Here is a 144179-nt window from a genome sequence, read left to right on the forward strand (position 1 = left end):
TCGTAGGTTCCTCTCACACAAATGGTGGCGAGAGGAAGGAATTCATGCCGGATGCCAACCACAAGAAGAGGCTCCATGAAGGTAAGGATAGGGAGGTCGACACTATCGAGAAAGAGCTGGCCAAAGACTTAGCCCTTGAACATAAAGGTTTCTCCAAGAGGATTAAAGAAGTTGCTAGGGGGAGCCGATAAAATAGGTTCGACTTTTGTAAAGATGCATGTAGGGCCATCATGCACTAGCATGTAGAAGGATCCGTGTTTCTCCAATGTGAAGGTGGCGATGTTGTCGTGGAAGGTGAGAGGTTGTTGTAGCAAGATTAAACAAAAAGGGTGCATGGCCGTCCTCCACCGTCTTTGTCCCAAAATTGTGTTGCTTGAGGAGTTAAATCGTGGTTGTGACAAGAGTTTTTTGTTTCGATTAAGGCCTTAGGCTATGACACAATTGTGCATTGCTCATTGAGGGGAAAGGGAGGCACTGCAATCATGCGTTGAAGTCCCTCGCCATTAGGGAAGTCGCCCACGATCCCCACGGTTGGGTGTTAGGGGCTACGGTCTTAGTGGATAGGTTTGCTTTTACTGTTGTGAGTGTGTATGCTCCCAATTTGCCCTTTGAGAGGTCTGAGTGTTGGGTGTGGATGGATTCAGAGCTACTGGGAGATAATTGGATCCTAGGCAACGACTAGAATTTCAGAGAGAGGAGTGAAGATCGGACGCATGTGGGGCCGTCGCTCCTGGGTGCGGAACATGAGGATTGGGAACATCTAAGTCTCAATATGGGGCTAGTTGATGCTATCAAATTAGACCAGAAGGGTCGTCCTGGCTTCTTTTGGAACAATCGGAGGAAGGCGGGTGAGTTTCGGGCGGCAAGGTTGGATCGGCTCTACATTTCGGGGGAAGGACGGTGGTTGCGTGCTCTGCTGAGAGGGGAATACACCCTTTTGACATCAATTCTGACCATGTTGGCAGTTCAACCTTCCTCACAGACTGGCGTGATCTATGGACGTGCTACTAAAATTCAATAAGAGGCTTCTGACAATGAAGTCCTTTGGCATTGCCATTACGAAGGTGTGGAAGGACTTTGACCAAGGGGCTGCCGACCCTTAGGCTAGATGGGACGCTGCCATGCGAAGGATAATGAAAGTAACGAAGGAGGCGGATATTCAATTCAGAGCAAGGGCAAAGCAGGCTTGGGACGACCTCAGTTATGTAAAGGCAGCTCTTCTGGCAGCCCTAAAAGAGCCCCCAAAGACTAGTATGTGGTTTCCTTGTTGACCAACGCCAAATCTTCAATGTGTGAGTGGGAACTGCAGGAGGCCAAATATGCCTCAATCTGTAGTCGTCTGACTTGGCTGGTAGTTGGGGACTGCCTGTCAAAGATGTTATTTAAAACAGTTAATTGCAGCAAACACCAAGATACAATTGATTAGGTAATGGACTCCCACAGTAATTTGTTTAATGAGTTTTGGCATATCTCATATATTTTCCATAGCAAGCTTAGTGCGATCGTGGGCGAATCGACCAGTCAAGATGATGGCTAGCGAGCAAACCTAGACTTGGCGTTAGAAGGCGTGCACCCAAGGACTTTCGAGTACCAGACAAGCATACTAGCATGCCCATTCTTGACGCTAGAACTAGAGGAGGCATTAAATGCCATGGCTGATGAACGTGCCCCATGCTTAGACGGTATGATTTCCAAGTTCTTCAAAGCCCTCTGGGGAATCATGGGGGACGACCTGACTAACATGGCTAATGCGGCTATGTCTCTATGGGCTCCCTCTCTGAAGATGTTAACACAGGTCTCATCAAGCTATTCCTCAAGCGGAAAAGCAGGCTCAAGGTGGGAGACTTTGGTGCTCAATCACCATGCTCAATATAAAATCAAGGATTGCTGATATCTGCAAAGTGGTGGTTGATTGGGAACAAAACGACTTCGTGAGAGATCGTGACATTTTCAAGAACATCCTCGATATTGCCACTGCTATTAACTATGCCTTGGCCTCCAAGAAAAACCTTCTCATCTTGGGGATCGACTTGGACAAGGCCTATGATAGGGTTTAATGGGATTATTTTTGAAGTAGTCCTCCTCAGCCTGGGCTTCGACCAAAGTTTCACTGCCAAAGTCTCCTGCCTCTTTGACAATGTGGGAACGGTCTTGTGCCTCAATGGAGGTGCGGTCGGCCGTTTTGATCTCCCCATGTCTGTGCGACAGGAATGCCCACTTGCCCTCGCCAATCCCCCTATTGACAATGCTCAAAAGAGAGCAGTCCGTCGAAAGAATCATAGGTATATTCCTGCCCTTGGGTGATCAATTGTATGCCCAAATGTTTGCTAGCGACATTGTAGCTCTGATCCAGGAGGACCCGGTAGCCATTGCTTGGCTCTTCTACATTTTTTATATTTTTTGCGCTGCCTCCGGTTCCAAGTGTGGCTGGCCTAAAACCTTCCTCCTCTGAACAAATAGGGACCCCCCTTGCCCCCCCCCCCCCCCCCCCCCCCCCTTGGTGGCTTACTAGCTTGAATCTTATATGTATTCCCAGAGGCCAAATTGTCTGCTACCTAGGTACCCCCTTGGGTCTGGATGTCATGTTGAGATAACGCTTCGAATGGTTCAGACGATAAAATCAAAGTCAAGCTCAGGCGATGGCATGGCGTCTCCCTGGGGTGGAACTCTAGACTTCTTATTGTTGAGCACATTTTATCCCTGGCCACTATGTACGTGGCCTCAATATAGGACTTGTCCAAAACTCACTGGCTAGAACTGGAGAGACTCTTCAAGAGCTTCCTTTGGGCGGAGGAAGGTGGCAAGCGCAGGATGCACTACATCTCGTGGGAGCCGATGAAGGCTTCGAAGCATCAAGGCGACGTCGGCCTCTTGAACTGCACGATGAAGAACATCTCCCTAATCGGGAAGTGGCTTCCCCAAGTGTTCGAGGGCCATACCCCCTGGGCATCGGTTGTCATTTTCTTCATAGAAAATTCAAAGGGTAGAGGTGTGGGCGCTTGGTTGGGGCTATCTTGGTACGACATACTGTGTTCTCATTTCCCAATCAAATAGTTGGTTCGAAGTTGATTGCTGGGCTTGTTGGCGCATGGAAAATTTGTGTGGAATGGCTAACTTGGAAAGGCAGGGAAGGCCCAAGAGGTGACGCGAGCCTCCTTGAGTCAATTTGGTGGAGTAAAGCTCCAAACAGGTTAGGCGACCCCTTTGCCGTCCACGATCAAAGAAGAGCTGGTAGTGATGTAGGGACCCGTCTCTAGGATGGGTGACTCTTGCTTTCTCAGCGCAGGCTCGGGTGGCTGGCCCTTTTCGATCAAATTTTTGTACTCCGGTCATTTCCCTTTTTTGTGGGCCCTAATATATCCGGCATGTTTATTAAAAAACAAAAAACAAAGAGGAGGTAGATGTAGTTCAACACAAAAGAGAAGATGAAGGTGCTTGGAATTCCTCAGAAATGTTGGGGTCTTACAAAAGTCCATGTATATAAGTTTTATTAGCAAAAACATGTGCACATCATGGCTAAGCATGAAAAAATGATTATAAAATATACACAACAATAGATAGGTATTTACAAACACTACATCAGGGACCCGTCTCTAGGATGGGTGACTCTTGCTTTCTCAGCGGAGGCTCGGGTGGCTGGCCCTTTTCGATCCAATTTTGGTACTCCGGTCATTTCCCTTTTTTGTGGGCCCTAATATATCCGGCATGTTTATTAAAAAAACAAAAAACAAAGAGGAGGTAGATGTAGTTCAACACAAAAGAGAAGATGAAGGTGCTTGGAATTCCTCAGAAATGTTGGGGTCTTACAAAAGTCCATGTATATAAGTTTTATTAGCAAAAACATGTGCACATCATGGCTAAGCATGAAAAAGTGATTATAAAATATACACAACAATAGATAGGTATTTACAAACACTATATCAGGCATGTTATCTATATATGCTCAAGACAAGCAACAAGAATCTCTTTCACAAAATGAAAGCATCACAAAATGAATGTAAAGTTTGTATAAATGCGTAAAGAATACACAATGTGATATCCTCATCTGCTATCGTGTAAAAAATTATTCTCAAAAGATTTACGAGGGCTATTTTTTCCTTCCTCTAAATTAAAAGCAACCCTTGATACTATGAAATTAAATTTATTGTTTATTGAATATTAACACAAAAGGGTCACTATGTTCATTTCCATCCCAAAAGCATGTTGTACTTTTTGACACATGTAATCGTTTTAAGTGTTGATGTCTTCGTCCACACCTACCATTTTAGTTTTTTGCATAAATCCCACATAGCTCATTCTCCACACAATCGGTGGATGTAGTAGAGAGGTTAGACTCAAGAGTGCTTTGGTGCCTACTTTTCACCCTCCTAACTTCAGTCCATGTCATTGCAAGAAGAGAGGATTTAAAGGGTAGCAAGCCAAAGAGATCCCTTAGTTAGTAGGTCGTTCCTAGAATTCTGGGTCGATCTTCATATGGGTAACCTATGTTCGATTAGCTGTGTGCAGCACAGGCCTTGGGCTCCTACCTTCACTGGGCCAATTTTTGCATCAGGTCATTTTTTGCCGGGTTGACCCACCCCCCCCAATCAAATCTACATATTAAAAAAAAAAACCAAAAAAAGGGAAGAAGAAGAGAGGATTTAAAGCGAGTGTAAGCTATTTTATATGGTTGGCCTTAAAGTTTTATTGTAAGAAAAGTATGTTGCAATCTTTATGCAAATAAACCCTTTTGGGTTGCAAAAGGCAAGTATTGGGAATCTTATCAAGCTTTAAATGTAGTTGGGGGCTTTTTGAAGTTGTTGCTATCTTCTTCTAGATGATATTTTATAACAATATGGCTAACCTATGGGGTTGTGTGGCAGGAATTGAGTACATTGACATGTTTTGAAAGAAGACAGTGTGGATACGCATAGGAAAAGTGATAGCATTTTTGTCTTTTGCATCTTACAAAATAATAAGTACAAACAAAACATCATACTCTTATTAAATATTGTCATTTCAAACTTTATTGTACACTAGTGCATTTGGGCACCTATGAACTATCTTGAAAAAGAAGGCTTGAATAGTCATTCTATTTTGAGCCTTTTTTTAGTGTTTGTAAAAATTGCATAGTGTTGGTATGCTATACATTTGAATGAAACACTCAAACAATGTAAAATGCAATGAGTTTGTGATGAAGAGATAATTCTTGAACAATTGATTCATAATCTTTATTTGTGATATTAGAATGAGAGCCGATACTCACGTTTCGAACACATTGTGTGAGGTTTATAACACATGTAATTTTTTTTTCACACTCCCACACACACACATGTGGCTATCGCTACGAGGGGCACAACAACCCGTAGCCTACACTAACGGGGAGCAAGGGGCTTCTCGAGGGAATCAAGGGTGGGTAGGCAACTCAGCCGCCCCTAGTGCCACGATGCCCGGCATAACACAAGTACGCAATCGTTGGTTTTGGTGAAGCATAAAGCTTTGGTGATGGCAAAGATCTCAAGGGCAATTAAACAGCTAACAGAGATTAAGCAAGGTAGGTTAATCGTGCTGAGCTGTTCAATTGCCCTGTCATCATCATAAGGTTTTTGTGGCCTGTAGGGTGATTAGCTCCTAAATCCTGAATTAAGGGCCTAGTTATTCAAAAAAACAAAGCTAGATTAAGGGGGACTATAAAATGAATATACGCTTGAGCTTAAAGTAATCCAGATTGTCTCCGATCATCGACAGCAGCAGCAGAGCTTCACCTGCTTCGGACCTTCCAACCCTAACGATTTCCTCCCCTCATCAGCTCTTTCCATTCCCAAATTCTGGCTTTTTCGAATTTGCACCATTCCAATCCCTTGCCTCGCTGTGCTTCTTCTGTTTCTCCTCCTCCTGCTTCCTTTTGGAACCTCGACTGCACGTTGCATCGCAAACGCAGCATGTGGCAGCCGTTTCCCTTCGCTTTTCTTGCCGAATTACCTTGTAGGAGAACAGCGCTTGCGTAATTCCATTCGGGACAGGTCCCGACGACAATGCGTGGTGTTATCATTTTGTGATCGTAAGGGGCGGGAATAAAAGCGCTGGACGTAAAGATGGATGGATCAGATAGTTGGCTTGGTGGCTTGGACTGGACATCAGTGGAGGTATAAATTCGTGACGTGTTGCTTCCTCCCTCCTCCTCGGGGCACCTCAAATTCGCAGCAAACTAGGGCTTGTCGGCAGATTTTTAATTGAATGAACACATTTCCAACGTAATTCAACTTTCATATGTAAGGTCTTGATTGTATCCTGCATTGTAGCCAATGACCCGGTCTTTCTCTCACGGCATGGAGGATCTTCTTTTGCCGGACGAAGGCATTATTGCAGAGGTATGCTCTAGTTCAAACCAGAATTGTATAACAGTGATTTGAGAGGCCTTTAAAGTAACAATTTGGTTGTCCTTATTTTTTTGTCGGATAAATTGACCAAGGAGATGTATTTTTGTCGATTTGGGTTCCGACTTTATTCACTGGAAGTTATAATGGGCTATACGTCGTATTGCATAGTAACAAGAGCCAGGTAGAACGAAATCCTTGTGTGTATGAAAGTAGAAACTCACGTAGGCGAAAGCGAGAGTTGTGCTTGGAAATGAAGCAGTGGGGTTATCCATTGTCATGAAAATAGAAGGCTTTCCTAACGCTGCCAATTTTATCTTCATCGATCCGTTCTGAAGGGAATCCCTGCCCTTTCCAAAAATTTGCCTTGCAAGAAATTTGGAGGCATGGAAAATCTAGAAGTCTGAAAAAGCAACATCAACAGCTTTTGTGCCCCAAAAGACGATAGTGTCGTTGTAAACAAGCTGCAATTGGCTACCAAAATTGGAACGTATAAACGTCTCTGTATTGTGGCAAGTTCTGAATTGGGATGAGTATGCGATTCTTTCTGTTTGGAGCTGAGATAACAAAAATTTCCATCCGAGGTTGTTGAAGCAAGTTAGCTTGCTCCTGCACAAAAATGAAGCATTACTTTTCTTCCCACTCCTTTTAAGTAACTCCTGCCCGTGTGGAAGCCAACGCAGCTCACCAACCACAAGCTGAGAACGTATTAGATAAGGTTTGTATGGAAAAATTTCCTTCACGTCATAGTCATTGAGGGTGGACTTCTGCATGAGAGTTTATGGGCATTCTGTTGGAAAGGTCACCTCCCCATCTGTAAGCCCCCATATGAGGAGAGCATGGGGGAGGGAGACCTAGGGCAGTACCCAACAGAAAAAGAGAGAAAGGGGCTGCCACATAGACAGCATCATGGCTGGGATGTGGGCAGCACATCTAGAACTATTATGGGCAGGACAGAGGGCCAGGAAAGTGTGGAAGGATGGCAGATCTGTACGGATTACAGATGCCTGCTGTACGGCTGGTTTCAGGGTCACATACGGAGCTCAGGCAGGAGCCCTAGAGCTGGAACAAGCCTGGAGCAGAGGCAAGACAGTCTGGGACAGATTGCGATGGATCTAGACAGGAGGCGCACTGTCTGCAGTAGGTTTTGGGGGGGGCTGGACCCTGTATTTATAGGGCATCTGCCCTTGAAAGGTGGGCCAAGGGCCCTTGTAATGTGTGCCCCAAAAGGGCAGCCCACAGTCCCATAAATAGGGAGCTTTGGGTCGGTTTTGGTCGGCCAGGGGCAGGTGGCTGAACCGACCAGCAGTCGGCCCTTTCTAGGGCTGCTGGGTCGGTTGGCTGGCCAGGCCCTTGAGGGCTATATAAGGAGGCCATTCAGGCCTCATTTCATATCATCTGGAGCAGCAATTCCACCAGCAGAAGGAGTAGCAGCAGGGCTATCTTTGGGCCTACAGTCAGGAGGAGAAAGAAGTACCTTGTGCTGCAGACTTAGCTAACAGGAAGCTGCCCACCTAGACTGGTTTCCAGACAGCAAGGTGGAGAAGATCATTCTAGACGGAAAGTCTACTCACGCTCGAGGTGGAGCACGCGGACTCTAGTCTAGAGATAGCCAGCAGATAGGAGAAGGACTTTGTGGTAAGATCAGAGGACCACACCATTGGTGGGACTCTGGATCTGTCTCTCTTGTATTGTGTCCATAGTTGTGGACGGAAATATATTACTTGGTGGTTTCTCTATCTAGTTTGGTTCATTGTCTATTGATGAGTCTGCACACCTATTGAATGCACATAAGTAAAGAAGTTTGTGATTCCACACCCACACCGCACACTGTGTGAGCTCCTGGGCATTATTTCCGCTGCGTGTACCCTCTGTTGGGTCGTTTCTAACATGGTATCAGAGCCCAAGTAGGAGGCTCGCAGGTGTGGGAGCCTGAAGGCAGGGACCTTGCTGAAGGACGACCCTGATTCAGAAGCTCTAGGGAATCGACTTCCACGACTGGAGGATTGTGCCCTTGCGAGAAGGAGGATGACTCAGGTTCAGTCAGGTGCGTTCATAGTTCTGGTTTACTGAAATTGAGTTTGGTTGACTTTGTTGTGTGGTATATACAGCAGAGATGTCGCCATCTATAGCCTCTTCAGCCCCTGCTATCCCTTCCTCCTCCTCCAGTTTTCTCTCTTTCACTATCCCTAACTTTGGTGAGTCTGGGAACCTGGACGGGACTAATTACCCGATCTGGAAAGTGAAGATCCGGAGTCATTTAGTGGCTCGGAAGCTGTGGAAGCTGACCACGGGAGAGGAGTCGAAGCCGGAAGACATGGTGGACAGTAAAGGGAAGGTACTCATGGCAATAGACAGAGAAGAGCTTGAAGCTTGGGAAGAAAGAGATGCCCATGCCCTGGCAATAATCATAGGGACTACCGTGGACTCTGTTCTTCGGCATATCCAACTGGCCGAGACGTCAGTAGAGGTGTGGGCCACACTAAAAGATCTGTACGAGACAGACAATACCTCTCGGATTGTGCTTCTTCAGCATCAACTCTACAATCTTGATATGGAAGAAGGCGATACGGTACATAGCCATTTGACGAAGGTCAAGGTGGTGCGGGATCAGCTGGCAGCAATTGGTCAGAAGACGGACTCATGCCATCTGGCCTTGATGGTACTGAGGAGATTGCCTCGGAGTTTCAAAAGTTTTGTTACAGCTGTGACAGATGGACAGAGGACCAAACCTCTGACATTTGAGGAGTTGTGTCCCTTACTGCTACAGGAGGAAGCTCGGGAGAAGCTCTACAACGAGGACAAAGATGACAAGGCGATGCTGGCAAAGGATTCTGTTGGCAAAGGAAAGGGCAAGCCTAACGGTGGCAAGTCCAATAAAGATGACTCTGACGATGAGGGGACTTCGAAGAGGAAGCACAAGAAGAAGTGTTTCTATTGTGATACGCCCGGACATTTTGCAAAGGACTGCAGAAAGAAAAAGGCGGATCTGAAAAACAAACAGGAGTCTGACCCAGATTCAGAGGGAAAGGCCAAAGCTAATGTGGTAATCAAAGAATTGTTCCTGGTGACATCATCGAGTGTTACCGAGGTCGGATATGTTGATCCAGAAATCACAGTAAGGATGTCTGACATAGAGATGTGGGTCGACGAGGAGTCAGATGCCTTTGTGAAGGTGAAGGACAGTATGGAGCGCTTGGTACCTTCCAGGTGTGTAGCTGTTGACACTGACACGAGGGTGGATTCCATGGAAAGCTCTGGGGTCTCATGGTCAGATGGATGCTGGACTTCAGAAGGGGACAGTACAGGATTACACAGGATCTTGGCGGGTGCCTCATTAAGGTACATGGTTTGCTTTCAGAGCGAACATTCAGGCAGTACAACAGTCTGGTATGTATTTGATATTCTGCATTTGAGCCTTTATAGCATGCTGTGGAGAGATTCTGCTCTTCATTTGTCTCAGGTGATAAGAGATTGGAAGGAATTGGCCTTCTTCAAAGGCAGAAGGGGAAGTATTGGTGCTTCTTCAAATCTCGGACGCAGATTGCTAGAAGGTGGTGGACAAAGAGTACTGAAGCCAGAAGAGTACTTGCTTGAGAACTCAGTGAGGGTTCATGGTCCAGGTTATCTGGAAATATTCATTGGTTGCAGACCTTGCCAAAAGAAGGACGGGTTGAAACAGACCCTCAGAGCATGGTGCCTGGAAGACTCCAGGTTGTTCACTCATTATGAGGGGGATGACTGGAAGATCGTGACGGCTGGATTGTTCGAGTTCAGAGGCGGGAATGTGACTGAAGGAGGTGGTTAGCAGGAGGTGCTACCAGAGATGGACTTGTGTACCAGGACGGTGTGCGGAAGCGGAACCGGACCTGGTGGAGCAGGAGCCACTGGATGCAAAGCCAGGAAAAGATTTCGACACCGAAAGGTTCCAGAGGACTACGACCAGGGAGTTACTGGAGCATCTTCATCGACGTGTTGGCATTGGGCTGAGATGTGTCGGTGAGAGGGGGTGTTGGAAAGGTCACCTCCCCATCTGTAAGCCCCCATATGAGGAGAGCATGGGGGAGGGAGACCTAGGGCAGTACCCAACAGAAAAAGAGAGAAAGGGGCTGCCACATAGACAGCATCATGGCTGGGATGTGGGCAGCACATCTAGAACTATTATGGGCAGGACAGAGGGCCAGGAAAGTGTGGAAGGATGGCAGATCTGTACGGATTACAGATGCCTGCTGTACGGCTGGTTTCAGGGTCACATACGGAGCTCAGGCAGGAGCCCTAGAGCTGGAACAAGCCCGGAGCAGAGGCAAGACAGTCTGGGACAGATTGCGATGGATCTAGACAGGAGGCGCACTGTCTGCAGTAGGTTTTGGGGGGGGCTGGACCCTGTATTTATAGGGCATCTGCCCTTGAAAGGTGGGCCAAGGGCCCTTGTAATGTGTGCCCCAAAAGGGCAGCCCACAGTCCCATAAATAGGGAGCTGTGGGTCGGTTTTGGTCGGCCAGGGGCAGGTGGCTGAACCGACCAGCAGTCGGCCCTTTCTAGGGCTGCTGGGTCGGTTGGCTGGCCAGGCCCTTGAGGGCTATATAAGGAGGCCATTCAGGCCTCATTTCATATCATCTGGAGCAGCAATTCCACCAGCAGAAGGAGTAGCAGCAGGGCTATCTTTGGGCCTACAGTCAGGAGGAGAAAGAAGTACCTTGTGCTGCAGACTTAGCTAACAGGAAGCTGCCCACCTAGACTGGTTTCCAGACAGCAAGGTGGAGAAGATCATTCTAGACGGAAAGTCTACTCACGCTCGAGGTGGAGCACGCGGACTCTAGTCTAGAGATAGCCAGCAGATAGGAGAAGGACTTTGTGGTAAGATCAGAGGACCACACCATTGGTGGGACTCTGGATCTGTCTCTCTTGTATTGTGTCCATAGTTGTGGACGGAAATATATTACTTGGTGGTTTCTCTATCTAGTTTGGTTCATTGTCTATTGATGAGTCTGCACACCTATTGAATGCACATAAGTAAAGAAGTTTGTGATTCCACACCCACACCGCACACTGTGTGAGCTCCTGGGCATTATTTCCGCTGCGTGTACCCTCTGTTGGGTCGTTTCTAACACATTCGGCTGCTGTAATTGCTAGTATCCCTAGTGTGACGAATCGAATGCACAGATTGCATACCTACCCAACAACTATATTTAAAGAATAGAGAATGTCTATGGGGCCTTGGGTGTGGGCCTATGACATTCTAGAGAGATGAGGCCTATGACATTCTAGAGAGATGAAGATACAAGACAAGACACATACTAAATAGGCCTATAGGCTACATGGGAAAAGGCCAACCAAACTTAGGTTCAATAGCTAGTCTTAAATTAGTTTTATTGTGTAGGAATTATGGTACAAAGTCCAATGATGAAATTGAAATCTAAGTCGGAGTAGGATTCACCATAAAATTTAGGTTCACAGCGTGCTTATTGGAAAAGGGGCAAAGACAATTGCCACATGCCAATTATGACATGTGGCTATGATTACGGCAAGTTTTGAAAAACCTTAGTATTTTTAGAAAACTGCAAAATATTGGCAGTGTTTAGAATGAAAAGGAAACCAAGAAAAACCTGTCTACTGTTAGGCTTGCTAATCTAAGGGGCACCTGCTAAAAGTGGACATGTTGAAATAATGACCAAGGACTACAGGCCTTTGGTCATGGAAAATATGAGAGGCAGCAGTAACACGTGGAAGGGCAGTCCCATGAACATTTGGAAAGGGTGTAGGCATGTGGCTCTTCCCCAAACACTTGGCTGTCCTTGCACCAACCCTGCAACACTTACCAAGCTGAACATCACTACCATTTGTCGTTTAGTGCTAGCTGTTGTCACGACTGAGTCTGCCCTGCACTTGAGGAGTGCTGACAGAAACTCATTACGAAGACCTTTGTATAAATGGATGCTCAAGTATGTGTGTGTGTGGATATATGTATGTGTGACAGAAACTCAGTATGAAGACCTTTGTATAAATGGATGCTCAAGTATGTGTGTGTGGATATGTGTATGCACGTACGGATATATGTATGTATGTCTTATGTCTATATTATGGTCTACACCCACTCTTGGTGCTAATGACATCGGTAGGGATGTCAAATATAGTCCCTGCTATGCATGATGGAGTTTATAGTTTTCAACCTTGTGACCGTTATGAGATTTATAAACCCCAACCTCGTGACTCATCTAGATATGGTTGCTGCCATATTTGCGGACGTATTTGCTGAATTGTAGTCCATGCTGTGGGTTGCTGATAGTGTGATAAATTCTTTCTATCTTAAATGGGGCGTTTCCTTATCAGCTAGTTTGTCTAAGCATTGTTTGCTTAGAAATGCTCATTTGGGAGAGACTAAAATGAAATCGTATAGTTTTGCCAAGTAGTTGAATGTGGACGACTTTGTGGTTAGCCTTCTTCTTTAGTGCTATGTGTGTGGATATATGGATGTGTGAGAGCATATGTTTATACTATGGTCTAGACCCACTGTTGGGCGCTGATGACGTCGGTGGGGATGCCATAGCTACACCCACCGTTGGGTGCTGATGACATCGATGTGGATGTCATAGTAGCTAGGCCCTGTTACAGTTGAGGTATTGACTTACAGAGATTTCGATAGACACTAATATTTTGCTCTGCATGGGTTTTAAGCATGGTCTCCTTGAATTTTTCTGTTTGGTTTTTCCTGTCTTTTGAGTTTGAAAATTTTGATACAATTTCAGCAGTATTCACATCACATGGATGCCGTTGTCTTGTTTTCAAATGCAGGGAAGGGGTGTTGTCTTGGTCAATGTGGATATAGCTGGCACGTTACTGGTAACAAATTATCGGCTGATTTTTGTGGTAAACTTACCCACTGCCCCCCGCAACACATCCCCCCCCCCCCATCTACACCCGTCAACCCCCTCCCCTCTTTCCATATTCACTGTACACCCAATAATCTTGAAAGTAGAAGACTATACTATACATATTATTGAAGGGATGAGTGAACTTTTTTGGATGCTTTGACAGAGCGAAGGACAAAGAAAGGTGGTTCCTCTTGGTACCATTCCATTGGCTACAATTGAGAAATTTACTAAACAGGTATTTTTTTTGGGGATCACTCATAATTTAACTTATATACCTCTTTGTTACTTGTTGCTCGTATTAAAGAGCACATGCTGGATGCTTTGTGTTTCCAGACTCCAACACACATATAGGTAAGTCTTTATGAGTGTTACTATCTATCGTGCTTGAGCATTTGGTATCCTTTGTATTTGGTTTGGCCCAGCTGCTGTTCGTGTCATTGCATCAATAATGCCTAACCCTTCAATGTAAGAAAAGATTATTATGTGTTGACCATATTTTGAGCCTGCAAACTAGTGCTGTTTGGTGGAATTGGGATTGTTGTTTTTTTCTTGCAAGAGACCAGTACTAACCAAAAACACCAGTGCTAGTTTCTGCATGGGATTATTTACCTCTTATATGGTTAGTTTAAGCCCTACATAGTGGAACCTATTGGTATGTTAACTCTTGTTTTCCTTTCTGGCAAATCTAACAAAAGCTTCAGCCTATGCGAGCCCCCCAAGCTCCTCGTGTGCGGGATAAATCTGGTTTGAGGCGACCTCTCCAAGTTGTGGGTATGTTTCTCTTCAGCATTGGTGAATGGTAATTTCCGTTTATTCCCTGTATCACAAAAAGTCTGATTTACTGGGTTGTTTTGTTCAGGCAAAGACATGCGAGTTATTTTGTTTGGATTTCGACCAAGAACTAAACAGGTTAGATTATGGCTATGCAGTTTCTGACATATGTATTTGATTAATGATTTTCTGGTGTTTTATACTTTTTATTGTTGTGGCATTAGTGATGAGTAACATACATATGCTGAAATCATATTGCAGTGCCAGGATTTGCTTACGATTCTGTAAATCTAGAGCTGGATAAATCGTAGTTTTGATTTGTAGTAATATCGTAAATTGAAATGACTGGAATTGCCAGCATGGTGGACTCTGAAGTTATGGATTATGAGTTTAGGATTAACATGGTTAGCAATATAGTATGGCATCTTAATAAATTTATGATGACCTTATTATCCTATTTCTTGAATCAATAAGGTACCAAGGTGGACCAGGGAATCATGTTTCTTTTCCAATATCGAATTTGCATAAGAATATTGAGAATTATTATTAAAAAAAAAACCATTAACCATAGGGGATTGGAAAGGACAATAGTACTCAGCCATGATTGAGAGATTGTATTTCATGTATCTTATTGTGTACTGAAGATAATGGTACTTCCACACTTATAGATAGTAAATAAGGACAAGACCTGGTCATCTAGATACCTTAGCTTATGCTTATAAGATATATACAGACTTTGAGTTCCCATTGAAGGTTTTGATTTGCCAAAATTGGTTTGAGTAGACTCTAGCATGGTAAGATCAGATCATTTTAAAGGATAAATAACAAATTTTCTGACTGCTTTGGAGATATAGACCTATGGTGTACTTCATCGAATTTACTCAAGAGATCTGAACTAAATGTGATTTAAAGAACAAATAAAAATAAAAATAATATGATCAATTCTAGTTAGATGATATCATTCTTGCTAAGCAAGAGTGGAAACATGAATGGTGGCTAGAAATATATATTTCTTAGACAATGTGACGCTTCATATGTATATTCTTGTTAAAGATTCAAATTTTTAAAAGTGTTTTTTTTGGGGGTAAAGAAGACCTTTTTTTTTTGTGTGTGTGTGTGTGGTAAAGAAGACCTATTAAGCATGAAAGGAACTCCAAGAGCAAGGCTCAAGGGATAAGTACATCATGCAAGGCATGAGAAAACAAACTCTCTGACTTCGAGAAGAACGGAGAGCCACTCCACTCTTTGAGACAAACAATCGTCCTGGTAGAGGCTGGCCGTAAATATCCCTGCATGCTCCCGCAAATGGCCACCAATTTGTGTACAGTATCTGTCCTGATAGTGGCTGTCCTGATAGTGGCCAATTTGTTTATAGGGTGGACCTGTAAACCTCTAGATCTCCAACTTTGCCATGCTGCGCTGCTCGCCAGTATAAGTAGAACCAAAAACGTTGTCCAGAGAGCATGACTCAACTAAGTGTCAAACTGAAAGAGACCAAGAAGAGTTATGTCTCTCATAAAACACCCGAGGGGATTGGGCGGGTCGGAAGCCGAAAGAGAGTAGAGTCTGGAGAAGACAATGGGCTAGGACCTAGATCGGGAGAACTCGATGAAGACCTTGGGCGAGAGGATACTCCTCCAAGACCAATATGTGGTTACAAGGTCCCAGGCACGCTTGAACTCACGTGAGAGTGGCCGGGTTGGAACATGCAAGGCATGAGAAAACAAACTCTCTGACTTCGAGAAGAATGGAGAGCCACTCCACTCTTTGAGACAAACAATCGTTCGGGTAGAGGCTGGCCGGAAATATCCCTGCATGCTCCCGCAAATGGCCACCAATTTGTGTGCAGTATCTGTCCTGATAGTGGCCAATTTGTTTATAAAGTGGACCTGTAAACCTCTGGATCTCCAACTTTGCCATGCTGCGCTGCTCGCCAGTATAAGTAGAACCAAAAACGTTGTCCAGAGAGCATGACTCAACTAAGTGTCAAACTGAAAGAGACCAAGAAGAGTTATGTCTCTCATAAAACACCCGAGGGGATTGGGCGGGTCGGAAGCCGAAAGAGAGTAGAGTCTGGAGAAGACAATGGGCTAGGACCTAGATAGGGAGAACTCGATGAAGACCTTGGGCGAGAGGATACTCCTCCAAGACCAATATGTGGTTCCAAGGTCCCAGGCACGCTTGAACTCGTGAGAGTGGCCGGGTTGGAAGAGGAGTAGAGTTCGGAAAAGGCAATGAGCTAGGACCTATAGAGGGAGATCTTGATGAGGCATGGTTTGGGCAATGTGAGGGAAAATTGGTGGGGGGCACGGTGGGAATTGAGACTGCGGAGTTGGGATTGATAGGAGGAGGAAGGGGGGGGGGGGGGGAGAGGTTTGGAAGGGGGTTGGGTGACAACAGTCGGCCAAGGGGAGGTACATGGTGTTAAGCCAGGCAATCTCCAATTCTAGAAGACAGGATAATCAAAGGTCAAACTGGCGCAAAGGTCCGATCACTTACAGGTAAAAACACCACAGGTGACTCTCCGTCAGGACACAAATCAACAATCCAAACCCGGACAAAATTCCACAACCAAAGCCCTGTCAAAGAGCCCCGGATCGGAGGCAAATTCCACAACCAAAGCCCTGTCAAAGAGCCCCGGATCGGAGGCCAAAAAAAGGCCCTTTTCTGGTCGACCAGATTGACCTGGTCGGTCAATATCTGACCAGGTTGGTCAATATCTGACCAGGTCGGTCAGATCTGGGCCAACCAGCTGGCCGACCAGCTGGTTGACCGACTGGCCCCTCCCTATTTAAAGGGGGGGGGGCCTAGGTACTCTTCACCACTTCAAGCTCCAGAGGTACCTGCACACCCTGAGCCTCTTCTGCCCTTCTTTCTGCTCCAGATCTGCCCTCCTTTCTGCTCCAGATCTGCCCCCAACTTCTGCTCCAGATCTGCCCCCAACTTCTGCTCCAGATTATGTTCTTTCTATTCCAAATCTGCAGCAACTCTTGCATCAGTTTGTTGTCTCAGATTTGGTTCAGTTCCAACTTGTGGAGCTAGTGCAAAAGTCCACTACAGTTGTCTTCCCTGGAGGATTGATGTTTGCTTCCTCCAGAGCTTCTCTCTCATATCTTCTCCTGTACTGAGTTCCGTTTGTGATATATATTTCTTCTTCAGCCATTATTAGTCTTCAGTATTGTTTTATTTGTCTCCAAGTACTTTCTTTATACATGGTGCGAGGGGGAGATCTGTGGTGCTGGAGTCCCCCTTTCTCATTTGTGGTCTTTGAGAGGAGCTCGTTGTTTGACCAATGCCACTGTCGCTCTAGTAGTCTGTCTCCCCAAGTTAAAGATTAAGAAGAGTTATCTGTGGTTGGGTCATCAAGGTGGAAGAAATAGGCCCTCATGGTCTCGATTGTGCGATTGAAGGAGGTGATCTTTATATCGCCGGGCCTCAAGTAGGAAAGTTGCCACTCGTTGCTGATCAAGACAGGGCAAGGGATCTGAGATTAGTTCAAATCTACTCCTGAAGAGATAGTGATGTCTCCACGGATCTCATAGTACACATGGCATCAGCAAAGTGCTCCTCTGTCTCAGCCTCGTGCATATCACATAAAGTGTAGATTTGTCTCTTGCGTGCCGTCTCAATGCATATTCGATGAGAGGATACTCAGAACTGCCTAAATGAGATCCTGAAGGCATGTGGGAGGTGAATTGTCACGGGGGCGTGATGGTGAAGTGATTAAACTAACCGCCACTGAATTTGGCTTAGGGGTGCCAAGCTAGGGGCATTAATTAATGTCCAAAGGGTACCTATGATTAAATGTGCAACATGTGCAATTCCTAGTGCTATTAGCTTGGTCCTATTCACTAGGGCCATTGCTTCTATTCACTAGGGTCATGTTTCAAAAAGTGACCCACTAGAGGTCCTATTCACTAGGGTCATTGGTTTTATTCACTAGGGTCATGTCTTAAGAAGTGACCCCCCAGAGCCATTAATTTCCCACATCCAATTTGCCATGTGTCCCGAGTGTGTGCATGCTTGGGCTGTATGCTTGACTTGTGGCGCCTGTGTGTCCCATCTGGAAGCACCTGGAAGGTCTTGGAGCCCTACCCTATCCTACCCTGCTGTTCTGGGTCTTCATCCCTACCCGAGAGTCTTTTTGGAGTGTGTGGCGGATTTGTGGAGCTCTCCCTTTGCTGGCTGAAGACGTTTTGGATGATTTCTCCGCGACATATCTTCTCCTGCTGGTGTTTCCTGCTGCTGGCATGCTCCCTGGGCTTGGGCGTCTCCATTCTGGACTTTCTCTGATGCTTTTCTCGACACTATTAAGCAACTAAGCAATTCCCACTTTACGGGGCAATCAAATGGCTTACAGGCCAGCCAAAAGGCCAGCTCTCTCAGCCAAACAAATGGCCTGCAAGTCCAGCTGGTCTGGCCGACCAGATCTGGCCGACCAGTTGGCCGACCAGCTGGCAGGCCCACCGACCAACTGGCAGGCCCAACCGACCAGCTGGCCGACCAGCTGGCAGGCCCACCGACCAGCTGGCCGACTAGCTAGGTCTGGCCTATAAGAGGCCTTTGCCCTCACTCTTCTGTTGGACTCTTCCTGGACAGGACAGGACCTGCAGCTGATCCTCATCTCCTCCATCTTTTGCTGCAGGCCCGCCTGCTCCATCTACCTCTCCTCTGCTGTCTCCCTCTCCTGCCTCTCCTTCATGCCTCCTGGCTGCTTCATCCTCTACTCCAAGATCTGCTCCCAACTTCTGCTCCTCTGCTCAGATCTGCTCCCCTACTTCAGCTCAGCTCCTTCTGCTCCAGATCTGTCCCATCCTACTCCAGATCTGTCCCCTTCTGCTCCTCTTCTCCAGATCAGATCCTTCTACTCCAGATCTGTCCCATCCTACTCCAGATCTGTCCCCTTCTGCTCCTCTGCTACATAACAGCTCCTTCTGCCCTAGATCAGTTCCTTTTCTTCATCCTATTGCTATTCCAGATAGCCTGAAGGTTCCTTCCTCAGAGCATGCTGGTTTCAGCCATCTCCAAGGGCAGCTCCAGCTCCCATCATCCTCGTCATCATTGAGCTACACGGAGGACTGCGTGACGCTCCCTCTGCGGCTATCTGTTCTACTGTCTCTCTACAGATTCACCTCAGCCACAGTCCTTCAGACACGATGGCTTGAGGTTCTTGTATTCAGTTTTTCATATTACCGACAGGCACTATGTTTTCTGAGTTCCGTTCTTCAGTTGTATCTGAGTATTGTCTATTTTCTGATCGCTCCACTGCAAACCCTATGGTTTCTCTATCGTTTCTCTATACACTCTTCGCAATAGAATGCTTCCTTCTCACTCTTTGAGGCCATATTCCTGGTCGCCTCTCTCCTGACTCTTGTCTAGTGCTGTGCACACTGCAATCGGAGATGCTATGGGCTGGAATCCTCAGTTTGGTGGAGGATTTCATGGCGGTTTGGTTGCTGATTCCTGGACGACTTTCCTTGTAACTCTTTTTGGTGCTGGAAGGCAGCCAGGGACAGCCTCCTCCTGCCAGAGACTGCTGGTTGACCATCTTCTGGGGCTGTTTCGAGCTGAAACAGGCTCCCTTTGCTTGCCGTACTCTTGTCTTCTTTTTCTGGTGTGTGCATCTGCTACTCTTGTTGAGTTTTGCAAGGTTGGTTGCCCTGCAATTGGTCCGGAAGAGGATTGGGGCACTGGTTGTGTTACTCTCTTCCTGGGAGAGCAATGGCAAGCCTTGGACTCAGTGATGGCCTTGATTTGTGTGGATGCATTGCTTGGTATGAGGTTGGGTTATTCCGCTTGTGATATGCTTGGCTACTGAAGGGAACCAAGAGGATAGCACGGGGTGTTGTGTTGGAATGGTCACCTCCCCATCTGTAAGCCCCCATATGAGGAGAGCATGGGGGAGGTAGACCAGGGGATATTGGGGCTGCCACATGGGCAGCACATGAGCTGCCATGTGGGCAGCACACAGCAAAAGGTAAAGGCTTCCACATGGGCAGCACACAGGCTGCCATGTGGGCAGCTATCCAGACATGGCCAATGGGGTAGCAAGAAGGGTACCTGGCAAGTCGTGGAGCTCCTGATGTATGGGGCAGACATGTGGACATCAGGGACCTGCAGCAGCCTGATTGAGGAGGGATTTCCAGCAAGGACAGACGGTGCTTCAGTACGGAGAAGATACGGGATGCATACGTGGCTGTACGGGGCTGGTATAGGCCTGGCAGGAGGCAAGGATGCTGCAGCAGGAAGGCGCCTGCATGAAGAAAGATGCGGGGCAGATGGCAGAGGCTATGGGCAGGTGTGAGGCCTGCAAAAGGCCCTGAATCTAGGGCAGTAGGGCCCTGGCCAGTGGCGCAATGCCACATGGCAGGTCGGCCCTGCAAATGGCCCTGAAGGGGTCTAGTTTTGTGGGCCCATGGGGAGGGCTGCTGGGTCGGCCAGTGGACCCCCCGCATGGGTCGGTTTTGAGCAGACTGGTCGGCCACTAAGGGGCTGCCAGTCGGTTACTTCAAGGGGCCCTTGAGGGCCTATAAAAGGAGAGGCCTCAGGCCTCATTTCATATCCAACTATCCAGCAAGAGCAGGAGTAGACAGGAGCAGCCAGAAGCCACTCCCTTGGGCCTCACACTGGGGGTGAAGGAGAGTAAAAGGTGTGCTGCAGACTGAGTTGCCTAGAGGCTGGACCTTGGCTGTCTTCTAGGGCAGCGAGGTGTTGTGATTATCTTCTGAAGTAGCAAACCTGCAGCAGACAGGAGCAGCAGTCAAGGCATTCTTGGACCTACTCCCAGGAGGTGAAGAAGACGTACAGAGAGTTGCAGACTGAGCTAGCAAGGTGCTTCCCACCGAGGCTGATTCACAGGCAGTAAGGTGGAGAAGAACACTCAAGACAGAGAGTCTACATTTGCTCGAGGTGGAGCACACAGGCATAGAGATCTAGAAGTGCTTGACATCTAGTAGGAGAACCTTTTGGCATTGTATCCTGTCCTACTTTGTGGACGGACGGAAATATAAAGTGTTGCTTCTATATTGTCTCTGAGCATTGTCTATTTACTGGCTTGCACATCTATGCACATTAAGCTAAGAAGTTTGTGATTCCACACCCCACAGCACACTGTGTGAGCTCCTGGGCAATACTAATGTCGTCCGTTGTGCGTACCCTTTGTTGGGTAATTTCTAACATGGTATCAGAGCCCAAGTAGGAGGCTCAGAGGTGTGGGAACCTGAAGGTAGGGACCTTGTTGAAGGACGACCCTGCACAGGTGTGGGAACCTGAAGGTAGGGACCTTGCTGAAGGACGACCCTGATTAAGAAGCTCTTAGGAATCGACTTCCACGATTGGAGGACAGTACCCTTGCGAGAAGGAGGGTGACTCAGGTTCAGTGAGGTGCGTTTAAAGTTCGTGGTCCAGGTTATCTGGAGATGTTCTTTTGTTGCAGATCTTGCCAAAGAAAGGACGGGTTGAAACAGACCCTCAGAGCATGGTGCCTGGAAGACTCCAGGTTGTTCACTCATTATGAGGGGGACAACTGGAAGATTGTGACGGCTAGATTGCTCGAGTTCGAAGGCGGGAATGTGACTGAAGGAGGTGGTGCCAGGAGGTGCTACCAAAGATGGACCCGTGTACCAGGATGGTGTGCGGAAGCGGAACGAGACCTGGTGGAGCAGGAGCCATTGGATGAAAAACTAAGAAAAGATTTCGACATCGAAGTGTTCCAGAGGACTACGACTAGGGAGCATTGTCATGGACGTGTTGGCATTGGGCCGAGATGTGTCGGTGAGAGGGGGTGTTGGAATGGTCACCTCCCCATTTGTAAGCCCCCATATGAGGAGAGCATGGGGGAGGTAGACCAGGGGATATTGGGGCTGCCACATGGGCAGCACATGAGCTGCCATGTGGGCAGCACACAACAAAAGGTAAAGGCTGCCACATGGGCAGCACACAGGCTGCCATGTGGGCAGCTATCCAGACATGGCCATGGGGTAGCAAGAAGGGTACCTGGCAAGTCGTGGAGCTCCTGATGTACGGGGCAGACATGTGGACATCAGCGACCTGCAGAACCCTGATTGTGGAGGGATTTCCAGCAAGGACAGACGGTGCTTCAGTACGGAGAAGGTATGGAATGCATACGTGGCTGTACTGGGCTGGTATAGGCCTGGCAGGAGGCAAGGATGCTGCAGCAGGAAGGCGCCTGCATGAAGAAAGATGCGGGGCAGATGGCAGAGGCTATGGGCAGGTGTGAGGCCTGCAAAAGGCCCTGAATCTAGGGCAGTAGGGCCTGGCCAGTGGCGCAATGCCACGTACCAGGTCGGCCCTGCAAATGGCCCTGAAGGGGCCTAGTTTTGTGAACCCATAGGGAGGGCTGCTGGGTCGGCGAGTGGACCCCCCGCATGGGTCGGTTTTGAGCAGACTGGTCGGCCACTAAGGGGCTGCCAGTCGGTTACTTCAAGGGGCCCTTGAGGGCCTATAAAAGGAGAGGCCTCAGGCCTCATTTCATGTTTGTGATTCCACACCCCACACCACACTGTGTGAGCTCTTGGGCAATACTATCAGTCTTCCGCTGTGCGTACCTTGTGTTGGATTGTCCATAATCACCGACAATGTTTGGCCTTTTTATTAATGAGCTTGAGTCTTTCATCTAGATACTTAGCGGAGCACGCTCATCCTTGGCTGGATCTCTGACCCCAATTCTATTGTATGTAGATGATGTTACTCTTCCTCAGCTAAGAGTCTCCAATGACACCTAGATGCACTTCAGACTTTCTGTGAGACACGTCATCTGGAGGTCAACCTAAGTAAAACCAAGGTCATTGAAACCGGCCTCTAATCACTCAGAGGGCAGTGGAACTAAACCTTTAATCACTTCAGCACTTATTTACAGCTCACAAAGCATATATCACAACCATTAACCATTGCATGATCACCATTTGGCATTTACCCATTTGTTCACAAACAAAACCACTGAAAAAGGGATGGAGGCTAGAATGCCCCTGCTCAACAGACATAGACAAGTGCACCCGATTGGCCCCAAACACCGTGGCGCCCCTTTCGGTATTTCTTTATATTTCACAGTGAAATGATTACAAGTTGCATCTGGGAGACCTTCCCTGCAACTGAGCACGCAGCCCCAATTCACTAAGCCTTCGCAAGGCTTTCAAGCATAGAACACCATCACATAAGTGCACTTAACCCATAGGCTCAACCCAAAGGCATTCTCTTTTCCGAGTGCAATTCCATTGGCTGTCCAGATGCAATCACACTGCACCCCAGCTGCACTCTCTTTGAGTGGTTTCCAGATGGCATTCACAAAGCTTTTCAAAGCTCCAAAATAAAATCAGCAAAGTACCCAACCAAAGAATGACTCATGTAGCTCTGCCTGGGCACCTGTGAGCCAAGAAAGAGGCGGCACACAAGGCCAACCAATAGCTTATGGCAAAAAGAAATTGCAGTAGCAAAATCACAACTCACCAAGCCCTGAAAACTCGAACCAAGTCCTCAATCGCCAAGAGGACATAGTAGCCAATGCCCAATTGCCAAAGAGGAGTGCAAAGGCATGAAGAAAGAGCATTTACAAGAGCCGACCAGCAAGAATTCCACTGAAAAATGCGAAAAGAAGCACTTCTGTCGCGAAGAAGTGGGAGTTCTTGGGCTCAAAAGAAGCGTGCTTCAGAGAGGAATGCATTGAGAAGGTTTTGGAGAAGTTTCATCGCCGGAAAGTCCTCCGAAACTGAGAAAAACCAGTCAACCAGCGCGTCGGACCACTCGAAATTCAACAGAAAGCTGTAGCTTTGCAAGAGGAGAGGCCCAGGAGGCGGTAGAAGAAAAAAGGTCCAGAAAAAGCCACTTTTGCAAATTCGACCAGCAAAATAAGTGCTCAGCTCTGCCCGTTCTACCAAACGCACGGAGGGAAAAGCATATCACTACGAAGGGGAGGCAGAGGGGAAGCCATCGGGCCAAACGGAAGTCGAGGAATCCAAACGGGTGAGGAGTTATGAAGAAAAACGGAATTCAGCTGAAGGAGGCTGAAAAACCAGTCCAAAATCTCAACAAAGGGAGAAGATGAGAGAGAAAACCACACATGTGAAGTTTAGAAGGCCCAGGAAGGTCCAGGAATGGCAAAGGAGCATGTAGAAGGCACTAGAGCCACCTGGAACTCTAGGGGGGCCACTGAAGGTACATGGCCCTCTAGGGGGCCCATTAAAAATGCCACGTCATCATTTTCCAACAACCACTCTTTTAATTCCTTGGAATGCCTTTGGGCCTAGGGATTAATTACGCTTATGTGCTAGGCACCATGCCGCGTTTAATTACACATTATTAAGCCCACGCTTGGACTTTTAAAACCAAAGTTGTCACGGTCTTGTAGTACATTAAAGTACTTAGAATTTCACGCCCCCGTGACAGTCATGGTCTTCAATACATCTCGGGCAGCCACACATCAAGTGCAGTCCACCTTCCATGGTATACTGATTCATATTGTCGCGTTCTATACGTACTTGGGGGTTCTCTTTTTCAAGCTTAATCTTCAAGATGACACTAGCTATGCAAGCCCGATTGAGGAGAGAGTACACTGCACTTGCGTCAGTGGTTTCAATCCCATTTTCACGACCCCAAGACCAAGTCTCTTCTATTCGACTCTCTTGTTCATCCAACTAGGATGTATGGCAGTCCCTTTTGGGGGTAGATCTATAAGAGACAACTGTCCCGTATAGGTTCTACTCTTGCATGGATGATGCATAGCAGGCCGTCGCTCCTACACAATATCACTAGCAGAGCTTGGGGCCACCCCTCTACAACGTGATGCATTCTTCCTAGCAGTCATGTACCTTCACAAAGTTGGGGATTTAGGCAAGACTACATCAGGACAGTGCAGGCTACCTTGGCTGGCCTTGACCTCGTTTTGACACTAGAGGCAATCAGAGCAGCTGATATGCTCCAACATGCACATGGTTTGCAAGCGTGGGATGCCATATGGATAGATTGCCACCATTTCAATATAGACTTGACACACAGGCTTTTCATAAATTTCAACTTCTACAGAGATCACTGCTTGCAGACCTTGGAGGAGGGTTTTATCGATCCCCCGATACTCAGATTCATGTAACCAGCCTTTGACTGACAAAGGGCAGTATATCTTATTCTACTTTCTCACAACACCAAAATACAACCATCATATGCCATTGCCATTGCCAATTACATTACTGAGAGCATACAATTCCACAGCATAGCTTCACTGAATCACCAAAACAAGGGAGGCTAGAATGCCCCTACTCAATAAGCATACACAGTGACAACTGTTGGCCCCAACACTTGGCACCCCTTGCGGTATTTTATTCACTGGTTAGTTCAATTACAAGGGACTCACTTCCTGAACTCACCCGTAGGTGCAACCCAGTACAATGCCAACCAGTGGCTGTGCAAGTGACCATCATGTTAGAAATTACCCCAATCGTGCTTAGAATCCCCTTTGGGTGTTTGCATATGTGTGCCAGATGACTGGGTCGCTCCAGAAACTTCCACTAGAAGTCCTTGGAGTTAACTACTTAACATAATGTTTAGTAATTCTTCCTCATTCTGGTGGATGAAGTCCCTCTTCTTCTGACAGACAAAACGGTGATATTCTCAGTCTCTGTCTCAGTTGGAAGGCAATGCTTAGTCTTGAATTGGAGCTGATGGCGCTAATATTGCAGGTGACGATTCAGTGGGTGGTGGACCGGTGGATTTGGTGGTGTGAGGAAAAGACTGGAGAGTGGCATCGTGAAGGGGCAAGGTGGTCAGGTTGGCTCCATTCTAATAGCCTGGGGTATCATCAATATCAGCAAGCTAGTAGAGAGGCGGGCAACGTAGGTGGGGGCTAACTGTGGTCAAAGTGGATCTCTTGATAGGTGGTGTATCTGTGATGGAATGTACTCGGTGTCGAGAGTGGGGTAAGAACATGTAGGTATGGTTGGCTCCATCAGGTTGCCCTAATACTTAATGCTACGTCCCGTACCTGGGTGACCGTGAGGACGACTCCGTCAACTCGAGTCTAGACTAAAGTAAGGATGTCATCATCATATGATACACTATCATGGACAATCCACGAGGAGGGAAACTAGCATATCAGCACCAGCCATAGCTCTAAATATGAGAACCACCCTTGAGCCTTGCCACGGGTTATAGCCCCTCGGCTGTGATCAACTTGCATCCCGTGCCTTAGGAGCTCCTTGTCTCCTTGAGTCTGTTCAAAACAAATTCTTTGCACAATCATTCAATATTATGAATCCAAGTATGGTGCACATGCTTCGCTCTTTTTGGCAATACTTATATAACCCTCCCCCCCCCCCCCCCCCCCCCAAAAAAAAAAAAGAAAAAAGAAAAAAGAAAAAAAACCTTTCTTCCCCTTTTCTTTTTGGCAATTTGCTGGATGCTCATTACTTGTATTCTTACATCAAGAGGACCATAGGAACTATGTTTCCTTATGAACTATTATCTTTTTGAGTTCTCATTGAGTAAATAGGCCATGATCGTCTGGCTACGATCTCTATATCTTAGAGAGGGAAGTCAGCCCTTTTTATTGGTTCTTGAGCACGTGTTGAAGCAATATGCCTCTGTTTGTTATTGGTGATATATCCTGCTATTCACTTCTCTGCTTGCATTGTGGAGCTTTAATTTGAAATGGATTTGATTTTAGGGAGACATGCTTTGGTGAACACCATGTGAAAACCATCACCTTTGTTTTTTGATCAGAGAAGGGCTGTATGTGATGGTTTGATGCGAGTAATAAAGCCCGCAAGGTTATGGGATCTTTATGCATTTACCAGTGAGTCTACTATGTTTAGAAGCACTGATCTACGGGTGCGGCTGCATGCCGAGTTTTTGCGGCTTCTTGATATTCCTTTTAGCAAAAAGGGCTTTGGAAGCTACATTGGTCAAGGAGTCAAATTGATGGACTCAAGTCAATGTTGGCGTATAACTGATGTCAATTCAAATTATGCACTGTGTTCAACATATCCTCCCCTGCTCATAATACCATCCTCTGTAAGGTGAGCTGATTTTCTTCTGTAAGTACCAATTGTGCTGATTGATTTGGGAAGACTTTTTTAGCAAATCCTTCATGTTGCAGTGATGAGGAGGTGCAGCAGGCTGCAGCATTTCGAGGACGGGGAAGGCTTCCAGTAGTGAGCTGGCGGCATCCTGGTATGGCGCCTTGCCTGCAAGATTAGTGCTGTATGACATAAACATATTTCAAATATGGGGTGATGTCTAATGTACAGTGTTTTTTAATCCCATTTCAGAAAATGGAGCTGTTCTAGCAAGGTCTTCTCAACCACTGATCGGACTTATGTTGAGCAATCGAAGGTGATTGTGGTACTAAAAATCCTTGTTTAATTTCAATAATAGTTGATCTATATATGCAGAGGCATGGTTCAGCATTGATTCTTCATAAGCTCAACAGCAAGGAGATGTGAAAAAAGCTGCTAGCTGAAGCCATCTAAAATTGCACAAGGCCTCATGATTCACCTTAATTTCCTCTGCTATTAAATATTTCATAACCTGTGCAGTGCTTCATTAACCAGAAGTGTCACTTCTCCTTTGGGTATTTGTTGTCCAGGTAGGACCAGTCTTCTGTCACTATTGTGTCTGTCAATTTTTCACTGCACATCCTGTGAGTGTATCGGAAGATACAAAATTCAAGTAGAGGCCCACATTAGTTTATCAGCAGGGAGGGGTCAGGACAGAATAAGATAATGTGATCTTACTTATTGTGATGTGAATGTATGTAATGTTATGTCCTGATGTGAGCAGGCCCATAAGGGAGCTATGTAACATAACCTGATTTGGAATTCAATAAAGAAGCCACTCTGAGGGATGGATGGCAGTTAATCAAAACTCTTATGTACATTACATAGAGTAAAACTGGTGGAGATGCTACTAATTAAATGAGAGGCATTTGCCTACCAAGTAAGAGAGTACTGCCACTTGTGGAGCGAACCCCTTACATGCCTTTACAGATTTTGTGGAGCAAACCACTTGTGGAGCGAACCCCTTACATGCCTTCGCAGATTTTGTTCAGAGATGACCAGATGCACTTTGAACACGATGTCACAGCTTCCAATCAGGTTCTACCCTCAATTAGGGCTATGATGCTCAAATTACGAACAAAAAGCTGGTAAACCTAGATGCAACGTGCAGTGAAGTACTGTCGAAAACCCAAGAGAACTTGCTCATCAAGTCAAAATGTTCAGATAGGATACGATCTTCAGCATGCTGGAGAACAAGTGGTGGGTTGTTGGAAGCCGACCGATCACTTTTTCATAGAAAATTACAAATTTGTCACAACCACCTTAGCTTTAAAACATTCTGAACCCACTAGTGACCATCAGCAAAAGTAGAAAACAATGAAAGTAGTACAATTAGACTGTTGGTTATGTGCGACAAAGTTCTAGTATCAATTTCATGACCTCAATTGTCCCCTTTTACTGTAGGTAGTGACTACTTCCTTAAAAACAAGCCTTCATGAATGACAAAAGCATGCCATTTGGGAGAGACTAAAATGAAATCGTTTAGACTTCACAAGCAGTTGTAGCTTGAATGAAGAGATTTGGACTACTTTTTGATTAGCCTTCTCCTTTAGTACTAGCCTTCGTCATGGCTGAGTTTGCCCTTCACCTCCGGAGTGCCAACAGAAACTCAGTACGAAGACTTTGTATAAATGGATGCTCAAGTATGTGTGGGTGTGTGGATTTGTATGTGTGAGAGCATATTTTTATACTAAGGTCTACACCCACTGTTGGGCGTTGATGACGTCAGTGGGGATGTCATAGTAGCTAGTCCCTACTATGCGTGATGGAGTTTATGGTTTTCAATCTTATGAGTGACTATCGTGAGATTGAATCTGCACTACGTTGTGTTTTTAGAGGATGAGTTTGGGAATGTTCCTGGATTCATCTAGGTATATACATGCCATTAGATCTCCCATAGATCTTAGTACCATTGTTCTTTCGAAGTGTGTTCTATGTCAATTGTGCTCAACCATGTCCTTAATCACCAAGGAGTCCTCCCCAAAGAGTCCCAATTGCTCAACTAGCTCATAACCGAGCTCTCATCCTATTAGTAGATCTGATCCAACCTACTAGAACACCAGCCCCCATAGAACATGCAATCATGACCATATCAAATTTTTCTCTTTGTGCCCCTCTTGCGCTGTTTTGGTGTGGCCTGAGCAGGTTGCTGTGGTAGCGGGGTAGCCTGTAGCTAGCCTTGGCTCCCCTCGGACTTGGCGGACCTGGGTGAGGCTATGCACTGCCCACCCCAGGCTGCCCTTAGAGGGCGCAGATCTCCTCTAGGCCAGCCCGCTGTCAGCGGACCGCCTTTAGGTGGGAAGCCCCTCCTATGGCTGCTCACAGCAAGTGAAAGCTTTGCCCAAGGCCTCCCTCTCAGGCTGCCTTTTCTAGGTGTTCTAGTTCTCCACAAAAGCTTGGAACTTTGCTCAAGACACTCTAGGAGGTGTTTTTTGGTTTTTCATTTGAGGGTTCTTGGCAGAGGTCTCAGAGGGCCTTTCTCCTTCGTTGCTTTGTTGGAGCTTTTCCTTTTTGCTGGCCCCTTTCGTCAGCTTTCGGGGGTCCTTCAAGAGGGCGCAAATCCTTTCCCAGCCCTTCCTTTTTTCCTTTTCCTCCCTTCTTGTTCAGAGCAGTAGTTGTGTTTGGTCTCCTGAAGATGAATCTTGGTGGTGACCGTTAGCTTGGCCAGAGCGGCTCACATGGCAACACCCTCGATTCCCCAAGCCGTTAAGGTTCTTCTCTCTCCAAAGGGTAAACACCAAGTAAAGAAAGCGGTACAGTCCCTTCAAGATAGGACGGTGGTAGGCAGGATAGTTGGCCTGAGGCCAACCAAGATCTAGGTTTGTGATTGGATCTAGACGATCTTAGCATTGGATCGAGGTTACCTATGGGAGAGGGGTTTTCCTTCTCCATCTGAGCTCCCCCAACACTACACGTCATTGGCAGGGCGGAGCCTGCTCCTTTTGGGCCGTCATCTTGTTTACGTCATAACTTGGTACCATGGTTTTCCAGTTGATGATATGGAGTCGACCCATCAGGTACCTCGCTTCCCACACTCCGATTCCCAGGGCTCCTCAAGGAGACATATCCATTCTTCACTCCATTGGGGGAGCCTTTGGCACGGTTAGGAGGACGTGAAATTATGGGACTTTTGATTTGCAACTCCCGTAATTTGCGCGTTACTGCCTTGAGCCTCTGGGGCGTGAGGGTTCGGCCATGGGGCGGGACTTGGGGAATTAAAATTCCTAGTGGGCCCTTGGAAATAGTGAATGTGCGCCCAGTTACTAGGCAATTAATTCCTAGTGCCAAAGTGTGCAACAGGGGGGCCAAAAGAGTGGTGCAATATTTTTAGCACATGACTACAAAAAGGGCCCAGAGCTCTTATTTTGGGTTCAGTGGACCAAACCAGTTCTAGAAGGAGCCAGATCATTAGTTGTGAGCTGCCAGAGCCTGCGAGGTGCTGCTAGAGCAAAATTGCATATCACCAGGAGCTTCCAGAGCCTACCAAAGGAAATCGTTACCAGCCAGGGCTTGTACAAGTGTACCTAGGGCCTGCTAGCGGAAAACGCACCAGATCTAGAGCGTTGTAGATTGCGATTTCTGCCAGGGGTGTCTTCTGCAAATTGCGATTTTGTTTCCAGGTCCTCCGGGCTGTGCCAGGTGAATGCGTCCTGTTCTGGTTCTGTTTCCAAATATTTCTGGGCTGCCACAGGAAATTGCGATCTGTTTTCATGAGTTTCCAGGCTGTCCCAAGTAAATTGCGATTTGTTTCCAGGCTGTCTAGGGTGTGCAAGAAGATTGCGATTTGAGTTCTGTAGGTTTCCGGGCTGTGCCAGCTGATTTTGGTAACTTTCCAGGCTTGGATGTTTGTTTTTAAGTTGCTTTTGGGGTTGTGCCAGAGCAAAATCAGCTTATCTCCGCAGGATCTAGGGTTTTCCAGCCAGGGTGACCTTTCTTTTGTGGATTCCAGGTGAAGAAGGCTTGTCTTTGCCTGCTTCTGCCGTTCCCTGATTGGTTGTTGGCTAGTTATTGCGTTCGGGTTTCTTTCCTTGCGAAGAAGGGTTGATTTATGCAGTTGGGCAGTGGCCAGGGAGGCTATAGATTGAGGCAACCCGTTGGGAAGTGCTTAGCTAATTGATTGCACCAGAGTTCAGCTGTTGAGGGCTTTGTCTTGCAATTGTTCAGCCGTGTTTGGCTGGTTGGGCACTTGGTTGTGCGATCGCAGGAGTGGTCCAGACAGTGGATGCTATTGGGGTCTCTGTTGCATGCCTTGGTTGGCTGAGGATACATGATGGTCTAGTGATTGGATGCCGTTCACCGTAAGTTGAGCAGGGAATTACAGGGTGGGCTGGATGGGGAGTCCGCGGGTGTTGGTTTGCCTATGGTGCAGCTTCCCAGAGACCTTTGTAATTAGCTGCTTGGCTTCAAATGAATGTTAAATAAATACCACAAGGGGCGCCAACGTTTGGGGCTAATCGGTGTCCTTGTTTCTAAGTAGGAGCGCTCTAGCTCCCTTGTGATTTGTTTTGTGGTGCATATTTACTTGTCAATTTACTGTGTGTGCTGTAATTAAGTGGATCCTACCACCCTTAACGTTGTTGAGGCTAGTTTCAGGCACAATGACGGAGCCGCCTCCTCAGATGGTAGTGTCATTGGTTGCAAATGATGGGGTCCCCAAGAGTTCAGATAGTGGATTGAGATTTCAGGTTTGCAGGGGCAGGGGCTATGGTTCAGGAAGATGGGACACCTGGCCAGGGATTGTAGGAGAGGTTAGAGGAGAGTTTCCCTGTGAAAATCCACACTTTTCGAGAATGCAAATGTGTGTAATGCATGCAGAATTTGAATGCCAATTGGCCCTCCAATGGGGAAGAGCGCCCTCGTGAGAGTACTTGTTTCTATTTCGACCTACATGCAAGGTGGGAGAGAGATAACGGATGAATGCACTGTGGTAGAGAGAATGCAACGTGAGATTCACAATGAAAAGGTGATACCCTTTCACTAATGTCCGTTGAGATCACTCAAGTTTCATCTTCCCATTTACACCTCCCCTTAGCCTATGGCCCATGCATCTACAATTCAATGCACCTTAATGCACCCTTCCCTTCCTATTGCCCCTAGGACCTAGACACGTGTGTGCACATTTTTATTAATAGAATAAGTATCACATGTCCAAATTCGATGCCTTCTGAAGTAGTGGCTCTAGCTCGACTAGGCCTATCTACTTAGATGATCCACCGCCATAACAAATCGGTCGGTGTCCATCATAAATACAAATACATGTTACACCATTGCCGTATAGCATAATAATAATGTTTTAATGTCTACTAATCACAGATTAGTGATTTCTCTTGTCATGACACTCCCTCCTGCTTGAATGGGCAGAAGTCCTCTTTTGGATCCTCTCTTGTCTTTTTCTCTTGCGTATGCTTCTCTTTTACTTCTGCATTTGCATCTCCTCTTCATAATCTGCAAATTATCTTCTCCTGGTAGTACACGATCTCTTTTGAATCCGAACTTAAATCTCATCTTCAAGTTCTGGTTCCTCTTGATGCTGAATATTCAAAATGCAGAAGTACCACTGCAGTGCCTCTTCAGTATCTCTTCATGCTCAGAATCCTAGTATGAATACTTAGCTACTGAAATCTCTTTACAGTAACCTACTCAATAAGCTTAAACACATTCTCAACAAATTGGTCAGTATTAAAACGATTCTCTCACCCAAATGTTTTCATTGAACTAGGTAGACCTTGGCTATGGATGATTTTGCGATGGAGAGCTACTTAGTCTATAGAAACTATAGACCTTCAATCTCCTTTTCCAACTCTTCTATTTCAGCCCTATTTATCTTATCAGATGCTCTACACGGAGGAGAAAAATATTTATTCTCTGTCCATACTCTACAATGAATATGCCTACTCTCTATTCAGTTCACACATCCATACACCAGTGTTGGCTGAATGGATAGCATTTACTCTTGGTTCTATGTTCATCGTAGAGTCTTGGGATGAGGAGATAGAAGCCTCACCCTCCTGCTTGGATGCTTTGCCTTTCCCTTTTACAGAATTGGTTTTGACAATTTTGGCTAATAGAGTAGGACATTTATGCCATGGATGCCCTGGCTTATGTTTCTTACATCCGAAACATTTTCCCTCCTTAATTAGGTTTTTCTTATCATCGTCAGTCATGGTATCCATCCAGGACGTGATTGGCTGTTAACATTTTGTACAATAGCTTTCTCATTTCCTTTGTTGAAGGGTTTACGCGGATTCAATTTCCTCTCGGTTATTTCAGCTAGCTTAGTGAGGTCCTTAAGCGTGGTCGGGTTAAACATTTCAACCTCGTACCTTACTTTTGGGCTTAAGGCTGCTAAATACTTCTTTCTCCTATCTTCCTCACTCTTTTCGGGTAACTCCAGAGAGAGTTGCCAAAATCTGGCTGTAAAATCTGCATTACTCTCATTATTGAACTGCCTAAACCTCTCCCAACAAAAGGTTAGGTTCTCTTCATGCCTTGGTGGCATGAAAGTGGCTTTCAGTTGCTCCACGAACTTAGCCCATTAATGAATAGGCTCTTTTCCAGTTTGTGACAAGGACCACCACATTAGAGCATCCTTCTGCAGATGCAATGTGGCAAGAGCAAGCTTCTCTTGCTCGGTCTTGTCTTGATGGGCAAAGTATAGCTCAAAATGATGAATCCAATTGAGGATTTTGTGAGCCTCCCTTGCCCCATCATATTTGGGGAACTCAATTCTCTCTTGCGGTTGGAATTTGGACCTCTTAGAAGGGGTACTCAACTCTTCATCCCCGAAGTTTAAAGTCCTCTTAGTACCTAATCTTGTCATAATGGACTGCTCAATCATATTGCTAAGCTGGAAAATCAGCTTATCAACAGGAGTCTCCTCTCTTCCTCTTGCACTTGGATTATAATCCATGTGTACTGGGCTTTGAGTTAAGGCGTGAACTCATCACCTTGTTCTTGGCTGGTCTCATTTCTTCTTTCATTACGAAAGGAGAACTCCCTATCAAGAGTTCTTGAAGGAGAGACTGCTGTAAATCTATTTGTGGGTTATCATACTCAAGATGTGTATAACTCTCACCTAATCCATCCTCTTCAAGAGGGGGTGAAGGTGTTCTTTCTCTCTCTCCTTGGGGTAATGGAGGAAAAGGAATAAGTTCATTGTTATATGTCCCTTCCCCTTCCATTCTTTCCTTTTAGTAATATAAGAGAGAAAATGTCTTGCTGTAATTTCAAAAAAAAAGAGGTTTATTTTACAGCAAAAGTCAAGTGTTGTAGAGTTGGTGGTACTTATCCGACTCTCGCTTCATTTGTGTTGAGAAGATACTTAAAATGACCTCCTTTCCCTTCTCTTTCAAGCTTTTCTTCTTGTATTTCTGCTGTAAACTGGTACGCTCCGTTTGGGCTACTTGTTTTGAGCGGATTGGAGCTCTACATACCGTTATAGGGGGTACTTGATGGGTGGATCACCCCCTTGCAATCTTATTCTGATCCGACTTTCCGTTGGGGAGAACGGGGGATCCCTTTTCCTCACGGTTTAAGGCTTTTAAGGGTACATTCACATGGGGGGGGGTGTGGGGATTCACCTCGTGAGGACGCTCCGTTCACCGTTCAAGACCAGAAATTTTCAGAAAAATCTCTCGTCTCAGAACCTCAGAGATCGGTCAGTCGTGATCCTGTCTGGATATTTGTTCCCAAGGCTGCAAAGGAATAGGCAAAGGTAATACCTAGGTTGAGATGTGTGCAAAGTATTGTGATGCCGATTGGCCCTCCAATGGGGAAGAGCGCCCTCGTGAGAGTACTTCGACCTACATGCAAGGTGGCAGAGAGATGACGGATGAATGCAATGTCGTAGAGAGAATGCAACGTGAGATTCACAATGAAAAGGTGATACCCTTTCATTAATGTCCCTTGAGATCACTCAAGTTCCATCTTCCCTTTTACACCTACCCTTAGCCTATGACCCATGCATCTACCATTCAATGCACCTTAATGCACCCTTTCCTTCCTATTGCCCCTAGGACCTAGACACGTGTGTGCACATTTTTATTAATAGAATAAGTATCACATGTCCAAATTCGATGCCTTCTGAAGCAGTGGTTCCAGCTCGACTAGTCCTATCTACTCAGATGATCCACCGCCATAACAAATCGGTCGGTGTCCATCATAAATACAAATACATGTTACACCATTGGCGTATAACATAATAATAATGTTTTAATGTCTACTAATCACAGATTAGTGATTTCTCTTGTCATGACATTCCCCTCAGTCGTGCCCTGAGCAGCGGACTGCTTGCTTCCAGAGGAAGGGCAGCAAGGGACTGATCAACGGATTTCCTGACTCACCGCTACAAAAGCAGGAAGTGGAAGAAGCAGTAATAGAGATTTGGTGATAGCAGTTTGACAGCCCAGAGGGAGGATGGTGTGCATGGCTAGCAGAGGCGATTCAGAGGAGCAATGAGGAGCTGCAATCCCAGGCCTTGTGCCGATGCCGACTTCTACAGGCATGGGAGAGGGCCTTAGATGGGACCTGTCCTCCATCGAGAGAGCAAGACCCAGGATCGCAGTGGCCGGCAGACAGATACAAGTGTGCACATCTAGACCTCTAGGGTATGAAGATACGTCGGGCAGAGTTCTTCTATCACTCTTCCAGATCTCGCTCGGTGCAGCAGGGGGACATGTGACGAGACGTTTCTTTCAGAGCACATGCCCTAGATCTGCGGGATGCAATTGTAGCGTCTGAGAGGCTCGGACGGCATTATGCACTTGGATTCCTAGGAGATCTCGAGATGACCATGGAGTTTTACTAGAGACTATTCCAGACAGAGGAGTCATCCACCCAGGTGATCGCTGATAGGGAGATTGTCTGGAACCACATTCTATCAATGGTGTCGCAAAGTATGAGCAGGCAGTTAGAGATGCATTTTATAGACCAGGAGCTCTTGGAGGCTTTGCAGTCACTTCCATTGTAGAAGTGCCTGGGAGGGGATGGCTTAACGCCGACCTTCTTTAATTGCTTCTGGGAGCATATCTGTCCCCTCTTCGGCGTGCTTTTTAGGAGAGACAAGCTTATTCACTTAGTCCTTCAATAGAGGGTGGATTTGTTTGATCCCGAAAGGGGGCGACAACATGGATCTGCGTCAGTGGAGGTCGATCACCTTGCTGGACATCACCTACTAAGGTCTTGAGTCTACGTCCGTGGCCGCACTTGGTGGACATCATCCTTGACACTCAGACAGGGTTTGTCCGAGAATGTAGTAACTTGGACAACATTTTCATTTTTTGGGAGGCTCTTGACTGGGCCGGAGAGGAGTTTCAGCCTCTCGCTATCCTACTCTTGGATTTCAAGAAGGCATGACAGGGTGGAGTATCCCTTTTTAGAGGGCACTATGCTACGGTTCACCCTTGACATAGCCCATCGGATCCAGAGATCGAGGCAGCCTGACAGATGCAGATTCGTGAGCTCTTTGCATCTCATCAGAAGCCACCATGGAGCCTGGATACGTGGATCCGGTTCATGCACTTGGGACTCTTGCTCTAAGCAATTGATACTTTCATGCCACCCTCATGCTATTTTGCTACTTTTTGCTATTTTGTACTAGTGTAGCATTTTAGTACTCAACAAGGGCCTTAGCAAGCCCTTTGCCCCAGCCCCCCGGCCCATAGTGGTCTGTATGAGTTACTTGATTCCGTACTTTGTCCCATAGGCCTGCGAGGCCTCCTACGGATGCTAATATATTTTTCTTTCTTTCTTTCTTCATCTCTTTACTATGGGCTGACTCCCAAGCATATCTTGTCAATGTGGGCAGCCCCCTCTATGGACTCTCACGTGAAATCACATCTCTGTCAGTGTAGGTCTTTGAGAACCTCCCTGGGTGAGACCAGAGGGTGCTGTTACAATTCCACCCTGCCACCTTCAACCTAATTTGTGCTTTCATCTCATGAGTTAGACATCGTCTTGTGCTGTCCATTTCCCCTTCTTCCCTTTTTTCTCTATCTGCCGTCTCAATTTGTTGTCTCTGTAGGCTACCCATTTCCCTTCCTGTCTTGCTGCCATTACCTGCACCATCCCTCCATCCTATGTTCTTTGTGTAGGAGTGTAAGGCCATTGTCTAAGAAAATCCTGGTGCCCTTCAGTGTTGCCCTCATGCTTATGAGGGTAGATTTGTCTGTGGCTGTTCGTAGTTTCACTACCATGGGCCTCATCAGTGCATTTGCCTTACCTAGTCTGTTATTTTTTGCGCTCACAGGCCGGGGCCCTCACAAGGATGAGACTTCCACCTCGGTAGAAGGAGGAGCTACTGGACTCGGAGTTTGCAGTCGATACCGCGTTGTATGTAGAGGGTTCTACAGAGAGCCTAGAGGCAATTAGGAGGGCTTTGGCTACATATTGTATGGCTTTGGGTGCTAGGATCAACTGGGCTGGATAAGTAGGCTTCCTTACACCCATCTAGGCTTGAGATGGATTCCTTGGCGGCAGACAATGTGGTCCCTGGGGTGCCAAGTGGGCATAGATATCTCAGTGGAGCAGCGAATAGCCCTGGTCTTGATCCCACTAAACCTCCTTGAGAGGACATCCCTCCCACAGCCGAAGTCTCCAATGAGCTCCCTCTCTGTTCGAGAAAACCGTGTCCAAAGTCGATGGTCCAACTCTTGCCCAATCGGCCCACAATCGTGATCCTCTGCCAAGTAAGCCCATCCAGAGCCGTCTTATCCCTCTGACCTCTATCCAGCTCTACCAACAGAAGGCCTCCCTCCCCTACTCTGTAAAATCAGCGTTGAAAGCGGCAAAGAGTTTGCTTGAGGAACTGCACCCTAAGAGGCACCCCCGTCTGCCCAGACCAATAGTGTGGAGTCCAGGTAGTGTCACCGAGAGTCCAGGATGGTTGCATCTCTCTGCCACCCTGGCACCCTTGCCTCTGATGTGCGCGAGTGTCTGAGCTCTATCCTCCTCCATAGGAAGCTGCCTCCAAGTCTCAAAGGAGCATTCAGGGCCGCCATCCCATTGTGCCCAACTGATATGTGTCGGCTAGCCAAGCACATGCTCCTCTGGAGCTTGAACCTCCGGGTGCCACAACAAGGGCTGCTTGTCCAGCTCCTCCCTGCAAGTGGGGTCGGCTCGAATAAGACCAAGCACAAGCGCTTCCAAACTCTAAGAAGGCTTCTCATCAGGGGGGGGCCTTTCCCTGTGAGAGGCGAAGGTGAAAAGATCCATATGAATGACAACTACCATTGCCCTCTGTGCAGGTGGTGTTCACGGGAAGCCTGTGTTGCATGAAGATTTTCTAGGGTTTCGAGCCTGGTGTGAGACCTCGTCCTATTAGCTTGCCCTACTCTGCATCTCAGGATCAATGATGCGAAGGACCTCCTGGGCTAGTGGTAAAATCACAGTTTGCCACGCCACCCTAGCTCTGGTATTCTTGGTGTCATTTGAACTTGCCCAAAGGAAGTCACATACCAGTCGCCTGAGCTGCCCCATGCAGCCCCTGTGAAAACATAGGCAGGAGGCTACTATGGCGAGGAGTTTCGGGTTCATCACAAGAGCTGTGCCTGCTAGAGAGAGTTTGGCTGAGCTCCAGCAAAGAAGCTTGCGCTGCACATTCTCCCCATGAGACTCTAAGAAGGCTTCTCATCAGGGGGGGCCTTTCCCTATGAGAGGCGAAGGTGAAAAGATCCATCTGAACGACGACTACCACTGCCGTCTATGCTGGTGGTGTTCATGGGAAGCCTGTGTTGCATGAAGAGCTTCCAGAGTTTCGAGCCTGGTGTGAGACCTCGTCCTATCAGCTTGCCCTACTCTGCATCTCAAGATCAATGATGTTGAGGCCCTCCTAGGCTAGTGGTAAAATCACAGTCTGCCACGCCACCCTAGCTCTGGTATTTTTGGTGTCATTTGAACTTGCCCAAAGGAAGTCACATACCAGTCGCCTGAGCTGCCCCATGCAGACCTTGTGAAAACATAGGGAGGAGGCTACTATGGTGAGGAGTTTCGGGTTCATCACAAGAGCCCTGCCTGCTAGAGAGTTTGGCCGAGCTCCAGCAAAGAAGCTTGCGCCGCACATTCTCCCCATGAGACTGTGACAGGGTAGAGGAGGTGCCCTTCTTCTCTTACATGACCCGGATCAGACGTTGCTTACAGTTGGATACAACAGCATGGACCCCCTCGAGGGAGCGGCATTGGATCGAGCAAGAGGTCCCCAGGGAGATCATTCCCTGATTCTGGTTGCGCCTCTGGTCCAGTGTGCGACTACGGAAGATCTTCTACTTGTCTGGGATGGTAACTCGTGGAGGATTGCCCATCTGACCTTGGACTGCAGATGCCATTGCTGCATAGATGGAGTGACGGAGACGATTCCTCAGTATTTATGGGGATGCGCGGCTGGTCAGCAGCTCTGAGAATAGTAACGAGTACCCAGCACATGGAGAGAGACTTCACATGGGGGATGGTTGCTTGGCTCACGAAGGGTGTGCATGCGTTCTTGATAGACCCTACAGCCCCTGCCTTTCGGATTCACGGCTAGGCAATGACCAAGATCGAGGCACATCCTCCCAAGCGGGCACGCCTTGCACCCTTGGCAGAGGATAGAGTGTGGGAGGCAGTTGCTAGCATCACCGCATGGCACATGTGGGTCACCCACTGCAGTTGGGTGATGGGAGGCCAGCTGATCACTCCAGTGGCGAATTTAGTTGCCATCTGGTAGGATATCATCGACACTTTGAGAGCTATATGGAAGCGTGGGACTCCGGGTCTATAGCGACTGCTGAAAGGTGGGAGCGCTTGTGCAAGGCATGGCATGCAGGCTCCTTCTATGTTTTCACGGAGAGGTATTCATTGGTTATATAGCCGGCACTTTGGTCGGTAGCCCCTGTTCCAGAGACTCCCTAGGCAGTATGTTGGGAGCTGAGGAAACAGGTTGGCCCTATTCTGGCGGCAATCAATTTTCCTTTTTTTCTCCCATGATCAACACCTTCTTGTTTCCTTGCTGATTTGTATGGTGGCATTAATAGAAGTTCCTTTTCTCTAGGGAAAACAAAAGATTTTGCATTGAATGCAATTAGCAACCATGATGTGTTCTGATTGTTGGAAGTCAAAAATTTATTGGACCAGCTAGGCTCATCTAATTTCTTTACATTACTTGACTTGGCATCGTGAGATTCTATGAAGCAAGAAGATGCATAGAGGATGGTAGTCCATTCGCCAGATGTTGCTATCATCACAACCATGCATCCATCCATATACACTGCTCAAAATCTATGTGATCCTCGGCGATCAATAGTCAAGATGCATCAATATCATGAAGTCTCACAGTAGCAATACTGTCAGCTGAGTATCTCAGATGAAACATACAGTGTCATCAAGCGACCTCATGAAATCACAGTGAGCCCGCCTGTACTGAGGGAGTGGAGGTGCTACCCCCCTCTCGAACACCAGGTAATGCTTTAGACGCTTGCTCTGCTGAACTACCTGTAGGAGCCCGGACTAGTGACACAGAGTCGTCCATGTCTTTCAACATATAGTGATCATGCCTTTGATCAGAAAGCTGATCATAAATAGTTGAAAAATCAGCATCATTAACATATTGATCTTTCATCACATTTAACACATTGTTGTAAGCAATGCTCACTGCTGAAACACTGGGTTTCTTGGAGACTGCTTCAGGCTGTGGTTTCTTGGAAAGTGCATCAGCCACGACATTTTTGTTACCCGGCACATGTACAATTTGAAAATGAAACATTGAGAGGAAGTTAGCCCATCTCATGTGCTTTTCATATAATTTTCTCTGTGTGAGAAAATATCTAAGTGACTGATGATTTGTTTGCACATAAAAATCAGCTCCAAGAAGGTAATGTTTCCATGTCATGCTTTGACTGCTAACAGTTCCTTCTTGTATGTCTGCAAGTACAATTCAGCATCTTTGAGAACTCTACTCTCATATGAAACCACTCTGCCATCCTGCATCAAAGTGCCTCCTATGCTGTTCCCACATGCATCACAAGTTACAGCAAAGGGTTTTGCAAGATTTGGCAAGATAATAACGGGTTCAGAACACAACTTTTGCTTCAGCTCTTTAAAAGCTGCATTTTCCTTTGGTCCCCACCGAAACGGTACAGCTTTCTTCTGTAAAGCATGCAAGGGAGAAGCAAAGTACTTTATAAACCTCCGATAGTATGAACACAACCCAAGGAGGCTTCTGACTTCATGCAGATTTTTTAGAATTGGCCAACTCCTTATGGCCTCAACTTTTGCAGGATCCATCTTGACTCCATCCTTTGACACTATATGACTGAGAAAGTGAATCTCATGCATAAAGAACTCACTTTTCTTGGTGTTTATTAACAGCTTGTGTCTTTTTAACTCTTAAAACACAATAGTGAGGTGTTTCCTGTGCTCCTGCTCATTTTTAGAGAACACAATGATGTCATCGAAGAAAGTGCCCACAAACTTTCTGTGCGCTCTAAAAATTCTGTCCATCATTCTATTGAAAGTGACAGGTGCATTAGTCAAACCAAAAGGCATAACAAGGAACTCATATAAGCCAAATGAAGTGCGGAAGGCAGTCTTGTAGACATCTTCAGGCCGTATCCTTATGTGATGGTATCCACTTTTAAGGTCAGTACGATTGAACATTGAGGAACCTTCCAACCGATCCAATATATCATCAATGCGTGGAATTGGAAAACGGTTCTTAATTGTGACTGTATTCAAAGCCCTATAATCAATACACATTCTCCAACTGCCATCCTTCTTTTGCACAAGCAACACAGGGGAACAGTAAGGAGAATTACTTGGCTGTATTAATCCATTTTCCAAGAGTTCCTTCACTTGTGACATTCTCTCTTCTTGTTGTGCCTTACTGACACGATAGGAAGGTATATTAGGCGGTGAGCTTCCTAGAATTATATCAATTTGATGATCCTCGGGTCTCTTGGGAGGTAATTCTTGAGGAAGTGCATCTGAGAAACAATCCTGAAAATCTGAAATAAAAGCAGCCCTTTCTCTATCTAAAGTAGAAATAGTAGAGCCTTCCTGAACTGGTTGGCTGTCCTCTTTGACAAAAATCAAGTACGCTGAAATATGACGCTTTATTACATTGGAAATACAAGAAGCTGAAACTACAGGGATGGACTCCCCTTTCAACTTCACATCAAGTACATGATTTTTGCCTCTATGAGTTAAAGAAATCTTCTTGTTTCTCATTTGCACATCAGCCCCCACCCTGTACTTCCAAGGCATCCCAAGCAAAGCATCACACTCTGGCAAAGGCATAATGTAGAAGTCCTCTGCATCCTGATATCCCTGGATATGCATCCTCAACTTGCCAATGATAGGAGGGACAGGTGTGTTGAGTTCAGGGTTGGCCATATCACACATGCTGGATGGCCCCATCTCCTCAGGCTTGATGCCAAGCCTTCCTGCCATATCAGGAGTTATGAAATTCGCCTTTGCCCCAGAATCAAAGAAAAACAAACAATTCTGATTTTTGATTTTTCCCCATGCTCTACACATCTCAGTCTTTTTCGTTTCCTCTCCATCTTGTGCATGTGGCAAACTCCCAATTACATTTGGAAGAAGTCATGTGGAAGGTTTAGGCCTTTTGCCCTTCCAATCAGCCTGTTTATCATCATTGTTATCATCATCTGACCTGTCTCTTTTCTTGGATGGGCAATCATAAGAGCGGTGTCCCTCTTCTTTGCATATAAAACATTTGTTTTGCTCCATGAGTGACTTTTTCTCTTCATCAGATAACTTGGTACGGGGCTGTTTATTAGGCTGTCCACGCCTTTGACCAGCTTTGAATTGGGCTTTTCCTCCCTTTGACCAGATTTGATGTCCTTCTTATCCTGGTGTTTGGCAGCCCGTTTGCTGTCTTCCAAAAGCCCAAATTCTTCTCTTGCATCCATGCATATGCTGTCCTTGCATTCTCAATTAATTGAGTCATAGAACCCACCTTGGTTTTGATGCAATAATCACGTAGCTCACTAGGCAATCCACAACAGTACCTCTCTATTTGCTCTTTCAAAGAAACATGCTTGTAAGAGCTCAATGGCAGCAAAACATCCCAAAACCTCTTGGTGTAATCATCAAGATTCTTGCAAAGTGGGTATGACAAGTCATGCCAGTGTGAAAGTACTTCAACTTCAAAAGTTTGAGTAAGCCAAGTAGAAGAGAACACTTGCTTAAATTCCAGCCAAGTAGCAGGTGCATCTCCATGAAGCATAAGGTTGGTGTACCACTTAAGTGCATCGCCTTTAAAAAATGTGGCAACCTTCCTCATCTTGGATGCTTCTGTAAACAAACCCCCAAGAAATGCAGCATCAAACTGCTGAAGGAATGTGAGGGCTTTGTACCTGTCCTGTACTCCATTATATGTCTCAAACTTGACATGAGAACCACCATCCTTAAATTCTTTATATACATTTGATGTTGGCTGTCCCAAAGATGGCTGTATTTTTGCAGCATTCCCTTCACTAGGGAGAGTCATGCTTGGCTGAACATTAGGCATGGGAGCATGTGCTGTGGCTTGCATGCCTGGCTGCATTCCCACATTGTCATACATGGCTTGCTTTCTATGCCCAATTGGCAGTGAAATCAACATAGCATCAAAGATAGAATCTGTACCAAAATATTCAGGTTGCTGCCTCAAATATGTCTGAGGTGGCTGAGCCACATTTATGTATGGACTGCACATTATTATTTTGAGGAGTAGAAGTACCCAAACCAACGCCTTGTGCTGGCTGCTCATACTATTGCACTGGCTGTACTTTTTGTACCTCTTTCTCAAGTGCTCTTTTGGGGGATTCCTCTCTCTTGGAAGTCACTTTCTGAGTCATTTTTGATGGCTGTCCCTCATGGGAAACTGATGCATGAGTGTGCTGTCCGTTATGAGAAGCTGATGCATGTGTGTACTCACTCTTTCCGTGCTTGTGCTTTCTTGATTTCTTCTTCTTCTTGGCATTTGTTTGCACAATTTGAGCCAAGTTTTGAGTCAGCTGAGTCAAAGCAATCACTGCACTTGCAAGCTGTGCATTCAACATAGTAGCATCATCTGACTCACTGCTAGAACTAGTATCACGGTTGAGTTGAGTTGTAGATTCATGTGTGGCCTGCTCAAAAGGCATTTGTTGTGCTCCCTGCAGCTGTACACTAGCTGGATCATTAAGGCTTTCCTGCCTTCTCCTTTGAGGAGTTGTGGAGCTCTCTTGCTCATGGGTACTCACCATGTTTATGGCTGTAATATTCAGCTGTCAAAAAGTGCAGCAAAGATATCCTTCCACCAAACTACCGAGGACCACCTCTTGAGGAAGAGTGTGTGGTGTCCCGGCAAGGAAACCAATGAAACCGGCCTCTAATTACTCAGAGGGCAGTGGAACTAAACCTTTAATCACTTCAGCACTTATTTACAGCTCACAAAGCATATATCACAACCATTAACCATTGCTTGATCACCATTTGGCATTTACCAATTTGTTCACAAACAAAACCACTGAAAAAGAGATGGAGGCTAGAATGCCCCTGCTCAACAAACATAGACAAGTGCACCCAATTGGCCCTAAACACCGTGGTGCCCCTTTCGGTATTTCTTTACAGTGAAATGATTACAAGTTGCATTTGGGAGACCTTCCCTGCAACTAAGCACGCAGTCCCAATTCACTAAGCCTTCGCAAGGCTTTTAAGCATAGAACACCATCACATAAGTACACTTAACCCATAGGCTCAATCCAAAGGCATTCTCTTTTCCGAGTGCAATTCCATTGGATGTCTAGATGCAATCACACTAGCTGCAATCTCTTTGAGTGGTTTCCAAATGGCATTCACAAAGCTTTTCAAAGCTCCTAAAATCAGCAAAGTACCCAACCAAAGAATGACTCATGTAGCACTGCCTGGGCACCTGTGAAGCAAGAAAGAGGCGGCACACGAGGCCAACCAATAGCTTATGGCAAAAAGAAATTGCAGCAGCAAAATCACAACTCACCAAGTCCTGAAAACTCGAACCAAGTCCTCAATCGCCAAGAGGACATAGCAGCCAATGCCCAATTGCATTCTCAGCCAAAGAGGAGTGCAAAGGCATGAAGAAAGAGCATTTACAAGAACCGACCAGCAAGAATTCCATTGAAAAATGCGAAAAGAAGCACTTCTATCACGAAGAAGTGGGAGTTCTTGGGCTCAAAAGAAGTGTGCTTCAGAGAGGAATGCATTGAGAAGGTTTTGGAGAAGTTTCATCGCCGGAAAGTCCTCCAAAATTGAGAAAAACCAGTCAACCAGCGTGTGGGACCACTCTAAATTCAATAGAAAGCTGTAGCTTTGCAAGAGGAGAGGCTCAGGAGGCTGTAGAAGCAAAAAGGTCCAGAAAAAGCCACTTTTGCAAATTCGACCAGCAAAAGACGTGCTCAGCTTTGCGCGTTCTACCAAACGCACGGAGGGAAAAGCATATCACTGCGAAGGGGAGGCAGAGGGGAAGCCATCAGGCCAAACGGAAGTCGAGGAATCCAAACGGGTGAGGAGTTATGAAGAAAATCGGAATTCAGCTGAAGGAGGCTGAAAAACCAGTCCAAAATCTCAACAAAGGGAGAAGATGAGAGAGAAAACCACATGTGTGAAGTTTAGAAGGCTTAGGAAGGTCCAGGAATGGCAAAGGAGCATGTAGAAGGCACTAGAGCCACTTGGAGGGGCCACTGAAGGTACATGGCCCTCTAGGGGGCCCATTAAAAATGCCACGTCATCATTTCCCAACAACCACTCTTTTAATTCCTTGGAATGCCTTTGGGCCTAGAGATTAATGACGCTTATGTGCTAGGCACCATGCCACGTTTAATTACACATTATTAAGCCCACGCTTGGACTTTTAAAACCAAAGTTGTCACACTCTTGTAGTACATTAAAGTACTTAGAATTTCACGCCCCCGTGACAACAACCCATTCCGAAAGTTGTCTTTGACAGGTCAAACTGGGGTTGATTCTCAGGCATCTTGACTTGTCCAAGTGTTTTGCACTGCGCACAGATGCATCAAACCATGGCCTCGGAGCAGAGCTCCTATACAGATGTATATTGTTGTAGGAGCAGAGCTCCTACAACAATATACATTCTCAAATGACTTCATACTAGTATATCTCAATAGCTGAGTCTTATGAAAAGCAGAGTAGAACTATGCAACAAGGGAGGCAGTACTTTTGGCAATTGTTTGGGCATTCTCAGCTGGATCTGTACTTGCACCCAAGCAATTGTAGAGATCCACGGTACACCACAAACCTCTTGTTGGAATGATGACTAAGAAGCACCGTTTTGGCTGGCTCTTGTGTTGGATCTTGGCTCTTGGGCCTTTAAGACTATTTTTGAATCATCAAATACTGGCGGGATTAAACAATGAGATTATGGATGCTCTGTCCAGATATTAGTTGCTTGCAGATGTTCATTGATCCGCTTCACAATTGCAAGACCAAAATTTGGAAAGAATCATCCACATCATCCGAACTGGCCCTAGGTCCCCATAAACAAGCTGCTACATGTTGCAAAATAATCTTCTAATGTACCTAGCACATTGGATCGTTTCCTTGAATTTGTGTTTAGAAGCAGTTCACTTCCAAGGCTCCTTGCCAGCATTGCAATCTCTTGACCTTTCCACATAGTGCCATGGGACCTAGTGATCTGTTTCTTGAATCCTTGGTTATGACTGGAATCCTTGATTAAATGGTGCAAGAGCAATGGTAGATGCTTTTGAAAATGCCCTTTCTAATGTTAGAACTGGCAGCATGACATGCATGTGCAGAAATTCTCCTGTCCAGTTAAGTTTCCATCTTCAAATCAAAGGTTTTACAAATGTTAACTCAGACATTTGGAATTCTAATAACATTCTGAAGTCCCTATCTTCCATAGAAGAACAGACTCACAAAGCAGCTTGACAGAACTCTCAAACAGATGATTGGTATGCACATCAATCGACTAGTTGCATTGAAATTGGGACATCTTAGTGCGTTGCATGCATACAAAGACTATGATGCAGTCTTCGTCAACATCAGCTCTTTCAGGGTGCTATAAAATGCATAGCAATGGTTCGAGCATGTCAAACTAGTGCAGCCAATCATCCATGCTGCAATGCTACAAAATCTTGCTTTAGCTCAATATAGTTTATCCAGGAACTACAGTAGTGGTAGAAAAGTCAAACAATATTCCAAGGAGCAATTGTGGTAACTTGGCTTAGTCCCTTACAGAGCGATCGAACACACCAGGACCAACATTTATCAGTGGCGAAGACTGTCCATTAACTCTCGCACAATAGCGTACAACGTTTGGATGAAACGCTCCATGCAAGCTTGGGCGGTGTGGGGGGGATGTACTTAAAGTAAGTCCTGATGTCAACAGTCCTGTAATGGGAATTACGTAACTAGAGCTGATTTGGTATTCAATAAAGAAGCCATCCTGAGAAGGAGGGACGGCAGCTAATCCAAACTCTTGTGTACACTACACTTAGTATGTATAATGCTTCTTGCTTCATTAATTGTATCTCTTTTGTCTTTCCTTTCTGTCATTATCACTTTATCTTCAGTCCATGACAGAAAATTATGAAGGTTCACGAAGGTTCAATTTATAGAGCTCTACTTTTGAAGAGTCTATGTATTAAGAGCTGCCAGAAAAAGGTGCATCTCTCTTTGTGCTTTCTTACTAGTTGTATTAATATAATTTTCTGTGGCTGTAGTAATGCAGATGAGAAACTTGTCGAGGCGCTTTGTGTTCCTTTGGCAAGCTGTGAGGAACGCAGGTATGTGCTTTTGATGTTGGAAACTGCCTACTTTTTATTTTATAATTTGAAGGGTTTCAAAGGAATGAATTGACTGGCACATTGAATGAAATGCTTTACACGCTTGCAAGTGTCAGTTTTTTGGATAGGCAGTTTCATTCTAAGACCAATTTAGGCCAATATGATATCCTGTAGTACATTTAAAATTTGTAAGAACGAATTGAGTATGCTTGTGCTTTCTAAGTTAGGAATGTAATTTTGCCTCTTTGTAGGAAGCGATACTTAAGTGTAAAGGGTCCTTTTAGTTTTTTATGTTTTAAATAAAAGAGAGAGAGAGAGAGAGTTGGAAGATTTTGATTTTTGTTTCTTACCTTGCTTGTTTATTTTTGCTTAGTCACCTTCTTCCAGTGTTCTTTATTTCTTTTTTTCTTTCTCTTTTGTTTATTTGACGTATTTTAGTAAGCACTGGGTTTGCTCGAGAGACTCCGCGGGTCTTCAGAAACCCAGTATAGCTGCTTATGCTTGGGCACTGATGACGACATAAGTGTTGCTTTGCTTGCTAAGTATGTCTTCCTTTTGTTTTTCATAAAAGGTTTTGTTTACCTCTTTTTTCTTCTCTTTCATTTTCCCTTTTTTTTTCTGTGTAGATTTTTGGCCTTTAGAACATCAGAAAATATAAATTTGTATGATTGGACTTATTCTAGTCTTACAAAGGTATATTATTATGTATTCTACCCTTATGAAAGTAATTATTTATGGAATTAACTTGGTTCAGTTGGAAAAATGTTGTTCACGCACCTTCAAATGTTGTCCAAGGTGTGAATATAATAATCTTTGGCGGCTTCATGGGACATCCTAGGAATGAAGATAAACGGCAATGAATAATCAACTAAATGTGGCCCTTTGCTTATGCTGGATAATTGAGTAGGCAGAAAGATGCAAAAGAGAGGAGATTCGGCATTTTTTTAACTGCTCACAAGAGGGGAAGAGGGAATGTACAGGAGTGTGAATAATCAGCACAGATATGGACAAGTCTAGAAAGGCTATTGCAAATTTAGTGTTTTGTGTTGTCACAGTGCCACGTGGCCGGTCATTTTTTGGTACACAGGTGTGTAGAGCACCTGCCATACCTTAGCTTAACAGATCCTTGAGTTTGAAGACGAGCAAAAATTTGTTTTAGAACTGCATCTGAAACCCTCTATGACAAAATTTGTACATAAAGTTGGACATCAATGCTCTTCGTCTAGGTTCTAAGTCAATCCTTAGCTGCTCAATGTGTACGGCTTTTATATGAACACAATCAGCATGTGCCAGATAGGATGAGGAAAATGAGCCTGTTCAATGTGTTGGCCCAGAGCCACACACGCTGCCAGGCTGGCTAGGTGCTTTTTCAGGCAGCTTGAGCTAAATCTCAGGTCCAGGACTAGTTGTCACTCAAGCAGGTGGCTCTGCCACATGTTGACCAAATGGCAAATTGCCATGTGGTAGGCTCTAACATCCAATCACTTGGATATGACTTGCTGTACACCGTATGAATTGTCAGGTGTGGCTATCCTCGCAAAAGATGCCACCATGACAGCAAGATGGTGTAGAATCTCATGATGTGTGAAGTGATCAGTGTAACTGAAGATGGCCAATGTGCTGGATTTGATGAAGATAACTGGTCACGTGTGTGAAGTGCTGCACAACGAAATCACAAAAACACACACATGTAGGATTGGTAAACATGTGCACCAAATGAATGATAAATAAATCAGCTAAAGTTGAAATAAATGTCCATCGAAAAATGAAGGTCTGTTACAGATTGAGTTCTCTTTTATTTTTTGAGTGGGCCAGTCTTAAGTTTCGAGTTTGCGCTGCATTTATTACAGAAACGGCTAAAGTTACACTAATGATGCTCCTAAGTGCTTGTCATCAACCTAGCAAAACAAAAATTAAGCAAAACAAAATTTTGAGAATTACTCTTTCATGGTGACAGTTTGACTATGATACATACATTTGCTAATGTACTATTTGCAGAAAATTGTACATAGCTGATGCAAGGCCAAGGAAAAATGCATTAGCAAATGGAGCAATGGGTGGTGGATCAGAGTCATCATCTAATTATTTTCAATCTGAGGTAAGCTAATTTCTATGTCAAATTGTTTTCAATGCAAAGACATTTAAGCAACTTTTAACAAAAATATATGCAGGTTGTGTTCTTAGGGATTGAGAATATTCACGCTATGCGTGAGAGTCTGTCACGGTTGCGAGATTACTTGGATTTGCATGGTGCAGCTTCATCAGATGGTTCTTCCTCTTTATTGGTAAGGCTAGTATTTTCTGTATCCATGATATCACCTGGCAAGCAGGTTGCTTATGAAACGTCTGCCATTATGTTAAAAATCAGGCAGTGCCCCAAAAAAACTTATTAGATGGGTGAGGGTACAGTGATTGGCAGTTTTAATGCCTTTTATTCTGTTCTATGAGATGTTGAATGATGCTTGCAGAGGACTAGCGGTCTTGCTTGGGGAGGTGGTAATCTTAGCAGTATGTCGGCAGCTGTTTCAGCACTTGGGGACAGTGGTTGGTTGATGCATGTGCATAATGTGCTTGCTGGTGCCGCATGGGTTGCTGCCCGCATCGTGCTTGAAGGAGCTTCTGTGCTCGTTCACTGCAGGTTTACATTTCAAATACTCGTACTGTGAACATGTTGAATACGGTAGATGTGATGGGCAGATGTAATTTTATTTTTCTATTCTTTTTGTGCAACTTTGGGCAAGGTCTTTAAAGAAGTTGTGTGCTTAGTGACGGAAGTGTTTCAAGGTATATTACCAAGTGCAATGATGATAACATGTGAAGTTGAAGTCCATCTGTCATGAGATAGGCGTTATATTTTTTTTTGTGCAACTTTGGGCAAGGTCTTAAAATGTGTGCTTAGTGATGGAAATGTTTCAAGACAATACCAAGTCCATCCGCCATGAGATTTGCAGGATTTACCTTTGGCTTCCATGTCAATGAGCCAGTGCTTTCTTGGATGTATTGATGTGTGATTGATTATGCAATCATATTTTGTGAAGGAGATAACTGTCCTCCAACTTTTTGCACCAAGTGTGTACCCTTGCCATGAAAGCGAAAGGAGATGGAGAGAGAGCCACACAAACGGACGTAATAGAAGAGATTAGGAAAGATACAAAAGGTGAAGGTTTTTTCGAAGTGACAAAACCTAAATCTATCCACTAACCGTAGTTAGGGATCCTCCTAAGTGTGGTTAGGGGGAAAAACCTCTAATAAGGGAAAAGTGCCTTATTGACGACACATTGGTCACTGCTATAAATTATGGCGATAATTCCAACACCCCCTTGCAGTGCCAATGTGATGATGTACAAGTAAAAGATCAATCACCAAAAGGAGATGAGTTGAGGGCATTGCGAAATGCCTCAAACTTTTCGCGTGGAAGTGCTTTGGTGAAGATGTCTGCAACATTGTCATGTGTAGAGACATAGATCATATTGATCTCCCCTGCATGCAACTTCTCTCTGACATAATGATAATGAACCTCAATGTGCTTCGTGCGAGCATGAAACACAGGATTCTTTGCAACTGCTATAGTGAAGAGATTGAAGAGACATAGTAGCTAGCTAGGAACGGAATGGAAATATGGAAAGCATAATGAAAGGCAAAATGGAAAGTATAAGTGCTAGGCAATGATAACCAAAGTACTCACAATGTATTGATAGCTTGATCTTGACTGATGTAATAGACAATAGACAAGTACAACACTATATAGTGTGCCACTAGACTCTAGAAAGTCACAATGTTTATGGGATATCTCCCAATATGACACATGGCATGTCTAGGACTCACTAGACTATAAAACCACACCTAGACCACCTAGAATACTTATTTTAGACTCACTTTGGCTTCATATTCCAACACCCCCCCATGAAGGCAAGGTGAGAGACTACTAGAATGGAACCAAGAACAGAACATGACAATGACGGTCTAAGGTGAGGCACTATTGGAATGGAACCAACAGCAGAACATGATAATGACGGTCATCAAATTGTGCACCCTATGTAACTCAGAGACTAAAGTATGAGCATGTTCAGAGGTTGATCCAAGCACTCTCATGGCTTGAGACTCAACATGCTCAGAGGCTCATGTTATAGCATGGCTACATGACCAGCTCATAGGTTTAGGAATACACCACCATCCTGGAACTCGGCTAGGCCTGATAACGAGACCTATCAAAGCCAATACATGGCTCCCACAATACATCCCCCTCTAAACCTATCAAAGCCAATACAGGGCTCCTACAGTACATCCCCCCTTGGCTTCATAACAAGACATGTTAGGAAGCCACACACCAAAAAAATAGGAAAACCAATACATCTTTTTAGGAGGACTATCCAAGACAGAGGACCTGTAGACTCAATGAAAACCAAACACTCAATACATATCATTTTAGGGAGACCACCCCAGGGCAGATGACCTCAAAATACATCAAGCTGTAGTAAAAAAATAGATCTCTTTATGATAAGAGATGTCCTCTAAGTAGCTAATGCACATGTGTGCACATCCCTGCGAGTCGATGACAATGTCAATGAAGCACTAGGCATGGATGCCCCAAAATATGTGTCGGTGAAGTCCATGGGGTAGCTACGTGGAGCAATCACATGATGACTCTCAAAATGCCGGAAGGAGAGTCACCAATGTCGAAGTAGAAGCCTCAGGTACTACGACCAATCGGGAAGTCAATCAATGCGAAGTACCTCAGGCACCGATTGAATAAGGAATGTTGAAGAAGTCACTTGATGTAGAGTGGACTACATCAAGCTTGAGGTAATGCACTAATCAGAGAGATCACTGTAGTGGAGTGTGTCAGAGTAGTATCAAAGAACTCACATCTAGCTCGGGAAGTCTTTACCAATGTTGGAGTAGTCACGTGAAGGAGTCACCGCAATGTAATGTCAAGAGCTCACATCAAGTTCGGAGCAGCTTCACATGAATACTGGACAGGAAAGTGGCACATTTTTGGAGAGAAGAATGGCGCAGCTCTTGGGCAAGTTATGGTGGGCTGAAAATGAAAATGATGGAGAGGGTAACGACGAGGCAAGGGAGAGGAGAATCAGGGCAGCAGGAGTAGCAGGTGTACGGGCAGGTTGTACGGCACAGGACTGTAGGCACTGTTGCATCCGTACACGGTTCTTTTTTTCGTACAGATTCTGTACGGCCGTACGTACGGATTTCCGTACGTGCCTTTTTTGGGGGGAAAAAAATCGGGATGCGTACCTTATATTATTGCTTTCCTCCTATTTTCTAATCCGTACGACGTCCTTGTGAAGGCTCCCGAATCCCAAGAAAGGCCGTACGCACTACATAGTACAGTCTACGACCAAATTCCAATCACGATTAATCGACTCTCTGCCTGCACACCGACCTTGCTGCCTCAAGAGCCTATTTAGGCAGATGTTTGCCCTCTATTTAGGCAGCCCTTTGCCCTCTTCTTCAGCACCTTGCTGCCCTCTATTTAGGCAGCCCTTTGCCCTCTTCTCAAGAGCCTATTTAGGCAGCCCTTTGCCCTCTTCTTCAGTCCCGACTCCCGAGTCCCCTCAGCCCTTCACTCTTCTTCAGTTTGCCCTTTTCTTCAGCACCTTGCTGCCCTCTATTTAGGCAGCCCTTTGCCGTCTTCTACTTGCTTTGGAGGTGAGTGGCCACCCGTACAGTTGCAGCTTGCAGCTTGCACCTGCTCCAAGCGTCAAGGTAATTGCAATGGCTGCTCTTTTTTCCTGTTTTGCAGCAAGTGCTCTCTCTTTAGTTGATGCCATCTAACAGGGCAGCCTGCAAGGGCTTCAAGCCCTCTTTGGAAATTGTTCCTTTGCCCAATGCCTTATTTGCCCTCTTTTGCAGATTTGCAACTTGCAGATCTGCAAATGGGAAGACAAAAAAGACCAGAATGGGAATTTGTAGAGGCCGTAAAGCCTTTGGGGAAGGGCCAATACACTTGTAAATGTAAATATTGCCCTCATTCATGGGATGGAGGACCGACCCGTATAAGGGCACATTTTCTTGGGCTCACAGGCTTGGGGGTTGACAAGTGCACCGCTCCTCCTGAAAATGTGAAAGATACTTGTCGAAGATTGCAGGCAAAGGCGGCCCTAAAAACTGATGCAAAATAGCTTGTTGAAGATGTGGCTGATTTGGGACATGCCTCAGTGAGTGGTACTGCAAGTGGAAATGCATCTGGCAGTGCATATGAGCCAAAGCAAAAGAAGTTGAAGATGTCAAAGGGAACCTTGGAAAAGGCATGGGAGTCACAAGCACGGAAAGATGCATACATTGCTCTCCGTCGTTTTTTCTTTGCAGAGGATATTCCTCATGGGAAGGTGAGGAGCCCTTATTTTTTGGAGATGGTTCGTGCCATTGGCCAAGTTGGGCCTCCCTTCAAGCCTCCATCCTACAATGTTTTGTGCACAACGGAGCTAACTAATGAAGCAGTATGCATAGATCAAGAGATGCTAGAGTTTCGGGATAAGTGGAAAAAATATGGCTGCACCATAACTTGTGATGGTTAGTCTGACACTCGACGCCGGCCTATAATCAATATTATGGTCTCATGCATATTTGGTTCAGCCTTCTTGAAGTCCGTGGACACAAGTGGGCAGTATAAGTTAGGGGAGTACATCTTTGGGATACTGAAAGATGCCATTCTTGATGTTGGGGTTGAAAATGTGGTACAGGTGTGTATGGACAATGCATCTAACTGTGTGCGGGTAGGAGAATGGTAGAGGAAGAGTGGCCTCACATTTTCTATACTAGATGCACATGCCATTGCCTTGACCTCTTGTTTGAGGACATCGGAAAGCTTGCATGGGTGAAGCCAGTGTTGGTACATGCTAACATGATTGTGACATTTGTTACTTGGAAACACACCGTGTTAGCAATGTATAGAAAATTCAGTAAGAAGGAATTGGTGAAGCCAGCACAAACACGGTTTGCTTACATGTTTATCATGTTATCAAACTTGTTGGATGAGAGGGTATACAATGGATTGCGCCGCATGGTTGTCAGTGATGAGTATTGCAAGAAGAAGGTGTCACGCACTGTGAAAGCATAACAGGTGTCTTCTATTATATTGGGTGCTTCATTTTGGCAAGGGGATATCTCCCAATATGACACGTGGCATGTTTGGGACTCACTAGACTATAAAACCATACCTAGACCACCTAGAACACTCATTTTAGACTCACTTTGGCTTCATATTCCAACATATAGTACTCTGACTATCAGTGTACCCTGAGCTTGTCCTCTACCCCTACCTCCACCTTGTTGAGGAGTTGTAGGTGCAACCACATTCTCTGGCCATGTCTCATCCCTAATGACATAATCCCACAAGTGTTTGCCAACTAAGATATTGCGTACCATAAAACTCCATAAGGAGTAGTTGGTACCATCCAACTCATCCTCTTATGTGAGGACTCAAACACTTCATCAGGATTGTTCTGGGTCATAACTGCCAAAATGCAGCAAATGTGACAAGAATATCCCTTCTTGGGATTTTAGATGCACAACCCAAAAGTTCCAAGAAATCTGTCAACAATGACAGCTTACTGTCAAAGCCAATCAAAGGTTCAAAATGCACCCAAAAAGTCCTACAAATGCCCAAAAACTGCCAAACTAACATTACAAGGTTTTGTCGTAATAGAAGAGATTAGGAAAGATACAAAAGGTGAAGGTTTTGTCTAAGTGACAAAACCTAAACATATCAACTAATTGTAGTTAGGGATCCTAACTATGGTTAGGGAAAAAAACCTCTAATGAGGGAATAGTGCCCCTAACTCACTTATTGACTATACATTGGTCACTGCCATACATTATGGCGATAATTCCAACATGCCATTTGTATTTGCTGATATCATTAGCATCTATATTTCTTCAACCACCTTGCCATATTTGTGGTGAAAACGGGTACCTAGAATGGCATGCTACATTGTCTATCAACTAGCATTAGTTGTACAAGGAGCCAACAATAGGTATATTTTCAACTAATCATGCTCTTCATAATTTCTCATTCAGGTCTATTTAAACTTCCTTTTTTGGTTTATTAATCCATTTAAGTTTTTATTTGACAAATTATACTTGAAAATAGGTTTTTTTGGTCCATATTGAACTGTATATACAATTCCTAGTTAGAAAAAAACTTGTTCCTCGTGTTTGCATTGGTGTCTTGTTTGTGTTCTTGTATTATATAACTTAACATAATACATTTAGAGACATTGAGATTCCCAATGGGACCTTAGTTATGCCCCATGCAGATCCCAAGGCATAACGTTTTTTTGGGGGGGTTGTTCCTAGGTAAAGTTTCATCATTAGTTTCTTGTAGGTTTGTAAGGCACCTCTAGCTCATCCCATGGGGCTTATACTCTCGTGTTGATTTCATTCTCTAGTCTTACAAAGGTATATTCTTTGGTCTTGCATACTTTTTTTGGTCTTTCCCAGACGTTAATCTCTCTCTCTCTCTCTCTCTCTCTCTCTCTCATTTCTTGTTCTTCTTTTTTCTTTGTTATCTTTTTTTAAGCTGTCGTAGTTTATGTTGTTTGGGTTGGAATTCATAGCTTATTGAGCAATGGGTTTACCCAAGAGATGTTGGGTGTTGATTGTAGTTGGGTGGTCAGTTCAAAGCTCTTAGTTCTCCTCTCTTGTAGTTGTTCTAATAGTGTCCTTGAAGGTGGTTCAATGCCTTTTAAACTGCGAATCTGAACTTTCTCATGAAGGAGCCATCCTTGGCAAAGACAAGAGGGGCTAATGGACAGCCCCTTCCCTTCCCTTCCCTTAAGTGAGAAAGACTGAGTCATCTCTTCATTCACACACAATTTAGCTATGGCATTTGTGAGGAGAAGCCTACATAAGAAACATAGGTTGGTCCTAATACCATATCCTGAAGGGTTTGGATTAACTCTAGCCTCTCTTAAGCCTTGTCAAAATCCACTTTTACACTTTTAGAAAGCATATGTCTTGTAGTGTGTCTTTTGTATGTACACAACCGTCCTATATGTTAACCTCGGACTTCTGCCATTGTTCGTGTGTGAGAGTGCTCTTAGATCCTGAGCTCCTGCTTTCTGGACTAGCTCCCACATCTTCTACTTCAGCTCCCATGCTCACGTAGCTCAACCTGCGCACCAGCCTCTAGGTGTCGTACACTCTGTCGTACAACCTGCGCTCCTGGACTGTAAAACCTTCCGCTCATCGTCTGTATAAATCAGCTGTACGAATCAACGCTGTACGCTCCGTTTCGAATCAGCCACCATACCTTGGTACCTGTTCGTCTGTACAGACCTGCATCAGCACCGTACAGTGATAGCACCTGCATGTAAGCAGCCGTACAGCGTCCGTACGTTGTACGGATTTCAAATCTGCACTTTGTCGTACAACATCGCAAGGCTTTTGTACGTTGTACGGCTTTCAAATTTGCACTTTGCCATACAACAGCGCAAGGCTTTCGTACGGTACCTGTAACCTGTACTGCTTGCTTCAACTTGGTTTTATTAAATTGTTTTTGTAAATCCCAAACGATAAATCCCATGCTTGTTTTTAGTATATCACAAACAACCACCGTGTTGGTTTTATTAAATCCCATAGTTACTTGTTTTTAGTATATTCCAAACAACCACCGCACTGGTTTTATTAAACTGTTTTTGTAAATCCCAAACGATAAATCCCATGCTTGTTTTTAGTATATCCCAAACAACCACCACGCTGGGGGCTGTTAATATCCTAGTGCAACCAATCATAGCACTGGCGACCACTTATCTTGGACTATTGCTGTGCTATCCTCAAATTTATTGCATAGTGCTATACTAAAATAGTCCCCTTTAGATTTGTTATCTTACTTAAAATATTTAAGTACCAACATGAAAGTAGGTCAACACAAAATTAGGTATTACGAGCAGCATAGATAATGGATGATAATAGTCCGAGAAAGTCCACAAGTCCACAAGTCAAAGAAATGCTTGCAAGATTTTTACTGTGCGGATACTTCTTATGAAATTAAATTCCAAGCATAAATAAGATGCAAATACAACAACTTATCAAGTATCCATAGTTTTACATGGAAAGTACATATGTGTACTCTCTCTAGTGGGATGGTCAAGATGGGATCCCAATTTGGATCCTTCTTGTTGCAATTGGGAGCTTGCGTTTGGCTGGAAGATAGAATGCCATTCTCCCATTATAATCCAGCCTTTTGCTTATGTTGCAAACACATGCAATAAAGGTATGTGAGCATTGTATTTTCCCCTGCATCACAACCATGCAAGCACTTGAGGGTTTTCAAATCACCAGCAAGATGCCATTCAACTGAAAAAGTTCCATGGCCATCTACTATCAGTGTTTTCCCTTTCTCTTGTCTTCGGAGCATTGATGGGATTCTTGTTTTATCTAGAACCCACTTCAATGTCTGATGGTCCTCTTTTAGAGGAGTCTCAAATTCTATAAGACACCATATATCTTTCTCTGATTGCACTGAGAAATCTTGCTCTACTTATTCATTCCCTCGAATAAAGGCTAAGGCTTTATTCATAATGCAGATGCCGACTCTCTCTAGCTTGTGCTCTTTCACCAATTGAGCTTCATTCATTTTGATGATGACAAATATGAGATTCCATTGCATTTTGCACAACAAAAGAGAGAAATTGTTAGGATAAACATGATATAGGAAATGAACTAAGTAAAGTGCAATGTTGTAATGGATTTCCTCTTACCATCTTGTCTCATGCCATATAATTTGACCATTGCTTGTTGTAGTTTCTCAACATCTAAATAGACATTGTTGAAAGCATTCATCTCAAAGGTTTGTAAACCAGATTTCTTTTTACTCTTCCAAGTCATTGTGCCCCTTACACAATGGTGCCCTCCAAGCATTTCTCTCGCATGTTGGTTTGTTTCTCGCCATGCACGTCCCACAGACCAAGGTGTGGCTTTTAGGTAGATAGGTAATGCTTGTTTTTCCCAGCTTATTATCGCTATACCTAGGAATATAGACAACCATATGGATTCCTAGATCATTTAAAAAACGTTTAAGTCACAAGTGGAGTAAGGAGAGAATGAGAGCATGGGTTGAGAAGGCATTAGTGGAGGTATGGGAGGAGCCCTTGCTAGCAGTTGACATAGTCTGAGGCATTCCCTTGAGGGGGGGTTTGTTGGGATGTATCAAAGTCATCAAGAGTGAGGTACAAAAAAGGGATACAGAAAGACCCCCCCCAAATAGTTATCTCCCTAGCATGTGCAAATAGGCGCCACGCCATCAGCTCCAGTACCTACAAGCATCGTTTGAACGTTGTTGTCTGTACATGCTCAATCCATCAATTGGATTTCGTTGATGCACAGGTTCATTTGACGTAAAGTGGTATCTGCAAATTCGTTTTTCATTTGCAGTCAAGCTTTTTAGCAGAAATTTGGGACTTGTGTGCATTCTGGAACAGGGAATTGCTTTTTGGGTGAAATTTGGCTCAATTTCAGCTCAACATTTGGGGCTTTTGGCATTCGGATGCATTTTGGCAGTGAACAAGCAATTTTGGGATTTTTGCAGGTTTTTTTGGACTCAGTTTGAGTCACATCTGAGCACTTGGGAATTTTCATTTCGACACATTGGCAGTAGAATTTACTTCTTTTGCAGATAAATTGCAAATTGGGGCTTTCAGACAATTTGCCTCTTTTTGAGTTGCAATTTCTTGCAAAAATTTGGGGCTTTTTGTTTTACACAGCAATTTCTTGCATTTTTGGGGCTTTCAGGCAATTTGCCCTCTTTTGGATGCAATTTCCCTGAAGAAATTGGGGCTTTTGGCATTTTGATGCAATTTGCAGTGTATAAGCATTTTGGGACTGTTGCAGGTATTTTTGAGTGACATTGAAGAGCATTTGCAGGATAATTGAAGTGCATTTTGAGCCTTTGACAGGCTGTGACAGTGTTTGTCACTGTGGGCAGATTTTACTCGTGCATTTTAGGGATTTCACTTGGTCAGTTTGCTGTATTTTTTGAGATTATCTGGTGAAAATGGCTCAGAACAACTCAAATGAGGTGTTCCGGGTTCTCACACAGGAGGATAAGTTGGATGGCACCAACTACTACTTGTGGAGTTTCATGGTTCGCAATATCTTGGTTGGCAGACATCTTTGGGATTATGTCAATGGAGATGAAGCAAGACCAAATACAATGACTACACCTATCACTCCGACAGCTGGAGGTAGGGGTAGAGGTACAAATGCAGCACAAGTTGTTGGAGCAGCCGCTCCAGGAGCTCCCACAACAGAGCAGGAAAGATGGAACTCTAGAGATGCACAAGCTCTTTCAGTAATTTCTCTTTCTGTCAAGAGGTTCATTATACCTCATATTCGGTCATGCAAGACATCTATGGCAGCTTGGGAGATACTAGATGAAGGGCTTCAAGGGGGAAATGAGAGCAAGAGGGTGAGAGTGAGAGAGAGAGAGAAGACTCAAGGTGTGCGGGTGTGAAGTGATGAGCCACACCACAAACTCATTTGTTTTATTAGGATTAGGTTTACCCTATGACTGTCTTAAGACAGTCATAGGTGTCCTATCTTTAATGAAGGGTTGGCAATGTGCCTTTACCCCAACAACCTCCCACCTAAAGGCCAATGTGCCTAAAGGGGAGAAAAGAATAAAAATTACAGCAATATACAGTTACTGTATACAAGACCATAAAATAAGAATGGTCTCATCCTAATCCCATGATGTGGCGGCAATGTGCAAACCGCTCTGTAGGCAAGCTCTTAGTGAGCAAATCTGCAGGATTATCATCAGTATGCACTTTTACAAGCTTAAGTCGCTTGTCTTCCAGTACCTCCCTGATGAAATGATATTTCACTTCTATGTGCTTGGTCTTCTGATGAAAGACCGGATTCTTTGCCAACATGATAGCACTCTGACTATCACAATGCAAAACTGGCATATCTCCTGTAATGCCCAAATCTCCCACCAGCCGAGTAAGCCATATTGCTTCCTTGCAGGCCTCAGTGGCTGCAACATATTCAGCTTCAGTGGTTGACAGTGCAACGCATTTCTGCAACCGAGACACCCATGATATAGCACCTCCTGCAAATGTGAAAATATAACCGGTAGTAGACTTCCGGTTATCTGCATTCCCTGCATAGTCTGAATCTGTAAAACCATGCACCAATGCATCCTGCCTACCATAGCATATGCACAAGTCTTTGGTACCCTTGAGATACCTCAAGACACCTTTCACTGCTTCCCAGTGCCGCTTGCCTGGATTTGCCATATACCTGCTGATGACTCCCACCGCAAAAGCAATATCCGGACGAGTGGCAACCATGGCATACATCAAAGAACCAACTGCAGATGCATACGGAACCTTGGCCATTTCAGCCTTATCATCATCTGATCTGGGGCTGTCCTTACTGCTGAGTTTTAAATGTGGAGGCAACGGGGTACTAATAGACTTCCCCCCCTCCATTTTAAACCTCTGCAGTACTTTGTCAATGTACTCCTTTTGTGACAGAAACAAAAGTCCCTTGGACCTGTCACGAGTAATCCGCATGCCAAGAATATGATTTGCATCACCCAAGTCTTTCATGTCAAAAGACTTATGCAGTTGTTTCTTCAAAGCACTAATCTCATGCTGAGATTTACTGGCAATAAGCATGTCATCCACATATAGAATGAGTAGCATCAAACTGCCATCCTTTGCCCGTTTGGTGTACAAGCAATGATCGGTCTCACACCTATGATACCCTTGGGACTGCATGAAGGCATCGAACTTCTTGTACCATTCTCTTGGCGCCTGTTTGAGTCCATACAAGCTCCTCTTGAGCTTACACACAAGCTGCTCTTTCCCTTTAACAGCATATCCCTCTGGCTGACTCATATAGATCTCATCATGGAGATCTCCGTGAAGAAAGGCTGTCTTCACATCCATCTGACATAAATCCATGTCGTCATGAGCAACAAGAGCTAACACTGCTCTCAAAGTAGTCATCTTGACTACAGGGGAAAAGATCTCATCAAAGTCAATGCCCTTCTCCTGCTTAAATCCCTTGGCAACCAATCTGGCCTTATACCTTGGTAAAGCATTTGAATCCACTTTGACTTTGTAAACCCACTTGCATGGCAAAACCTTTCTGCCTGCAGGTAGCTGCACCAAGTCCCATGTATCATTCTGAAGTAGGGAGTCCATTTCTGACTGCATGGCTTTCTCCCACTTCTTTTTCTCTGTTCTTCCCATAGCTTCCTTGAAGCTGGAAGGCTCACCACAATCTGTCAGCATGATAAAATCAGCCACATTATTGGCTCCTGGAACAAACCTGGCAGGAGGCTGTTGTACACGGGTGCTCCTCCTAACAAAATGTTCCGGATTAGGCTGTTGTTCAGCCTGTTCTTCATGCATGACGGGTGGCTGTACCACCATATCTGGCTGTTCTACAGCCCCATCTGCTGGCATATCCAGTGGTGCATCATTGGCAAAATTATCTGGCTGATTTTCAGCCTGTATACCCTCTTGAACAGGGTGATCTGCAGCAGCCTGCTGCTGCATATAAATGGGCATTCTTTGCTGTCCAACATCATCATAAATAACCCTCCTGTATTCCACAGGTTGCACGGGTTCCTTGTGTACACTATCCTCTTTAAAGATGACATCATTGCTGCGTATAATCTTCCGTTTAGCGGGATCCCATAACCTGTACCCCATTTCACCTTCGTCACCATAACCCATAAAGATGCATCTGATAGACTTTGGATCCAGTTTGGTGCGCAAGTCTTTGCGTACATGAGCAAAGCACTCGCAGCCAAATACACGTAAGTGCTTATATGAAGGTGGCTTGCCAGACCACACCTCCTCTGGCACTTTCAACTCCAAAGCCTTGTTTGGCGACCTGTTAATAATGTGAACTGCTGTTTGCACGGCTTCTACCCAAAAGCCATGGGGTAATGTAGCATAAGACAACATACATCGAACCTTCTCCTGAATAGTTCGATTCATCCGCTCACTTGCACCATTTTGAGATGCATTATGAGGAGCTGTGAGTTCCTGTTTGATGCCCTTAGCTTGGCAAAACTGCTCAAAAGCATGTGACACATACTCACCCCCATTATCGGATCTGAGGCATTTCAGCCTGCGACCTGTCCGATTCTCAACCTGAGCGACAAACTTCTTGAAAGCATCTAAGGCATCGCCCTTATGCTTCAAGAAATAGACCCACACTTTGCGTGTGGCATCATCAATGAAAGTAATAAAATATTTTGCACCCCCTAGTGATAACTGTGGCATCTCACACAAATCAGTGTGCACTAGATCAAGTGGTGTTCTATTCTGGGGAGTTCTCCTCTTATGAGGAGTCATAGAATGCTTGCCAAATATACAATGATCACAAGTAGGCAAATCTGAAAAAGAAAGAGGCGGCAGATAACCCAAACGTGACAGTTCTTGCATTCCTTTAACAGACATGTGTCCCAACCGGCTATGCCACAATGAAACCTTTGGCAGCTCGGTTATGGCAACAACATGATTACCCACACTGGAAACATAAAGAGGATACAAGGTATCACTCTTAAAACCCTCAGCCACTACAGCCTGTCCATCAGTAATGACCCATTTGGAATCCCCAAATGTGGTGTGGTAACCACTGTCATCCAATAAGCCAGTGCTAATCAGATTTTTCTTGATTTGCGGCACATGGCGGACACCATCAAGCATGAATATGCGTCCATCAGGAAATACTATCTGTATACTGCCAATCCCTGCAATCTGACATGCATAGTTGTTCCCAAGATGAACAACTCCATGAGTACCTGTGTAGGAAGTAAACCACTCCCTATGAGGAGTAACATGAAAAGAAGCACCTGAATCCAAGAGCCAGGTGTGCATGTCATGACCATCAATGACCAAGGCATGTGCTATTACAGCAGAAGAGCATAAAACATCATGTATGTCACTGTCACTGTCCTCTGCTGCAACATTCACTGCATCCAAGTCATCTGCCTTGGCCTTGCCTTTGCCTTTGCTTGCATTTCCTGCATCCTTTGTTTCAGCCTTCTTGGCTTTCTGATCCCGTATGAACTTGAAGCACTTAGACTTCACATGTCCCTTCTTGCCACAATAAAAGCATTCAATATCCTTTTTACCACGGGACTGACTTCGGGATTTGGACTTACTAGCAGATCTCCCCTTCTGCTGAGTTCTGCCTCTATCCTGTACCTGCAAAGCATTTGAAGACTTGCTGCCCGCATTATTCTTCCTGCTCATCTCCTCCATGAGGAGAGAGCTCTCTATATCAGCATATATAAGAGTGACATTTGAATTAGACAGGGTGGTCTTGAAAGTGTCCCAACTCTCAGGGAGGGTACACAACAAGAAAGTAGCCTTGAACTCCTCATCAAGATTCAACCCCTGTGCAATCAGCTGTGTAAAGATGGCATTGAACTCACTCAAGTGTGAGGTCATAGCTGTACCTTCCTTCATGCGAAGATCAACCAGCTTCTTCAGCCAATAAACCTTACTGGCTGAGCTCTTTTGGGCATACAATTCTTCTAGCCTTTGCCATAGACCATAAGAGGTCTTTTCAGCCTGAACATTGAACACAAGAGTGTCTGAAATAGTGAGCATGATAGCTGCCCTTGCGGACAAATCAAGCTCTTCCCAGTCATCAGCTGCCATGTCAGATGGCTTGACACCCTTCACCCTTATGGGCTTAGCAATCTTCTTTAACAGAAGTACATTCAAGCACTGTTCTGCCCATAATGCATAGTTGTGTGCTCCTTCCAGTTTCTTTATGTTCAGAATTGAAGAATCACTTCCCCCTGATGCCATATCAGATAAGGAAAGTACCTGACTCCCTGGAAGTAAAAAGGACTGAATAAAAATTCTGATTTCTCAGAAAAAACCTGCTCTATTCAAGAGCTAGAAGCACTGTCAATGGTGCTGTTTTTTACTGTCAGGAAAATCTGCAGCAAAACAGTAAATGACCCTGCAAATACTGTACCTTCTGACACACTGTACCGTGCTCAAAGAGGCATAAAAAACAGTAATTTCAGACTGCTGCAGCTGCTCAACAAGTGCTTAACAGTGCATAATCATCTGACAAAGCACAAACACTGCTGTAAACCCTGATGTACTGACTGTACTGATCACTTCTCCCACCTCAGATGAGGTATTGCACTGAGTTAATATGCATAAACCACTTGGCAAACACCCAAAAAAAAATGACACTTCAGCCTGTCACACAACCTGCAACAGAAAATGGGATAAATCCCAAGCAATCACCCTTATACCAAGGGAAGAAAATGCATCTGAAGATCTCTGTCGGTAACCCAAGTGCTATCAAACAAAGTCTGGGCAAAAGCCCCTTGATCTGACACCTGAATCAAGTGGAGAACACCTCAACACTGAGGTATCACGCAATATGAAAATCTCTCTGACAAAATCATCCACCAATGTAATGCATATACTGCCCTGTGTAGAAATGACATACACAGATCCCAACGTACAAACACTCAATGAGGAACCTTTTGAGCACTGTCAACGATGGACAGTTAGGGACCGAGTAAACTCGATGCGCCTTGGCCAAGCGTGGCTCAACTGAGGTTCTCTGAGTGTGGGACAAGAAATGTGATCTGCAAGAAAATGTCACCTCGACACTGCGGAAATCAAGACAAATGTGTGCTCTTTGGCACCACACTGCCTCAAGGCATACAATGCATCACCTTCCGGGCAAAAGCCCTATGATCTGCTCACCTGTAAACTGAGATTCAAACCCAGTAAAAGCATATGTCCTCTTGCAAAATCAAGGCATTACCTTCCCAGAACAAAATAGCTGTGCAATCAACCACACACTGTGGTTCTCTTCACCTCAAGCACGAGATGAATGAAAGTACTTGCTGTACTGTCAAGATAACACAGTTTTGTGAACTGAAAAAATGACCCTGAATCAAGAGGAATGAAGAGCAGAATGCGCTTTCACCTCTCTTTCTTCCCCAAACAAAGAACAATCTGCGCTTGCTGTACTTCCTGTACCTGCGCAGTGTACGGAATTCCAGAAAAGGGAAAACAAAAAAAATGTCGAAAGGTTTGCCCTGATGTAACTCCCTGCAGGTGTGGCGGTGTCGTCCGTACAGCTGTACGGCAGTCCGTACGACGGTCGTCCGTATGACGGCCGAGAGCTGCTATGCAGCTGTAGCAGCTGCTGGTGTGACGCAGCGCCGCCCTGCTGCTGTCAGCAGCTGTTGTACAGCCCGCGACCCGCGCCACAGCCCGTGCCCACGCCCGAGCTGCTCTCGTGCCCACGCCACAGCCTCCTGCGCTTGCACCCGAGCTGCTCCCGTGCCCACGTTTGATGCCCGCGCTTGCGCCCTGATCAGATCCGTGCCGCTCGAAGTCCGTCCGTACGGCTGTACGGACGACGTACGTCCGTACGGCGCTGGCTAGGTAGAGGTCGAGGGATAAGGTGGCTGGTCAAGGGTAGAAGGGAAACCTTGCTCTGATACCAGTTGAAGGGCTTCAAGGGGGAAATGAGAGCAAGAGGGTGAGAGTGAGAGAGAGAGAGAAGACTCAAGGTGTGCGGGTGTGAAGTGATGAGCCACACCACAAACTCATTTGTTTTATTAGGATTAGGTTTACCCTATGACTGTCTTAAGACAGTCATAGGTGTGCTATCTTTAATGAAGGGTTGGCAATGTGCCTTTACCCCAACACTAGAGAGTATGTTTGCAGCAAGAAATGATGCCAGGGTTTCCTTTCTGAAGTGAGAACTTTCCCATATACATATGGAGGGGGGAGATTCCATGAATTGTCACCTCACAAAGCTTCAAGACCTTAGGGAACAATTGCTGAATATTGATGAAGTCATTCTGGATTCAGAGATGATCACCACCACTCTGAACTCTCTTCCTAAGTCCTATTTGGGTTTCCGGTAGCAATCCTCTCTCCTTTCACGAGTTGATAGGACTTCTGTTGCAGGAGGAACAAACTCGCAGAAATATGGCAACCCGGGCTGGCGAGCATGCTATGCTCTCCAAGTTCAAGCCCAAGGGTAAAGGGCAGCAAAAGCCACATGCCAATCAGCCCACACATCAGCATAAAGCTGATTCTGGACAGCCTTCTTATAAGGTAAAGGGTGATACAAATAAGCAGAAAAAGAAGGGCATCTGTCATTATTGCAAGAAGCTAGGTCATTATATTGGAGAGTGCAAGAAGCGCATAGCCAAAGAGAAGAAAAGGGATTCGGGTATGACTGTGTCAGATGCATCAGTTTCACATTCTCATGATGGAGGAGATGTTGCAGCCAACTTTGTTGAAGAGAACTATGCCTTTCTGTCTTGCACTTTAGATTTTTAGTGGGTAGTTCTGATATTACACCTGCTTTTGGGGGTTATCTCTATTTTGTTACATTTATAGATGACTTTAACAACTACACTTGGGTCTATGGTCTCAAGGCAAAATAAGAAGTGTTTATGCATTTCAAACACTTTGTGGCTATGGTTGAGGATGAGACAAGACTCAAGGTGCAGACACTTCGAACAGATAGAGGGGGAGAGTATATGTCTCATGAATTTGAGACATTTTTGAAAGAAAAATGCATCATGCATCAGCTTACAGTGAGGCTTACACCTCAACAGAATGGCAAAGCTGAGCGAAAGAATCACACTGCCATGGAAATGGATAGTTGCATGCTCACAAGTAAGAAGTTGCCTCACAGGTTTTGGCTAGAAGGCCTCATGTGTGCCAACTATATTTTAAATCGGGCTCCTACAAAGGCTTTGAAGACAATCACTCCCTATGAGGCATGGCATGGGAGAAAGCCTTCAGTGGACCATTTTAGAGTTTTTGGTTGTGTTGCATATGCCCACGTGCCTGTGGAGTTCAGACACAAGTTGTCAGATAAGGCACTCAAATGCATTTTTGTGGGATATCTCACAAAGCAAAGGCTATCATCTCTACAGTTCTGCTACATGCAAGATTTTTGTTAGTAGAGATGTTATATTCTCTGAAAATTCTGCACATACACATGCTGAATTTCAGATTCCAGCCTCTTCAGATAATGTGTTTGAGGGGATGCTTCCTATAGCATTTGGTTCCCTCGCTGAAACTCAAAATTTACAGCAACCTCTGTCAGATCCACATGTACAGATTCAGCCCCCCGACTGATTTAGTACAACCTCAGGGTGTGGATGAAGTTGTCAGGCCAGAAATTCAAGAGATACACGCAGCCAAAAGAGTCCCGAATTGGTTGCTTCAGACTCTCAGGGAGAGTAAGCTTGAGGCTCCATTGCTTGGCAGGACACGTAGTGCAGTAAGGCACACAGGGGGGGCTCTTTCAGTTGAATCAGCTTATGCAGGTACTCTTCTTGATGAGGAAGAACCTGAGACATTTGAAGAAGCAAAGGATAATGTGCATTGGATGAATGCCATGCACAATGAATTGCAGTCCATTCATAAAAATCAGACTTGGGATGTCGTGGATTTGCCACCAGGTAAGAATGCCATAGGTACACGTTGGGTTTTCAAAGTCAAAAGAAAGCCAGATGGGTCCATTGATCGGTACAAGGCAAGGCTGGTTGCAAAAGGATATGTTCAGAAAAAGGGCATAGATTATGAGGAGACTTTTGCTCCTACATCCGGGATGACCACCATCAGGTCACTTTTAGCAATGGCTGCTAAAACAGTTTTAGCATGAGCTTTGTATGGGCTGAAACAAGCCCCACGTGCATGGTATGCAAAAATTGCTGCTTGTCTAACCAGCAAGGGGCTGCACAATGGTCCCTCTACATCAAGAAGGATGGGGGCGATATTTTGGTCATCATTGTTTATGTAGATGACATGCTGCTCACCGGATCAAATGAGGAAGTAATTGCAGATTTCAAAGTCCAATTGAAAGCTACATTTGATATGTCAGACTTGGGCTTGTTACATTTCTTTTTGGGGATCCAGTTTATTCAAGAGAAACGTGGCATTGTTATGTCTCAGTCCAAGTATGTTCAAAAGCTCTTGGACGGATTCAACATGCATGATTGCAAGCCTATGTCCACTCCCATGGAGCCGGGGCTGAAGCTTACAATGCATGATGCGGGTGAATCAATTGATGTCACACTCTATAGCCAGGCTGTTGGATGCCTCATTTATCTCTGCAATACATGACCTGATATTCAGTTTTCAGTTTCTCAAGTGAGCAGGTATATGCACAGCCCAAAAATTATGCATTGGCAGGCTGTAAAATGCATCTTCCGTTACTTGCAAGGTACAAAGTCTTTTGGCTTGATGTTTCCCAAGGGAGGTGACTTGCAGATGCATGCTTACAGTGACTCAGATTGGGTTGGAGACTATGATACTAGGCAGTCGACCAGTGGGAATTGTTTCTTTCTAGGACATGCTTGCATTTCTTGGTTGAGCAAGAAACAGTCTACAGTGGCTACCTCCTCATGTGAAGTTGAGTACAGGGCAGCTTTCACAGCGACAGTTGAATGTGTTTGGCTGCGTCGTTTGTTTGCTGATCTTCATCTTTCATTGGAGGGTGCTTCTCCAATTCTCACTGATAGTTAGAGTGCTATAGCAGTGGCAAAGAATTCTGTGTTTCATGCTCGCACGAAGCACATTGAGGTTCACTATCACTATGTCAGAGAGAAGATGCATGCAGGAGAGATCAGTATGATCTATGTGTCAACACATGACAATGTTGCAGACATCTTCACCAAAGCACTTCCATGTGAAAAGTTTGAGGCATTTCGCAGTGCCCTGAACTTATCTCCTTTTGATGATTGATCATTTCCTTGTACATGACATTGGCACTGCAGGGGGGTGTTAGAATTATTATTATATTATAGCAATGACCAATGTAATGTAATAAGTAGGTTAGGGGCACTTTTCCCTCTTTAGAGGTTTATCCCCCTAACGACAGTTAGTTTACTAACTACGGTTAGTGAAGGATAAGGTTTTGTCACTTAGACAAAACCTTTTCCTCTTCTTGTATTACTCACTTCATTTATTGCAAACTTACGATCTGCACTCTCTTGCTCTTTCACTCTTCTCTATCTCCATCAAAGGAGGGGGGAAATGAATGGAGTTATGGGGCATACATGCTGCTGATATCCCAAAAGATATGGGGGGAATCAGACATTTGGCCCTGCAGAAAATGGTACAGAAAATACGGCAAGACTTTGGAGGTGAGAATACGGTTCTAAAACAGGAAATTAATCCAATGGACTGATACGAAATGCAAAAATACCTTGGGGAGGATATATCAATGTTCAAAATACATTTAATCTCCAAAATAAGAACTTGGAAAGCGGCAGGTGGGCAATAATTAGGATCCCAAGAGAAGCAACAATCTGGAAAATCTGTCCCACAGGGGGGATAGGAAATGAGCAACACGTGCTCCTATAGTGTCAAGCCTATGCACACATTAGGAAGAAAAATAGTGGCTGCACGGACAACCTAAAAGCCTCTTGGAAGTTGGAACAACCAACCAAACAAGGGGGGTGGGGAGAGGGGGCAATCTAAAGAAAGTTTTGGGACACCGTAACAAAGTCCTCGGGCTAGCACACCAGTTAGCTAAGCAAATACTCACAACATAGCAACTTCTGTGTCACCACAATGTAAATATCCTAAGTCAAAGTACAGTTGACCATTTATTTGATCATAATTAAAGAGTTTTATATGTGTTAATTATGGTCAAAGAGTTATTTTAATGGTCGAAGTATTGACTATGGTCAAAGATACTTGACTCCAGTCAAGTAAATCTGACTGCGGTCAGAGAGTGTTGACTTCGGTCAACAAGACTTGGCATGCGCCAAGAGGGTTAACCCCGGTTAACCAAGATGTGCCAACTCCGGTTGGAGAGACTTGGCTATAATTAAGGCGCCTTGACCCTTGGTCAAAGCTCTTTAATTATAATCAAGAGTGTTGACTCCGGTCAACCAGAGAAAATATATATATTTATTTGTATATATATTTGTTTAGATGTGCACATGTGTTCAGTGGGGACGCCCACCGTGACTAGGATTAGTCCACAGTGTGTTATTTGCATGCAAAGCGCTAACAATTAATGGGTACCATGGTGGTGCGCTTTAATTAATTGTTGCAGGTACTAGGAAGGATTATTTTTCCTAAGCGAAATGGGAGCCTGACAAGCATCTAGGAAGCGGTTCGTGTGACCGAGAGTTTTGAAGACTCCAGAATGGCCCTTAGTGGCTTGTAATAGGATTTAGTCTAGATTTTAGACAAGTGGCATGTTGCCAATTTGAATGGGGCTTGAAGCTCTTGTAAAAGAAGGATTTTTCACGTTTTAGAGAGAGACTTACGAGACAGCTCTAAGCTGAACTTCTGTAACAGAATTTCTGAAATGAATAAAGACCTTCGGGGGGGTCTAGCCCGACAATTTGTCCTGGGCCCTAGTGTATCTTCGTAGAGAGGGAGTGAGGGAAAGCTTTGGAGAGTAGAATTCTGTCTGGTTTTTGTGAAGCCATAGCTGTTTCCTCAGTTCGGTTGTATTCTGTAAAGATTTCTTTTCAATTTTTGGATGTACTATTAGCTAATAGAGGGTTTTCAGTTTCATAGATCTTGAAGGGTCTCAAGAAGACTTGAATATAATCATATCATATCAGATCATTGTTAGATTGCTAAATGGCAATTAAGGAAGCGCTGGGTGCAAGGGTTCCCATAGCCATGCATGCCTCCTCAAACCCCAAAAAGGTTAGCTGGGATATGATGAGGGTCTTTCTTACCCGATGTTATATTAAAGGGCACCTAGGTCACATCATTGTATATGGGACTACTTCCCTCGAAATCGATGTGTCACTTAGTGCGACTGTTCGAGGGGTGAGGCACATTAGGATTTTCTCCAATACCCCCCTATAGGTCGAAATCCCTCTAGCAGAAGATTCTGGACAACTTATTAGCAACAACGAGTACATATCACAGTACATGGATCCATCAACAGGAACATGAGCTGCCACCAATCTTTGCACCAATCACGACGCCCACATAGTATTAGTGTCAAGCATGGGTTGTCACATCTCGTGGTCGTTGCTTTCAATCACGTAGGCATAGTCGCTCAAAACAAAGCATCCACCTTGCTTTCGTCATAGTTAGGTGCAAAACATACTCACATATTCAGTTTGTCCAAACAAGACAGCCACCACGCGTCAGCCATGTACAGCTGTGGGGCACACAGATGTCAGCCATAGTCCGCCAGCTCTAATACTATGTTAGATTGCCAAATGGCAACCAAGGAAGCTGTGTGGGGGTTCCAATCGTGCGTCCTTAAACCCCAAAAGGCCGGCTGGGATATGAGGAGGGTGTGTCTTACAACATTGTTTATGGAACTAATGTCCATGAAGTCAATGTGTCACTTCGTGTGACCCTTTGAGGCATATTAGGCCTTTCTCCAACAATCATATCTGCACCTTATAATAAGTTCTTCTGAAGCCTGCACCTAATGTGCCTCAAACGCTATGTACCTAAAGACTTGCACTACCGTGGTCATATCATATCAGGTCTCGGTGTTTGATATCTTGAAATAATATCCTACGAACAACTCTTTGCAGCCTACTTTTGTTGAGCAAATCACAAGGTGGTCTTTTATCGTTAGTATATGTAAGATTTAGCATTTTATAATAGAGCATATTAATATTATACGTGAGAAGGATTGAGTTTGCATACAGTTTTGTTTAGGTTACCAAAGTCTCAAAGAATATATATATATATATATATATATATATAGTCTTCCTTTTGTTTTTCATAAAAGTTTTTGTTTACCTCTTTTTTCTTCTCTTTCATTTTCTCTTTTATTTTCTTTGTAGATTTTTGATCTTTAGAACAACAAAATTTCTAAATTTGTATGATTGGACTTATTCTAGTCTTACAAAGGTGTATATATATATAGTCCTTGCTATGCGTGATGGAGTTTATGGTTTTCAATCTTATGAGTGACTATCGTGAGATTGAAACTGCACTATGTTCTGTTTTTAGAGGATGAGTTTGGGAATGTTCCTGGATTCATCTAGGTATATAGATAGATAGATAGATAGATAGAGAGATAGAGAGAGAGAGAGAGAGAGAGAGAGAGAGAGAGAGTCCCAAGTTGGGACACGTTCTTGCCTCTTCAACGTTGGTGCCCACATTCAATGTGTTTAAAAGAATGTTACACGGATATTTGTATGTTTAAAGAAAGAACAGTTTCTATAATATCAAGTAGAGAGTGGTGGACCATGCAGATCAAGGGCATAATTTGGTACTAACCTCAAAGCAATGATGGAGAAAATCTAATAGGAGATCATGGTGCTACAAAAAAAGGATAGATGGCATTGGGAAAGATTATAAGGAGGTTGTGGATGTCTAGGCAATGCATGCAAATACATAGTCCAAGGCCACCAAAGTTGAAGCATGCAGATTGAAGCTATAGGTGTTGATGCTAAGGATGACAAAATCCAATTGTACTACATTCATTTCTCATGCTATGCATGGGTAAGGTTTCATAATGCCCGTCATCGCATCTTATGCCTTCACATGAGAAATAACTTAGAACTCAAATTGAAAGTGCAAGAGACATACGATATGGGACCCAAACGGGGGGCCTACCTCGAGAGCAATTCATTTAGATGCCAAGGATACAACCACTTTAGAGCCCTTGATCAACCATCAAGGCAAGGATTGCCTCCTATGGCGACCTCGATCAAAGAATTCGTGAGCAAATAGGCTAGCTTTAAAGCCAACGTAGATGCGGGAGACGTGAAGTTTTTGACGTCCCTCAAATTGCTACAAGGGACTCTCTGGCTGTAAATGAGTGACGAATGCGTGTGATAAAATCAAGCCAGCCTGACAAGGGTGCACGGGTGAAACTATGGAGAGGTCTTCATGCTTGAAGCAATGCAAGGGCTCTGAGAGTTGAATGCTCACGGAGCGCTTCCACGACAGACAGTTTGACGCGCAGGCAACCCAAGGCTTGGCCGTGGAGATTTTTGCAGGCGACGTAGGCGTTATAGCGTGGGTTGCGAAAAGAGGCGTGAAGGTTAATTGTGAAGCACCGCTCCTGTGCAAACTTAGAGTGACGGTCACCAAGGCGCGACGCGCGACGACGAACAAACCATGACCAAGGTTTGGGCAGGCTTGCAGGCGCAGGACACGTGGCGCAGGACACGTGGCAGACCGCACAATTGCTGACGTGGCGCCTAGCCAGGTGGCAGATGATGTGGCATCCAGCTCAGAGCTGACGTGGCACACTGACACGTGGCAGCCAGGCTGGCAGACCTGTGGTTAGTGTGACCTTGTTCAAGCTAACTGCAGTTAGCTGACCCTGGTTAGGGATCTGGTCAGAGGACAGCCTAACCAGACTGGACTGGTGCAGTTAACCAGGTTGGTTCAGTTAGTGGCCAAGTTACAGACATCTAACCAGACCAGAACAGGACTGATCTGGTTAATGTAACCAGTAGTTACCCATCTGGTCACTGTTCACCAAAAAAAAAAAAAAAAAAAAAAGAGTTACAGAGACAGTTTTAGGGGAATATATATATTGTTGATGCTTTGGCAATTGTGTGGGTGTATGCCTTGAACTGACAGCCAGTACTGGCATAGATTGTAAATGCAAAACACCTCTTGTTGAGGTACCTCTGCTGTTGGAAAAGCAAAGGTAAGTGTGCATCAGTTACCCGCACTGTGTGAGAAATCTGCAGAACTCAGAATATGGATCAATCACCTATCCAGTGGGATTCACAAGATAGGGATGTACATCCAGGACAGAGAAATGTGCCGCAAACTCAACAAGAATTTGAACAGATGGTATGCACTCGTATACAAGAGCTGGAAAATCTAAAAAGGGATCCCAGGGCTCAGCATTTGTTTCCAGCAGAAGCTATGCCTAATCCAGTATATGACGTGCCAATGCCAGAGGCACACTCTCGTGTACAGCCTGAGAGAGAGAGATCTCATAGATCTCATAGGAGACGGTCCCATAGTAAAAAGAGATCGAGGCATCATCACCGATCTCCTAGTCCATCACCGTCTACCTCGAGTTCGACTTCTGTGTCTTCTTCTTCCTTATCAGATAAACCATCCAGGAAAAGAAGGAAACACAAGAAGTCTGGGAAGAGAAAGTCTTCCAAAGCGACCAGGGAATTTAAAGAGGGAGGAAAATCTGTCAAGTTTATGACCTACAATGGACAGTATGGTCATACAGACAAAGCATTGCAGTTTATCAGACAGTTTGATGCTGCATTCGGTACTGAGAAATTTTCAGAATCCTCCAAGTTAAGAATGGTCAGTCTACACCTAACAGCAACGGCTAGTGCATGGTGGAGTGCACTGACCACAGATGGGTCAGCCCCAAGGAAGTGGAAGGGCTTCAAGAAAGCCTTCTACCAGCAGTTCATGCCTAAACAGTTTAGAGACCATGTTCTTCAAGATTGGGACAGCTTGCACATGGATGCAGGGGATACAGTGGATGGTACAACCAAAAGTTCTGGGATGCTTATTTGCAGGTTGCACCGTTCAAAAGGATCTCCAAAGGCACCCAGATGAGGAAGTACAGAGCAGGTCTCACTCCAAGAATTCAGGCAGTAGTGAATGCTTTGGGGGCAAAGAATATTCAAGATCTTATGCATTCAGCTTCAGTAGCGAGTCTTGTGCCGCTACAAGATCCATTTACAGTGCCATCCTTGCATGCAGGACGTGCTGATAAAAAGAAAACTGATTTTCTAAAATCAGAAAAGAAAGAGTCCCCTAAGGCTGAAAAGAAAGGGTTTCAGCCTCAGAAGCTGTGGGGTACTCAGTTTTCAAAGACTTATAAGGGCAAATCTCTATTCACCCCTGAACAGATAGCGGAATTCCGTAGAGATGGGAAATGCTTCAGGTGCGGTAAAGAGGGGCATGTGGCTGCCCAGTGCCCAGAAAAGCCTTCAACATCGAAGGGAAAAGAGGCAGAGAAGCCACGAGGACCGCGAAAGCCAATGGCAGGAGGAATTCCTGATATACTGGGTCATGCTTTGAACCCAGAAGAACGAGAATTGCTGCTATCATGGGGCAAAGTTAGAGACCAGCAAGCGCTAATTTTATTTGATCCAGGGGCTACTGATAATTTCATATCAGAGGATCTAGCCCTGAGGCTGGGAATAAAGACGGAAGAGTTAGGCAGGGCTTTGGATGTCGATCAAATGTTTTGTGGAAATCCTGTGCCAGTTACTCCCTTGATAGGGAAGCTCCGTCTACATGTTCAGAGTTATGTGGATCAGGAAGACTTCTTCATTTCTCCACTGAAACATTATGATGTAGTTTTGGGGATGCCTTGGTTTCACCGCAAGGCAGTGAAGTTGACTCTTCCTGAAAGAGTGCTGGAATTTGTGCATAGGGGGAAAAATCAGTGTCTAATTGCCAGGAATAAAGGGGACACTATCCCCATTGTATCTGATGTTTCATGCGGTAAAGCAATAAAGTCTGCAATTTCTGCGTACATGGTTTTTGTAAAAGAAAAAGAGAATGATATGCATGCTGAAATGAATGATGCAGACAAAAAGAAGTTCCAGTTTCTTGTAAACTTTAAAGATTGCTTTTCTGATGTTTTGCCAGGGGAGTTACCCCCAGAGAGACCAGAAGATCATCAGATAGAGTTAATGCCTGGTAGTGAGCCACCAAACAGACCCCCTTATAGAGTCAGTGCGACTCAGAGAGAGGAGATTATGGCTCAGGTACAGGACTTGCTGTCCAAAGGGTTGATTCAGCCCAGCTCATCTCCTTTTTGTTCCCCTGTACTGTTAGTACAGAAGAAAGATGGTTCATTCCGTATGTGCGTCGATTATCGCGCACTGAACAAAATGACCATCAAGAATAGATTCCCTATTCCGCGTATTGATGATGTCCTGGATCAGTTAAATGGAGCTTCAGTTTTCAGCAGGATAGACTTAAAGAGTGGCTACCACCAAGTGAGGATACAGCCTCAGGATGTACACAAGACAGCATTCCGCACTACATTCGGGTTGTATGAATACTTAGTGATGCCTTTTGGGTTGACAAATGCTCCAGCCACATTCAATAGAATGATGGATCGCATCTTCCGGAAGTACAGGCATTTTACTGGTACTTTCTTTGATGATATCTTAGTTTTCTCTAAGACAGAGGAAGACCACAGAGAACATCTTGCTATAGTATTTCAAGAGCTGAGAAATCATCAGCTCTATGCAAACAGCAAGAAAAGTGAATTCTTCCTGGAAGAAATCCACTATCTGGGGCATATAATATCCAAGAATGGGATACAAATGGATCCAGCGAAGATCCGTGCCATTCAGGAATGGCCAGAGCTGAAAACTGTGCATGAAGTTCGAAGCTTTTTAGGCTTGTGTTCTTACTACAGAAGGTTTATCAGACATTTTGCTGACATCGCCGCTCCATTACATGACCTCACTAAGAAAAATGCAGCCTTCACATGGGGATTATCAAGGAAGAAAGCATTCAATACACTCAAGGAAAAGTTGACTACAGAGCCTATTCTGGTAGTTCCAGATCTGTATCAGTCTTTTGATGTGGATTGCGATGCTTGTGGAGAATGTATTGGAGCTGCGTTGCATCAGAATGGTCATGTAGTAGCCTATGAAAGCAGACGACTTCGGGATGCGGAAAGATATTTAGGAATCTATGAGAAAGAGTTATTGGCTGTAATTCATGCCATCCATACCTGGAAACATTATCTTTTGGGTGCAGATTTTACTGTCAAAACAGATCACCAAAGTCTGAAATACTTTTTGACTCAGACCAAGCTTTCAGAGAAGCATATGAAATGGGCAAACATGCTGTCAATGTATCATTTTCAGATTGTCCATACCCCAGGAATTCGGAACAGAGTGGCAGATGCCTTGTCCCGAAGACCCCATGTCAATAATGTAACTATTGCTTATCATCAGGACCTGGAAGGCATGAGGGAACAATATGCTCATGATTCTGATTTTGGTGAAATTTTACAGCAGATGCAAGAAGGGCAATCCACCAGTCACTATTCCCTGAAAGATGGGTATTTAATGAAAGATGATTGCCTATGCATCACCCAGGAGATGAGGAAAAAGATTTTGGGGGAATGCCATGCACCTCCCTATGTTGGACATAGAGGAATTACAGCAACAACTCTAGCCCTGGAGAGATATTTCTTTTGGCCAGGAATGCGGAAAGATATACATCAGTTTGTTACGGAATGCCTTACGTGTCAGAAAGTGAAGTATGATAGACGGAAGGCACCTGGCCTACTTATGCCTCTTCCCGTGCCTCAGGCACCATGGGAAAGTATTACAATGGACTTTATTTTTGATTTGCCGAGATCAAAGTCAGGGAATGATGGAATCTGGACTATCATAGATAGATTCAGCAAGCAAGCTCATTTCCTTCCGGTTCGTAAAACCATAAAGGCAGATCATATGGCTAAGCTGTTCATGGCACAAATCTTTAAACATCATGGTATGCCTAAGTCCATTGTTAGTGATCGAGATCCCAGAATGACCAGTCTATTCTGGAGAGCTTTATTTGATAACATGGGGACGAATCTGAATTTTTCTTCTTCTTTCCATCCCCAGACAGATGGTCAAAGTGAAGTAGCAAATTCAACAATTTTGGATATGCTGAAATGCTACGTGGGTGACCAAAGTTCAGACTGGGAAAAGTACCTACCATTAGTAGAGTTTGCTTACAATAATACAGTACATAGCTCTACAGGGAAAGCCCCTTTTGAAGTCATATATGGGAAGGTGATTTTGCCACCTATATTGAGGACTAAAGATGAAATATTTGCAGCTGATCAGTTTGTAAGAGACCTCCAGACAGCTTACAGCCAAGTCCGGACAGCAATTGAAAGGTCTCAAGAGAAACATAAAAGGGCTGCAGATAAACATAGGAGACAGCTAGATCTCAAGGAAGGGGACTGGATACTTTTGAGGTTTGAAAAAGCTAGGCTCCGCAAGTTTAAAGGCAAACAGAAAGTGTATGCAAAGTTATCTCCCAGATATTATGGCCCTTTTAGGGTTACAGAAAGAATAAATGAGGTTGCATACAGATTAGCATTGCCAGAGCATCGGAGGATTCACAATGCATTCCATGTGAGTCTTCTAAAGAAATTTCAGGGACCAGAGCCTACAGAACCAGTATCAGAAGATCCACCAGAAGTCGATGAGCTGGAGGAAGTCCTTCAGCCAGAGCAAATTGTGTACCATACTGTACGTAAAGGCCCTCAGGGTAAGGAATTTTACAGGTATCTTGTAAAATTCAAGAATTATACGGCATTAGATGCCAAGTGGATGGACGAAGACATGTTATCCGATCATCCACAGCTTTTGGATGTTTACAAGGAAGCTTTTCAGTTGAGGTGAACTGAATAGAAGCCGAGGGGATGTCACCACAATGTAAATATCCTAAGTCAAAGTACAGTTGACCATTTATTTGATCATAATTAAAGAGTTTTATATGTGTTAATTACGGTCAAAGAGTTATTTTAATGGTCGAAGTATTGACTATGGTCAAAGATACTTGACTCCAGTCAAGTAAATCTGACTGCGGTCAGAGAGTGTTGACTTCGGTCAACAAGACTTGGCATGCGCCAAGAGGGTTAACCCCGGTTAACCAAGATGTGCCAACTCCGGTTGGAGAGACTTGGCTATAATTAAGGCGCCTTGACCCTTGGTCAAAGCTCTTTAATTATAATCAAGAGTGTTGACTCCGGTCAACCAGAGAAAATATATATATTTATTTGTATATATATTTGTTTAGATGTGCACATGTGTTCAGTGGGGACGCCCACCGTGACTAGGATTAGTCCACAGTGTGTTATTTGCATGCAAAGCGCTAACAATTAATGGGTACCATGGTGGTGCGCTTTAATTAATTGTTGCAGGTACTAGGAAGGATTATTTTTCCTAAGCGAAATGGGAGCCTGACAAGCATCTAGGAAGCGGTTCGTGTGACCGAGAGTTTTGAAGACTCCAGAATGGCCCTTAGTGGCTTGTAATAGGATTTAGTCTAGATTTTAGACAAGTGGCATGTTGCCAATTTGAATGGGGCTTGAAGCTCTTGTAAAAGAAGGATTTTTCACGTTTTAGAGAGAGACTTACGAGACAGCTCTAAGCTGAACTTCTGTAACAGAATTTCTGAAATGAATAAAGACCTTCGGGGGGGTCTAGCCCGACAATTTGTCCTGGGCCCTAGTGTATCTTCGTAGAGAGGGAGTGAGGGAAAGCTTTGGAGAGTAGAATTCTGTCTGGTTTTTGTGAAGCCATAGCTGTTTCCTCAGTTCGGTTGTATTCTGTAAAGATTTCTTTTCAATTTTTGGATGTACTATTAGCTAATAGAGGGTTTTCAGTTTCATAGATCTTGAAGGGTCTCAAGAAGACTTGAATATAATCATATCATATCAGATCATTGTTAGATTGCTAAATGGCAATTAAGGAAGCGCTGGGTGCAAGGGTTCCCATAGCCATGCATGCCTCCTCAAACCCCAAAAAGGTTAGCTGGGATATGATGAGGGTCTTTCTTACCCGATGTTATATTAAAGGGCACCTAGGTCACATCATTGTATATGGGACTACTTCCCTCGAAATCGATGTGTCACTTAGTGCGACTGTTCGAGGGGTGAGGCACATTAGGATTTTCTCCAATACCCCCCTATAGGTCGAAATCTATGCCTTCACATGAGAAATAACTTAGAACTCAAATTGAAAGTGCAAGAGACATACGATATGGGACCCAAACGGGGGGCCTATCTCGAGAGCAATTCATTTAGATGCCAAGGATACAACCACTTTAGAGCCCTTGATCAACCATCAAGGCATCATCTTGTAGAGCTAGGATTCTTCAATTCTGGCAAGGGTTTCAAGGTCTCTGCATGACCTCGAAAATATACCCTTTTGCTCATCCATTTTCAAAGTGCGTGCACCAAAAGAGGTAGCACGAAAGAGCAATTCCGAGATTTAGCATCAACTAGCCCAAGATGTTCCAACGACTTTTGGGTGCACTGCAAGAGGGAGAGTGGCCTGCAAAGTAAGGGAGAGACTCTCCTTTTATAGAACATGAAGGTGACTTGAGGGTAAAGGCTTGATGGTATTTTAAGGGCAAAGTTGCTTGAGGAAGATGCTGAAAGGTGGCTAGCCAAAGATTGCTTATGGGAGAAGTGTGTGTATGGAACAAGCTTCCCATGTAACGAATTGATGAACTTAGTTCCCATGTAACCAACTTAGATGAACGTAATATCCATGTAACTGAATGAGATTAATTGAGTTTTTATGTAACAAAATTAGACAATCTTAATGCAATTTTCCATGTAATTGAACTATATAAAGTCCAGTTGTCAAAACTGATTTGATGTGCTCCGGGTGATGATACGTGTTGTGGCGGAATATATTATTACCTTGGTAGTCTATCACATGTAGCTATGTGAACTAACATTTTGGAGTGTGTGTCCATTGGCAGCTAGGCTTTGGAGTCTTCAAAGCCTTTGCACCTAATTTATGCTCTTCCTCTAGCCCTTCTGCAATAGTCTTAATGAGCTTATAGCTCTATATGTCCTTTTATTGCCCTCACTTAGGCTACAACCATCGCACGCCCTTCAGGCTTCCATAGGCTATGGCCATTCCATGTTGATCAGGGACTACGCATGTGGCTACTGTGGAAGAGGCTCAGTTGAGAACAAGGCTGGCCAGAGTATGCTTTAGACCTGTTTGAGAGTGAACTGTATGCTATAACCATCTTATATACCACTCTTCTCCTAAACGAGTTGTAAGTTTTACCCTTTTAACATATGGCTGTTTGTTGGAATATTAGCCTGTAGCGGTTACGGGAACCTTTCTATATTCTGTCCTTATGTTGTAAAATCTCTCACACCCCCCCACATACATATCTTCAGTAGACATGTAGAGTTGATTGCATGCAGGCATGTATAAATCTTAATCCATAGATTTGAGATGCGACATTTTCAAGCAATTGCAGGTAGGCAGTTATGAGAACCTTTCTAAATGCTGTCCTTACTTTGTATAAATCTCTCACCCCCCCACATCATACACATCTTTTACAACATGTAAGTTGATTGCATGCAAACCTTCCTTGTATGCACATGTGCACGCAAATCCAAGTACACATTGCAAACTGCTTTGTAGTCATCAAAATGGGATTTCGTGCAAATATGATTTGTTGCTACTCATTTTAAAATCATAGGGAGATCATTAGGAACAATACTTGTCTTGTTGAAGGTAGAGGTTCTATCTTCATACATAGATTTGTAATTTGCGACTCCTTGCAGGGTTTCTCTGTTTGTAGATATTTTTATAAAGAGATTGTGAATTCATGTGGATTTGTGTCACGTGTGTACATGGTAAACTCTATAGCTTCTTATTTCTTGGAAGTGAAGAAGATGTTGGAATATGGAAGCAAGAACTAGAACTAGAAACTGGAAATGAAATAACAAGACTGAAAGACTAGAAATACCTTGAGAAGAGTGTAGACAAGACACAAGCTAGACTAATTGATTACAATGATGTGACCCATTGAATATATGGGCCAAAGTACAAGACATAAAGCAAGAGTGCTTATGGGATAATTGTAGAAGTGCCACATGGCACATACTCAAGACATAAAGACTAGACTTAGACTTAGACTTAGACTATTGTAGACTAGGACATAGTACACTTAGTGTGCACTTATCTCCAACACCCTCCTTAAGTGGACACTAGGAGTAAGATAGAAAGACAAGACTAGAAGATAGACATAAAGACTGATAGATTGAGAGAAAAGATAGAAGACATGACAGACAAAAGATCCTGAGACACCCCTCCTCAAGTGATATCCTCATATGGGTCCACAAGGGTAGGGACAAGATGGATCTAAAGCACAGTCAGATTGATAGACAAATAGACAGACAGACAAGACTAGATAGTCAGAAGACTGATTGTAGACAAATAGAAAGACCAAGACACTAGAACCCCTTGACCTACATCATCGGTGGTCAAGGTGGTAGACAAGACATAGAAGCAATCAGAAAGCCCACTTCTCATCATGTGAGGAAGGAACAGCAGGATCAACTGATGGAGATGTTGCAGCAACATGGGCTGAGGTAGATGCAGGAGCTGATGTAGAGGTTTTGGAGTAGCACTCCCTCTCCCGGTGATTATCACGGCCACAAATGGTGCATGGATGAGCCTTGAAACAGTCTTTCTCCACATGATTAGTTTTGCCACAATGGGTGCAAGGCTTTCTTACCTTAAAACTTCCTTTCTTTGCTAAAAATGCAGTGTCAGTTACCTTTCGTTGTTGAGTTCTTTCTTCCTCTTGGAGAGCATTGATAATACCCTCAAGAGAAGGATTATTATGATACTTCAAGGTAGTGACAAGAGTAGCATAGGAGTCATGTAAGCTTTTGAGAAGCACAGCAATAGCATTATCTTCGGAGATGGGAGACTTGACTGACGCAAGCTGAACCATAAGACTGCGAAGATAATTGACATGAGAGGCTATAGTAGCTCCTTCCTACATATGTAGATCAAAGAATGAGATCATAAGTGCAATCTTAGAGTTTTTAGATCGGGCTCCAAAAAGAGTATCCAAAGTGATCCATGCTTGAGGAGCAGACTGTATGTCGGAGATGTGATGAATGTAATCATCTCCAAGGCCGAGCAATATGATAGCATAGGCTTTGTCGTTCTTGGCAGCAACAACTTGCTCAGATGGACCTTCGGGAGCATCACGGTGAACAATGTCCCAAAGGCCTTCTTTCATAAGATGGCACTTGATTTTGATCTGCCAAGTATGAAAGTTGGACCCATTGAATTTGTCGATAGATATGAGAGAATGAGAGGAGGATGCCATGTGGGAAGGTCTTACCTCTTGCTAGGATGCAAGGGCAGTGTCTATTCCCTTACAATATTGCAGAAATAAATGAGAGAAAGAGATCCCAGAAGCCAGTTCTCTCACCACTTTGTCAGGGCCATAGCATATGACAGCCCATCGAAGCAGGAGGAACCAGCAAAAAAAGGAGAGACTGTTCAGCAAACTGAAAGAGGCAAAGCTTAGTACCTTAAACCCGGGCAGAGGTAGAGGTGCAAAAGGATGCAGATCTCTGTGAAGATGGAGCTGGAGAAGTCAGCCTGTGCAGGTACGGATTCCGTACAGTCGTACGGACTATACGGACAGCTGACGATGTGCGGATGGCGAACAGAGTATGGAGTACGGTCGACGTACGGATGAAGTACGGGCAGCGTACGGGCGGCGGAGTACGGACGACACACGGCTGCGTACGGACAGAGTACGAACGACGTATGGCAGCGTACGGAAGAGTACGGATGACGTACGAAATTTGGGCGACGCTGTACGGATAGCAGAGGTGGGTGCTAGACTGCGCAGATCTGTCGGTGACAGCAGGTGCTGCGCAGATTTGGCGTGACAGCAGATCTGGCGCTCAGATCTGGTTGAGCTGCGCAGATCTGAAGCAGAGATTTGGAGCAGGAAACAGGCAGCAGAGTCGCGCAGATCTGGAGCGCAATGGCGGGGCAGAAAGAGGGGCAGATCTGCAGCAGGGGAGAGAAGAGGCAGATCTGAGCGGGGGGGCAGATCTGTATCTGAGAAGAGACAGACTTGAGAAGAGAGAAGAGGGATCAACCTAGCTCTGATACCATGTTGGAATATGGAAGCAAGAACTAGAACTAGAAACTGGAAATGAAATAAAAAGACTGAAAGACTAGAAATACCTTGAGAAGAGTGTAGACAAGACACAAGCTAGACTGATTGATTAAAATGATGTGACCCATTGAATATATGGGCCAAAGTACAAGACATAAAGCAAGAGTGCTTATGGGATAATTGTAGAAGTGCCACATGGCACATACTCAAGACATAAAGACTAGACTTAGACTTAGACTTAGACTATTGTAGACTAGGACATAGTACACTTAGTGTGCACTTATCTCGAACAGAAGAGTAGTTTGGGATGAATATTAGTTGAAACAAGCTTAATCTTCATTCGTTTGCAACATGCATTTCAAAATTTTATGTATTCACTATAAACGTCTCAATTATGGGCCAGAAGATTGGCATGTGGTGAAACGTATTTTTGCTGTCATAAGTTGCATTTGTGTGTCATGTTTCTTGATCTCAACTCTTGAGCACTTGTTCAAAGAGTGGGAGGGGGTTATTTAGTGGCAATATATGGAAATTTCTCAAGACCAAAAAGCCTCTAGGGGTTGAGTGAAAGTTGTGGCACATGTTTAACAATCATCCCATGTGCATGTGAGTCCAAAGTTATCAGGGGCATACTCTTTCCCATTCAAATGTAAGGTGGTGCTAGAGACAAAAGCTCTAATCTCTTGAGAGTGCTCCATAATAATTGAAAATCTTACATGAAAAATGATTCACAAGACTTTAGATACATCTCTCTCTCTCTCTCTCTCTCTCTCTCACTCACTAGTTGAACTAGTAATTAGTTGTGAGAGCTATCAATATTGGGTCCAAGACAAGCATAATCTTCATCCCTTTTCCACATGCTTTTCAAATTGTTTGTACTTGAGTATAAACTTCTCAATTAGGGGCTAGAAGATTGGCATGGTATTATGTTCTCTTTTCTGTCATAAGTCTCTTTTCTGGTACCATGTGTGTGATTCTCCTTGACTTGTTCGGGGGGTATTTAGGGGGCAATATACGGAAATTTCTAAATACACTTTCGAAAACTTTTGGACTCATGAAGAGTGGGGCAAAAGGCAAAACAACTTAATACGTATTAAGAGCAGTGGAAGACTTTATTTCCTTTTGCACATGGTGTCATTGTGTCGCCCTTTTCCTGTGTGCCCCTCTTTCTGTGTTTATTATTCACTTTCCTTTTCCTTCCCATCTATCATCTATTCATGTTCTGGTTTAGGTCTATTTACTTTCAGAGTTATTTTGATTGTGTTAAAGTTTGGTTTCAGTGATGGCTGGGACAGAACTACCCAAGTTGTAGCCTTGGCAGAGCTTATGCTTGATCCTTATTACCGTACATTCCGTGGTTTTCAGGTGGGACTGCTTATCTTCTAACACCAGTTGGAATTTTGTTTATTTTTCTGAGCTTCATTGTTACAAATGTTTCAGATATGGGGATTGATTTCAAATAAAGTATCTCGAATGTACAATTGTTGAATCAACAGGCTTTGATGGACTGTTTCTTCAAGGGGTTGGTGGTGGGTGAGGGAGTCTGATCATTGTTGGTGACCTTTGAAAAATGTTTTGGTTAAAGTGTTTTAGTAGGATGGCACAGTAAAGTCAAAAATTTGGCAGAAACTTTCAGCGTAGTCTTGATTAATCAAAATTTCCAAAGCACAAGGCTGCTCCGTTTGGCCATCAATGGTTGGACCTTGAACAATATAGTCTGTCAGTCTGTGCGTGGATTGGAATATATGTTGGGGGCTATAAAGTGGTTGGAAGTGTTATCAAGAGATCCAGAACTAAAAACTTGAAGATGCAATAGAATTGTGCTAACCTTTATGTAGTGCCAAATGTGTAAGGACTGTGGGGGTCAATGCGAAACATACAAGTATGTGGAGTTAGTATTAAACTTTAGAATCCCCCTCGATAACTTTGGGTTAGATTTGAAGGTAACAAAATATAGGACACATTTTCCTTTTGGATATACCAAAGTTTCTTGCTGAATTGTTCAATTAACTAGTGCTCGTGAAATTCAGTGTTGGATTTTACAAGGAAAGGCTACATGATCTTCTTGCAACGTCAAAAGTCTTCTGGAGCATATATTCCCAACAATGATCATATTTCTCCTATTCCTCTTCTTACCTTCCTTTTATATAAAGAGATTAAATCCTGCAGAAGATCAGTGTCTTAATACCTGGTCTATCATGTCCTTGTAAGTCCCTCACATTTTTGAAAAGCTAGAGGGAGGATCTAAAAGTGGTGTTGCTGTCTTTTTGCAGGCACTTGTTGAAAAGGATTGGCTGGCTTTTGGGCATCCCTTTGCAGATCGAATGGGCATGCCTACGTACAACAGCAGTAATATCTTTGCATCGGAAAGCCTACGTCAGAGTGCAGGAAGTATGAGTACTACTTCTCCAGTACGCGTCACTCCTGGCTCTTCCTTCACATCTTCTTTAGCTACTCATTCTCCTGGAGTAGCCTCGAACAACTACTCTCCCATATTTTTGCAGGTATGAAAGGTAACTTTTTTGGGTTATGTAGCTTGCATTCTGAAGTCCTGGTTGACAATCAGTGAGTGTACCACAGCATTGTCTAAGCCTTGTCAATACTCAGTACAGTGCTCCACATCTTGCCATATCAAAAATTGAAAGCCTAAATGCAGGGATGCCTCTTTGAAATTGGGGCTACTGCAAAATATTAATTGAAGAATGCTTGTGCCAGCATGCTTATGCGTCAGAGGAAACTTCGGTGAAGGAAGAGTTTTGGAGCATACCTTAATTCTACATCTTACCTATGCATCCCAAAATTGGATTATCTTACGTAAAACTCAATAGATATGGTGGTCTGTTTGATGGGCTATCAAGGTTTTTCCTTGTGAATAAGTTCAACCTTGCGTTAATCATGAAGCTCTCTTCTTTCTCAAAACGCTAATATGCATAAAGTCTGTGAATACGCCAGAAATTTTTCAGTGGAGAATGTTGATGAGATACACCTTCTGCATCAGACTGAAGTTTGCTTGCCTCGACTGTAGCTACATGTTTTTCATCCTTGAATAGCAAGATCTGCCTCACCTCTGTGCAGATGAGCTAGTTTATACTCAATCTGCCTGAGCCAAACTATATGCCGGCCAGCTCTCGTTGCTCTGGTTGGATGCCGTGAAGGTCCTTCCATGAGATACTGAGCTCTTTATTCTTCTCTTGGGTATCAGGAGGCTTGAATGTAGCTTCTCTTGAGCTTCATGACCTTCTAAGCTCCAATCATGAGCTCGCTTTGTTCTCATACCTATCACAAACTCTCTGTGAGCTATAAAAGCTTCTTCCACTACTGCTTATGGCATATCCATTAGCACAGACGATCTGGAGTGTTGTGAGCATGTCTACAACATATGGCCTGCAGGTATCTTCTATATTTTTCATGGATTGAGCAATGAGTTAGTTGCATAGGCATAGCCCACCACACTAGTTGTTGGCACTTGCTCCCTGGTTCCCATAGGCAGTGAGCTCAGACCCAGAGAAGTAGACTGCAAGGCAGCAGTCAGGGTTCTCCTTAAGTGCCTTACGACAGCCAAGTCCTTGTATTGCTGTACTTTTTCCTTTTTTTTTTGGGGGGGGGGGGGGGGGGGTTCACAGAATTAGCCTTGTACATTGGAACAGCTGTCACGATATAAACAATATGTACCCTGGCCAAAAGTTCGGGAGAGGATCAAATGGTGTATCTAGGAACTCACAATGTTGTTTTCGACCACAAGGTCAAAGATCAATAGTCGATGCGCAGTAGAGCATTGTTACTGTGCCATCCCCACAAGTGTCATGATTTGGATGCAGGCCATCATACAACAATTTCTCTTAGACATGCTAATATAACCACACACCCATAAACACAAAAGCATGTACATAAACACCAGGCTTCGTACTCATCCCTATCAAAACAAAAGAGGTAATGGGCATGATTACGGCTAGCACTTAAGAATTTTTTTAATGAATTCTCGTCATCCAAGCTAAGACTAGATCAAACAGTCTTAAGAAATGGAAACTTGTAAAATATTCATCCAAGTGTATTCATCCAAGTTGTTTACTGCTATTGGAAAATCCTTTCCATTTTTACTAGTGTGGTGCTTGGTGAGCATAAATTTTCCATGTCTACCAACATGGGAAAATAAGGCTATGAAACCGGCCTCTAATCACTCAGAGGGCAGTGGAACTAAACCTTTAATCACTTCAGCACTTATTTACAGCTCACAAAGCATATATCACAACCATTAACCATTGCATGATCACCATTTGGCATTTACCCATTTGTTCACAAACAAAACCACTGAAAAAGGGATGGAGGCTAGAATGCCCCTGCTCAACAGACATAGACAAGTGCACCCGGTTGGCCCCAAACACCGTGGCGCCCCTTTCGGTATTTCTTTATATTTCACAGTGAAATGATTACAAGTTGCATCTGGGAGACCTTCCCTGCAACTGAGCACGCAGCCCCAATTCACTAAGCCTTCGCAAGGCTTTCAAGCATATAACACCATCACATAAGTGCACTTAACCCATAGGCTCAACCCAAAGGCATTCTCTTTTCCGAGTGCAATTCCATTGGCTGTCCAGATGCAATCACACTACTGCACCCCAGCTGCACTCTCTTTGAGTGGTTTCCAGATGGCATTCACAAAGCTTTTCAAAGCTCCAAAATAAAATCAGCAAAGTACCCAACCAAGGAATGACTCATGTAGCACTGCCTGGGCACCTGTGAGCCAAGAAAGAGGCGGCACACGAGGCCAACCAATAGCTTATGGCAAAAAGAAATTGCAGTAGCAAAATCACAACTCACCAAGCCCTGAAGACTCGAACCAAGTCCTCAATCGCCAAGAGGACATAGTAGCCAATGCCCAATTGCATTCTCAGCCAAAGAGGAGTGCAAAGGCATGAAGAAAGAGCATTTACAAGAGCCGACCAGCAAGAATTCCACTGAAAAATGCGAAAAGAAGCACTTCTGTCGCGAAGAAGTGGGAGTTCTTGGGCTCAAAAGAAGCGTGCTTCAGAGAGGAATGCATTGAGAAGGTTTTGGAGAAGTTTCATCGCCGGAAAGTCCTCCAAAACTGAGAAAAACCAGTCAACCAGCACGTCGAACCACTCGAAATTCAACAGAAAGCTGTAGCTTTGCAAGAGGAGAGGCCCAGGAGGCGGTAGAAGCAAAAAGGTCCAGAAAAAGCCACTTTTGCAAATTCGTCCAACAAAAGAAGTGCTCAGCTCTGCCCGTTCTACCAAACGCACGGAGGGAAAAGCATATCACTACGAAGGGGAGGCAGAGGGGAAGCCATCGGGCCAAACGGAAGTCGAGGAATCCAAACGGGTGAGGAGTTATGAAGAAAAACGGAATTCAGCTGGAGGAGGCTGAAAAACCAGTCCAAAATCTCAACAAAGATGAGAGAGAAAACCACACATGTGAAGTTTAGAAGGCCCAGGAAGGTCCAGGAATGGCAAAGGAGCATGTAGAAGGCATGAGAGCCACCTGGAATTCTAGGGGGGCCACTGAAGGTACATTGCCCTCTAGGGGGCCCATTAAAAATGCCACGTCATCATTTCCCAACAACCACTCTTTTAATTCCTTGGAATGCCTTTGGGCCTAGGGATTAATTACGCTTATGTGCTAGGCACCATGCTGCGTTTAATTACACATTATTAAGCCCACGCTTGGACTTTTAAAACCAAAGTTGTCACGGTCTTGTAGTACATTAAAGTACCTAGAATTTCACGCCCCCGTGACATACCCCTCTCTTGAAACAGCAAACCACAGTTTGCTGCCCCAAAACACAGGAGCGAGCATGAAATATAGCATAAAAGAGTATACAAGAAAGCCGCAGCTATAGTATACAGAGACAGTGAAAATATGGCTAGGAGAGGCATGCATCCATCCATATATATTGCTCAAAATCTATGTGATCCTCGGCGATCAATAGTCAAGATACATCAATATCATGAAGTCTCACAGCGGAAATACTGTCAGCTCAGTATCTCGGATGAAACATACAGTGTCATCAAGCGACCTCATGAAATCACAGTGAGCCCGTCTGTACTGAGGGAGTGGAGGTGCTACCCCCCTCTCGAACATCAGGTAATGCTCCAGACGCTCGCTCTGCTGAACTACCTGTAGGAGCCCGGACCGCAGTCGGGGCTCTAATTGGAAAGCATCAAGGTAAAGCTGCAATATCCCAGGTGAATCTGCCAGTTCACCTTCCTCCATCCATTTCGCATCAAGTGATGGGTAATTTTGAAATTTTACCAAGTAACGACGGATAACTTTACCCTTGAGCTTTCTATCTCTGTGTGCCAGAATCTGCTTTGGGACCAGAAGTTCATCCTGTTCTTCCACTTCAGGCTGCACCTCATCAGGTACATCCTCGGGAATATCTCCATGATATTGCTTTAATAAGCTCACATGAAAGGCATTATGTATCTTCCAATGCGGAGGCAACTTCAGCCTGTAAGCTACTTCGTTTATCTTTTTAGAAACCTGGAAAGGACCATAGTAACGCATGTTCAGCTTTGTGTACAACCTTTCCTTGCCTTTCTTATTTTTCAGCCTTGCCTTTTGAAAACGCAGCAAAACCCAATCACCTTCTGTGAATACCAATTCCCTGCGGTGCTTATCTGCTGCTCTTTTCTGCTTGTCTTGACTTCTTTGCAAGGCATATTTGATCTTCTTGTAAGCCTCTTCAAGGCTTTCCACAAAACGATCAGCTTCGAAGATTTTCGCTTTTGTATGCAAAATGGGAGGTATCTTCCTAGCACCTTCCACTATTTCAAAAGGTGCTTTACCTGTGGATGTGTGCACCGTATTATTGTAAGCATATTCCCAACATGACAACGTTGCATATATTTTCACCAAAGCGCTACCACGTGAGAAGTTTGAGGCATTTCGCAGTGCCCTGAACTTATATCCGTTTGGTGATTGATCAGCCTTGTACATGACATTGGTACTGCAGGGGGGTGTTAGAATTATAGATATAATTCGGCAGTGACCAATGTAATATAATAAGCTAGTTAGGGGCACTTTTCCCTCTTTAAGAGGTTTTTCCCCCTAACTGCAGTTAGTTCACTAACTATGGTTAGTGACTACTAAGGTTTTGTCACTAGGACAAAACCTTATCCTTCTCACTTTGAGTTTGTACTCACACACTCTATTCTATTGCAACTACGTCTTCAGCTTCCTGCTCTCTCAATCTCTCTTGCTCTCACTCACTCCCTCACCTTCATAAAGTCCATGGATATGATCTCTCATCTGATTGATGTTATCTCCAAGGCTTGCAAAAGGCTAGGTGTGCCTTACTTACTTGACACGAGAAACAACATGTCACATATTTAGTATGATATTGTTTAATCGTTTCTAATCTATACAGAGATGAAATTTATCTTCGTTTTTCTTTTTCAATATCACTGACGATATGAAAGGTGAGAAACTATGTTGAATCTATCCCAACTTGAGGTATTCTTCTAGATGCCTTCGCAGCTCGGTTTCTTCAACAAAGCTTAATCTATAGGAAGGCCTATTTATAGATTTTGGTCCCAAGATAAGTTGAATCTTCTGCTATACAAGTAACCCATATTGCAACTCATCCCTGAACAATCAGAGAACTGCTGCGATCTAACTAGCGAACTTGGCCATTTATCCTTGAGGTAAATCTTGTTCACCTCGTAGAATGTATTGCACATCTATCATCTTGAATTGATAAATGTGCTTCTTCCAATTAATGATTGGATTCTTCTTAGAATGCTATGCCTTTCCCAGGGTTATATTTGCGTGAGCAAGCCTAGTCAATTCAAAGTCCAGCTTCTCCACATGGTCCTAAATACAAAGCTCTAACTGGGTGACCCTTTGGTCTCATACTTCAGAACTTCCATTTGCTAGTTTTAATGTATACGCGTAATGAGATGGACTCGTATTCAAATTCAGCCTCTTCATGAGCTTGGAGTTAATTACATTATGCATTCACGTAGAGTCAAACAACACAATGACATCATGGTTGGCTACTTGCCCTTTCATTTTAATTGACCACGTATCACTAAAGGCCATCCCTTTGCCTGGGCCTAGATAAAATATTATCAGCTGCACTATTCACTAACTTTTTTTCCCCCCCCAAAGAAAGGAACCTTCTATTAATGCTTGAAAAACTTTCATACAAAACAACAGCCCCGAAGGTGTTGAGTATGGGAAAAACCGGGATAAAGGCTAAAAGAAGAAAACCCAACCTGTTCCAAAGAAACCCAGCTCACTGCCTAGGGAGCTGTAGGCCAAGCCTTGCAAAACTGTGCGCGCATCGCGATAGGCGTCCTAGAGCCCGGGGTCCCCCGCTCCTAGGTGGAGCGCAGGGTTTAGATGACATCGGGTGTAGATGATATCTTGCCAGATGGCAACCAGGGTAGCTGAGGGTGTAACCAGATGCTCACCCATCACCAGACTACAGCGAGCAACCCAAATGTTCCACGCCATGATATTGGCTACTACCTCCCACAGGCTATCCTCTAGAGGGGAATAAGGATTTGGGATATCAGGAGGGACTGCCTCATGGAGCTCTATCCTCTAAATGCTCTGACTCTGTATCCAGTAAGCTGGAGAGACCTCATCAATCTGGAACACGTGACCTCCCTCAATCAACCAGGCCACCATCCCCCAAGTGTTGTCTCTCTGAATGCTCTGCATGCAGGTCATAATCCTAAGGACTCCCATCTAGATCCTCGCTGCGCTACGACAGCTTCAGAGGCATTGAGGGATTGTTTCAAAAATCCAGAAGAACAACAGTGACACTGCTCCAACCATGGGCCTATGGGCAAGCCTTTGTGGGCGGCCGGCCAGAAGTAGGAGATCTTCCTCTGCCGCAAACTGGACCATAGACACGTCCAAACCTGGAACCGACCTCCTGGGGCACCCTCTAGGCTACCCCATGCCTCTCCCTCGAAGGGTTCCAAGTCAAGGAGTCCATCTGAAGCCTCCTGCCAATCCGAGTGGTATAGGGAAGGAAAGAACCTCGTTCACCTAATCTGCGAGGCCAATCCAGGAAGGCCAAAACCACTCTTTCGGATCCCACTGGACCTCCCTCAAGGGCCTACCTTCCCAAAGCCAGAGGTGCCATCTGGTTATCCTTCTTTGGGAAGCTAGGAGGATCGACGTGCCACTCCTTCCCTAATTGGCCCACAACTCTGATCATCTGCCAATGAATCCCATCCAGACTCTCGTCTATCTCTAGGTCTCTAGCATATGCGCTATGGCTCCAAGCCTCGCCTCTGCCTCCATGGGTAATCTGCTCCATCTGCCGACTATTCACTAACTTAACAACATATACACACAATAACACATGTATTGACCTCTAAGAATCGTATCATGGAGATATAACCCCACCTTATGAAAACCTGATGGAAAAATGTAAAGAGTCTAAGGGACAGACCGTGTTTATTCGTAGAGATCCTGTTGCCTTACTTTTGCTTGTCATGGTTTGAAGTGTTTATTTGGAGCACATCTAGAAGAACAAAAGTAAACAAAATCCTCCGTCCAGAGTCGACCACCAAAATCTCTAGGTCATGAGTCATGAGTCATGACACCAGAAACGTTAAAACCGTGTAAAAACTATAGTCATCTTGTATGAAAGTCCAAGTTTCAATTGCGAGGACAACAGACATCTGACATCAAGGCAATTTAAACAAGGCGTTCTTTTCTTTGCAAGCATCAAGATGATTAAAATCAGATATGTTGCAAAAAGGACTATGGAAAGCTCATAACTCAAGAACCAATACCACTGCAACTGAATACATGAAGAGGGACTCAATCATGGACCATCGAGGGCTCACTTTACATGCAATTTACATGCAAAGAAATTCACCACTATGTGATTTATACTTGCACACATAAGCTTATTTCACAAGGACTTCAGGCAAGTGTTTGAACAAAAGAGGACAGTCTATACGCAGAAGGAATTTTTGGATAGCTACCGTAAAATTGGTCTCTTTTTCAGAAGTTCCCACCGAAACTTCCATTGCTGATGCATGCTTTGTAAGGATAGGATTGATTTTAGATGGAGGCAACGTTGAAGGCTATTTTGAGATTTCAAGAGTGAGACAGCAGTTGGATATGCATCACAATGTTTGCTGTGTATATTGCAGTGGGTGGACTGTGTGGCACAACTGTTGCGGCTGTATCCTCGAGCATTTGAATTTTCATCGGTAAAACAATTCAGTCTCTTGACATCAACTGCCAATGACTCTAGCTCTCAAGAAACATGATAGTGATTTTGTGAAGGTGTTTTTGCAGGCCTTTCTTGTGGAAGTGTTGGATTGTGTATTGTCTTGTCGGTTTGGCAATTTTCTCTGTAACAGGTAATATATGAAGTCCCGCACAGTTTTGCAGAAGTATGGTTTTGGATTGTAAGAGTTTTCTTGTCATGACTATACTTCTCCTAGACCTTTTTAGAGTTTTTGTCTACATGAGGTGGCAGAGTCTGTTCATGCTGTATATAAGGATTCAAATTTTGATACAATACACAAACAGCAACTTTATACACACCAATAGCCAGTACTTATCAAGCAAAGCGATCCCACCGTGAAAATTTAGTGGTGTTTTGCAGACATTCAAGATCCAATGTTTAGATCCCTCTTTTTGCAAAGGATGATCTAGATAATGATTTGCAGTCATGGACGCCTGTATTCTCCTTAGAAATAGTACTCAGGATGAATGCACAAAGCATTTGTGGACATGCACTAGTCTTGTACATAGATGCTCAGAAATGTGATCGGATGGATCCTGCATATCCTAAGAAGGTGATGCTAAAAAAGGAAGACCTGTCTCAAAAAATGTGTTTATTGTGATCTGATGGATCCTGCATATCCTAAGGAGGTGATGCTAAAAAAGGAAGACCTTCTCTCCTTGAAATTAGCTTTTATTGATTAAGGAACCGCCCAAGATCGAGAATAGAAAGGTTTTTCAGTACCCAAGCTCAAAATTTGCTCTTTAAAAGCTGTCTGTTAGAATTTCATTAATGATGTTTATAAAATACATGGAGGACTTTACATTGGTATGAAATCAAGAAAAGCTCAGTAAAAACTTACTACTTTTAAAAAAGGGACATTTTCCCAGTGCCTAGATTTTCGAGATATGCAAGAAATATATACTAATCTTGGCCAAAATCTACTAAATATGGAATCTAGCAACAAAGACCCTGACCCAGCAGACATTAAGTCCAGGAATACTCTAGAGCTAGTTAGTATTGAATTTTGAATTGTAGTTCCAAAATATATGGGACTTTAAAGAAGGCTTAAAACACTTGAAAGCAGCAAAAGGACTTGTCATATGTTGCGTGGAATGATTGATACATTGCATGAGTGACGAGTCACACATGGCATGGTACTGCTGCATGGCATGAGTGGCACGCAGCATGGGACAGCCATATGGCATACGAGAGAGACTCCACACATGGCATGAGACACTTGATGCCCAACATTTTGACATGTGGCACTCCCAACATCCGACACATGGCACCACTCACTAATTATCAAGTGTTAGGACTATCCTTGGCCTGAGACATCCACTCGTCATGGCTAGGATCAAACCTCTTCCAACCCACCAAAAAGTAGGAAACTCCCACGACCTGCCAAATAGGAAAAGGAAAGTTTCTCCCAAGCCATAGTTCACTAAACTGATATCTTAATGCCAGCCCAGACCTTAACATTGGGGTTCCCCATTTTTCATTGAGCTGCCCTCCTGCCTTGGAGTTCCCTTGCATTTTTCATTGAGCCTCCTTGGCCGTCACACTGACTACTAGGAGCTCTTACGACTGCCCGTCTGCCCCCTTTTGGAGGCTTTTGGGCTCAACTCCCCTACTTGCGGCCAGTTTTAACTCAGTTTTTAGCCAGCTACCAGGTCAGTTTGCAGCTAAATTTGCAGCCAGTTTACAGTCAATTTTCAGACCTGTTTGTGGTCAGCTAATAGCCAGTTGCCTGCTCTCCCTCCGTTCATTCTCTAGATGAGGGCGGAGAGCACCAATTTTACAGTATAACCTGGGTATAGCTCAAGTTTTGAAAGCCAATTTATTTTAACATGTACTCCTGGAGATATTCGTCACTATATGTACTATATAGAGAATTTTCCAATGACTAAATGTCCAAATTCTTTGGAGGACCCACAAGAGCTTGTGTTCTCACAGCTTTGTTGTCAGAACTTCTCATGAAGAGCTCCCATTTCCTTTTTTGAGGAGACGGAGAATTTCAACGTACAGGCATGCATCGAGCTATAAATAGAAGGCAATGATGATTCATTGTTGCAAGGTTCATTGGAAGAAAAGCCAACTTTTTAGAGATGCTTTGAAGTCTTTTACCTTAAATAAGTCTTTTTACTTCTGTTGTGTAGGTTTTCCTTTGTTAGTGTTCAAGGACAAGAAAGATCACGTTTTGAAGATTGCGAATTGTGGGAGAGCTTTGAGACCAATAAATGGATGTTGGACTCTAGGAGAGTTCAGAGTTTTTCTAAGTCTAGAGGGATCACAAAGTTTCAACTGTGCTGGTGTGTTGAGAGGAAAAGCATTTATGTGTTTGTGTGAGAGCAATTGTATGTGTGTGCACGCTTGCGGATGTAATGGGGCAGTTTGTATTATTATATTACCTAGCCTTGTATCTATCGAGTTGGTGAACTGTGATTTTGTGGCATGTATCTTGAGATGTTCCCATCCATCCCTCCCCCCCCTCCCTCTTATTTCTTTTAGTCTGTGTGTGCTCTGGGCTGCTGGGACAAAGGAAAGGATTAAGGACAGAGACCTCTCTCATACAATTAAGCGGCTTGTAATACTGAATTATTCTTGATGTTGCAGTGAAAAAGAGAGAGAACAAGCTGGAATTGTAGACTCCTGTGGCTGTATGTGGGTTTATTTAGAGAAGCAGCGTTCTGCAAGAGGAAAGGAACATGAGCACTTCAACATCTTTTATGACCGGGAACGCCAAGATGGAGCAGTACTTCCTCCTGCTGCAGCTCTTGCTCCAACACTTTGGCCTAACTTTTTTTTGCGATGGGCTTGTCCATCTGAGGTTGGTGGGAGCCTGCCTAGTAGTTGGGTGCAGGGTGGTGAGCTGGAAAATCAATGCCGCGTTTTGGCACAGTCGTTCTCTGGGATAAAAAAGGTCAGTTGCGCAACTAGCTTTTCCTTGTGTAATAAACATTTTAATTTTATGTTTGCGAGTGTAATTGTGCCTTGTTTTGTTTTTCTTTTTCTCTTTTGCAAATGGTGGTAAATATATAAGTAGCCTTGAATTCACTAGATGACAGTTCAGGTGTTTTATATGTGGGATTTATTTCTCAAGTTAATCCCCAGCCTTAAAAGGGTGAGACATTCAATACTGGGTAAAGGATCAATAGCTTTGGATTCACTAATGATATTTCAAGCGTTTTAGATGTGGGAATTTGTTCATGAGTAAGGGGTGAAAATTTCAATAGGGTCATAATGCTCAACTAAAATTCAGAAGATATGTAAGCAGCTCAGAGCTTGGTAGGTATTTCGCTTTGATTTTATTCCTTTTTTGGTGGAATACCAAACTATAATGACATGAAAATGTAGTGTGGATCTGAGCTTATAAAGCTGGATATTGAGTAATTGATTTCCATGTGTGTATGTGCATGCCAAATTTGAAGGCAAAGGAGAAATCTGAAGCGAAGGTCAAAGAATTAACAGCAAGGCTAAAGTTGATGAGTGAAGAGCTGCGTATTGAAAGGCAGGCAGCAACGTCAGCAGTTGCATCATCGGCACGTCTTCGGAAAGAGAGCGTTGCCATCAAGCGTGCCTTGCAAGCAATAGGATGTAAAATCCGGTTCTCTGATCGGGATAGTGTCCTTGACATGAGCTCCTCTGATGAAGATGAATCTCGTAGAGCCAAGATGGTTGACAGAAATGAACATAATTGTAGTGGTGTGACAGATGCGCTTTCCAAGGCTGAATTAGAAGACCTTGCAGTCTCTGTGTCTATATCACCAGAGGCAGATTTGTCGGCGAGCCTTTTCAGAAGAACATGTGGAGACACTTGTAATTTGGAAACTGAGGAAGGGTGTAAATGGCCTGCAAATGGATGTGCCCGCATGGGCAGTGCATTTGTAGGATTGAGGGCTAATTTTGATGCATTGGAGCATCTATCTATTCTTGATTGCTATTTCAATGTAGAAGAAGATACTGAGCGTGACCCTTGTGCCCAACCTCCTCAACAACATGGTCTTGGTGTTACATAAACACGAGTCTTACATTTTGTGTGTCCATTAGTGTATCTTGTGATCTATCATGTCGCTTCATGTTTTCTTAGAGTTTATCTCACTCCTCACATTGTTTAACGTGTTAGTTGAAAAACTTCTAGTGGGTTTATGTTTCAAGGTCTGCAGGTAATTTTTAAAACGTAGGATAAAGATCTGTGTAGTTGTGCTTTGTTGGGGGGGCTGTGGAGACACTGGTCTATGCTTTTCTATGCTTATAGTTGTACTCCTAAACACAAAATTGAAATTCATATAAAGGCTTGAATGTAGCACTCTTAAAGGTGTCGTGATTGTTGGAAAGCTCGAGGGGTGATTGAATGTTAACTTTTATATCCTCTCTATAGATTTTAGTTGGTTTGAGGTTTCATCGAGGGAGAGATGTGTCTACGATTGTTTGGTATTTATAACTTGGATCTCCATCCAAATCAAATTATGCATGTTTATTATTAATAGATGACCTTTATAAACTAAAGAAATTAGTGTATTTTAAAAAGTATAAAAAGCAGTATACAAAAAAAAAGAGGTACAAATTTCCATTTGTATCATAGATATAACAAAGAAATGGATGAAAATTGTCCATTGGAAAGCATGTCCATATTTACAAAGCTCATGTTATACACAAGTTACTTGCGACAACACTGTTTCCATTGAATTCTCAACATGACACCATAAACTCCATTGCATGTAGCAAAAGAACTAGCTACTGTCGCATCCCAATAAATGTCATCAAAGCACCGTTGTGGGTGTTCACCATGTTGTAAATGTTTTCTAACATCTGACACCCAAGTATTCATTTATATGGAGGTATTTGCTTTGAATTTTTCTTGGCACTTGGGGTGAAGGGCATTCACAACCGTGACATAAACCTCCTCAACATTTTAATCTCTCTCTCCCCAATGGGCATTTCTCAAGGAAAAAATCTTAGAGAAGATAAACGGTAGCGTAATTAATCAAAAGTATGAGGAGCATGATGATACTAGTGGCCATTGTTGATTTGCTACTATATTAGTGGATTGAATTTTCTTATGGAAACTGAGCGTAAACAGTATTGGGAGATTACAACTTTCTCTCTCAACTAGTGAGAATTCAAATCATTCTTAACACTTGCAAAATTAAGTCGTGTTGAAGGTTAGAATCCTCATAATCATATTCTATTGTCCATCTTGGGCCACATTGTTTGAACTCAATAGAACTTTAGGCAATTGTCAACATAAGTGCATGATCATCTACAACATCATGAGAGCCTCATTGCATCAAGCTAAGTAAACCACTTGGAGGAAGCTCAATGTGTGCTATTTGAGTGGCCATCCATAACTTAATCCTTGGCGACATTGAAACTTTTAGAATTGATGCAACTCTAGAATCAAACTTGCCAATTATAAGGCTGCACAAATCTTATTGAATTAGTGTGCTAAGCCAATCTATGGGGAATCCCAAGAAGAGCCATCTTCATGCACTTAATACAATTCTTTGATTCCTCAAAAATCAATTATGGTCTCAAACATAACAAATTATCATATCTCAAACTCTTTGGATATCCTGATGTAGATCAGGCCAATAGTTTCGATGACAAATGGCGCAAAAGTGGTAATTCTTTCCATGTGCTTTGTTCTAGCATGAAATACTAGATTCTTTTCTCACATTGTTGAATAGATTGATGTTGGGTCTCTTGAATGAATTTGCTACTGCTAAAGCAAAAATTGATTATATCTTACTTTGCGTGAACAATCATTAATAATAATCATCCTTCAAAAATCTATGAAACTCAAGGCTAATGCTATATAAAATAACTAGCAAACACCTCACCATGTCTTGCAACATTAGAGAACAAGCAGATCCATAAACCACCCTTCATGGCCATTTCAAAGGTATTGGAGAGGTTTCTAGCGTAACTTTAACTCATAGATACATTTAATGAAATGACAATTCATTTAGTAATTAAACGCGTCTTATGCATGCAAAAATCAAGCTTTAATGTAAACTTCAAAATTTTATCTATTGAATGCCATGTATTGACCAAAACTCAAGATAAGTAAGAATGTAAATTTTCAAAGCATTCTATAAAGGTACAACTTGCAAAGTCAATAATGGGGAGATAAAAAATATAAACACGTAGAAAGCCATCAAAGAACAACCCAAATAGTCCAACCAATGAAATTGATTGGAATGTGAATGCCCAACATAAGATATATGATTCATGTTTTGTGACACAAGCCGAATTGTTCACAAGGTTGGAAATCTAATTCGTGTTCAATATCTTCTTTTCAATCAACACAACGATCAACAAAATGTAGATGCCCTTAATGCATTACCTCAACTTGCACATTATAAGTATCCAGACATGCTTTTCTACTGACAATACAATTACATCTATAGATATAGACTATAGGATCTTGTATTTTCACCTTAGAAAATGCATTTGCTACTATATCCAAAATATCTTCTTTTTGGAAAGTAGTTTCGTTTCGTGATCCTCTAAAAAGGAATTAATGTTAAGGACACCAAGATAAAAAACTCAAACTATAGCCTATTGTTGCGATGCCAACATTCTCTTTAGGCAACGATGCAATTATTAACATTCATGCTTACTTTTAAACCCTTCACTAACCAATTTTGTTTCTACAAATGTTTTGTCTTTCATAGTGCATTGCCCCATATGTTCACGAATTTTTCTTCCAAACGGTCAATCGGGAGAGACTCAACGGAAATACTTGTCTTCATAAGATTTCCCTTGAGCAAAGAGAATATGGCTTACATTTTGATTAGCCTTCTCCTTCGGTGCTAGCCTTTGTCATGGCTTGCCCTTCACTTTCTGACTGCTAAAAAATTCTCATGCATGTTTCGATGCATAGATGTGTATGTCTATGAGCATATAATTGTACTATGGTCTACAACCACCATTTGGGTGCTAATTACATCAATGGGGAGTGCCATAGTAGCTAGTCCTTGTTATGCTTCAGAGAGTTTATTGTTGACTTCACTACTGTATGATTCTAGACTATGGTTTTGAGCATGCTCCCACGTTCATCTAGTTTTGTGGACATGCACATTTCACATTGTGAAGTCATGATGTAGCCTATCGATATTGCTATGACTTGTATAACTTACTTTGTACGAGAAATTCCACTCATTATATATTGATAGCATGATAGTGTGGAGCAAATGACCAATATTTTCTCATGCATTATACTATAAAGAATTTATTAAAAATCCTCAAGGTGTGCTCTAGTAAGGATGGTGCATATCCTATGCTTCCATGTTATGTAATTTATGCTATCCAATTTCGGCAATGCTTCTAGATTAACATTAATAAATAATGCCACAATCCTAGCACTTATTGGGAGGATGGTTGATTTGCATTGATACTTTCAATTATACTTTCCAAAAAAGGAAACTAAAGTCTTAAAATAGCTTTAGAGATGGTGCTCTTGTTATTGAAATTTTTTTGTTGAAGGCGGCTCTCAAATCGGCTTCAAAACCATCAGGAATACCTCGCAAAAATTGGTTGTTGATTTGACTTTTATAATAATGCATATAACTTGCACTTTATTTGTTGAAACTCAGTTTCAACCAATGCAATTTAGGTCCAAAATGATGAATCTTTGATCCTTGAAAGACATATTTTTTTAATAAAAGGGAATTGGAAATCTTTACTAAAATTGGACTTCTGAAAATGAAATCAACTTCTTTGGTGTGCAATGGCTTAGGCTAGAATTTTTTTTTCAATCGATTAAATGAAACAAGGAAATCCAATAGACTTAGAATAATTCAACATTGTGTAAATAGAATTGATATTTAGTCTTGATGTGATGTTCCTAAAGTTTAAGACTTGTAGGATTGACCTAACTACGTGGTAACTAATCCTATGGGATGGATAACTAAGTGGGTCAACTAAGAAACTCTTGTGGAAAGTGGTGCAATAGTTTTATCTCTCAATGTGCCATACTTTTAGATGTTTAACAAGGGCAATTATGGTGCCAAATGTAGAGGCCTTCTCTTTCAATTTCGTTTTAATGTGTGTGAAAGGTTGCATTTTGAGTAACTAAGAATGCTCATGGAGTAGGTGTGTGGATTTAAGATCTTTCCTTGGAGCTTAAAATCTCCTTGGATCCAATGACCTTAAGCTAGAGGCAAATGATAGTTGTTGCATAGATCATTGGTGACCATGCTCATGATGGACATGGTCTTGTTGCATGCGATCAAGTGTTCTGTGCTTTTGTTGTGAGCATAAGATAGCCCTACACATGATGATGCTTGGAAATTGTGGGCATTCCCATATGTCGATAAAAATCCATGTGGTGTTATTGCTACTATGAGGGTTCAACAAAAAACATTCTAAAGAAATACAATAAACCTACAAGCTCACATACCTTGATGTTTTTTGTAGATTTTTTAGTGAGATAGAACTAGAATAGCACAAATCTAGATATTCTTATCATTTCTAAACTATTAAATGCATGTATGTATAAAACTCTACAATTCACATTATATTGAATCTCGTTTTCTCATTATTCGCACAAATAATCTCTACACAGTTGATCCATGGGCCTTGTAGTAGCCAACTACAACTAGTTTTCTCATTGTTTGCACAAATAAGCTCTGCACAGTTGATCCATAGGCCTTGTAGTAGCCAATGACAACTAGTTTTGACCACCTTGAGATCGAGGCATCAAGATTTGGGGTCATGCATGTGAGTGCTTTAATGTTTTATTTCCCTCAAAACTTGTGCACACCCAATGCACTTCATTTCACACCCTTCCAAGACTCCTTCACAATATTCTAAATCCTCACATAAAACATCACGTATTTATATAGACAAAATCATGCTCAAATATGGATAAAAGATAAATAACATAAGGAGGCTCCATTAAGTGAGCCCATGACCATTAAGGATCCCCTCTGAGAGATTCAATGGACCTTGCTACCCTTGAATATATGTGTTATGAGCAATTGATGGGGCTACAACCCCAAGGAATATGACTACCTCTGCTGGACAGCATTGAATCGGCTCCATCCACACGAATGAGTGAGGAAATCATACCACCAAGGAAGAAGTTGAGACAACATCATTAATGGCCATAATTAACACCCAAGTAGGAGAGGACCCTTGGATACTCTTCTTAGAGACAAGGAAGAAGTTGAGACATACCACCAAGGAAGAATTTGAGACAACATGGTTAATGGCCATAATCAACACCCAAGTAGGAGAGGACCATTGGATACTCTTCTTGGACACAAGGAAGAATCAGATCCATCCACACGAATGAGTGAGGAAATCATATCACCAAGGAAGAAGTTGAGACAATATGGTTAATGGCCATAATCAACACCCAAGTAGGAGAGGACCCTTGGATACTCGTCTTAGAGACAATAAGAGACAATGGCAAGCTCCAAAAAGATGGGTTGAGGGCTTCTCAGAAGAGTTATAAAGAGTAGATCTGGATAAAAATGGAGCTTTTTTTATTAAAATTATAAGTCATTGGGATAATGATTATGAAAATCTTATTATACCCTTGAATAAAGAAGAGCCAACCATAGTTGCAATGTTAGATGGAGAAGCCATATAGTAGATAGAAGAAGTGTGGTAATTGTAGCTTGTACATACATATGTATCTAGTGGGGTAGACCCCCATTAAAGAAAGCCATCCAGTTGGGAAATCAAGACAAAATACCCCAATTGGGAGTCATAAGGGCCATACCAATTAAGGTGATAGGATTATGCTTCATCATGACATTTGTGGTAAGGCATGTATTAAAAACATTGAGGGCAATTGTCACACAAGCTTCCTCTCATAGGATGTCCTTGTTCACCAACATCCTTCTTCTAGTTGGACCATAGTGAGTCGAAATGTGCATGGTTTTCATGATTGGGCAAGTTAGCAACTTTTCCTTGCTAGGAGCTATAATGAGCTTTGGTGAGGCCGCTATTTAGTTGACTTTCTCATGATTAAAATGCACTTGTTTAGCTGAATTTCTCATGACTCAAGGCTATTCAATCAAAGAGCACATGTTTAGTTGAATTTCTCATGATTCAAGGCTATTCAATCAACTTTCTCATGATTTGGGACTTTTCAATTGACTTTCACATGACTTAGGGTTGTTTAGTTGACTTTCACATGGTTCAAGGACCTCCTTCAAATTGCCCCCTTATAGCACAGTACCTAGAAGCATTTCATCTTTACGGTGAGCAATGGAGGTCCATGGGAGGGATGCAGAGTTCTCTAGTCCCTAGTAGCCTTTGTTACCCATTTGGCTAGAGGTGACATGATGGGTTACTCGAGCATCTCAATAGATTCTACATTGGAGACTAGGTGATGCAAAGAGGAGGATCCATATGTATCTTAGCCAAGTAGGACGATAATGTTATCATTCCTCAATAGTACCTTAGCCAGGTAGGACGACAATGTTATCATTCCTCAATAGTACTTCACTTACAGAAAACCTACCATGGGAACCCCTAGAAGGGGTTGCAAAAACTCAATGCCTTGTTGTTGTAGGAGGTGCAACACGGTAGCAAAGATTTGGAGCTACAATCACAAGCACAAAGATAGCATGCCTTTCATGAGAGGGAGATAGCTCTAATGCAATTTGTCTTCCACAAAGAGACTCATGGAGTAGGACCCAACATTATGGTGGTTTGTAGACAGGTACAAGTGCATGTGCTTGACCTCTAGGCCACAAAGATCCACAAAGTAGAGTTCTACCACTCCTCCATGGCACGATGGGTCTAGTAGGATGGGGATAGGATGACTAGATAGTACTTTCATAGTACTAGCCCATGGTCTACTAAGACCTAGCTTCAATGGCTACAAGACAAGGGTGGTCAAATTCACTCGGTCCCTCAAGAAGTTCTAGTGTATGACCACAACATTCTCTATAGTCAAGGTGTTTTAATCAAAGGAGGACACCCCACAGGTCCTCATAGTTTGAGAGTCCATGTTGGCACACACCCCTACAGTGATCTCTTAGGGCTTGATCAAACAATTGGGTTCTCACATAGAGAGGATCTCACGAAATCCCTCAAGGCTCTTCCGCCATAGAAGTGAGAGGTTGGCCTACTGACGTTGGCCTTATTTTAGGTGCCTTTGAGAATGCATCCATGTGGACCTACGATTGGCTTTCTAGAAATGTTTTGATTCTAGGTTGCTCCCCTAGCTACTCAATCAAGGTGGGATTTGGTTGATCCTGAAAGGGGTGATCACTTTGACATCTACCAGTGGCGAATGATCACACTTTTGATACCACCTATAAGATCTTAGCCAAGTTTATGCCCTCATCATTTTGATATTATACATGGCATTTCATTCAAGATGCAACAGAAAACATCTTGAATTTTTGGGAGGCAGTGGATTGGGCATCGGAGGAGTCTCACCATATCATAATCATATTGGATTTCAAGAAGGATTATGATAGGTTAGAGTGGCATTTTTTGGGAGTACTATGAGAGAATGGGTTTCTTAGAGCGTTGCATTCGTAGTGTTGCGGCTTTATACATGGGGAATGCTAGTTAGGTGCTTATTAGGGACCATAGATAGGAGCTAATCCCTTCCCCTTTCATTACACCACAGCTTCCCTTTAGCACCCTTCCTTTTTCTATTCATGATAGAATCTCTGAGCTATGTTTTGTGCGGTTAGATGACTAGTCTTTATAGGATGTGCTCACCAATCCACTAGGAGGGAGAGCTTCTAGGCTCAAATTTTGCAGACAACAGGGCCCTTTTGGTGGAGGGTATAGTAGTGAGCCTTGAGGGAGTCTGGGGTAACCTTGAGGTATACTGCCAAGTATTTGGAGCCAGGATCAACTAGACCAAAATCAATCGACCTCCTTATAGCGATCAAGGAGGCTCAAAAGATCAAGGATTGGGGAGCCACTCTTGGTTTCTACAATATCCTATAATGTTGAGAGCAAGGTACTTAGGCTGTCAAGCGCACATTGATATTTCAATGGATTAGTAGATTGCCCGTGTGCTAGAGACCTCTTGGCCATGACCTGGTACATAGCCTCATGCTAGTGTTTTCATAGGGAATGCATGGTTTAGCTCAGGCACTTGGTGCACAATTTCTTGTGGGCAAGCTTGGATGGCATGAGGAACACTATAGCAAGGGTTGCATGGTAGACGGTGATCCTACCCAAAGCAAAGGGGGGATTGGGCATTATAGATTCAGAGATGTAAGGTAGATCCTTTCTAGGCAAGGTAGTAGCACAAAGTCTCACTCCAGACTCAGATCCCTTGAAACTCCTACTTCAATGAGGTCTTCTCAAGAATACCCCTTGCACGGATGGCCAATGATTAAAGTCTCATCTATGGATATTCTCAGAGGTCCTCATCACGAAAAGGACCCATCCTTAATGAGGAGTCTTCACAGGGTGTGGTAGTGGCGGCTATTTGGAGGACTCATTCATGCTAACCCTTAATGCAAAGTGCCACTTCCTTGTTTGTCATTTAAAGGTTTGAGATCAAGAGGGTCTCATGCTAGGATGGTGGATGCATATTGGTTGGGCACAATGGGATAGGGGCCTAGCCACTATTTTTGGAGAGAGGAGTTGGCTGCCTGTAGAGGTTGAAGCATAGTTGAAATCTCTATCCCATTTGAAGGGGTAGGCACATGGATGCTAGAGATTGATTCTACCATACCTAAGTCTTGGTGGGATGGACTTCATGGAGGTTCAACCCATCATCCATGATGGTATGGGTAGTTCTCTAAGACAAGGGTAGTTCTCTAAGTCTTGGTGGGCTGGACTTCATAGAGGTTCAACCCATCATCCATGATGGTATGGGTAGTTCTCTAAGACAAGGGTAGCCCTAGGATTCACTAACCCTCAGTTCCTTTCATTCCTGGAAATATAAACTGGGGTTGTAGGGTTCCTCTAGCTATTGTTTGATAGAGATCCAAATATGGATGGGGTCCTAGACTTGCTTGAGTGAAAGAGGATCATAGTAGTGGGGTGCTTGGAGAAGGCATGGACACTTGACCAAGCACCAATCACTTTGAAGGAGGACCGGTCATGTTGGCACCTTTGGTTGTGAGGGTTATCCCCTTTGGGAGGTACAGTGGATCTAGATGATGGTCTTGGCCATCCAATAAGGACCCAAAGAGACCCAAAGATGGATGGGGTCCTAGAATTGCTTGAGTAAAAGAGGATCATAGTAGTGGGGTGCTTGGAGAAGGCATGGACACTTGACCAAGCACCAATCACTTTGAAGGAGGACCGGTCATGTTGGCACCTTTGGTTGTGAGGGGTATCCCCTTTGGGAGGTACTGTGGATCTAGATGATGGTCTTGGCCATCCAATAATGCAAGAGGTGACCTTTTTCTTGTATATACATGCATCGGATAATCCATTTAGTTAGAGGAGGCTTCCTAACCCCTTTGAGAGTGTGACATTGGATTGAGCAGTAGATGCCCAGGAGGTCATCTTGAAATTTTGACTATTCTTTAGGGGCTAGCCACTGGCCATAAAACATCTTCTACTTTTTCTGTGTGGTTGCCCAAGGGGATATGCCAATTGGCTCCTAATTGTAGCAGATGTGCATTGAGGGGCATTATCACTGTTTCATAGATGAAGATCTAAAGATGGTCCGATGCCCCACAATGTCTCTAGAGCTATCCTGCAACATAGAGGATCTGGTAGGGGGCCCTTTGGATAGTGGCTTGGACACAAAGATTGCAATGTGATTTTACTTGGGGCATGGAAGCTTGGTTGACAGAGGGAGGTTGCACCCCAACTTACAAAATACATGGAAAGAATGTTCTTCATATTGAGGTACAGGGCACCTCGGGGGTAGCTTGGTTCTTCTTTAGAGGATAGTGTTTGGGAGATGATATCTGGCATCGATGCTTGGAATATCTACGTTGTTCACTACCAATTGGTGATGGGAGTATCCGAAGTCCCTTTAGCATCCACTATCATGGCCATTTGATAAGATATCATCTGCACCCCTATGCATCATTTGGGAGCATGGGACATGAGGATAAAGGTGGCCCTTGAGAGGTAGCAATGTTTCAGTGAGGCTTGTCCTAAAATTTCCTTTTATGTATTCAATAGAGTGATGTCGTCACTGGATGTATAGTCCCCCATCATGATTGTTAGCCCTTGTTTTATATATTCCCCATGCAGTGGGCTTGCTTCTTGAAATAGGCTGGTTTTCATGACAGGCAATTTTTTCTCTTTATTCCCCACAATTAGTACCTCATGAATTGTTGATTGGTATGGTTGGTTTTTTCAAGCATTAATAACAAGTTATTTTCTTTGACAAATAGGAAGCACTTGATGCATATGAAGCTATATGAGGTCCTTCGAGGAACACCGTGATGAGAAAGAATAGGTTACTCCATGTTTGGGGGAGCAATGGTTAACTATATCAAACTATGAGAAATTCCTAGACACATGGTATATCAAGCCAATCAATCTAAGGCCTATTGAGATTGAGCCTAACACCTAGTTAAGAGCTCAAATATAGCATGGAAATCCAAGCCAACATGATGAGGATATCTTAAAGTGGATATATGTGTTAGCTACTATTCAACATTACCATCATGAAAAATTAATAGGAAACAAAAGAGGTCATCTGAAAATTAAACCGTTGTCCGTATGTGATGCAAACCCAAAGGCTTCCTAATTTGTGTTGGGGAAATTTGAGAAATGCAATGATTTTGATATGGTTAGGGGACTAACCAATTACCTTTATCGATATTTGAGGGAAAACAAACATTGTGCTCTCTAAATCCATCTCTTAGTAGTCGCATTGGACAATAGATTCATTGAACATCTAAGTTGAAAAGGCACTTGATAATACGTAAACTCTCCTTACCCAAAGGGTGAGGTAGTTGAGGTCCAAATGTGAAGGAATGGGTTTGAAATCAGAGGGGTCGATGGGTTGTTTTTTAAATCCATTGGTCAAGTTCAAAACGTTCTCGGGAATATGTTAGTTTCTTCTCCAAGGCTCCTTATTAGTTTGAGTGGGAGGGGGCATAGAAGAGGCATCACCCAAAAGGGTGTTACCTTCCATAGCTACTTCCCACTTTAAATCATCAAAGGGGCCTATCGGATCGCGCCTTGGAGGGGAAGAAGGAACTGGATTATTTTGCTAAGAGGGGATGGGTCTCTCTTTCCTTTAGCTCAAGTGTGGATCATTGCCAAAGGATTGAAACTAGGGAGCTTAGAATTGCTAGCCTAGCTCTTGATAAGACCGCCTAGTCCCAACCAAGCATAACCAAACTTGCCCCTTCAAATAGCAAGATAGCTCAAATATGTTACAATATGTGACTAGAGAGACTTTTCAAGAGTGGGCATGGGAAGGGGCACCACACAAAGCCCTTATACCTTGGCTAATTACCCTTGCACAGCCTAGGAGGGAAGGTTGTAGGAGCATTGAATCTCTTATTGTTTCCATTTCCAAAGGGGGTGATGCTGGCATTTGGCTTATGCTAAGTACCATGCACTAAGTGCTATTTCATAAAGGAACCATCAAATGACATGTGGTAGCAACTACAGGTTTGTTCACCTAGAATTATCATAAGGTACTAGGCCCCAAGCAAGTGTGTGCCCTAGTTTGTCTGAATCTCAATTGGGCAGCTGAATGTGTAGATTATATTCTCTTAAAGGAAATTTTTATGCAATGAAGTGTACTATTTCTTACATTTTTTGTTTCAGCCCATCAGGCTACATGGTCCATGGCAATAATTTGATTTGATTTGTCTTAGGTTGGTTGCCACTTTTGAAGGGTCCCATCAAATCCAGTCCCCATTTAGAAATGGTAGGGTATGTTGGGTTCACTAGCATTTGATCTTGAATGTTTTTCCTACCTACTCTTAATGTGTCCCATTCTTGTAGTCTGATTGTTGGCATCTAAGATTTCTAAGAGCAATGTGATTTAGCAGTGGCCTTGATTTCAAGTGTATCTAACTAAGATTCTAGCCATTCAATTGTAGTATTGCTGTTGTCTATTTTGGTAGTGTGGATGACCTGAGGCTATGCTTGCATCCAAGGCTACTCATACTTGCTCCTTGGGTCTCTATTGGTGGTAACTAGATTATTGAGAGTACACTATCTAGCTCTTTTGCTAGGTCTCATCCTTGTATTCTCTCACTTTTCGTGACAACTCAACAAAGTTGAGATCGATTGTTGGCTAAATTTACCTTGTATTGGTTCCCCCCACGTCCCATTTGATTTTTTAGAAGGATTTCTCACATTCCTTAGTCCATCCAGGGTCAATTAGGTATTTTTATAGTGGCCTAGGTATCCTACCAAAATCTCGGATGAATCCCCAATAACAATCCATTTTTTTTTGCATCTTGTAGTAGGTCTACTAAAAATGAGTGACTCCAATTGTGGAAAATCCCAACCATCACCTTTCCTTCTACCATATCCCCAATCTCTGAGCTTGAATAATAAACATCCCTTACCCTTGACACCCCTTCTCTCAATCCCTTCGTCTTGATTCTTTGCCCATCCTAATAGTCTTCCCATTTGGAACCCATTATCGAATCTGCCTGTCTCCTCTTATAATACTCCAAGGAGGGGCCATTACAACCTTTTCCTAGTACCTAACATTGGCCCTTTTTTGATGTACAAATTGTATTATATTTTGTGTGTGTGTGTAGGTGGGTGGATGGGCACAATTGGGGGATACATCCTCACTAAATGTCACTTCGAGAGTCTTGGGATGGCAGAGCTGTGAGATGCGAGGCAATCACCGAGGGACGCCACACACACATGCCCAATGATGACGACTGCCCACGGCCCATGATGACAGGCAAGAGGTGTTCGAAGGGAATGGAATGCGCAAGGTGCTGGGGGTTTTATTCATGAGGGAAATGAAACTTTTTGTTTTTTTTTGCGGTAAGAGTCATTGTATTGAAGTAAAAAAGGTAGAAAAAAGAAGTACAACATCGGAGCGTCCTCCAGAAGAGGGGGCAAGAACCCTCAGTTCCAGATCTTTCCTACAAGATTACAAGCATCATTCTTTTTCCCAAAAAACTGCATTGCTTTTCTCGCGTCCCCTATAATGGCTGCAGTCACTAGTCTCCCCAAGTGTGGTCTGTAGAAAGTAAGATTGTTTCTCTGCCTCCACACATGAGTTTTCACATGTCCTCTGATCACCTGCCAGACCTCATACATGTGGTCAGTCATCCTGCATCTGTCTCCTAGCTGTACCATTTTCCAGTTCGGTCTAAAGGTAACGTGAGCTCTTGTCAGGCTGAGTCCGATCTGTTTCCACACATCCCTGACAAAGAAGCAGCCCCAGAATAGATGCATGTGAGTCTCCTTGGCCTCCTTGTATAACAGACAAGTAGGACTTACATTTGGGTTCCATTTGGTGATTCTTGACCTCACCGGAATTTCGCCTACCAATACCTGCCACAGTAGGAAATTCATTTTGTATGATGGCATGGCCTTCCACACCCTATTAAGCCGTGCAACCCATACCGGCAATTTGTCAATTGGGGCATGGAACCTCCACTGTCTATTGGCAGACAGAGGGGCCTCAAGAGAGGAGCTTTCCTTAAAATCACTTAAGCATACTCTAGAGAAAGGTTTCCCTTGGCTCCAAACAAACCCTCTGAACCCCAGTTCCTCTTGAAAGGATTGACTAGTGGGCCAATCTCCTTTGATCCTGCTCAGAAGAAGTGTGATTACCTCGCTTCTCTTACCGTTAGCCCATATCTCTGTGTAATGGTCTCAATATCTAACCACTTCATCCCTCCAGGATCCCAGATTTGGATAAAGGTCTGAATGCCTTTCCTGAACATTCTAGCAGCAAGCCGAGGGAAACTCTTAAGGAGAGCTGGGCCCGTGACTAATGGCCAGTCAGTCAAACAAATTGATCTGCCAAGGGATGCATCACCATGAAGCGACCTTAGTCCCCCCCACTGACATCCCTTTGATTTGTCTTTCCATATTTGCACTACCCTGGCAACAAGCAGTTCGGATTGGGGAATCTTGATTGCAACTCTGATAGGATCACATCCTGCCAAGGGTAGTCAATCTTTTTTGGAGCGTTTATGCAAATGAAGAATCTTGAGATTGTTGCCCATGGTTGACTGCTACCGAGGTGGAGCAGCCACTTGCTGCACAGCATGTCATTTTTTTCTTTCATAGTGGTCAGCCCTAGGCCACCATTCTCCTTTGGGGCTGTCATTAGCTCCCACTTCATTGAGTGCCACCTCTCTTCCCAGATGAAATTCGCAATTAATCTGTCAACTGTCCTTAAAATTTTCTTTGGAAAAGGGAATAATCGAAAGAACATAGACTAAGGTGGACTCAAGCATATGCTTAGCAATAGTGATCCGGGCATCAAGAGAAAGGGTTTTCCCTGCCCACCTATCAAACCTATCTTTTATTCTCCTGATTGCCCAGTCAAATTTGTCTTTCAGGGAGACTCCTATCCCGATTGGGCACCCAAGGTATCTCAGTACTTGCCCTTTCGGGATCCACTTAAACTCAAAGTTAGCTGTCCACGGGGGTTCCTCATCCCAGCCAAGCCAGAGAGCTGTCGTCTTGTCCTTGTTGACTTTGGAGTCAGATAGTGTGGCAAACTCGTCCACAGTTTCTAGAAATCTGTCAATGTTCTCCTCTGTTCCTGCTAGAAAGGTGGTATTGTCATGCGAAAAATTGTGAGCAGAACATCGTCCCATCAGGCATCTTTAAGCCCTTTAGGCTTCCACTAGTGAGTTGTCTGTCAATCAGCACTAGTAGAGGCTCAGTGACTATGCCTTATCGACCTTTTCAATTCAAATTGCTGATAATGGTAGCCATTTACTGACACCGTGGCCCATGCATTTGTAAACAACATGTTTACTAGCCTGCAAAATCCATTGCCAAAACCCAATGCACCTAAGCAGCTCAGGACGAAGTCCCAGCTTACACGATCATAGGCCTTCTCAAGGTCTAAGTTTAGCATGACTATTTTTTCGTTGCTTGCGAAGGCATAGTCCACTGCTAGCATCGCATTCAGCATTGCTGCGTGGATGTTTCTGCCAATAACAAACCCAAATTGAAGCGGGTATATTAGCCCTGACAACAAGAATTTGATTCTATTAGCCAGAAGTTTGGCTATTGCTTTATAGACCGTATTGAGCATAGACCAAAGTTCTTAGCCTTCCCCATAAGGCTGCTCTCTCAGTAGAGCAGTTTGGGGCATAGAACGAAATGGCCATAAACTTAGCTTCCTGGAAAGATAGCTCCACAGCTATGTATTCACCCCCTGGAGCATTTTCGACAGTCACCACCGAGAGTTGTTCACTGATAATGAGGGCAGTCCCCCCCTTCCTGCCTGGGGGCAGTTGCTAATGCACTTGTAACCTCGAATGCATATTCCGTCAAGATTTCTATCTCCTGTCTTGATTTCCTGTAAGGCCAACACCGTCGGCTTATGAGGGCTGAGTATTCTCCTGAACACTTGCTGTTTCCAGAGAGCACACGCACCTCTTATGTTCCATGAGATATGTGGCCTTCTGGCCTATGCTTCATCCAGCGTCATAATCTTCACGAGGGTCCATTTCTTCCGCGAGTGGAGCATAGAAATTGATAAAGGCTCCACCTTTCCGTGGCATTCCCGTGGGGTGATATATTTATGAAGACTTTCCGTGTCTACAAGTGTCACGTTCAACGCGGTTTAATACTTCGTCTTCTTCGCCAACTTTTTCTTCTTCTTCTTCGTCTTCTTCGTGTTCCTCGTCGCCATCGCCATCGCCATAGCTTGCCCTTCTCCATAGCCTCTCCTGCAGCTCTCCTGCATCCCCTCCCTTGCTCACAATGCGCCACCCTCGCACCTTCAGCTCCTGCCTCCTCCCCCTCCTCCACTCCCATCGCCAAGCCCCATCCCCATCCATATCCTCCCTCACAGTACGTCTCATCCCTCACCAGCCCTGCCCATCTCCTCCCTCCCCCTATCGCTCCTCATCCGCTTCTTCTTCCTTCCCCTCTCCTTCCCCTGCAGCAGCCCACGTCACCCCCCCTCCTCTTTCTCGTCACGAGACTCGGCGGTTGCTCTCTCTCGTGCAGCTCCACGAGTTGAAGTCGCAGTTGCTCAGGGACGGCCCGGAGCGCATGCGCTTCGGCAAGCTCGTCGAGGCTTGCAGACAGCTGGGTGTGGCTTCTTCGCCCGCTGAAGCAGAACAGATTGCTAAAACGCTGGATGAGTCGGGACTTATCCTCCTCTTCCGCGACACAGTCTTTCTTCATCCAGAGAAGGTGAGAAACAAGTCCTCCGCTCTACGTCTCTGTTTACAAAGTATCCAATCCACACCTCTCCTCACTCGTATTTTCCTTGTAAAAACAGGTAGCGCAGGCACTTGCCAAAGCCATACCATTCTCTCTATCTGAGGAAAGCAATGATTCAAGGCGACAAGAATTATTGCGTTTGCAAAAGGAGAAAGAGGAGATAGACAGATCTGCCCAGAAGCAAGTGCACGCCATGCTCTGGACAGCTCTAGGTGGCTTAACCATACAGTCTCTTGTATTCTTTCGACTCACATTTTGGGATCTATCGTGGGATGTGATGGAGCCCATTACGTTCTTCGTGACCTCCAGTGGTCTCATAGCAGGATTTTTGTTCTTCATTTTCACTAAAAGGGATCCATCGTACATAGATGTGAGGCATGCCATCTTCTCTTCGAGGCAAAGGAAGCTAATGAAGAAGAGGAACTTCAACTTGGAGAGGTTTAAAGAATTGCAGTTAGAGTATTATCCATCTCGGATCGCCTCGGATTAAACGAGCACATATAACAGATGCATAAAACTTTGCGCTTTTGACAATAGTAGCTGGAGCTGAACTGCCATGGATCATCTTTAGAATCTTTATACCTTTAAAACGCCCTTTCCATGGTTGATGTTTCAAAGCTGGATGTCGGTCTGAAATATGGCAAAGGACGCCTTCCATTTAGTAGGTGCTGGAATTCATAACTATTTTTTGATTCTATGGTATTAACTGTTCTGCTCTACAATCAAAGGGATCCCGCCAGAACGACAAGGAAAAGCTTGAAGGACCCTCTTCGATGGGCATCTGTCGAGGCGTTCTTACTCATAGCACAAATTTGCAGATAGATCTTCGTTTCGCCTCTGATTAAACGAGCGCATATAACAATTGCATCTGAAGGATTAAGATATACTATTCGCTTTTGACGTAACGTTTTGAATAGCCCTTTCAAAGCTGTATGTAGGTCTGCAATAGGGCAAAGGACGCCTTTCCATTTAGTGGCATCCATATTACATTAACGGTTTCTTGCTTAGGCTCTAGAATCATAGGACGCCATGGCCGCAACAACAAAGAAAACCTTGAAGGATGAAGCCATCTTCGATCCGTTACCTCTCGAAGCATCTCACTCACAGCAAACCTTGCAATTGTAAATACAAATCCTGAAGAATGAAGATCTCTTGTGAAGTATTTTCCTCGACTGGAATCAATTTCTTCTCCTCTCAATTCCATGTCTTAGATCTAAAAAAGCTATCAAGTTTTCAGGTGGAATGGTTTATGTTGACTTTTGGTGGGATTGAAGATCGCAATGACGTTGTGAAAATATATGAACTGACTTTTCGTGCTTCTTTTTGAAATTAAAGCAAGGGACGGGTCTAAGTTGACAATCGCTTAAAGGCATAAGAGCTTGGCCTCTTTAATTGAATATCCTCTTCAACGCAAGAGGAGAAATATTCAAAGTTCATGTTGACAGATTTTTGTTGCCTCCCATCTAACGGTATACATTCAAAGAGGATTTCAACTAAGGAGATTTTAAAATAAAAGCTGTAAACAATGAATGTGATTATGTAATCTTGCTTAAAAATAATGAGGAACTTCATTGGCATGCTTTCCCATCCTGAAATGGTTTGTTGTCATTTTTTGTCTCATCTATGTACATTTCAAAGTTTTAGTTGTCTGCAACAACAATGAATGTGATCGATGTAATCTTGCTTAAAAATAATGAGGAACTTCATTGGCATGTTTTCCCATCCTGAAATGGTTTGTTGTCATTTTTTGTCTCATCTATGTCCATTTCAAATTGTTAGTTGTCTACAACGCAATTGGTTGCTATGTAGTAGAAGGACTTGAGTTGTATTATATTGAGAGGGTAGGCAAAGTGTGTGTGAAAGAATGCTCATTGACAAGTTTGAGAGAGGCTCACACTCCAAAGGATATAGGGTTCATGGGATTTGCGGTATACCAATCAAAGTTTGAGTTTGGGATAAGGACAGGGGACATGAGTTTGGGATAAGGACAAGGGAGAGCAAGAGTGAGAGGAAAGCTCAAGGCAAGCCTCGTATGTGAAGTTAGGGCTAAGAAGCATTCTAATGGAGTACTAATTTTAGAGATAGTTTAGGGTTTGAGAGAGGGTTGCAAACAATATGTCAAAATGGTTCAAGGGTTGAAAGAAAAATAATTTGAGAGTGTAGGGGGGAATAGGTAGAATAGAATAGGAGAGGGGGCATTTAAGTAGGGAGACTTCAAAAAAAGGTCTTAACAAATACCATGAGTGCGCTCGATAGAATATCAAGAGAGTGTGGGTTTCCATTGATTTCCATACTTTCATATGTATGGCTATAGTTCTCTTCTAAAATCAGTTTCTAGCATAAATCTTTCTTTCTCTAGATTTGAATCCAAATTAATGGCTCATCATAGTCCAAACATAACCTTGCACCATGCCCATGTGATAATGCTAGAAATTTGAAAACACTCAAATATATTTTTGCAATCCTTCTCAATGCAATTGCCATTGGCCTCACGTCCATTCAAGCTAGCACCTACTTAATGCACAAGAAGGGAGTATATGGACTCAAGAGAAGATGATCCTAGCTCAAATGCACAAGGCTACCATACAATCTTTAGAGTTGCCACCTCATGATATTACCTGGCCCTTGCCCTTAACCCTTATTTCCCTTATCTTTCCTCCCTAAATTTCCCTATTTTCCCCAATTTACCCTTATACCCCTCCTTTTTTCCTATTTTTTCTAATATTTTTCTTATATCCCCTATAAAATTTCCTATTTTTTCGAATATTTTTTCCTATTTGGTCAATAATTTTCCTTACTATCCTCCTACTTTTTCCCATTCATTCATTTCCCCTACTTTTCTCTAATTTACCCCCCTCGGCTTCCCTTTTTTCTTTTTCTTTCTCTCCTAATACACCCTAATTTACCTCTTTTTGCTCCCTAATTTTCCATTGGTTTTTTTCTTGTTTTCCCCTTTTTTTTCCCTTCAAAATTTCCCCTTATTTTTCATCTCCCGCCTATTCTTCCCTTGGTTTTTCCTCCTTTCCCCCCCCTGTCCCCCCTAATTTCCCCTTGTTTCCCCCCCTAATCTTCTCATGGTGTGCAAGATTCATGGCTCACACCGATGAATCTCGCAAATAATGGTGAAAGCAAAGCCAACGGTGATTTCTCAAAGGCAACATACATTGTTGTAATTTTTACCATAATTGCCTTTGATGATGTTGCTTTAAAAATTTTCAAACTATCACTACTGATCAACTATATGTGCCATGATTAAATTTGTCTCTTGTACTCAGACCTTGTGATCTGTAGTCAAACTCTAGTCAAATCATTTCAAGTTCCTATTTCTATGATGCTCCAAATTTTTATGAAAGGATCTCATTCAAAATTCTATAGTTGGAAATAAAATTATTTTCCCATATGATGTGTGGCCAAAACTAATTTATTTGTTGTCAGCAAAATCTTGTGTGACTTATGGTTTAATTTTGTTTGTTGTATTTCGTAAAAATGAACCTCCAATTACTATCATTATTATACATCTTATCTATATCTTTTGTTATTCTTCTTTTTCTCCTACATTCATGCATCGAAAATCACCCAAACCATCTCGCACACACAGGGCTCCAATTAATGTCAATTAAAACATCCTATCTATGTCTTTCTTCTTTTTCATTTTTCCCCACACTCACTCAACCCAAGCTCACCCACACCACACTCACACATATATAGGAAGGGGGGCATAGCCCTAAACATAACTCCAAGTCCTAATGGGTTGCCTATTGAATTTTGTGCAAAGTGCAAGATATCATGTATGCATTTTATCGTTCGTTAGTCATCAGGGGATTTTATAAGTAAATGTGATTTACTAGTTAATTTTGAATGGATTATTTTACCTATCAATGGAGTGGAAAAGGTTCACAATGGTTGTCAAAGTGGAAAGAGATGATAGCCACCATTCATAGAAACACTATGAAAAAGAAGGGACCAATAGGAGCCATGATATCTTGTGCCTTTAAACATTTTTTGCCATGATAGGTAAGAAACAAGATGATATAAGTGCTAGCATAGAAAAAGGCATGATAGAGTTACAACTTTGCACCCAACATGGAGAAATGTGTGCTTGCCATACTTTTTATTAAAATTGTTGCACATTCATGAGTAGTTGGACAAGGGAGTGAAATGAAAGGTGTATCAAGTGCGAGCTGTGGGTGTATTAAAAATAGCAATGATTTGTCTATTGAGCAATACGGTTTACATACAATGAGGAGATGTGGGTTGTTAGTCCATATTTTAATGGACAATAGATCGTCGTTAAAATATATCCATGACGGGTCCATGACATATTCTTGTGTCTTGCTCCTTCCTTCAATATTTATTTGGAATGGACAAAAAGTATCTCACCAACAGAAGAGTCCCACATGGATTAGAGATCTCCTATCGCCAAGTCATGAGCAAAGCTATCTTGTGGACAATTATTGTCCATTGTTTTAGCGATTACTAGTACATTGAAAGAGGTGCAATAGTTTATGCACACAAACGTGAATGCTTGTAATTACATGCTTGTGATTACCCATAGCCGTTCATGTATGCTAAATAGTTTGTTTTTTGTTTGCTATAGTTCATTGAACTAGGAGCTTCAATTAGTGTCATTATCGTACATCCTATCTTTGTCTTTTTTTCTTTTCCTTTTTTTTCACTCATACAAAATTACAAAACACACATACAAAGGGGTTTGCCGCAACAATGGCAAAACATCTCCATTGGGAATTAGATTCCTACAAGTATTTGGGGCTTATCTATTCCTCAAAACCTAATCTTTCTTGAAGTTATAGGTTGGAGGCAAGCTTGCAATGGGTGGAGTGAGATTGTGCATGAATGTCTTGCTTGGGTTAGAATGAGATCTCTAAGGTTTGACAAGGTAAGTACTTGTAGTACTTTGCATGTGAGTGCTGTAGAGAAGAAGGGCCTAAGGGCCATACTTGGTTAGTGAGAAGCACATGTTTTTCTATAATGTTCCCATGTTTCTAATTGATAAGGCTAGGGAAAGGGGAAGTCCACTTCTTCTTCTTTTGGGGAAAGTATCTAGCTATGCAGAGTTAGGGTTGTGTTGGATGGCACGCTCTCAAGGGATTGATTGCAATTTGTTGGTACATGTTTTTTCCTTATTGGGAAACTCCTTCTTATACTTAAATTGATGCTTGAGCCTTAGAAGGGCATGGATCTTATGAGATGGGACCCTAGGAGATGCTGGACCATCTTGATTTGCATCTTCCAAGTGGGCCTGTGTGGTCATAGGTGTGTGGTCATAGGAGGTGTTGTTTGGACTTTTTTAAGACTCTTGCTGTTTTTGTAAGAAAGAGTAGAAGGAACTTCAAAGTGAACATGAACATGGGGGTGGGAAGCAAAGAGATGAGATGGAGGAATTAAAGAATGCCTTCTTAATTCTAGCTGAGAAACCATTGCAAATTAAGGGGACATTGAAAGTTAAAGGGAGAGATGAGTTGTAGGTATTGAAGAATGACTTTTGGTTTCTAGCTAAAAAACCATTGCAATGTAAAGGGGATCAATTCCAGAGGGGATCACAGGGGAATGGAAAGAGGGTAAATGAATCTATAAGGAGTATGGGTAAAGGGAATATGTTATAATTTGTGAATCATGAGGGGTCCTATAATGTGTTTAGAAGGTGGAGTTAAGCAACGAAGACTTGAGGTTCTTTCAAGGAACCTTCGAGGATGCTATTGTGAGAATAGACAATCTAGCTTGGTGGCACTATGTTTGCAAGAAGAGGCTAGACATTATTCATGTAAGAGGATGTAGATGAGATGTTATGCGAGTATGTAGTTCAATTTGTTGATGACTTTCCTTTGTCTATTGGTATTCCTCAAGTCATGATGATGGTGAGGAGATATAGTTGATATCTAGAGGGTAGTACCATTGATTCTTCTCACCATATTGATATGGCCAAGAGGACTTAGAACCATGTGTGTCATGTACATCATAGAATCTGACTTTGCTTGGGATGTTCTCTTTTGCAAGCTAGCAAAAAGGGAGAGATTGCAATAGCGGAGTTTGAGATTGGTAAGACAACTATGAAATGTGATTTCTCTTTCATTGTCTTATATACACAATAGGAAAAATTGATCAAGGTAATTGCAGAGGTGGGATTAGCAAGGATTGGATTGAATTGCACAAGAAGATGTACACAAGCATGATTTTATGAATAGAAGGAAAGAATCAAATTTGTAATTTAGCCTATTAGGAAGGCATGGAGAAGATATGGATGCAACATTATATCTAATAGATCGAATGATGTTAAAAATATGAGAATTATTATATCCTTATCTCCTCTTGTCTAGATACATACTTCTTGTGAGATGTGTCTAGGTACATACATTTGGTCTAGCTACATAGTTCCTATGCATGATGTTATTTTAAAATAGGATCATTATTAATATATTCCTTGTCTCCTCTTTTCTAGGTACACCCCTCTTGAAAGTTGTTGATGAAGGGTGGGTAGGAGATAATAGGGGAGTTCATCTTTCCAATGATCAAGTAATTCAAGTCTATATGCAAGATCATTCCTTTTTTGAATCACTTTAAATGGTCCATAGAAACATGGAGACATTTTGATGATTGGCCAATTCTCAACACTTTTAATCTTCTTTTCTCAATTTGCAAAAGAACATAATCACCTTCCTTGAACGTTTATGTTTCTTATTCCAAGCTTGTCTAGTGTACTTCTCTTGAGCAGTAGCAATGGCTTCTTTAACGTCTTTGAGAATATTCTGATAAGTATTAGTAAATGCATCAGCTGCTTCAACTCCATGGGTCAATCTAGTAATAGGTATAGGTAGAACCTTCCCATATATTATTTCAAAGGTTGCTCTTCCAATTTTGCTGAATGAGGTGTATTATTCTAGGCAAACTATAAGAGATGGATATACTTGTCCCAAGTCTTTGCTTGACTTTCCACATAAGCTTTTTAACATATCCAAAATAGTACTATTTCTGACTTCAATTTTTCCATTGGATTTTGGATGAAAAGATGAGGAGAAATCTAACTTAGTGCCTAGATTATGAAATAATGCAATCCAAAAATTATTGCAAAATTTGAATCTCGATCAGACACTATAATTTTTGGCAAGCCATGATGAACAAATGTTTGCTTATGATAAATATAAGTGCAGCTTGCTGGGCAATTAAAGTCTTCTTGCATGGGATAAAATAGGCTTGCTTACTACTCCATATCATATCATTTTGATTTGCTATAGTAGAAAAACTTGTTATGAAATCCATGGATATTTGTTCCCAAGATTGCGTAGGAATAGGCAATGTCTTTAGCAATCCATGAGTCTTTTGTTTATAAATCTTCCCTTTTGACAAGTGATGCATTTGGCAACAAACTTTGCCACATATTTTCTTATAGTAGGCCAATGAAATTCTCTTGCTCTATCACTTGTAAAGTGGCAGTCTCACTCCCTTATGTCCCATATACAGTGGTAACATGGTGTATTTCTTCCATTACAATTTATATAAAGGGTCGAGTGATGCATAACTTCTTTTGATAAAAGAGGTATCCATCATTGCAAGAATATTTTGATATAGGATTCCAATTATTATTCTCTAATTTGTTCCCCATATCAGAAAATTCTGGATCCCCTTGATAAGAGTTCTTCATACCTTTGAAAGGCTAAATTTCCACAGCAGTAATGTTATTAATACTTGGATTTTTGCTAAGACATTCTCTTTACCAGGCTAATATTGAATCATGGGCTGAAAACTTTGTATAAATGATGCCTATTTGATGTGCCTACGGATATTAGTGGTTGGGTCAACAAATGCTTGATATTTTGTTGATTTGTTTTGATGAGAAATTCAGCTCCCATCAAATAATGTTTCCACATTCATAGGGCATGCACAATAGCCATTAATTATTTATCATATGTGCTATGATTACAGTCCACTGGTTTCAATTTGTGGCTCTCATATGCTATAGGATTTTCATCTTGCATGAGGATGGCTTCAATTCCATATCTACTAGCAGCACTTACAACAATACAAAGAATGATCTAGAAAAATATGGTCATTGTAACACAGAAGCTTTTGTGAGGGCTTCTTTCAAAGCTACAAAAGATTTATCTTGACGGTCGGTCCATAAAAAATGCTTAGGTTTTCTAAGAAGTTTTGTCAATGGATGTGCAATGAATAAGTAATGAATGCAAAATTATTGACAAACTTCCTATAAAAGCTACATAATCCCAAGAATGACCTTTAATTAATGTATATCTCAGGGTTAAGCCATGTGACTATACATTCAATCTTCTTTGGGTCTACTCAAATCCCACCGGCTGATACTATGCAACCCAAATACTCTATCTGATCTTGAAAAAAACTACTCTTTTTAGGATTTATGTACAATGGCATGTCAAAGCTCTGCTTCTTCCATCTTCGCTCTCGTAGTCTACCACGTGGTGATTCAAGCTTCCTCTCTCTCCCCGAACCTACCTCCCTCCTCACTGAAACTTGCTCCTCCACCCTCAAAGCTTTAGAATGCATCCCCAAACCTCCCCATACTTACCACATGGTTGGTATGGTATTAGTCTCCATATAGAATAGAATAGAAGCACATGGGAAAACTTCAAAGTAGGGAGAGAGGTCACATGGATTTTGAGGCTGCTGTGACAGAGGGGCCAATGGGCGGAGCACCCCATAGGTGCATAGAGTCCATGGACTTGCAGATAGGGCGAGGCAGAGTTTATAATGAATGGGCATTTGAAACAGGGTTGTGGGCAGATTGTTTGCAGTACGGCGAGGTAGAGCCAAAGACTAATTAAACGCTTGTAACTTGAAGCACTAAGGCAAAGGGTAGACTCTAGAGATGTTTTATGCAAGGTCCAAGAAGTGGATACTAATGAGGCTGAATTTTTTCCTTGACCATTTTCCAAGACTTCTCTCTCTCTCTTTAGAATAGCTCTGATTCTTCACAAAAGGGAGCTTTGTTCATCATGTCCTCAACAAATCTAGAGTGTGACCATAGCTCTGATACCACTGAAACCGAAAAGAGAATTTCAAATGCTCACTAGAGCACCACTTGAGAGAAATAGAATTAACCAAGGCAAAATTGTAGACAACGACAACTAACTGGGTACAATCTCCCCCCGATGAGTGGCTTACGCTTCCTCATCTAGAGTATTTATAATATTTCATCGAAGTTCAAGGAGCCGAAATTATGCCTCCTTTCCCAAAAGCAAGGGATTACTTTGAATGGCTTTTACAAAGCATCTTTGGGCTAAAAAATGGATCATGTACCATTCTTTCTACAAAGGTAATTTGGGCTTACTTTATTAAAAAAATATTTTATGCCTTCTATTGCATATATTGCTCAAGATTTATAATATCAGTCGAATACAAAATTGGCCCATGGCCACATGCTATGCACCGTGTGACACCTCAATCGATACCCTCACACTAGTTCCATCACCTGTACTCAAGCCGCCACTTACATTAGTTGTTAACAATAAATTAAATGAATCACTAAATCAATTAATCCCAATATAATTGCACTCAAAGTATAATAATCAGGCATTAACACCAATAACACTAGTGACATCAGTATTAACATGGGACCAACCATCTAGCATAGCAAATCATAATCTAGTTAGGCATCCCCAAACTAAACCGCACAAAGCATCCACTAGGACCCCCACCACATTTGGTACACTTGATTAAAATAAAATAATTCCCATAGCAAGAACTATCAGAAATACAATTTCCGTAATAGCTGAGGCAAAAGAAATTTATATAAAGCCACTTAGTTAGTAAGAGATGTTGGCTTTAGTACTTGTAACATGCGAGCTCTTGCTTTTAGGGTCCTCTATGAAGTTTGAATTGCTTTCTTGAACCTTAATTGTAGTTGTTTTGCAAATTCTAAAATAAGCAAAAAAAAAACTGAAATAGAATCGATGAGCAACCTCATGGATAAGAGACAACTCTCTACACATTTATACTCTAATGATATGGAACTTTGGACTACTCTTCTCACGTTCACAAGGGGAAGTATCCTCGTTGAGATGGCATTTGGGACTTTGGTGATATGCCCGATTCACTTAAATAGGGTCTCACTCATCTGATCCAAAAGGGGGGTATAGAATTTTGGTTACCAAATGAATTCTCTTTACTTTCTGGGCACTACATATAAGGAGTACAACAGAGCTGATCAACTTTTGACTAGATCTTATTCACGGTAAGCAGAGTAGTTTTGTGCATTGCCAAAACATTTTTGATAATATGTTTCTATTTTGGGAGGCTCAAAGAGGGCTATATAGTGCCCAAAATTTGGCCATTCTCCTTGTGGATTTTGAGAAAGCTTATGGCAAAGTAGACTAGGGTTTTTGAAGGACACCTTGCTGAGAGTGGGTTCAACGGGTCAATAGATGCCAGAGCTAGGATGGCTTGGGAGACATTGATTCTCCCCAAATAGGAAAGGGGCGTTAATATTATTGATTCATACAGTGTAGGGATTTGCTTTGTAAGTTTTTTGTTAGGGGGCTTTTGCCAAGATAGGAGCCTTGGTAAGATTTATTTATTGGGTCATGTATCCCCTCCTCTGGTGGTGATTGGATGGACATAAGTAGGTGGATATTTTCACTTGCCTCAAGATGCCTTCTCATCCTAAAAGGTTGGGTGGCCTTAGGGATTCTCTTTGAAGGATCCTCCTTCCTCATAGGACAAGATTGATAGGATGTGGGATGAGATGATTGTTAATGATCATGGTAGAAACCTAGCCTAGGTGTTTTTGGTTACATGTAGCAATCCAGTTGGAAGAGAGTGCCCACTCCCTTAGAGGGTACCAATGAAAAGCAAAGTTCAAATCAAGAAGTAGAAGGATAATTTAGCAGTTTGATGCAACCTTATTACCTCTAACTGGGTCATTATAGATGAGAGATGGCATGGTAGCATTAGGTGGATTGGGGCTTTCTTGAGGATAGGTATCCCATTTCAAGTCATAGGTGTTGTGGCACTAACTTCTCTCCAGTGAGGATAACATCATCCGATTGTTAACCTAGTGGTTGTGAGAAATTGAAATTTGTATAGATTTATTCATATGAAGATAGAAACAAATTTAGCATGCAGCAATGTGAGAAGCTATTGTATTATTGTGCAAATGGGAGGCTTGTGTAAAATTATGAGGATTTAATGATTGCCATGTAGGTATTGTTATGTTGCATGGCACATGCCTAAAGCCTCTTTTGTAATTTGATGTGCCAATTGCAAAATCATACTCATTGATGTATCATATGAGACTTAACTATTTTCTAGGCTTCTCTGTAAGTTAGACTTCTCAAAGATCAACTTGAACAAAGCATCTACTTGTGTTGTTGCCACTTATGAGGAGGAGGCATTATATGCTTCCCTATATTAGTAGTTGACCAAAGTGGATTGATTGGTGATGAGTACCCAAGCTCATGTGAAGTCAGCCATGAGTGCACTGTAATTACTCAAGGCAAAGGTTGATTCAGGACTAGGAGACATAGTGGGGGACGTGTTATAATTCAATTATTCAATGCATATACATACATTAAGGTAGCTACTTGACAGACATTGCATAGGACACCTCTCCCTCTAGGGGATGCATTTTTAGAGGATGAGGATAAGCAACTTGGGATAGAGATAGACAACACGAGATTGAATATGATAATGATGATAATACCATCCCTGATGGAGATTTTTCCTCTACATCCTCCCCTTTTAAAAACAAAAGAGTCTTGATTCATGAGTTTTTATCTATTTTTTCATCATTGGTTTCCTTGTATTAGTCTTTAGATCTATTATTTCATTTTCAATGTTGAATCTTTTCCAAAGAAAGAGGGTTTTATATTACTTCCAACATATACAACTTATTCAACTAATAAAGATGAACAAAAGGAAACTGAGACAGAAAGAAAAGCAAATCATACATCAGCTATAGACTGAGGGTCTTTGATCTTGGCTTTGAAGTCTCTGATCAAAGCCTTGCCATCTTGAAAGATAGCCCATTTTCCTTCTTTTCTGGCTGCCTTTACCTTAGCAAGCTCCGTGGTCTTAGTCTTTAGCTTAGTCTTTAGTTGAGCTTTTGTAAGTTCCTTTGCCATCCACATGCTAAATACTTTCAACTTATTCGATTGTTTGATAATTTGAGTTCTTTCATCTTTTGACTCAAAGGTAAGGATTGCATCTGCTACTGCTTTTCCAATATTAAACTCTAGGTCTTCCCATTGAACTCCTAGTAAGGCTTTGCTGATTTTCTCATGAGTCTCTTCCTAAGAGTCTTCCGCTATGTATTAATTGTTTGGTAAGCCTCCAATCCTGAGCATTCTTGAGTTGCACAATTTATTGACTTGCTCTTTAACTTTGTTTTGTAGTTGAGTAGACATCTGTGTATCTACGGAGCTGTTTACTTCTCCTTTGAGATTCTCTTGGAGAACTCCCTTGAGCTTCTCATGCATCTCTTCCATTTGACTAAAGATAGCTTCATCATGAGCTACAATAGGGCTTTCCTTTTCAAGTTTGCTCTCAGCCACTTTTACTCTCTCCTTTTAAGAAGGAGAACAATGAGCTGAAGCAAAAGTTCTAGGAGCTAGAAGAGAGAGTCAAAGCGGCTGAGAGCGAGGAGAACAATGAGCTATTGTAGAAGAATAATGACCTCATTTTGCCTAATGTTAGGCAAGGGTGATGCTACTGTTGCAGCGTATGAAGGCTGCTTCTCTTGTAACCTGCCCCGCATAAAAGGAAAAACAGTCTGCTAGTACCCCTCTACTGAATCTTTACATAAAAGAAATGTTGAATCTTTACATAAATACATTGATTTAAAGTTTGAATTTGTTTCTATGCTATATCAACTACTACAATGACAGATCTATGAAAGAAGTTATTGCAAACTGATTCATGTGTTTGAACTCCTTTTGAGTCAATTGTAGTATTATTGCCATACCACCATATGAATTCGTATCTCAACCTCATTCAATGGCACTTGTATGTGCATATATTGCATCATGTTGTATATATACAATCTCATTATATAATGCACAACAATATTCATGGAAAAGTGACTAGCATTCACCTATAAAGCCATCATGTGCAAATTTACTTTGGCATCCTTTTTATCACATATATGGTCTTCTATATTTTGGAGTTCATAAATTGCTCGACACTCACATTCTACTCAAAGATTGGCCTCAAATTTTTCATTTTTGAAGGTGTAAAGGGTGAGCACATCCAAATTCTCACCTTGCTAATCAACAACTTCATCTTGATTTCTACATATTGCTTTGTTTTTGTCATTATTGCTTAGATCATCAATCTATCTTTTCATCAACTAGTCTATTCTCATTGTTGCATTTGTGTAGGTTTATTCCATCACATTGCATAGAGATAAATTTCCTCATTATTGCTTGGATCATCATGATTGATGTTTTCACAAGCTAGTCCTATCTCATTGTCATTTTTACGTATGTCTGTTCCATCAATTTGTAATGTAGATATTTCTCCTATTAATATGTCGAGTTGCCAAATCATCATCTAGAGCAATGTATTGTTCCTACAAGTCATCATAACCACCCCCTTTTACTTGCTATCCATATTCATCATTCATTCCAACATAATATTTTGCATTTACAGATACAATAGCCTGATAATATTGTCCTCGATATGAAGGCTTCTTTAATGGCATAGAGGCATAACTTGTCTACATCATGCTAAAATGAGAGAAGAACCATATTGATTCGTATTAATCCTAAAAATGACATAACATGCCTTGGTTGCATCACATGCATGCACCTACAAACGTATAGAGAGTTTTTTATCACTCCAAAGTAATCCCCATATTGGGGTATAGATTGCTCCATTTGAAATTGGAAGGATTACAACAATGGTAAGAGCATTGAAAATCATGATAACGGGGTGGTGGTGATAATGATGATGATGATTAGATGTTTAATACTTTTAATTGCAAATTTTCTAAGCCTTGATGGGTCCTTTATCTAGGTAAAGATTTTTTGTTTTGCATGTGTATCTTGCACATTGATGCCATGTTGATGGGCTTGTAATTTTTTGCACGCCTCATGAGTTTTAGCCCATTCTTCCACATGTGAGGTGCATACATCATGATGAACTAAAATATATTCAAAGCCACAAGAGGGAAGTGGTGAGAGTTTTCCTTCATGTGCTTGAGGGGCGGTTCTCAATTAAGTGAGGCACCACGTTAGATCCACATTCATCATTTTCATCCTCAAAATCCATGAGGAATTTTTTCACACTCATGATCATCAAATGACCATGAGCATGAATCTTTGTCTCTTTCTTGTCCTTGCAATCATAAAAAAACCATGAGGATGCATCGTTGATTTAACTATCTTAAATCAATTGATACACAAATAGAAGATATTTGAAATTGAATTCAACTAAGGATTCAAGAGAAACATACCTAAAGGTTAAAATGCTAACGTAGATTCTTATATTAGGGAACTTGCTCAGATGGATCTCATGCAAGCGATTGTAATGTGGATCAAGATGGGATTGTTGTCTTGACCTTTTGATGGAACTTGACAGTGACACTGATCTTTTGAGGAACTTGACAAAGACGTTGATTTTTTGATGGAACAATTAATGAAAACTCCCAATGACCAAAAGAAAGGTCAAGTCCTTGTGAGTTCTTTTACAGGGACCTCTCCATTTGCAAACCAAACAAGGCAAGGTGAACACAATGAGTCCACAAGAACAAATCGACAACCTTCAAAGGGAGAACCGTGAACTGAAAAATGCATATGGAGAATTACTCAAGTGCCTAGCCACATTGGAGACCCATCTCAAAAAGAAATCTAGCCAAGAATGCATTCAAGAAGTTGTAAACCAGTGTGTGAGTGATCCTCCTTCGCATGTTGTTTCCAAGCTGATAATTTGATTTCGCAAGAGGTGAAATCAAAACTCGATAAACATGTGGATTTAGCATTGAAGGAGGAGAAAGCTAGAGAAAAACTTACACTTAATGTGCAGATTGGGGGTCTGTCAAAGCATTGGCAAAGTGAGGATTTCAAAGTTCTTTTACTGTTTGAACAATGTCTTGAAAACATAGCGAACGCCATGCTGTATATTCTTTTCATTGTTTTTTGTTAATGTTGAAAAAGCTTAATCTTTGAGTGTTTAGGGATGATTCCACATTGAACATGAAGTTATCAATAGAGAGTTCCTTTCTCAATCACCTCCTTAGCTCTTTTTTGCAATTTCTTGACTGATGTGGTAGATCATCGCAAGACTATTGCCATACAATCCAAACATCTTTTGTCTAACGAATTTTCCTTTGAGTTATCTCAAATCAAGCTTTCTTGATGTGGAACCTTCAAAATGCTCTAGTATTGCTTTGATAGCCACCAGAACCAAAGGCCCTATCAATTAAAACAAGCTTTGTACCTATATACCATTTCTAAAATGCCAATGCAAAAGATCTAGTCCCAATTCAACTTGTTTTGCTTCTATTATTTAGCTAGATCACCTCCTATGGTTTATGTTCCAGAACCTCTCTAGCTTCCTTTCCTTCACCTTCGAACCAACCCTGGTATATGCATTGATTAGGTGGGTGGCCTCTTTCGCCACGGAAATCAGAGTTTCACTTTTAGTGTATTTTTGGTTTCATGATTTTATGTTAGAGGTTGCTCATAATCATACTCTTTATACCCCTGATTCCCCATTGTTGCCTTGACTCTATAGCACTCTTGCTACCAATATTATTGAAGCAATCTTCCTGCCATAAAAAAGCATCTCCAAAAATTTATCAAAATCCTAAACAATGCTGGCTACCTCGGCTCTAAGAAACAGTTGAGCTTACCAAGAAAAGCAAAGAGTGTACAATCAATTTTTTATATAAATCTTTTTATCTTAGACAAGTATTTTACTAAACTTTATGGGGAGGTATATGTGCAAACCAAAGGTATCCCTATGGGATACTCATGCTCTCCGCTTTGGTGCAATTTATACGTAGCTTGGTTTGAAGTATAGTATATTCTCAAATTGTCAAGACTTAAATTGGTTTGAGGTATAGTATAGCCTAGTTTGAAGTATAGTATATTCTCAAATTGTCAAGACTTAAAAATGTTGAGAAACTCAGAGCTTTTTATCTCTCAGCATGATTTATTGATGATTTAATATTTATAAATAATATGGTTACTTTGGAGTGTGTCTCTCACAACAGACCCATTGATCAAGTAGATCCACTAAGTAAATATTTACCCATTGTATATTATTGCCATCAAATCTACTTATGACACTTACTCCATAACACTTACAAGACCTTTTATTGGTTGCTATGGACTTTCATACTCTTTGGAAAAAAGACAAACTTCCTTGTGCTAATATCTCGTTCATTCATGCAGAGCTAGTAATAGGCTAAAAAATATGGCTTAGAAGGTTTGTGTTCCACAATTGCTACCCCTTATTTACAATGTCTTGCATGGATCATGGGATTATTTTGATTTTCTAAGATTAATTGGTCTTTTTGAGAAAAACCATTTTAATCCTTAATTACCAAAAAAATCTTGTATTAAAAAAAAGTCTTTCTTGGTTTACAGTTTGATCTTCAAAATCTTATTAATCTCTTTGATGAGGGGGAAGTTCCACATGGTGGGCTTGCCCCTCACCATGTGGTCTTAACCTCTAGGATGGGGGTGTGCCACACACACACACACACACACACTTGCCTCCAAAAAGGCTCTAGCCTAATAATAGGTCAAGGACCCTCCTAGAAAAAGTAAGGGAGGCCCCTTAGGATGTGAGAACATAACATCCCCATAAATTGATCAAAGGCCCAATAGAAAACTGTGGGTAAATACCACATATGAGGACCGAAGTCCTACCCCTAGAAGAACTATGAAAAAAGAAGAAAGGAGCCCCAAGGCGAATAAGTTTACTATAATGACCCTACACCCTAAATATACAACAAACTCTAGTTTTAAAAACTAGATAACTCCAAAATTAATCGAATTACCCCCAGGAGGACTTTGTATAAAGGATAGAAAAAAGAGTACCCCAACATGGAGTAATATCAAGCCCCAAGAGGTGTAGAGTATGAGACAGCCCACAGTTCCCACCATTGGAAGCCACCCACAAATGGCTGGTTGACTAGTTTAATTGAAAAGGGATCCAAGGGACTTTGGAATTTACACCCAAAGCCTTGGCCCTTAATCCTCATCCCTCCTCCCAAAGAAGCCTCGTGGCCCAAGCACGTGAGTTGGAGACCTGTCAGAAGACTTAACAACAGCTAACAACTCTAGAGAGGGAGCCCAATGGCTAGAGGAGAGCCTAGGAAACTAACCAAGAACGAATTCAATAAGGATGGGTAGCACACAGGTGAGCCCATTATCTCCAAGTCGACGGAATGCTTCGCCTCCTTCCCACCTTCATTGAAGAACCACTCCCACCCTCAATGAGAGCTACTACAGCTCAAGGATATCAAGAGAGGAGGGCCTAAAGGGAGGAGAATTAAGCTATTACGAGTGCCCAATGAGCACACACCTATGCATTATCACTCCCCTCCCGCCCGTAGACCAAACATATCTGGAATCGTCGAATGTAGAAGTGAGAATGTTTTGAAACTTGGCCTCTAAATGAATACTTCTGCAAAAAAGAAAAGTAGATGAAACATGCAGCCTCATGAGTTGAGGAGGTTTCGCTAGAAAAGCACCCGAGGACCTTGGGAGGGAGCTTCACCTAGTTAACTGCACCTGCCCACTATTAATCCACTCCGCTTCCTTCTGTTTCTTATTGCCCTTTACTTTGATTCTCGTAGACAAAGTCTCGTTCTATACTACCACTCCATACACTCCCCTGCAGCTCAAAAATAGGCATCGAAGCCAGCATGCAAGACCTCTTAGATGATAGTTCCATTGGTAAGTTGCTCCTACCCGCAGATGCCATCAAGGACCAAACTACTACGAACCCTCCCACGTGAGACCTTTAGCTGTAAGCACGAGTTAATACAAGCCATAACATAGTTAGGTACATTGGCCCTCCCAAATACGACATTAGTTCCAATTTTTGGAACTTCCACTCTGACGTTTACAGTATTTTGGTATGCTTTGCCCCTAGCTGCATCAAACTAACTCTCGGAACCTCCAATCCCACGCTCTGCTTCTTCTCCCATTCTTGACATGGCCACCTGTTGATATTAGTAATGGAAAGTAGTTTCGCTTCCTAGCTCTAGCTCAGAGGTTATGAATCGATTAAACTTAGGGGCTCATTGAGACAAAACATGACAGTATAGCCCATCAGATATAGAAAGGAAGTCCACTGACTCCCACGAAAGTCTGGTCAAAAGCAAGGCCCATTTACATGGCCTGAACTACAACCACTACACTCTCCTCTTTGAGTACATGGAACCTATGACTGATGGCATAGGAGGAAAACAAATATGAATCCATGCTCCTAGAATAGTCAAAACTCAGAGTCCCCTCCACTCAGTCTCATGTCGCCCTTAAGCTCTATAGCACTTTATGATAAAGGGACAACCTACCCTTCTACAAACTAAAGTAGATCTTGTTGTTCCCATTAGCTCGAACATTCAGCAAGCATAATAATGAGGAGGCAAAAACTCTTGGTTGTCCTAAGCCAAAAAGCTTGCACTAGTGAGTTTGCCATACCATGCCTATGGGCTTGAGCGGGCATATTAGCAAAGCTTGCATGAAATTCCGTCAAGGCAAAAATCACTAGAAGAGCTAGAGAGCTAGGAATTTCTTTAAGGGCATATTGTAGCCATTTTAGGCAAGGGGTGAGAGAAGGGAGGGGGGAGGAAGCTTAAGAAGTCGTTGGCTATGGCGAAAGCATACACACATCGGGAGGTAGAGGGTTGCCATTATTGATAGAAATATGTTCGTCATGTGGAAAGGACTCTGAGGTTCCGTCTTTCTGTCATTGGTTGTAGAAGGCATCTCCCCAATGGAGCTGGAAAGGGTCTTTGCACGTAGGTACTAGTTGAACTGAACTCTGTGCTACTGTACTTGCCTTTGTAGGAAGTCTCTGCCTGCTGTCCCACCCTGTGAGTACTGACTGTTGCCCATGAGGAAGATGGACCTGCTGTAGGTCTGCTGAATTGTGTAGACTGCTACCTCATAGAACATCGAGGCTCAAGTTCTTCTTTTGTAGACAGGGAGGCTAAAATGACTGAGAATGGTCACTTTGGTAGTCTGTTCCAATGCTCTATCTAGCTCTGATTTCATGACAACTCAAACACATTAATAATCCCTAGATCTTTATACCATGGTATCTTTTCATCACATATTAAAACCCAGGGAATAGCATTTCAAAGGCTTCACATGGGCACCTTGTAGAAGGTGCACCTTCCAATTGCCGTTGATGCAAGACAAGTTTGCCTCTCTCATTTGGCAGCTTTCTCCCACACAAAATCTCAAGTGTGAGCAACATGTGTTCGGCTTTAAAACATTCTTGAGTCCTCATATAAAAGCGATACGAATAAGCCTTAGGGTTAGAGAAATGGGCCTTGAACACACGTGATATAGAGGGTTTATACATAGTGACCCCCTTGAGCCTTTAGAGATGAAGATTTGACTTGAATTGCACCATTAAAGTGAAGGGTTGGGACCCAAAAAGATAGACCCCAAGGTAGTCACCAAAAGGAATGAGCTCCTAGGTATAGGCTTGAAATATGATCGTACACTTGAGAATCCCACCGAGAATAACCCATTAACAAGAAATGGCAATACAAGAATAAACCCATAGTAGGAGATGACCTTCCTAGGATGATTGGGATGAGGTCACAAACCCTTGGAGATATGGAATATGGAAGGAAATTTTGCTTGCTTGATGTGAGGACTGCTCGAAAATTGGTTATTGAGATCCCTTACCAGCCCCTTCTCAATCATGCTAGGATGTTATGACTATGTTTGCAAAGAGGATACATGAACTCATAATTGAATTGGACTCTCTAACGAGATCTGGGACTACCCGGACTTTGGCAAATTGCTGGTCATGTAGCTTTCCTTTAATGATTGGTGTAGAAGATTGGCCCTTGGAAAAGGCAAGATGGAGGAGATGATTGATCTCTTAAAATAGGTGGAACAATCTTTGGACCAAATCATTGAATAAGACAATAAAGCCTTGCTAGAATTTGCTCAGTTTTCTCTTGGCATCATGAGAACCCTTTTTCTAAACTTTAACTTGACCCCCCAGCTACCCCAACCACTACAAAAAATATGGGCTTGAGATGTTTGATCCCTTCATAGAAATAGGACTTCCCTCCTCGACATACCTTTTGTAATATGGAGGGCCTATCCCAGGATGACCATCAATTTTTTTTCTTAGATTTGATGTGGTAACCCCTACGATCAGTGCCAATGGAAATACATGCCCCACTTATACCAACCCTTTCTTCCCCCCAAGAGTACTAGAAGCAAAACTTATGGCTCATGACAATAAGGTGTGGGACTTACATGAAATGAAACTCATGGCTGCATTTCATATAGATACATGGCTATTTCTATCAAACTTGACTAGTACACTCAGTAAAAGCCTGAAATCTGAATCAAAACAAGTAGCCAAGAACTTTGATATCCCAATTGTTTACAACATCCTCTTGCAAACTTTTTTCCCATGGCTTTTTTTACTTCAAGTAGATGCCCCTCTCTGATGGGGGTATTTGGAAGATGCAAAAGCAAAATTACAGAAATAGAAAAAAGAACCCCCAAGTATTTTAATGACATTTTCAATGTGGGGAGGCCTTATTAGATGCAATGAACACAAGCTGGATTGTAAAGCACAACCACTTTGGTTTGAGCATGCCATCTGGTTCATTGCCAACAATTTGATCACCTTTTCCCAAGGGAGAACCTTGGAGGTGGCATTCAACTCCTTTCTGCCGTTCATGAAGACACCCAACATGGCAATGTTTTGGAAAATCTTCCATTACCTTCATGTACATCAGGGAGCTAATACTCACTGTTGTGTGGAACTCAAAAAAGAGTCCTTCTCTACCTTTGCTTCTACAACCATCCTCGGGACTATGCTCCTATAGGGCAAGGATCATTAGGGGACATGATGCTAGCAGCCATAGAGTAGGCAAATCTTCAAAGAGAAGCAAAACAAGCAGAAATTTACAGCTAGCACGCTAACAATCTCTAAGGAGGACTAAACGCCAACCCAGTTCGGAGAGTTAGGTCCACCTAGACACTTGTGAGTCACCGGTAAGGCCCTCAAAGATTCTAAGAGGGGGTAAGATGGTTTCCATCACCCAGAATACCAATGTCAAGTCACCAGTGAAACATTTTCTTTATGATGAAGAGGACTGATTATTTACAAGTATGCAACCTCCCCTTGAAATGTATTTAGCACCCCCCCTATGGTGAATTAATTATTTGTACTAATAGATTACAGCAAAATGCAAATAAAAGATTTATGATATTGAAGTTTGATAATCCCCTCTTGGATTGCTTTTATATAAAGAAATTATTCTCATTTCCTTAAGGAGAATGGGGTCTTACTAGCTATGACTTTGATAAAAGATTTGTCTATAAGTTGGTCTTTTAAAGAGAGTCTTGGGTTCAAAACTGATGAAACCCTAGTTAACCTTTAAAGTTGAGTACACCTCTTGCCATTACTCTGAGCCACACTTGAGCTGCTTTGTAAACAAGCTATGGGACTATGTGGTAACATTGGATATGAGCTTGATAGAAAATGAACTACTTTTGAGGGAGATGAAAAAGGGATTGAACCACATCCCAAGGGAATGCAAGCAAGTACAAGGCTCACTCAATGTGATTATGGATGCCTGGCACCAAGTTTTATCTCTAATGGAAAAGCATAAAGCAAAGAGGGTCCACGCCCTAACAAAACCCTTTGAAATATGTGCAAGGAATTGGAGCACTTGATGGACTCAAAATTCCCTTCCCAAAGGGAACCATTATACCCTTTATGTTGATATGCAAAGGGAGATAGATTGGATTACATCCATGCTCCCAGTCAATCCTACCAACAAATCTCCATCCACCATGGCATTTATTTGCACACAATACTTATCTTTTCTCTTGCCTATGAGAGGCTATCCAACCTAGACTTTACAAGGTTCTTGCATGGAGACTCCCTTAACTGACTGGCCAAGGAGATTCTAGCATCAAGGTTTGTCCACATATCAAAAAATACTCACTCTCGTACTTGATGTGCATATATAAAGCACACAGGAACAGGTTGGTGGATAACAAATGCCTTGGCAAGATCACATGTGCTTTCATAGCCGATATTGAGAAGCATTTTGAGAACATCCCCTACAGGGGAGGTGGGCCTCATCCAAGTCATGCAATAGGTTAATTTCCCTAGCCTTCTCCTTCTTTGAAAAAGAATTTATGGTTCCTAAGAAAGGAAAAGAAGAAGAGTGGTATGAAAAAAGAAAACATCATACCACCCCCACTGTCTAAAGATGACCTTATAATGATTAATACCTAGTTTCTTTCTAATATGCATCTATCCTTGGGGAAGTGATGTTCAGGTAGATATTTGGCATATCAATGGGATTTGCATGCTCCCCGTAACATATACCTTTCTATTTTAGTATAATTTTACATCCGGACTAGCCAACCTTGGTGAAAAAGAATCACTAGAAAATTTTAAGCACTCAATTCGATACATGGACGACATTATTTTGATAAATGTAAGGAACCCTAGAAGGTTCCTTAACCCTTCTTCACCAAGAATACTTGATAATCCTTTTTGGATTTACCCTCTGAGATAAGGAAGACAACAAAAAACCTACACTTTGGAAGAGCGTGGGGAACCTAGCAGTGGCACAAGGGTTTCGTTCCTTAATATGACCATTACTATGGTACATTCACAAAATGGCATAGTCATAACAAGTAAATTTGATAAGCTAGAAGATCTCAATTATGAGGTTTTCCTATATCTGGGCAAATGGAAACCGTCTGAGATCACTCTCAGAAAAGGTTATCATTTCCCAAATCATGCCCATACTTTACACGAAGAGAGGGAATTTCAATGCCTTTATACAAATTTTGAAGCTCATGGACAAACTTAAGAACAACAACTACAAAAGGAAGAATTTAGTAGCAACTTCATCAAAAAGTTTCTAGAGAAGGAGTTCTCGGGCTGTTCCTTGGATACTTGTGAATAGCTAGTTGGATGGGTAATTTCCTTGTATAATATACATCGACTCTTATCTCTTTAGTACCTTAGTGGGGCACTGGTCCAAACTAATCTATGATGATGGGTGGACAGCTGCCCAAGCATCGATTGTGGTGTATAGACTTGCTACGCGAATGCAATTTGGTAGGACACACAAACATACACAATTTTAATTTTTTTAAAGTGAAAGCCATGTTTCTTTATATTACAAAAAGACCATCCCCAAAGTAGAGTTCAACAAACACACACACACACACACACACACACACACACACACACACACACACACACACACACACACACACACACACACACATGGATTGCCGCTTTTTGCCCCCATGGATATGCACATACCTGAGAGGAATATGTGCTTGACTAATTGGGTGGATGTCAGCCGTGTCTTCATCTAGCCTTAGCATGGATTAGATAATTGAGCCAACATATATGTAAAGGATGATATGCCCTCGAGCTTAGGAAGCATAGACCAATATATGGGCCTTCAGAGATGAATATTTACCTTGAATTGCACCATTCAAGGGTTGAGACCACCAAAAATAATGAGCTCCTGGGGATAGGCTTGAAATATGATAGTACACTTGAGAAGCCATGAGAATAACCCTTAGCAAGAAATGACAATACAAAGAATAACCCTATAGCAAGATATGACCTACCTAGGAGGACTGGGCTGAGGTCTGGGCTGAGGTCAAGACCCTTGGAGATCTAGAATATCATGGAAGGACATTTAGCTTGATAACCAACCCTAAAGGATTGGATATTTCATTCATTAATTGCTTAAATCTTACCCCGTATGATTTTGGAACTCGACACATGGACCAATAGGCAAAAGAAAAAATTGAACATGTCTAGAGTATAGGAGATCTAACCCCTATAAGCAATCGAAGTATATTTCTTTGCATGGACATGTCTAGATTATAGGAGATCTAACCCCTATAAGCAATCAGAGTATATTTCTTTGCATGGGATTATTGAGCACATGATTATCGATGAGCACATTTGTATGCAAGGTAGGATGTTCCATGAAGGCAATCCTTAGGATACAACATATTATTTAAGGGTTGGGTAAAAATTGCCTAAGCATATCACTTAAAGGTTCTGGGAACACAAATAGGGAACCCCCAAAAATTGATCTCTAGAGAATCATGTACAAAGAAACACTAATTAAGGCAAAAGAGGGAGTGGTAGAGATCGTGGAAATCACATGGCATAGAGCCCAAAAAAACATGACCCATAGGATCGAGATGGGTAGTTAATAAAAGCACACGTTTTCCATCTCCCCAAGCAACTAAGTTAGATGCAAGAAGCTTTGGACTACCCAGATTCTTCTTGCCCTCGGAATTTACATCACCTAAAGCTCTATTCAAGCCACTAGAACATTACGGCATGCAACCTGGATTGATACACAGAGAACCCAAGGCTCCTTGACTCTGGTGTGGGCAAGGAAACACCATTCAACAACTTACCGAGATAGCTAGCATGGGATAGAGTTGAGTTAAGCATGGAGCCAACATAGGTCAGTCATTTACACTTAGATGAACGAATGGCAGACCTGTTACCTCCCTTCCCCAATGTGACCTTATTACCCTGAAGAAATCTCTCCCCCCTTGAACACTTTCTAGCCCACCAGCTTGACACATTAGTTTGAGAGCTCATGTCGAGCACAAGGAAGACGTATAGCTAGTCGTAGCACCCTAATTAGAGCATCGCCCCCTCTACAAAAGCATCACCCCTCTGAAAGAATAGGTTGCATGAGGGACCTCAGTGCTTCCATTGCCTTATCATCCTCTTTGCCATGATAAGATTGCGGGTTACATTTTTCTTGAGGTAGCAACAAAATATAGCTATGATTTAACCTCTCTCCTGATGTGGCAGCTTTAGTATCGACTCATTAAAATATTTGTTCGTGTTATGCTATGTGGTCAATGTAGCAAGTGTGTTCTAAGTTCCAGGGAGGTGACATGCACTCTGGACTAATGAATACATCATGAGGTGAACATCCATAGATTGCCTCCTTGACTCGGGGTACCATGACCTACAAGAATTCCCCCCTTGGCTTTGCTTCATGAGCTGGTTAACTGGAAGTAGAAAAAAGTCTAGGCTAGTCTGCGAGCTCATGATGAGTAGGGTAGCTCATGATGGGACCCCAAATGGCTATGGCTACCCCAAATTTACCCCCAATACTAACAAGCCATCTCAACCAACCTTTGTTTGACACCCATACTTGAAAACTCTGCCTATTTGGCCAGATCAAGCATGCTAGTGTGCATGGGACTTCCTTGCAAGAATGTATCTAGACCAATGCTATTGTGTCTGATATTGCAAAATGATATGAGCTTACTTAGCTATATGCTTATGGCTTACTCGGTTAGGATAGCAGATGCTTAGAGCTCCTTTGGATCCAAACCATGAGCCTCAAGACCTTGTAGTACATAGGTTGTTGCTTCCAGGATGCATAGGCTTGGAACTACGTAGCCTGCCATGGAAGCCAGTCGTGTATCCTTCTCTTGATTTTCTACTAGACTGGTGGCATGTTTGTAATTAGCTCAAGCACGTAGCTATGGTTATGGACCCCAACATGCTTGTGCATGGAGGACTCTTTTAGTATAGAGACTATGTTATCAGAAGTCTTGAGTCGTGCAGACAATGGATTTGACCCCCTTAACGAACCCCTAGTACCTATCTATCTTTGACCAAAAGAGTTTATGAGGAGATATGGAGGATGGGATCAAGACAGAAGATAATACGGGGAAGTGGGAAACATTCATGCAAGAGGAGATGGAAAGCATGTTGCCATCATGGAAATGGCCATATGTGCATGCATGTGTCAAGATAGAGTGGTATGAATCTATTCAAGATGAGACAATTGTAATACCATCATTCCTAGATCATCTTGTTCATGACAAGTTGCATAGGTAGCATTTTGAAGAGGAGAAGGGATGAGTGATGAGATGAACTATTGTGACAACAATCCTAGGTTTTGCTAGACACAAGTGCAATGTGATAGGAAGCTTTTCAAGATGATGCAAATGTAGACCTATGTACCCAAGCTCAGATTTTACATAGAGGGATGCAAAATAAGCTATATCAATGTCCCTTTGAGCAAGAGGGAAGGATGTGGATTCAACCATTTGAAGAATCGAGGCTTGTGTTTGACCGAGGGAAAGCATCCTATGCTCCTGGACATGAATGTCATAGTAGTTGGGGGGAGGAAAAAATATGATGGGGCTATTATTGGAGCCTGATAAATCAATGTATATGTCACACATGTATATATCACCAATAGAAGCACCAGTAGGTATGTGGGATTAGCACTACTAGCTAGGTAGAAATCTAGGCTACGGTGGGTTACCTACATGTGGTCATGTGGTTTACTTGGAGACATCTTCAGCAAAAACTAAAAAAGCTAGGGTTTTATGGATACATGTCATTTAAAAACAAATCTGAAGTCATTTTTTGCATGTAGAGCTAATTTTGAAGCCATTTGTAGTGCCCAAAATCTTGTTGTAGATGGATGAGCTGATTTGGGAGGCCTAAGGGTAGTTTTTTTGGATGCACAAGAGAGTCGTGGGAGCTAGTTTATAGATGTAGTCTTCACAGATAGGCACTTGGTGCATGGACCATATCTATAGCTACACATAGAATTTTGACGTGTATTTTGAAGGCAAGTTGTAGAGGAAATTTAGAGCTACAATTTTTGTTTTAATAGTCCATCAATCCGACTTCTATATCAAAAGTTATGACCTCTACAAGAACTAGCAACAGGTGGTTGAGAGATATTGCATCAGCTTTTGGATTTGGTTTCTAAGTGTTGCTGTGGCTTGTGTACACAAAGGTAAGGGTTCTTATTCTTGTGCTAAGTCTCATGCAAGAAGGTAAGAGTTTTTATTCTTGTGCTAAGTCTCATGTTATATATTTTGGAATTTGTTGGAAGGAACTTCTTGGTGCTACCAATAGCTTTTCATAGGTTGTTGCAGGCTGCTGGCTTGCAAGTTTGTTGCTGGGTTCAAGCTAGAGATTTCATGAACTAAGAAGTACATGCTTGGAAAGTTTTGGAAGAATTGAGGGAAAGAATTGTAGAGAAGAGATGAAAAATTGATTTCTAGGATTGACAGGTATATCAGAGACACATTTAGAGGTCTAGTGAGCACCACTTGTTCAATTTGAGTGGGAGGGAGCTTCTTACCTCATTTGTGGGGGTTATCCTACAAGGTTTGCAGTTTTCTTCACTGTTGTGTGATTTAATGAGATTCTTGCCTCATAGTTCATAAATCTTGTGGTTTATGAGTGCATATGCTCAAATTCTAAATGAAACGTGATGCATCATTAATGCTATAAAGGCAGTTTCCTTGTTGATATCAGTTTTTTGTGCCTCTACAGAGAATCAAACCTTCAGTTTACAAGATTGGTGGTTATAACTACTATCATAAGGGTCAAATATGACATCAGATCTACCTTTTTTTTGTGTGGCAGGCCAACAAAAGATGCAGAGCCATTTATGGATTTTTGGAGGATCACATGTCTTTTGAAGGATATTAAAGTCCCAAGAAGGCTTTTTGCATGTATTTTGTATTTTGCTTGCAAGATGTGGTGAAGAGGTGGTGGTAGAATTATGAAGTTGCTAATTAGGAAACACTGGAGTATCATGGTACAAGATTTTTTCTTTTAATGTAGCAAAAAGTAGTAGTATATTATTTACATATCAAGCTTTATACATATTTGGAATCCTAAAAGATTCTCCATAAAAGACCCATGCTAAACAAAAAGAGAGATGACAATAGCTAGTATCTACTCTTCTTCATCTTTAACCTTTGGGGAGTTAAGGGGTGTTCCTCTTAGCTTCTTCGGCTTTCTTAACACCTGCTCTTTTGTTTGGTGTATAAGCACGAGAGGCAGCTTTGGTGGAACCTTTAGGGGTACCAGCATTTCCATCTAGTCCTCTTGCAGCAACATCAGAAGAACGTATAACATCCAGAGCAGAGAAATGTTCTCTAAAATCAGGCCCTCTGGTAGCAATGGTAGGGGATCTTGATGTAGGTCTTCTCAGGGAGTGAGCTCTAAAGAACTATGTAGCAGGGGGGGAGGTCATTAAGTCTGGTGATGAGGCATCATGGCCGACCTTTGTGACATTGAGTGGTATCTCCTTGGAAGCAACATGTTGATTAGGTTCAATTAGGAATTTGACTTTTACTATATATGACTCATCCCAGTAGTTGAGAGCATGTAACTCAATCTCCCAGCTGGGAGTGGGCTTCATTGTATAACTCAATGGCCTTCTAGACATGGTTTTTTGTTCCTGTCCTACCATTCCCCAAACAAATTTTCAACAAACATATTAATATTATTTTATTTATTTTTTGAATAGTAATCCATATATACCAGACTGCACATGCCCTAGTTTGAAGCCCAATGTCTCTTTTAACTTTGGTAACATCTCCTAATAAGATAGCCTTCCAATTTAAAGGTTCTCCCATGAGCATATGAACCAGTTTCCAAACCTTTTCAGCATGAGGGCATGCTACAAAAAGATGGTAGATGTCTTCTCTAACTCCTAGGCATCTCTTACACTATCCATCCCCTTTTCCTATTCTTAAACTTCTAGCATTAGTCTAGATTTCCATGTGTAACATCAACCAGAGTAGGGTGGGAATTTTTTTTGGGATGTCTTTAGTCCAAATCTCTCAAATATTCTCTTCCACTTCTCTACGCTTACTCCAAGTTTCCATCTTCGGTTAAGTTCTCTGTAGACCTCCTCAATTATGGAAGTTGGTATGGGGATAGGGAATAAATTAGAGCTGCCTACCCAGCTGAACTCTCTCTTGTAGACCAACTAATTCCCCCCTTCCAGTGAGTGTCACCTTACTAGAGAGCTATCTTGTTCATGATTAGTTCTTGCTGATTATTGGCATGGGTGAATTCTCTTCTAATTTCAGGCCAACTCTTCCACTTCAAATTAGTCTTGTCCCACAGCTAACCCCAGCTTTGTAGCCCCTTCTTGAAAAGAAGACTAGCTTTGATAAGATCTTCATCGCTCAAAGGGTTCTCTTTGAAAATAATAGAGACCCAAATCGAATCTAAAGCCATGAAATCCCCTTTACCAGAGAA

The 144179-nt window shown here is 43.0% G+C and overlaps 2 protein-coding genes across 4 annotated transcripts; both read left to right on the top strand.

Annotated features, from left to right (window-relative positions):
• Nucleotides 1-5715: 5715 nt before the first annotated feature.
• LOC147881080 (phosphatidylinositol-3-phosphatase myotubularin-1-like) lies at nt 5716-98690 on the top strand. Of its 3 annotated transcripts, none has more exons than XM_087402471.1 (19): nt 5716-6125; nt 6282-6350; nt 13149-13223; nt 13392-13463; nt 13924-13999; nt 14088-14137; nt 26726-27021; nt 27102-27175; nt 27274-27337; nt 47751-47813; nt 49812-49911; nt 49985-50098; nt 50282-50451; nt 85705-85789; nt 86698-86928; nt 94567-94626; nt 94715-94779; nt 97263-97569; nt 98078-98690. In XM_087402471.1, the coding sequence occupies exons 1-19, from the start codon at nt 6075-6077 to the stop codon at nt 98663-98665; spliced, it is 2610 nt and encodes an 869-aa protein (XP_087258597.1). In that variant the 5' UTR covers nt 5716-6074; the 3' UTR covers nt 98666-98690. The 3 variants fall into 3 exon arrangements, with proteins under 3 accessions (XP_087258597.1, XP_087225779.1, XP_087225780.1); XM_087369653.1 differs by having other exon boundaries at nt 13930-13999; XM_087369654.1 differs by lacking the exons at nt 5716-6125; nt 6282-6350; nt 13149-13223 and adding an exon at nt 13562-13579 and having other exon boundaries at nt 13410-13463.
• A 15701-nt stretch (nt 98691-114391) lies between these two features.
• LOC147881081 (calcium uniporter protein 2, mitochondrial-like) lies at nt 114392-116063 on the top strand. The gene is made up of 2 exons (XM_087370115.1): nt 114392-114881; nt 114970-116063. The coding sequence occupies exons 1-2, from the start codon at nt 114444-114446 to the stop codon at nt 115399-115401; spliced, it is 870 nt and encodes a 289-aa protein (XP_087226241.1). The 5' UTR covers nt 114392-114443; the 3' UTR covers nt 115402-116063.
• Nucleotides 116064-144179: the final 28116 nt, after the last annotated feature.

This window comes from Dipteris shenzhenensis, chromosome 31 (assembly GCF_047967505.1).
Source record: "Dipteris shenzhenensis isolate YYH24624 ecotype China chromosome 31, Dip_SZ_1.0, whole genome shotgun sequence".
NCBI classification, from domain to species: domain Eukaryota; kingdom Viridiplantae; phylum Streptophyta; class Polypodiopsida; order Gleicheniales; family Dipteridaceae; genus Dipteris; species Dipteris shenzhenensis.

Bases quoted from the DNA above. Each gene is read 5' to 3' on its own strand.
- LOC147881080 (XM_087402471.1), top strand. From the start codon at position 6,075: ATGGATGGATCAGATAGTTGGCTTGGTGGCTTGGACTGGACATCAGTG. The intron at 13,224-13,391 runs GTAAACTTACCC...ATGCTTTGACAG, and splicing joins ATTATCGGCTGATTTTTGTG to AGCGAAGGACAAAGAAAGGT. The intron at 94,627-94,714 runs GTAAAACAATTC...GTGTTTTTGCAG, and splicing joins GAGCATTTGAATTTTCATCG to GCCTTTCTTGTGGAAGTGTT.
- LOC147881081 (XM_087370115.1), top strand. From the start codon at position 114,444: ATGCGCCACCCTCGCACCTTCAGCTCCTGCCTCCTCCCCCTCCTCCAC. The intron at 114,882-114,969 runs GTGAGAAACAAG...TTGTAAAAACAG, and splicing joins TCTTTCTTCATCCAGAGAAG to GTAGCGCAGGCACTTGCCAA.